This window comes from Nuphar pumila, chromosome 9, assembly GCF_984573655.1.
Source record: "Nuphar pumila chromosome 9, dmNupPumi1.hap1.1, whole genome shotgun sequence".
NCBI lineage: Eukaryota > Viridiplantae > Streptophyta > Magnoliopsida > Nymphaeales > Nymphaeaceae > Nuphar > Nuphar pumila.
This window is the reverse complement of record NC_143257.1, coordinates 15,757,411-15,901,589: the sequence shown is the minus strand read 5'-3', so window position 1 is coordinate 15,901,589 and position 144,179 is coordinate 15,757,411. Positions and strand designations below refer to the sequence as shown.

General features: G+C 36.7%; 1 protein-coding gene and 1 pseudogene across 1 annotated transcript; both read left to right on the top strand.

The window, feature by feature from the left end:
• The first annotated feature begins 54,776 nt into the window (after positions 1-54,776).
• On the top strand, positions 54,777-67,956 carry LOC149828462 (pre-mRNA-splicing factor SLU7-like). Its single transcript, XM_090016851.1, has 10 exons — positions 54,777-54,944; positions 55,045-55,157; positions 55,296-55,709; positions 55,855-55,990; positions 56,106-56,405; positions 57,429-57,645; positions 57,874-57,977; positions 58,105-58,173; positions 58,936-59,059; positions 67,550-67,956. Exons 1-9 carry the CDS (start codon positions 54,906-54,908, stop codon positions 59,011-59,013), a joined length of 1,470 nt encoding a protein of 489 aa, XP_089872977.1. The 5' UTR covers positions 54,777-54,905; the 3' UTR covers positions 59,014-59,059; positions 67,550-67,956.
• A 143-nt stretch (positions 67,957-68,099) lies between these two features.
• Positions 68,100-93,151, top strand: LOC149828461 (large ribosomal subunit protein uL2-like; annotated as a pseudogene).
• Positions 93,152-144,179: the final 51,028 nt, after the last annotated feature.

Sequence of the window (144,179 nt, the reverse complement as noted above, 5' to 3'; positions counted from 1 at the left end):
AGTCGGATCCTGGACTAGGGTCGATGGTTCATCTTGTTTCTGAATCGCTGCAAATTCTGGCAACTCTGGAAGCGACGAATCGAATTCTGCCATTTCTTCTGACTGCTTTGTGACCTTACTGTCCCCTGCTCTTGCTCGGACCCGATATATCTTTGCCGGTTTCGATAGGATTGAAGGATTAATGACTAACCTTTTTATCGGTTGAGAAGACATTCTGAAATTTTGAAAAGGAATAGCTTTTAGAGAAAGCTCCTTTACTATGACATAAATTGCATGGAAATAAAAAAAATAAGAACAAATGAATTTTGAAGACAAATTGCAGAGGAATAAGAGAAAGATGACATCCAGATAGACGAGAAACTTGATAACTTTATTGAAGACTTGAAATAAAATAAGGACACTTAAAATGAACTGAAATGGGACATTGTCCCTACAAACTGCAAAAATCAAATGAATGGAATAGAAAAGACAGATGGTAGAAAATTTTTAATGGATCCCTTTAATGAAGACAGTATTTTTGTGGGATCTTTTGCCCGTGAATCCTAGTCCTGCCCTGCGCGGATGCTGATCAGGGATCACTGGCTCTAGCCGGCCATCTCCGTTCTTGCCCAATCCTTTGAAAGGCTGATAACCATGCTTCAGTAACAGGTCAAATCCTTTCTTGGTCCTAACAAACTGCGGGAAAAGAGGATGGTCCTTGAAAGTACTGTAATCGAGACGACCCCCAATCTTAAAGAAATGTGGTCCTTGCCATTGGACCATCGCTGCTGTGTGATTTGTCTCTGATGTTGCTCCTAACTTTAGCATTTTAAGGCTTTCACTGAGAACAATTTCTTCACTTTCCCTAATGCTAGGGATATCAGCAGTATAAGTTGGCCTAGGGATCATAGGCTGAGGTAGCCTCTCTTCAGGATCTTCCCCCAAAACAGTAGTTATCATGCCACCTTTATACCACTTGATGCATTGATGCAGAGTGGATGGCACGGCGTTGGCATTATGAATCCATGTTCTTCCCAGTAGAAGATTATACGTTGGTGGCACGTTGACGACATGGAAAAGCACTGTATGAACAGAGTAGTTGATAAATATTTCCAAGAAGATCTTTCCCTTTGCTGTCTGTCCGTGATTATCAAACCCATAAATGGTGATCGGATCCGGTGTATACTCTTCTTCTTTTATACCCAGAGCCTTGGCAGTCATTTCAGGACAAATGTTGAGGCTACTGCCTCCATCTACAAGCACGTGGGGTACAGTCATTCCTCGGGTTCGCACCACAATGTACAAGGCATTGTTATGAAATGCGTGAGGTTTTGGCAGATCCTCATCTGAGAAGGTTATGGGAGCATTGGTCATGGCCTGATTAACGATCTGAGCCATGTCTTCAGGCGTGGTGTCTGGCTTGACTTTGATCTTTCGCAGTAAATTGTCCAGAACTTGCTGATGCTTAGGAGAGGCACGTGCCAACTCAAGGATAGGGATATTAGAGAGGGCCGTGATTGGTCTTTGCACCGTGTCGACCTTTTCTTTTGGTTTTCTCCCTTTTTCCGAAGTAGATTTGACAAGGTTCTTGGGTAACCATGGCATTCTTTTGGCTACCTCTGGAGATATTCTAGCGGGTTCTCTCGAAACTTTCAGCTTACTGAATGCTGAAACGAGGTCCATCTTTTGAGAACTGGACTGGGCCTTATGCAATACTAATACCTGATGCTGCACATTGATATCACTGCTAGGGCATGGTCGGATATGATCTTGTGGCTGAAAGGGATGATCAGATATCATTGATGTTGAGTGCTGCAAGAAAGGCTGTTTTAGAATCTCCATTTTCTCATCTTCAGCCCCTTCTACTAACAGATTTTTGTCAATATAATCTTGTATGATGTTTTTGAGAATGAAACAGTTCTCGGTATCATGTCCCACAGTTCGGTGGAACTTGCAGAATCTGTTCTTCATTTTTCCCATAACCACTGGCGGGTCAGCTACCCTTGGAAGCTTAATCATATCACTGCCGAGCATATATTCTAATACTGTCTCGAGGGACTGGTCTAGAGGAGTAAACTTGCGGTTATAACTCCATCCTTCCCGCTTTGGCTTTTCTTGTGGTCTTGATCTTTGTTCGAGGGTTTGCTGTGGCTGCTTATCATATTGAATAATCGACTTGCCTTTCTGATCACTTTTGTTGGGATTTGACCCTCCTGAAGCATAACTATGATTTTTTCCATTTCCTTTGTTCTGATTCTTACTGTTATTGGCAGAGTAGGTAAAATGGGCTTTCTTCTTTGATTCTTGTTGACTGTTATTCTTTGTAAACATAAAACCTTCATAAGACCCATTCTCCATACTCAACTCGAGCCATTCGGCTCGTTCTGTTAGTTCTATTAAGCTCTTCGATGGAGATGTAGAAATTAGTCCCCTCAGGGGTTGCGAGAAGTTGCTCAGGATCAAAGATAGTGCGTGTCTTTCTGCTATTGGCTCGCACATCTTATTGCAAGCGGATCTCCATCTATGAATGAAATCCCTGGCCTTCTCGTTTTCCTTCTGCCTCAGACTGCAGAGATGACTGAGAGTCGGGAGTGCTTCAGCATTGAATAGAAAGCGCTCAATAAATAAATTGACCACTTTGTCGAATTCTTTCAGTTCTATCGGATTAATGTGCTCTGAGTACCACTTTGTTGCGACACCTTCCAAACTGCGAGGGAAGCAGAGAAATAAGGCACGATTGTTCCTCTTGAACCTGGAACATTCTGCGAAGAATAGGGCGAGATGTGCTTTTGGGTCACCCGAACCATCAAACTTGATAAATTTCTTGAGGAGATTATCAAGATCATCATCCCCATCCAGTCCATCATAGAAGTCTTCACTTGTAAAGACTCTTTTGCCCTTGTCACGAGTTTGAAGATCCTTAACTATTTTCATCACATCTTTGAGTTGTGACTGCGTAGGGTCGTCAACAGACTGATTCTTGGATTTGTAGGCCGACCCCTGCCCCTGAGTCGACCTTTTGAATTCTTGCTTGTTTTCATACTCTTTGTCAGTATCATCTGCTGATTCTGACTCATCAGACATTTCCTCATGACGATTCTGCTTTTTACTGATCTTCACATTCTTGACGGCATGACCCTTATCTTTCTGCTTAGTCTGAATTTGCTCAGTACTGGCCTCAGCTTGTTCTGCTAGCATCTTGGTCATCATCTTTTTGAACATGACGTACATTTGGGGATCGATGCCATCATCCGCTTGCTGACCCTGACTCTGGACTGATCGAGGTGAGTCCATCTCTTCTTCTGAAGCTACTGAGTATGCGACGCCTTCAACTGATGCGGCTTTCTTTCTGGGTCTTGTATCAACCATCGGGTATCGCAAATGTTCTCTTGGATATTACTGATGCTCTCTGCAGGGCAGAACTGATGGTTAGGCTTTTGAAGGAAATTTGGTTGAAGGAAAATATTTGTTGAGAATTTTGGTAGACAATTGAAATAATATCCCATTACTAGGGATTGAGTCGTCGCTGGGATTACGACAATTGTGTTGCTATTCTTTGCAAGATAAACAACTGAAAATATGCCTTGTTACCTAGGCGAGGTCGTCAAACCAATGTAAAATAAAGGAATTTTTATTGAGAGGAAAAACATGATTTTATCAATAATACACTTGACAGAGGGGAGGGGGACAAACAATTTTCCACCACTCTAGATAATCAGAAGATACACGAGGACCAGGAAAAATAGTAAGACTGACAAAGGAATCCCATCCATGTCTGGCAGAATGGTATGCTCCGGACCACTGATCTGATGTGAGATCGAATTCTGGCAGAACCCCGGCTAGTGGACGAATCTCTACGCGCTTCTGCCTCTGAGAGAATTGCCTGACACACCGCTCTGGATGATAATATGCGCAGAAGAACGGGCCCAGTAGCCTGAATCGCTTGCCGTATGCATAAGTATATCTGGGAGGTGATTCCTGGCGATCAAAGTAGTCCCATACGACCTCTTCCTCCTGAAGGTTGTCGATCAAGAACCGGTATCGTGCAACTGGAAGGAGCTTCTCACCATTGTATCTGAAGGAACTGGCTCGGACTGGCACATGCCGGAGGAACCAAGACTGCAAGGCATAGGTGCATCCTTCGACTAGGATCGATTCTTCGAGTGCGAAACGAGTCAACCCTCGGTATAGAAAGGCGAGTGCGGCCATGGCTATTGAGAGGCGGCTGGTCTGTCGACTTCCCCATCTCCTTAGAAGCTGAACTATTCTGATATCCATGTAATTTCGTCCGTCGGGAAAGAAAGCCAATCCCACCATGCACATAACCATCGCATGCTGAATTCTCTCTCGAGCTGTCCTAGACAACGAACTGACTTCCACAAATGTCCCATGCTGTTTGTAGATTTCGAGCAGATCCACATATTCATTTCCATCTTCTTCAATCAGAGGCCAAGACTTGCGTCCTGTCATGCGGGCTAAGGCATCCTTAGGGTCCAGACCCTTAACATTAATCAGAAACTGTTTCTCCAATGGATCTTCAGGCTGACCGGCTGGCTCGGGCAATCCCATGATCTCTGAAAATTCATCCATCAGCACTGTCATCTCGCCCCACGGGAACCAGAAGGTAGAAGTGCTCGGATTCCACCGCTCTGCTAGTGCATGGATCAAGTTGTCGTTGACTGTCTGCTTTCCCACTACGGACGCCAGTTCCAATCCACACTCGTTCAGATGGTCCGGAAACATACGAGAGAAGTTCTTGAACCATGAATAATACCACCGGGGAAAGAAGGATCCGGTGCTGAGGACTCGATGTTCGGGAAGACGTTATCGCACCTCGTAGGAGATGTGACCGTCAGGGAAGACTGAATCAAGCTGACTGGATGCCATCGGACTGGAAGACATGGAAATTGGAATAAGATTTGAGAAAAATACAGGAATTTTGAGAAAAATGCAGGCAGGATAAAAATAAAGCAGGAAATTCGAGATCCAGAAGACAGGAAAGATGGGAAATCACCCAGAGTTTTGAAGAAAATGGAGGAATTTTATGAAAATCGTCCAAGGTTTAATGAAATATAAGGAAGTACTTTATAAAATGAAGTGTTTTGAAAATCGTCCAGGATTTAAAACATAGACAGTACATGGACATGGACTGGGGAATTTTGAAAAATCGTCCAGTATTTTTAGAAAATATGACTATAACATATTCAATCACATTCTGCACAAACAAGTATGCACATACAGCATTCCCTAAAAGCTGACTTTAGATGCACAAATTTTGAAACGGCTGTGGGACCTTAATCCTAACTCTAAGGTTCAGATCATCTGTATCCAATCCAGTTATGCCTATATACTCGAGCCAAGGCTCAATGTACGTGGCATAAAATCAATTTCTCTGGTTCTAGGTTCAAGTTTTCCAACATCCTTGAGCACCTGCCGATATACGTTGGACTATGGCCCTTGGTACGTGGCAGGGGGGTTTTCACCCAAATAAGTGGCCCAGTTGTGAGGCTCTGTCCCGAACTATGGTTCTGGAAGAGAGCCCAGCAACGTGAAGACCGGGATAATATAGGTGGGGTGATTTTTGAAAAACATGAGCACATGCAATCAAATAGAAGGCTCTAAGTCCTAAAGAGATAGATTTTTGAAATATTTGAAGAAGCAAGCATTGTTTTCATACAATTCCTAAATTGAGGAGTGTTGTATTAGACCTAAGTCTATGTGAGCATGAATAATTCTCCTCAATATGGTCCTACCAAACCATACCTAGTCAATATGCATTCCATGTCAGCTGGGTTCAAGTCTAGGCTCCTAGGTTCACATGATATCATAAAGCAAAGCTGACATTCCATGGAAATCGATTTTGACAATCTGAACTAAGTAGAGCATTAGATTGATCAGGCGAAGACAGGTCCCATCACGGTCGCCAAACCTGTTATCATCGCAAAATTTTTAACTTTTGCAAGTCAAACTGACCTTTGAAAAAGTTTTTGAAAATAACTCGCCTCCGTTTTAAAATGCGGGAAAATTCCGTAGAATGGGACTCGTCTGTCGGTACGAGGTTCAACCGTTCCTGCCACCTTTAACAGGGGTAATTGAACCAAGGATCAATCTTATGCTCTACTCTATTCAACTTGTCTAAATCATATTCTAATTTCTAAATGCACATAGAATCAGGCATGTGCTATGAATTTTCAGAAAAATGCACATTTGAAAACATGATGTTTGCTTTGAATGATTGAAATATAAAATGTAAATCTTGGAAAATCGTGAATTGGGATTTCAAATATACTTCTGAAAGAAATAAAAATCGATTTTGAGGAATCCTTGACATTTGGTGAAAATCGATTCTGAGAGACTTGGTTTCTCTGAATTCAAACTTGGAAATTGAAATTCTAACTTAGAAAATTTGAATTTGGAACTTGGGAAATACTTGAAATATCCTTTGAAATTCAATGTCTTTGGGAAAATCGATTTTGCTATAAGACTTAGGAGATTTTGAGAACATGAACTTCTTTGAATTGAGATTGGAATTGGCAAATGCATGAAATGAATGGATATGGATTTGAGAAATACTTTTTGTATTTTTGAGAAATGCAGTGCATTTTGAAGTTAGCCTAAGAGTGTAGGCTGAATGTGGCTAATGTGAAGATCATAAATCTAAGTATCTTTCATATTCTGACTATGGCCATAAATACAAATTCCACCAAGTTTATAAACTTCATAGAAGCTAGTGCATGTGCCATTCGTGTAGACCATGGTGAATTTGTAAAAATATGCATGAATCATCATCCATCACACATTATAAAAATAAGCTATATGCAATGCAACCTAAGCTAAGCAGGAAATGTAAATTCTTATTCCAAAGTTTAATTACAAATTACATCACTATTGAAATTTAAATACATGAAAAATAAAGTCTTCAATGTACCTGCAAAACTAGAAAACTTGGTTAATGAATATATGTTGGCTTTTCTAGATTTATCCAACAATATCAGGAAATTGCTGGATTTTGCCAGATATAAGCCTTTTCCTTGATTCCCTTAAATAAAAATGATAAAGTATGAAATAAAATTGAATAAATATGAAAGAGAAGATATGAAATTTCGAAATTGGGGTCAAAATGACCAAAATACCCGTAATAACAAGACTATGGCCTTGAAATTAGGGTTTTTAGAAAGATATTTTGATAAAATGCAAGTTTTGAAATTTGAATGTAATAAACTAAGCTAAATATGATGTGACATGCTTAAATATGTGAAAATTAGGGTTAGGGATTTTGAAATTTAGGTCAAATGACCAAATTGCCCTTGATAGCAAGACTATGGCCTTGAAATCAAGGTTTTTAGAAAGAGATTTTGGTAAAAATTTAGGTTTTATGCACTAAATGAAATCAAATGAGCACAAAATTAAACCTAAAGCATCCTAATATGATTATGAACATGATTAAACCCTAAAAATATATGCCTATGTACGAAAATCCAACAATATCACAAAAAACTGTGATTTTAGCAGTGTTTTTGGATCTTTCAGGAACCTGGTTTTGCAATTTGCTCAATTCAGCCATCAAATGGATTCCAAAATCCATAAAAATTGGTACCTGCACTTTTTATAACCCTAATATCGAATTGGAATTATAAAAATAATTTTTTGACATTAAATTAATCCGAAAATTGCATTAAACCCTAAAAATATGTTATTTTTGACCTAATTCACCAACCAGTCTAAGACCTGAACCAGGGGTCAAATCTCCATGGAAATTTATGAAACTTCACAAAGACTAACTAGAAAGAAAAACAAAGATTTTTCAATTTACAGATCGGAAAAATCATCTCCGGTTAGGGAGAAACCCTTCCGGCAATCTGAGCTAAAATATATCACTCTTAACAGGGATTAAAACAGCTATTCCAAATTGAAAATACAGACATAAATAGAAATTCTAAACAAAAATCTCTGAAATTTTAGTGGTGAATAGTAGACAGAAAAATAATAATACTCACTTTTTACATATCTAAAATCGAATCTGTGGTTTGGGATTTATGACTAACACAAGTCTGATTAGGGTTTTGATAAACCCTAACGAGTTTTAAATTTAAAAACAGATTCTCTAAAAAGGGAAAAATACTAAACAGTGATCAAAAACTCCGAAAATTTCACAGCAGACATATCTACTCAATGTGAATCCATAGCACTTTACAGATATAAAATCGGATATAAGATGAGAGAAATATTATAACAGCAAGTTACCTTCTTGATTTTAACCACGATTTTAAAGCTTTAAAAACCCGATTTGATGTCTGATTTTTTTGACAAGGTTCCCGAGATCCAAAACCTCTGATTTTTCTACAGTAACTCAATAACTCATGCATGCATCACATATAAAAAAATCAGAAATAAACAATGAGTGCTTTAATCCGAAATAACCTCATCTTTACTGTTCTAAACCTAGAACACACAGAAATTTAAGAAACTTGAAAAACCATGCATTAACTAATGTAAATAAATAAAATAAACCATAAACAGTAAAAAAAACTTATTTCTATGCTATAGAACGTAAAACAAACATGAATAAACCATGAAAATAAATTAAAAACAGATAATCAATGGCTGGAATTTGATATCACCTTTAAAACATAGATTTAACCCATTAAAAAGGGTAAATCATATATTTTATTGGTTAATAATGCAAAGAATCATGTTAAAATCAATTCTAATGGATTAAAATCTCTGTAAATTATCCAAAACAGGGTTAGATCACCTTCTTGGATTGTTATTGCTGGTTCTTGATGGTTCTTGAGGTGAAACCATGGTTGATCTTCCATAAGGAGGGGCGTCCAAGCCTAAATCTAGGTTTAAAGCATTAAAAAGCATTAAATAAAATAAGAAAAGTGAAGAAGTTCATACCTTGGAGTTGCAGCAATGGAGGAAGGGCTGGAGAGGAGAGAGAAGCTCCAAGAATCCAATAAGAGAGAGATGGGAAAATCGACCCCCCTTATGCCTCTATTTATAATAAAAAAATTAGGTTTAAAAATTGACAATTTTGAAAATTTTGGACTCTAAAGGGGGGGCGATTTTGGGGTGGAGTTACCTAACTACCCCTAGTCTAAATTATCCTAAATAGTTCCTAATTAACCCCTAGCTAAACCTAAGAATCCCCCAAATGTGGTGCCACTTGGCATTCTCTCACATTGGGTTTTTAAAACACTTTTAAAAACCTTTAAAAACACTAGTTTTAAAAACTAACTTTCAAAATTGAGTTTTTCAAAATGGTTTTGACTCTTCTAAACCTCTAACACTAACCCAGACATCAACTAACCCTAGTCTAGCCCTGACTTACTCGAATATGGCGCCACCCCGAGTGGGCCCTACTTGAGTTTTTCAAAAAGCGATTTTAAAACTTGAAATTGAAGGAGTTTTCAAAAGATTTTCAAAAGTAAACTTAAAATTAGGATTTTTGAAATAGCATAAGGTCCTAACTGAGTTAGAATTCCTCTGGATATGGTGCCAACTGAGTGGGCCCACATCGAATTTTGAACATTTTTTAAATAAACACTGAAAATGGCTTTGAAAAGGGGTTAAAATCAGTATTTGAAATTCAAGATCTTTGAAAATAGGGTCTCAAGCGAACTGGAACTCCGGGTTAGAGTCCTGAACTCTTAGGACTCTGAGATTTTAGATTTTAAAAGCCAAATGAAAGAATTTTCAAAAGATTTTATCAAGAAATGATGAAATAAGTCAGAAAACACAGTCAGGATTAGACTCCCAACTCGACCGAACTCTAAAATAGAGTCCTGAACTAACTGGACTCTGTGAAATGACCTAAATTTCGAAAACAAGCGAAAAAGGTTGAGAATGGAAGTAAAACAGACTTAAAAACCAGACTTCTGACCAGATTAGGACTCTGAGACAGAGTCTTGATCGGACTGAAACTTTCAAAAAATTGAGAAATTTGATGAATAGAGGCATTCAGAAGCGACACCATCTAAATGGGTCTCATCTGTGAATTGAAATCGATTAAAGTTTGAATTTGAAAGGAATCCAGATTGTTTTCTAAGAAAATATTTCGAAATACAAAGTCCTGGGGTTGGAAAATGACAGAGTATTGAATAAAAACCCAGGTTTTGAAATTGATTTTGAAATAAAGCTTTAAAATTCAAATCTGGATTGAATGTTTTGAAATAGGAGTGCTGGATCTCGAAAATGAGATGCAATGTCATACAATGCTATGCAGAATGCGTGCAATGACATGCAATGATCTGTGATGACTTATGAAATGGACAAACACTGGATGAAGGTAAAAATTTGGTGTGTTTACAAAAACAAACAAAAAACTAAAAGAAATCAGAAAGACTATGATAGGAACAAGTGGTTTTTAAACCTCTTTAAATTGGTTTTTCTAAAAAATGCTTTTAAAACCACTCTTTGAAAACTTATTTTTTAAGGGGCCTTCTTTTTGGAAAATTGAGAAAGATGCAATGGCTCGTTCCGGCGCACATCTTCCTCTCGGTTCCCACCTTCAATCACCAACCATCTGAGTCTCCTCCATCCATCTCCAACAGCCTCCCTCTCTCAAACTCTCCTTTTGTTCTTTAAAAGGGGAGCACGCAGGAGGGAGGGGGGATCCGTCTTCACCCCATTAACATCGAGCATCCATTTTTCATCCATTGACTTCATCCATTTTTCCTTCCACTAGTGGAATCACGCTCATCTTCTTCCCCTCTGCCCCTTTTACATCCTCCCTGGAATTTCTCCTTCGATCGACCGGAAGGTTTCCAATCTTAGCAACACAAGCAACAAGGTAAACAATACAGTTCCTCCCCTTTTTCTTTTACTTCACTTCCCTCTTATTTCTTTATCACATTCTCTTTGATTCTGTACCGTATGTTTGCTTATTTCTTTATTACCTTCATTATTCTTCACAAAGAAAAGGCACTCTTGTATTGTTGGTCTGCTTATCGCAGTCTCAATGGTACATATCGCCACAAGCAATCCTGCCTTTGTTCCAATGTTTACGACATTTGAGGCTACATTTCCATTCCCTCTTTTACATATATCATTTTCTTTCTGTATTTTTTTGTTATATTTTGTGAATATCTTTATTCATCATATTCCTTCATTACATTATGGTTTCAACCTCGTCCATATCTCAGTCTAGCATCCATTTATTTATTTGTTTCAATTTTATGATAAATCTTCTGTGCATCTGTCTTACCGTGATGTAGCATCTTGTTTCATTGTGTTTTTGTCATCATCCTTTACTTCATCCCCCATGGTTGTGGAAGCAAGGCGGCAACGAATGTCCTGCAAGCTATTCCTGCATCCGTAGGTGCTTGCATCAATTATACTCAAGCAATATCCGATCTGATCTAGTATCAGAACGGGTTTGCTTGGTATTGAACCCCCATCAACCCCATATTTTACCTGCATTTACAGGAGATTCGTCCTGCTTACCACTTTTTCATCTCTCAATATAACGCATTTTTTTTTAAAACTTCCCCCATCAGTTTGAAGGGCTCTCCAGCCACCCATGTTCTCATTCATCTATGCATTTGGACCCCTTTTTTTTTAGGGTTTGAAGTCTATTAAGATAACCTGTTCTCACATAGCATTATCTGTAATCAGTGACATAGTATCACCCTAGTACTTCAGCAATGTGGTTCAGTTATGCAGGCTACGTTTTGCTTCATTTCAATTTATTGTTTCTCCTTTGCAGCCAGTTTCGGATTCCACTTCCTTTTTTTTTTCTACTGACAATTGGCCTGTATCTTTGATTTTCATATTTTGCCTATATTTTGATTTTTTTTTTCTTGACTTCTTATTTCTCTGTTTAATCTAGACTGTCTATGATATTTTGACCATATGTTTTCTCTATATACCTTCTCTTCATGGGGTCTTAACTTCACAAAGTTATACACCCAAAGCCCAATATGTATCGCTCTCTATCCCTTCACGACAAGATGTTCCACTTGTTACATAAGGAAGTATTCAGCAATATATGTATATATATATATGTATGTATATTCTCGGGTGTATCATATGATCTCTGTAAAGATAAAGATATCACTGGTGAGGGGAGTTATTTGAGATTTGTTATAACTGCGGTTACCCAGTTGCAACCTTCCCAGATTCAAGGAAAATCCTCAGTAGGACATATTGGAAATTCCATACTTAGGAATATATACTTCTCATTCTCTAATCCCTGTGCTTTTGGCCATTCGTGGGCCTTGACAGAAATTAAGTTGTCCTGTAGCCCTCTTCCAAATTTTTCTTTTAGCTTTTTCCTTTTTTTTCTTTTGCTAGTCTTGTTGAATATATTTATAGATAAAAGATGGAATCTGATTTCTTCTTAAGTTAGTTTAAGGTGTCGTTAGCCAATACCCCACCGCTTTGCTACTTACCCCTCTTGCTCTTAACGTCTATCTACTTGAGGCCTCCAGCAATGTTGTGGAGAGAAAGACATCTCCAAGGCCCTCTGAAGGATCATTTTTTTCTTATATATCATGAAGTGGTTGTGGAATACAGTTACACAACCATAGAATGACTTTATGCTCAGGATTGAATAGGAAAAGGAGGAGCGATCATCTCGCTCATTGCATCACATTGCCTGTGGCTTAACTGTGAAAATTAGTGAGTATTTACTTATACTCTATGTGACCTTCATGATGACATGAGCCAGGGTTAGCAGCATCACGTGAGTCAACTCTTCTGGACCCTATCACAAAAGCAATTGTAATTTATCATTCTCTCAGAGAATATTGTTGGATTCATATGTTTTAACAAAGAAGGAAGCTCTTCTCAGGAAATGTCAAAAGAGCTGGTGCAAATCTCTGTATGGACTTCCATGTCTTTTCATCCAATGAATGGTTTGGAGGTGTCACTTAGAAATGATTGGTGGTAACATTCTCTGCTTATTTCCTTTTTTTTGGCAATGCTTTCAAGCAATATAATCAAACCAGAGTTTGTGGGCTTATCTCTTATATGGTTTATCTTTGAAATGCTGGACTCTTTTACATAGGATGAGTCGTTTACTCTGTTTAAAATAGAATGGCCTCTGTTGAGAAAATGTGCCACTTCACCAACATCCCAGTCTCCAGCAACATATAATGTGTTGTAGCATGCACAACATCCATGTCCAACCATTACCACCTATCACAGCACACACCACCTCACTGCACGTTTTCATTATGGACCATACTTATGTCCACTTTGTATATCAGTCATGATTTGTCTTTTATTCCCTGCAGCATTTACCTACACCTAACACTTCCTTTAGTACACTGTTACCACAGCACCTTGACATCCCATTCATTTTGTCATTACCCGCTATCTCTTGCTTATACCTGTCACTACGTGATTAGCTTTTACATATTAGGCTTTAGCTCCATCATTTGTCAAATGCTCATCGCCCCATTCAGGTTACACTGATATTCAGATCTTGGTAGCAGTACTTAAGCATTGTCATGTCCCCTTTGCAACCACTTATAATAGCATTGATATTGATATAGTTAGCTACATTTTTTTGTTTTGTTGTTAAACAAATATATTTATATGTGAGTGTTGATTTCCCATCCAAAGAAGGTTCTCATGTATGGGGTGCTGAGTTTATTTGCATTTATTATCAGTCATCATCATTCCATTATTCGCTGTGTATTTTCACCATTTTTTTTTCTCTTTCATACCTCTCATATCCACTGTTTCAATGACTCCCTGTATATATATCTTGTAACTACCATCATTCATGTCACAAATTCGTTGCACATGTGCACCAGATTCACCGTGGTTTATCCACTTCCTGCACCTTTTCACCCCTCACAACCCTTCATTTGCCATCGCCACCTATTTGCCTGCCACATCTCCTTTGGACATCTGTCCCTATCCTCACCCCCTACCTCTTCACAGCTATACCCTGTGTACAGCTGATGCACATCACTTGCAGCAAACACTTTGCCATTCACCTTGTACAGTATGAACTCATTTCAGCCTATCTTCTTGATAGCCATAATCATGGCTTTTGCAAATATTTATGGTGCCACCTATGGTTGCCAAAACAGCCCTTCATACCCCTTTAACCTCTAGCTGAAGTTCTTCAGTTGTATATAATATTCCTTCTCCCATCTCACTCAGCATCATATAAGTCCAGCATTGTTTTCTCCCCTTTTTTTTATTGGCTTTAGGTAAAAGATATATAGTTGTCCTTTTAGCCAAAAAGCATAAGATTTGTGCATACCTCTTTCATGAGTCTCCTTGCGCACATGTATTCAGTCATGAATATCTCATCCACCTCTCTAATCCATTTCATATCACCGGGTGTTGTTATCTCCTTTCATTCATACTAACTCATTTTGTTTTGCAGGGAGAATATAAAAATTGTCATTTTTCCTTTTCTAGAGTTAGAATCTTTTGTAATTTTCAATATAAATTCTCAGACTTGTAATAGCTAGTTATAATGAGAAACACTTACATTTCCTGTTTTAGATAGAATGAATGAGCATTGTAAATATCATAAATTGCTTATTTTCATGTTTTTGCTTTTATTTTCTAAAATCTCACAATGGTGAAACACGAATGGCGCGTGCACCATTTTGTAAGAGGTAATTAATCCTAAGTTGATGATTTACATCAATGGCCATAGTCAGGATGTAAACAAAACTTAAGATTTTTATCTTTTATAAAATAACACTGGATCCACACTGGATCCTTTTTCAAAATTCATCATATTTTTTTTAATATTTTCCTCTTTTATCAGGGTTTAATTTAAAAATTAATTCAATATATATATCAATGGCCATAGTCAGGGTATATTGAGAGTTAATTTCATTTTAGACTCTATAAAAGCACCAAAAATGTATTTTAGTCTTCACTTGAACTTAAATGTGGTTATTATATAATACATTCAATGACCATAGTCAGGGATGTATTATATCTTCAATCTCATTTTTAATTCATTTAAAGAATGGAATAGCTTTTCAAAATCCAATTTCAAGATTCTTTAAATTCATTCATCATTTTAGATAGAACATTATCATATTTTCAAAATTCTTTTCCAAAATCAAAGTGATCTCAAATATCTTTCTTCAATCTCTATTTTAACTCATTCTTCTATCTTATTTCAAAGATTTAAATTTCAATTTCAAAGTCCAATTTGACTTTGAAATTTCAAAATTCAATCTTATATTCAAAATTCCATTTCCAAATTCAAGTCCAATTTCAAAGTTCAAATTAAAAACTTTGAGATTTATGATCCATCTTTTGATTCAAAATTCGAAGTCCAATTTGACTTTGAAATTCATTTGTATATCCCAAAAGATTCAAATTCTAAATCAAACTTCAAAGTTCAATTTAACTTCAAAGTCATCTTTTGTTTCAAAATCAAGTTTAATTTTATCATCTTCAAAAATTCAAAATCAAAGTTTGAGATTGATTCTGAATCTTAAAACTTGATCCTTCTTAAAATTTAATTTCAATCTGGGTTTTTTTAAAACCCAGATCCATCTTTTTTGGACTTTCAGAATCCAAATCCAAAGTTAGATCAACTTGGATCCATATTTCTAAATATAATCTCCACTTTTGGATCTCAGACTTCATATCCGATTCCATTTTTACGATCCAGAATCCAATTCCACTTTGGATCTCAAACTTTAGATCCAATTCCATTTTTAGGATCCAGAATCCAATTCCACTTTGGATTTCAGACTTTATATCCAAATCCATCTTAGGGTCCAGAATCCAACTCTATCTTGGATCTCAGACTTCAGATCCAGTTTCATTTCAGGATCCAGAATTCAACTTTCCCTTTGGATCTTAGACTTCAGATCCAAATCCATTTTAGGATCCAGAACCCAGTTCCACTTTGGATCTCAGACTTCAGATCCAAAATTCATCTTAGAGTCCAAAGTCCAACTCTATTTTGAATCTCAGATTTCGGATCCAAAATCCATCTTAGGGTCCAGAGTCCAACTCTATTTTGGATTTCAGATTTCGGATCATAAATCCATTTTAAGATCTAAAATCCATTTTAGGATTCAAAATCCAGTTCCATCTTGGATTCCAGATCTTGGATCCAATTCTATTTAGGATCCAGAATCCAATTCCATTCTCGATTCAAGATTTCAAATCCAATTTCATTCTCAGATCTCATCTGAACTTCCTAAATTCATTTCTATTTTTTTAAATGCCATTTGGATTTCTCAAAATCCATCCTGATTTCAAATTTTAAATTCAAAATCCATTTCAAATTTTATCTCTTCTCCTAAATCTAAGTTTAAAGTCCATCTTCTGACTTTGAAATTTCCTTCATTTTCTCTTTTATCTTAGCTTCAAATCATTCTTTCTCAAAATCAAGATTTATTTTTCCAGCTCTGATGATTTCAAAGACTTAGAACTTTGTATATCTTTTCTGATCTATCACAAGTTCTAAGTTAGATTCAATCATTCAGAAATCATTTCTTCACTCCATTATCAAGTCCATCTCAGAAAACTTGGAGATTTCCAAATCATTTTCAAAAAGAGCATACATCTTTGCATTGCACAAGCATGATTCTTTGTGCATTTAGACTTTAGGATAAATCCTTAGATAATATTTAGGCAAAGCAAAAAGGCATAAATTCGATTCTTGGTTCAATTACCCCTGGTAAAGGCGCCAGGAACAGTCGAACCTCGTACCGACGAGCGAATCTCGTCTCTCCATTTTCCCGCAAAATATTTCAAAACGGAGGCGAGTTATTTTTTCAAATCAAGGTCAAGTGGGACCCCGCAAAAGAGTTTCTCTTCTCTCTTTCTTTTCTTTTCTCTTCTATGTTCTTTTCCATCTTTTATTTTTTCCCTTCAAAAAAGAGGAAATAGAGGCCAAAAAGGAAAAAGAGAAGGAAAAGAAAGAAACCACAAGAGAGGAAAAAATTTGCGATGATCACAGTAATACAATTCAAGAAAGTGTGAGACTTTCTTAAGAGTCCAGCCAAATCCAAATCCTTCCCTCCTTTTAACTTAGAAATAAATTTGAGTTTCAATTTTATTTCTAAAATTTGTGTTGTATTGCTTGGGGAAGAATCCGGATTTAACAATCTAGGTTTATAGCAACTCCAAAAACGTGTGGGCCCCAAAAAAGGGCTGACGTTTTCTCGGATTCACTTAATTAGAAGGTCAGCTCAGCCTAGAAAAGATTGCCTAATATTTTTAGCAAGTAGAGTGAATTGCAATTTCATTGCCTCAAGTGTCAAAGTGATTAGCTTTTCAAAAGATAACATCTTGTATTTTATTTTTAATGCAAGTTAAGAACCGTGTGGGCCCATTGAGCCTAACGAGTTTGACTTCGAAACCTTCCAAGTGGTCCCTAAGGTCAGACTTCATGGGGCCCACTCACTCCCAAAATTTGTCACTTGCTATTTATGCCCCTTTCAATTACTAACATAGTTTAGTATATGTTATTGCATATATTCTTAGTTTAGAAACATGTGACTTAGGCATGTAATTTAATGTGCATCTTTGACTTTATGATTGCATCCAGTTAGGTACATTATCATTGCATTGTGTCTTTTAATTAGTCGTAGGATGGTCCACTATGGGGCGAGGATATACAACCTTGAGTCAAACCCAATACCCACCCTTTATGTCCTAAGAGGCCAACTTAATTTTAGTTAGTCTTACATTAACCTGTATTTTAAGTCCAATTAGTTTACAATTCCAGTTAGGTTTCTTAACCTTAGTTGCAAAAGTAGCTGAATTAGAACTCACTTATTATTTAGTTTAAACTTAACTTGTGTTTTTCTTATTTTAAGGAAATCAGAATCTAGTTGTGGATTTAATTACTTTTGCCTAAGTAGATGTTGTTTGTTGTTAGTAGTTTAGCAGTGTTTTATCAGTCTGTTATTGCATGTGTTTTAAGGTCATAGTGCATAAATGGAATTCTTCATATGAATAGTTCATTGAAGTAAAAACCAGATTTTTGCACCGACTTGCACTCATTATTTTATGTGCAAATTTTCTTAGTTTTTCCAAAATTTATGTTCTATTCTATTCATTGTTGTGTTAACTAACTACAAACCAAAAATCATCTCATTTCAAGTTGATTTGGTTTGCTTTTTAAGCGTTTTCCAAAATTAGGTTTTTCGTATTTTTAAATTTCGGGACAAGCGCTTTCCAGAACTTTACGAACTTGAAACACTTATATTTGAAGCTTCCTGATGATTTTTTCAAATCAGTAAAATTTGACAGATTCTTGAATTTGTCATAAAAAGAACAAAAGAAAAATCATTAAAATCAGATTTTGGTTGCCCTTTCAAACCCACTATTTTTGAAAACCTATCATAATTCCATTTTGTACTATATCAAGGGCAAAATAGTCATTTAGCTAGTTAATTGATTTTTGGTAGCTTTTCTCATTTTCCTGCATAATTTTAGTATACTAACAGTAGTTAGCTTAGTTAGAATTAACATCAGTAATTAGTTTGAGTAGATTCTGCATTTTAGTTATTTTTTTTTATTATTCTAACTGTAATTTAGATTTAGTAACTAATTTCAAATTTAGTTTTAGTGTAAGTTAGAATTAATTATTGAATTGTTTGTTGACTTTTATTTTCTTTTGTTTAGGTTGATAAGTTAGATACAGATCAACAGGTGTATTCAAAATGCGAGTGCAAATGCATGTGGTGAAAGGATGAAAATGCCCCTAGTGATCCATAGAAGACTTAGCACCTGTTTTTAGTTAATTTTCATTTTTAATTTATAATTTAAGTAGAATTGTAATGTTAATTTAGTTGTAAATATTTTTTATATTAATAAATTGAAGTTTTAAATTTAATTTGAATGTATCTCGTTCCCTGAGGATTCGACCCGTACTTGTCACATTCGTGGAAAGTCAGTTTTTATTATTTTTGGTTGACGCTTTTCCAAATGATTTTATTGAAAATCATGTTTTAAAAATACCACTGCAAAAGTTCAACCATAATGGAATGTATATAAAGTAAATAAAGTTTTGCTTCCCTATATACATTGAGAAACTAAAACATGTGTTTGTATGTTAATAGATAAATAGCTTCTACGACGAGGAAAACCATGTCAAGTGAGGAATCCCATACGCAAGGGTTCCTGCTAGAGACACTCAATAATCTGATAACTGTCATTTGTGAAACAAGGCAAGAACCAGCCCCGCCTCGCAATGAGAACCTAGGAGGAATAACTTATGAGAAGTTCCTCAAACTTGACCCATTGGTTTTTATCAGCAGAGCCGATCCAGAGCTTGTAGAAAGCTGGATCGAGGAAACGGAGCATGCATTCTTACTATTGGGAGTACCAGATGACAAAAAGACTAACTTTGGCACATACAGGCTAAAGGACAATGCACAAAAGTGGTGGGATACCACTAAGATCATCTAGTTCTCACAACTTGAGGTCGTCCCTTGGGATTACTTTTGGAAAACTTTTATGGATAACTACTTCCCGTTGTATTTCAAAAATAAGAAAAAGATAGAGTTTCTGGAATTGAAGTAAGGTGGTATGAGTATGATCGACTATACCACCAAATTTTAAAATCTTGAACGGTACTGCTCTTGATTGTTCAAGACAAATCAGGAAAGGGCTGACAAGTACATCAACGGACTACGGGAAGGGATGCGGTCTCAAATCATAACAAGCATGCCCCAGACTTTTCAAGTTGTTGTGGCGGCAGCTTTGAAAATTCATGTTGACTGAGAGCGATCCAAGGTGATCATAGTAAGGAGGCTAATAGCGGATAGTGGGAACCACAAGAGGATGTTCCCAGGTGGACAGGGATTATGACCACCCTTTCGCAAAAGAGAGTTTCATAGGAAGAACTTCGCTCAGCAGGTCGTGAAACCACCACCAAGGCAAAATACGACTTAAAATAGCCAGCAATTCAACTCCAACTACTTAAAATGTCGTCTGAACCACCCAGGAAGATTGTGTCCTCGCGACATAGGTGGTTGCTTTTATTGTGGCAAAATTGGCCACTTTATAAAGGAGTGCAACAAGAAGGTTGTTGATGAACAAAGGAGGAATGTCGGATCAGCCGGACCCTCTCGACAAGCACCACAGTGCCCTCAGTTTCAACGACTGCCACCTAGAGTAGAACAAAGACCTGCAGCAGGTCGTGTATATGATGTAATGACTGAACAAGTCGAAAATGGTGACCTGATTGAAGGCACCGTACCTGTGAATGGACATGTTGCTTACATCTTGTTTGATTATGGTTCTACTCATACCTTTATCTCCGATGATTTTATCGAACAACTCCATGCTTCGGTGCAACCGGTTAATAAAATGATTGAGGTATATAACTCATTAGGTTCACGCGCCAAATGTATCAGCTGTGTGAAGAACCTGGATATAGAGATAGCAGGGCAACATTTGCCTACTGATGTCATCCTAATTGATATGGTGCAGTATGATGTTATTCTAGGAATATACTGGTTAGCCCAGAACTATGCTAGGATTTTGTGCCGCGAGGGCAGGGTTATTTTATCTCGACCGAGATTGCCTAAGGTGGAATATCGGTTATCCAAACCTGTTTCGCAGAAATTATTCATATTAACTCTTAAGGCAAAAAAATACCTTAGGAAGGGATGTGTGGCCTTCTTACTGAGTCTCTCAGCAGAAAGCTCAATTGTCTAGCCCCTTGAGAATTTAGAAGTAGTGCAGGAGTTTCTCGATGTATTTCCTAAGGAATTGCCAGGACTCCCACCGCTTCGTGAGGTTGAATTTGGAATTCAATCCTTACCTAGAATGGCGCCAATATTAAAGGCCCCCTATAGAATGGCACCGACACAACTCAGTGAGCTAAAATCTCAGTTGGAAGAACTGATGGAACAAGGGTTCATTCGTCTGAGTGTATCACCATGGGGAGCACCGGTGTTGTTTGTAAAGAAAAAAGATGGATCCTTACGTTTATGCATCGATTATCGGATGCTAAACCAGGCAACCATTAATAACAAATATATGTTGCCTCAGATTGAGGATTTATTCGATCAACTCAAAACAGCAAGAATATTCTCTAAGATTGACCTCAGGTCTGGGTATCATCAACTCAGAGTTAAAGAGGAAGATATACCCAAGACGGCCTTCAGAACGAGATATGGCCATTATGAGTTCGTAGTAATGTCGTTCAGACTCACTAATGCGCCTGTTGCCTTTATGGACCTGATGAATCGGGTATTCATGCCCTATTTGGACACGTTTGTCATTATCTTTATTGATGACATTCTCGTTTATTCAGAGAATGAGAAACATCACAAGGAGCACTTGAGAATTGTCTTAAAAACTCTTCAGGATAATCAACTCTATGTCAAGTTTTTAAAATGTCAATTCTGGCTAGATAAAATGATGTTCATTGGCCATGTAATCTCCAAGGAGAAAATCGCAGTGTATCCTACAAAGGTGGAAGTTGTGCTGGATTGGAAACAGTCAGAGAATATCACAGATGTCCGCAGCTTCCTGGGACTTGCCGAATACTACCGAAAGTTCATATAGGACTTCTTCCGAATTATCGTACCTATTACAAAACTATTGAAAAAGAAGTCAAGTTCGAATGGAATGACCAGTGTAAGGAGTGCTTCGAGATTCTCATACAGAAGCTTAATACGACCCTTGTTCTTACCTTACCTTCTGGTCAAGAAGGCTTTGTGACTTATACCAATGCCTCAGGAATGGGTCTGGGTTGCGTGTTGATGCAACACGGCAAAGTGATCGCATATGCATCATGATAATTAAGAATTCATGAAAAAAACTATCCAACCCATGACCTGGAGCTTGCCGCAGTGGTGTTTGTACTTAAAATTTTGTGACACTACCTGTATGGAGAAAAGTTTGAGGTCATGTCGATCAATAAGAGCTTAAAATACCTTTTCTCTCAAAAGAAATTGAATATGCGGCAACGGCTATGGCTAGAATTCCTTAAAGACTACGAATTCATGCTTTCCTATCACTGAAAAGGCAAATGTCATAGCAGATGCCCTTAATCGCAAGAGTGTTGGCACTCTAGCCAGCCTCGCAGGACAATGGAAGTTGATGGAAGATTTCGTCAACTGGAAGTCATTTTTGGTTGATTCAGGCAGAAATCGATTATCAAGTCGCAGTCTAAGATCCTTGATCGAATTGTAGCCAAGCAATTCAATGACCTTCAGTACGTAGAACAGAAAGCTAGGGCTGATAAGGATGATACCTTTTTCCACTTAAAAGAAGATGGAAGTCTATGGATAGAAGAAAAGATATGGGTTCCAAATAGGCTTGAGCTTAAAGAAAAGATACTCCAGAAAGCACACAATAGCAAGTATACTATTCACCCTGGAGGTACCAAAATGTTCAAAAAATTATAGAGAAAGTACTGGTGGAGGGGTATGAAGAGAGATGTGTCTACATTTGTCTTAAAGTATTTGACCTGCCAACAAATCAAAATCAAACATCAGTGACCTAGCGGTAGAATGCAACAGATCGAAATTCCATAATAAAAATGGGAGGGTATTACGATGGATTTCATCATAGAATTACCTCGATCCAAGAGACAACATGACTTTATATGGGTGATTGTGGACAAACTCACCAAGTCTACTCACTTCCTATCAATCAACACCAGATATTCAATCGAAAGATTGGCAGAAATCTACATTCAGAAAATCGTCAAACTTCATGGAGTGCTAATATAGATCATATCTGATCGTGACCCGAAGTTTACCTCTCACTTTTGGGAGTAGCTGCAGAGAGCCCTGGGGATGAAACTCAAATTTAGTACCTCTTTCTATCCCCAAACTGATGGGCAATCTGAGCAAATCATACAGACTCTTGAAGATATGTTAAGAGTCTATATGTTGGAATGAAAATGGGATTAAGATTCCCACTTAGCGTTGGCTGAATTTGCTTACAATAATAGCCACCATGCTAGCATTGGGATGACACTATATAAAGCTCTGTACGAAAGACCCTGTTGATCACCAATTCATTGGGGCAAAGTGGGTGAGTGAACCTTGGACTCTCTCATTGTGTTGCAACACTATATTGAGCAGGTCCATATGATCAGAAAGAAACTACTGACTGCTTAGAGTCGATAGAAGAGCTATGCAGATAGAAGACATAGGGAGCTCAATTTTTCAGTTGGAGACAAAGTTTTCACCAAGGTCTCCCCAACCAATAGTTTGTTCTGTTTCAGAAAGAAGGGGAAGCTCAGCCCCAGATTCATTGGTCCCTTCAAAATTTTAAATCAAATCAGAGAGACCGCCTACAGAGTAGCATTGTCACCGTAGTATGCACAGATACACAACGTATTTCATGTGTCAATCCTTAGAAAATACGTTCATGACCCTTCCCACGTCATCCAACATAAAGACATTGAGATTCATGAAGATATGACAGTGGAAGAAAGACCTGTAGAAATTGTGGACCGTCGAGAATAAGTGCTCAGAATGAAGGTCATTCCACTTGTTAAGGTGAAATGGCAACATCATGAGATTGATGATTACACTTGGGAGCCCGAATCCAACATGCGGGATAAGTATCCTGAACTATTCACTTAGTACTCTTAACGAAATTTCGCAGACAAAATTCTTTTAAGGAGATAATGATGTAAGACCCGCAATTTTTCAGCATCTTTCTGAATAAATTCATGAGGCATTTCTAAATAAAAATAGCCTTCGAACTCGAAATATGAAACGAATCGATTTCTACGAACCAAATATACTTAGGATATTTGTATCTTTGCGAATATATGCTCAAACCATCAAGGAGTCATAACTTTCTCTCTGAATAAAATCAAGAGATTTGTACGAACCAGCTTTCTTATTTACGTCAGTACGAAGAGAATGGCGTACTCAGAATTTTTTGAAAAAAAATTGCTGAAAATCCAAAATTTTTATGGGACCCACAAAAATATTTCTCGGAAAATATCTTGTGGGACCCACAAAATATCTCATGAAATTTTCATGTGGGCCCCACACCCAAAGGAACCTCTCGTCTTTCTTTTAAAACAAGGGATAGTTTTGGAAATAGGCTAAGCCTTATCCTTTAAAAGGATAATGCTTATCCTTTAGAAAGCCAAGGGAGCTTTTGCTTCCTTGGTCTATAAATAAGAGAGACCCCCTCTCCCTTAAAAATCGTCAACCCCTCTCTCTCCTCCTTTCTTCTCTCTCCTAAACCTCTCCTACCTAGCCCAGCCCTTCTAAGTTTGCCTAACCTGGTCTGAGCCTGACTAACTGGTCTAAACCTACTTGACTTGGCTTGAACCCTGCTGGGTCTAGTCAAAGTCAAACTCCCATTTGGTCATAAATCCTTGTTTGATTCACTTAGCCTAGACCTAGCCTGTTTAGGCTAAGTCTGAACCTACCTGACCCAATTGACTTAGACCAAACCCAGTTTGGTTCAAACCACTTAGGTTTAGCAGCTTGACCTGCTCTTCCTCTTTCTTAACTAGGTCAAACTCATCTGACCTAGTCTGACCTCTCGAAGAAAGGATCGAACCTTGTTCGAAGTAGATGAAGCATTTCAAAGCCATTTCTTCCCCGATTTGAAGTAAGTTTGCTTCGTTGATCCATCTCTCTCAAGTATTTGCTTGTTTGTATATGGCGTATATCTTCTTAAGTAGTATCTGACCCTAGTCCTTGGTTGAGTCCTCTAGGACACTTCGGTGTTCACACGCTCGCCTTGTGTCTATCGTCGGATATAAATATTTGAATGCACAGTATATGCGTTCTTTAAAATGGAATCTAGCCCTAGTCCTTGGCAGAGCCCTCTAGGATACTTCGGTATTCACGCACTCACTTTGCGATTATCGTTGGATATTGATTCCCGTGTATATTGTATTTTGTCTTGCCATCGCGTTATATAATGCTAAGGCTTCTGCTTTCTACAATTTACATTACACATTTTGTCTTGATGTCGCGTTGAACGATGTCAAGGCTCCTGCTTTCTGCAATTATATATGTAAGATATTTCGTTCAGTTTCACCCCCCAAACAATATGTATATGCACTCATTTATGTCGCTATCATATAAAGCACAGGCTTTTGCTTATATTACATATAGTGCGCATAAATGAGCATTCAAATGGAGACCAACTCTAAATCGTCGATGCAACTCTAATACCGCTTCTCGATCAACATTTTGCTTGATGAATAAAGTCTCTATTGAAAAGGCTTCGCCTTTACGCAAAACTATTTTTTTGTAAAATTCTAAGTCACTTGCGCATGGCCTGGATATGGCTCAAGGTTCTATCGAATCTTGATGGATGAAAAGTAAGCACAATGGTGCGTATCCATTTCCGAGTTAAAGCGTAGAGATTTTCTTGTCAAAGAGAGGAAGTGCTGCTGAAATTCTGAAAAGATGCTAACCGAGATTAAAAGAAATACATGCTTCCTCAATTAAAGAGAGGTAGTGCTGCAAAAATTTCTAAAGAAACTCAACAAGATTGGAAAGAGCGTAGCATATTACTCCATCATACAGAGGAGGTGTTGCCTATATTCCGTCATGTACTTTCTATAATATAGAAAGGATCAACTCACTCCTACCGTTGAAGCAAAGAAAGTGTTGTCGAAATGGTTGGAAAAAGAGTTGCTGAAACCAGTTGAATGGCACGAGGATGCCATGTTGTTGGAATGTTGCCAGAATGGCCCATTTCCATGTTTGCCTATAAGGACACTTTACTCGTAAGAGCCGCAGAGCCAGAATAGATGTCACACCTTGACTAGGCTAACTGCTTGTTGTAGTGATTCATGTCGAGCAATCAATCCATTAAGATCATGTCATATGCATGCTCATTGAGATACCGATACACAACTAGACTCGTAAGGGCCATCGTGTCAGAGTACGTTGTCCACCCGAAAGAGGTGAGATGCTCGTGATGGTCATGGATGTCGAGAGCAGAATCAAGCATGCATATGAATACGACTTAAAGTTTGAATCAACCCCATGGTCAAAGATCATGTTAAGGGGGATTATTGAATGGGTCGGGTACATATGTCCTCAGTACAAGAGACATTGGTTGCCCGAGCGGCATGACATATCGATAAGTAATCGTAAGACCAGCAGACCCCTTCAGGACTATTGCTCATTGTGGCATACGATGATGGTACAGTCGCGAGTGACGTGTATTTTATTATGAACCTGACAGAGTTCAGTGGGACCTCAAGTCACTTAGGGGTTTTGTGGTCGTAGATATTCTTAAATTATCTAAGGATTGAACCTAACTACTATAGCAGAGGATGCATTCGAACCGGTCTGTTAGGGTTATCCCGATATGAAAATTACCGCTCTAACATGGATAGGTTCAACAAGCCTCTGGGTATCCAAAATACATGGAATAATCAACCCTCAAAGTGTCGCATTGATGCCTGGACAAAGCTTCTCCCACATACCAGGGGGTGAACAGAATAATATTGAAACAACGCATTAGCTCTAGGTGCAGTGATGTATGAATGTATGAGTGAATGGGCGTTGTTGTGTCAAGTCTTGCATAACCTTAAGCAAGGTATCATGATCGGTATACTACTGGACCGATAGGACAAAGACTCGTATTGTATATGCACGACTAAGCAAAGCTCGAAGAGCTTGTGTTTAAGTTTGTGGGATATGGATGTGCCAAGTATGAAGACTTGAGCTTTCACATCCAAATTGAGGTCCTTAAGAGGCTTACGCTAAGTCTTAGAGACTTGAGCGCGATATTCAAATCATAGCCCTAAAGAGGCTCATGCTAAGTCATGAAGATTTGAGTGAAGTGTTCAACTCATAGCTCTAAGGAGGCTCTTGCAATATACGCTAAGTCGTGAAGACTTGAGTGTCGTTATTGTGAACTGTGACCTTGAGTGGTCAATGCATTTATTTGAGTTGAATGGATGTGTGGATGATTGCTTGCTTATCAAACCATCAGTGGTTCTGACCCCGTTTAATAGGGATTTCAGGTGTTGAACCTGCGTTGTGATATACGGAGAAAGGCGACATCAAGTTTTAGGATTTCTCTAGATAGGGTTGTATTGCTTTTTTTATTAAACCAAATACTGCTTTTTTTAAGCAGTGATGTTTGTAATAAACAAGTGGTTTTGATAAATGGAACACATTGATGGTCAAGAAGTGCTTGGCCACATACCTGTGACTTTTCCAGAGTTTTCTAAAACTGACGACTCATTATCATCTGATTCTGCTGCTAAAAGGTTTTCTAAGTTCTACTGCAAAAAAAATCATGAAAATTTTAACTTAGTTTTGTTTTAGAAATCTAGGGCATTACATAATTGGTATCAGAGCAAGTGTCTGAGAAACTTGGTTCAACATCTGTCATGTTTGTGGTATCGCACTGTAAGTATAAATTTTATACTTTTTCTGATTTGGGTATATCTTTGTATAGATGGCAACTCACAACTCGCGTGGCTAATGCTATCGGTGCAAGTTCATGCACAATGAGTGGATATGCCCGTTGGAAGTTCAAGATTTTCAATATTGTGGCGAATATGGGCATTCTACCAATCAATGTCAAAGAAGATATACCACCAATATGGGTTGACGAGCATCGTTTGGTCTCAAGAATGAGACCTTGCGCATCAGTAGACCACATCACTCAAGTGTTGGGAGTAGTCGTACCCCATTGACTTTAAATGAATTATCACATCTGATGGATTTTGACTTGAACTTCCTTTTAAAATTCAATCGCTTACAAAGCTATCAATAGGAATCACATATGCCTAGCTTGCATAATCTGAATGAAGGACACAACTCATGGTATTCTCCCATTATGATTTCGGATTCCTCTATTCATGATGTTATTGTATGGGAGAATGGACTGAAATCACATACGTCGAGCCTGAATGGCCAGGGTGAAGGATATAACTTCTATTATCCTATTATGATTTCAGACTCCCTGAGTCATGATGCTACGGTATGGGAGAGTGGACCAGCATCACTGATCTACCCACAGGATTCGCTCGAGAGTGTGGAAGTGCCGCCCGAGCCAACTCCAACTGTGTCTAAGCCAAGGCAATGTGGCAGACGTGGCCACCAAAGCAGGGGCAATGGTGCTGTCACTGGCGGCGGCGGGTCTGGACAAGCAATGCGAGGGAGAGGGTTACAACGCAGGGTTAGGGTTTTATGTCTAAGAACCCTAACCCGTGGCCCCTCTTAAAAAGAGATCGGGGGATGGGTACCCGGTTCAGATCCGGACCCGACACGGGTCTGAACCAAAAGACATTTTTTTCTGTAAAACCATGAGTTTTACATCCTACCCTCCTTAAAAGAATTTCATCCGTGAAATTTCATTGCAAGGTTCTCTGTAGAGATCGTAGTCTAAGGTAATGAGTATCGACAAGGATGCACACATTTGTGCATGCTCCCAAACATATAAGCTTTTAAAAGGATTAGGACAACTCATAATGAGTTCCTGAAAAAGTTTTCAGTTGAACAAAATATATGTGTGATCTCATTAATAAACTTTTATCTTCGCAAAAGTTCATACAGAATCATAAAAAGGTGATCATGCATACAATTTCACAATTAACTCATACTAATTTATGCATGATTCAGTAGGAAATCACATTAAATTCCCAATTTTATTGCTAGTTTTGAGAAATTGCATGAAAAAAAGGAAATATCAAAAACTTGTGAATTTCAAGTCATATTTTGCGCTTTAGTGTTTTAGTAGTTTAGAAAATTTCTTTCATTCGTATTCTTTTCTTTTGTTTAAATTAGATTCAAAGTAGTTTAGACTTCAATTAGTTTAAGTTTGAAAAATAAAGAATCATATTCATATTTCTTAGAGTTTTTTTTTGTTTAGTAAACAGTATAGGAATGAGTTTTAGAGAACATCTTTTTAGCACAACTCCTTTTAAGAATTACTTAGAACTTGTAGGAGTTAGTTTAAAATAAAATATTAAAATGCCCTAAGTCTTCTCCTCTTTAAATTCTCACGTAGCAAAAGAGGCAGGCGTCCTCCCCTGCATTTGACGCCTCTCTTTTCTCTCTTCTCTCCTCTCTTTCTCACTGGTTCCTCTCTTCTTTTCTCTTCTCTTCTTAATCTCGTCTTCACGTCGATGGCCCTTATTCCCCTCTAGCAATCTGGGTGGCATCGACGACAAAGGAGAGGCCAGCCTTCTCTCCTCAACCCAATCTGATTCTGGTAAGTCTTTCTCCTTCTTCCCTTTCTCTTCAATATGCATTTTTGTTTCTATCTCTCTTCATTTTTAACGCATTCTACTACGTGCATTTTCTCTGCATTTTGATTCAACATTCTTGAATTCATTGCATTAATTACATTTTTCTACATACTCTGCGTTATTGGCATTTCTAAAATTTTATTTTCATCCTTTTTTATTAGTGCATTGATTTTTTACATCATCGTATCATCTTCACCTTCATCCTACCGCATCTGAAATGCATTTCATCACCTCTGTGAGTTGTAGCTGATCTAAATCAGTGTTTAATTCACCACATCTTACCCGTGCATCATCATGTTTTTCTTTTCTTATTTCACTTGCATAGCATCAACTCTATTGCAGAATCTGTTTTCACTACAGCGTCATTGTATGCTTGATTTCATTGGATTGTGCAATGCATTTTGCATCGGCATCATCAGATCATCATCATCTCCTTTGTTCTTCGATTCATTCGATCTACAACATTCTCATCTGCATCAGACATTCATTTGCATCGGTCTAGTCTCAGGATCATCTGCATCCATCTGTCGTGTTTCCCTCTTTTCTCACCATCTCCTTTATTTCATGTTTATCGCTTTATCTCCATCTGCATTATCTGATTAGCATATCTGCATATCATATTCCATTCTGCAATTACTATTTCATTTTTACATTTTTTTCATCTAGCATTCCCATTTCAATTATAACCATGTACTTGCATTTAGCGTTTAAGTTTGTATTCATTTCATTGCATATTCAAGCTCGCATTTGTAGTTAGCGCATTCACTTCACTCATTTCATTTTTGCATTTTTGTTTTCATAGTATAGTGTTAGTCGTCTTGTGTTGCTGTTGTGTGTTCGTATTTTGCAGGGAAGGGCGGAGTGGAGGCAAGTGAGACTTTCAAGCATGCTTCAAGACGAGACACAAAGACGCAAGCACAGAAGACTTTTGCTTTTCTTTTAGATTAGGAGTTTTAATTTCCATTTAATTTTGGGGTTTGTAATAAAACCATTTTAATATTCGTTTAAGCCCTCTACGTAGGGTTGAACTGTTGTAATTAGTTAATTAGTTTGTTTTTGCATTTTCTTTTTGGCAATAAAGCATAGTTTAGTTTGCATGTTTGAATACAAAGTATCTCCCATTCCCTGAGATTGACCCAGACTCCACCACTCGTGCGAGCCAGTTTTTATTTTTGGTGTCTCGCTTTCACGTTGTTTTTACATAAAAATATCATTTCTAAAATTGTTTCACAAAATCGACATCAAATTTTGGCATTGTTGTTGGATAATAGCGAAATATGAGTATTCACTTTATTGCCTTTATTTGTTCTAGTATTTTAGGTTGCTAGTTTAATTGAGTTCATTAATTAGGATTGTTTAGTTTATATTCATGTTGATTAATTAGGATTGCTTAGTTTGCTTTTCATAATTAGGGTTAGAACCACGTGTTTGCACACCGTAGAAACCAATTTACTTTTCCTGCACAACCCACCTATTAGGATACCCTTAGAGGTGACTGCGCATGATTGGTACCGTGCCCATAGTTTGATTTTCGCAAAATCTATGTTGAGTGCAATTGCGTGGTGATTGTTTATTTCCTGCTTTCGTGTTATTTTTCTTTTTACTCGCTTTGTGGTTTGTGTGGTTTGGCCGCTTAGTGTGTTAGGTAGGTAGAAAACCAAAAGTCTAGGATGGTTGATGTACCGGTCTACCTCTTTGGTGCATGTAAGGGTAATGCTTGCTTGACCCCGTACTTGTTGAGCCAATCGAAGACCCCGAGTCCCTTATTAGGAGATCCCATCGATCCAGCCCCATGGCTGAAGATCAGCAGTTGATCCGTCCTCTTAGGGAGTACTTCATGCCCAACACCTACACTCCCGCCTCCTGCATCACAAGACCTGATGTTGGAGCAAACCATTTTGAAATCAAGGTCACTGTCATCCAGATGTTACCCTCCTTTTATGGCCTTAGCAACGAAGATCTATACCATCATCTCGATTAATTCCTCAAGATCTGCTCTATGGTGCGGATCAATAACTTTAGAGATGACGCGATGAGGTTAACGTTATTCTCATTCTCTCTCAAGGATAAAGCCAAGCATTAGCTGAAGGCCCTAGATACGATTCAAATTACTACTTGGGAACATATGTAAAGAGAGTTCCTAAAGAAATATTTTCTAATTGGTAAGACAAACCAGTATCGAAAAGCCATCACCAGCTTTTCATAAATCGAGGAAGAAATATTCCATGAAACTTGAGAGAGGATGAAAGATCTTCTTCGAAAGTGTCCCCGCCACCAGGTGCCTCGCTGGCAACTAGTGCAATATTTTTATGATGGTCTTACTAAGAAGAATTGTCAAATGGTTGACGCTACCTATGGGGGCACTTTTATGCTTAAAAGTTAAGATGAAGCATGGACCCTTTTTTGAGACTTTAAGCGAAAACTCCATGCACTATGCTGCCGCTTCACGATTTGAGAGGGTCACACCTGTGCAGGATGGCGCAAAGAAAGCAGATATTTTTGAGATAGGGATGCACCTTGAGTTAAGTAACAAGGTTGACCAGCTGTCCCAGAAATTGGATTAGCTTCTATCGGGTCCATCTTCTGCCATGCAGGTGTGTACATTGTGTGCTAGACTTTTATGCACTTATTTACGCCACCACCATATAAAGCACAGGCTTTTGCTTATACTACATATAGTATACATAAATGAGTGTTCAAATGGAGATCAACTACAAATTGCTGATATGATTTCATTACCGCTCCTCGATCAAGATTCTGCTTGACGAATAAAGCTTCTATTGGAAAGGTTTCGCCTTTGTGCAAAACTGCTTTTTCATAAAAACTTAAGTCACTTGCACATGGCTTGGATATGGCCCAAGGTTCTATCAAACCTCGATGAATGCAAAGTACGCACAGTGGTGCATATCCATTCTTGAGTTAAAGCGTAGTAATTTCTTTGTCGAAGAAGGGAAGTGCTGCTGGAAATTCTAAAAAGATGCTCATCGAGCTTAAAAGAAATGCATGCTTTCTCGTTAAAGAGAGAGAGTGCTGCAAAAAATTTTGAAGAAGCTCGAAAAGCGCATAGTATGTTACTCCATCATACAGAGGAGGTGTTGCCCATATTCCATCATGTACTTTCTATAATGTAGAAAAGATCGACTCGAAATCAGTTGAATGGCACGAGAATGCCCTATTGCTGGAACGCTGCCAGAATGGCCCATTTTCATGTTCGCTTGTAAGGGCACCTTACTCATAAGGGCCACAGAGTCAGAGTAGTTATTGTGTCTTAACTAGGCCAACTGCTTATTGCCATGATTCACGCCAAGTAGTTGATCCATTGAGATCGTATCATATGCATGCTCATTAAGATACTGATACACAACTTGACTCGTAAGGGCCGTCGTGCCAGAGTATGTTGTCTACCCGAAAGAGGTGAGATACTCGTGATGGTCGCAGATGCTGAGAGCATAATCAAGCATGCATATGAATAAGACTTAAAGCCTAAATAAACCCCGTGGTCAAAAGATCATGTTAGGGGGGATTACTGAATGGGATCGAGTACATATATCCTCAGTGTAGGAGACACTGGCTTACCCAAGCGGCATGCGCATATCCGATAAGTAATGGTAAGACTGTCGGACCCCTTCAAGATTATCGCTCACCGTGACGGACGATGATGGTATAGTTCAAGTAACATGTATTTGATTATGAACCTGATAGAGTTCAATGGGACCTCAGTCACTCAAGGGGTTTGAGGTCGTGGTTATCCTTAAATTATCTAAGGATTGAACCCAACTGCTATAATAGATGATGCATCTGAATTAGGCCTAGTAGGGTTCTCCTAGTACGAGCCTATCACCCTACTATGAATAAGGTCAACAGGCCTCTAGGGTATCTAAAATATATGGAATAATCAACTCCCAGAACGTCGCGTTGATATCTAGATAAAGCTTCTTCCGCATACCAAGGGTGAAAGAAATAATATCGAAATAATACATTAGCTTTAGGTTCAGTGATGTATGAATGTATGAGTGAATGGACGTTGTTGTGTCAAGTCTTGCATATCCTTAAGCAAGGTGTCATGATCGGTATACTACTGTATCGATAGGGCAAAGACCCGTGTTATATCTGCACGACCATGCGAAGCTCGAGCAACTTGTGTTTAGGTTTGTGGGATACAGATGTGCCAAGTATGAAGACTTTAGCTTTGACATCCTAATTGAGGCCCTAGAGAGGTTTTCTCTAAGTTGTGGAGACTTGAGCGCGATATTAAAATCACATCCCTAAAGTGGCTCACGCTAAGTCATGAAGACTTAAGCGAAGTGTTCAACTCATAGCCTTGAAGAGGCTCTTGCGATATACGCTAAGTCATGGAGACTTAAGCATCGTTATTGTGAACTGTGACCCTGAGTGGTCAATACATTTACTTGAGTTGAATGGATGTATGATTGCTTGCTTACCAGACCATCAGTGGTTCTGACCCCGTTTAATGGGGATTTTAGATGTTGTACCTGCATTGCGATATGCTGAGCAAGGCGGCATTAAGTTTCAGGGTTTCTCTAGATAATGTTGTATTGCTTCTTTTAGTAAACCAAATATTGTTTTTTCCAAGCAGTGATATTTGTAATAAACAAGTAGTTTTGATAAATGGAACACCTTAGTGGTCAAGGAGTGCTTGGCCATATACCTGTGACTTACCCAGAGTTTTCTAAAACTGACAACTCATTATCGTCTGATTTTACTGCTAAAAGCTTTTATTTGTTCCGATGCAAAGAAAAAAAATTCATGAAAATTTTAAGTTAGCTCTGTTTTGGAAATTCAGAGCGTTACAGAAATGGTATCAGAGCAAGTGTCTAAGAAACCTGGTTCAAGATCTGTCATGTTCATGGTATTGCACTGTAAGTATAAATTTTATACTTTTCTGATTTGGATGCATGTGTATAAATGGCAACTCACAACTCACGGAGCTATTGTTATCGGTGCAAGTTTATGCATGATGAGTAGATATACTCATTGGAAGTCCTAGATTGTTAGTATTGTGGTGAAGATGGGCATTCTGCCAACGAATGCCAAAGAAGATATATTGTCGCTATAGGTCGGCGGGCATCACTTGGTCTTAAAGATGAGACCTCATGTATTAGTAGACCACATCACTCCAATAGGAGGAGTAGTTGTACCCCCATCGACTTCTGATGGATCACCAAGTCTGAGAGACTTTGACTTAAATTTCTTTATGAAATTTAATCGCTCGCCAAGCTACCAACCGGCATCATATACGCCTAGCTTGTATAACCCGAATAAAGGATACAATTCTTTCTATTCGTTTATTATGATTTTGAACTCCTTTTATTATAATATTGCCACATCATACGATAGACCAACATCACTAGTTTATCCACAGGATTTGCTTGAGAGTGCGGAAGTATCGCCCGAGCCAACTCTAATTGCACCTAAGCCAAGACGATGTGGCGATCGATGAGCCTATTCTAAGGTTATTTATGTCAAAGAAGAAACTCAGTTCTTAGGAACTGGTAACGTTTGGAGTTGATGGACTCATATGTGTGGTTTCTCGCCACCAATGTCTGCCAATGTAAAATGACAATTGTATTTAAAGGCAATGTGTGTATATCGTATTGCAGTGTATATATACAAGTAAATAAAATTTTACTTCCTTACATACATTGAGAAACTGAATCACATTGCTTGTATGTGATTAGTTAAATGGCTCCTACAATGAGGAGAACCATGCCGAGCGAGGAGTCTTACATACGAGGGTTCTTGTTAGAGACCCTCCATAACCTTGTGACTATCATCCATAAAATGAGGCAAGAATCGCAATCACTTGTCCATAAAAGGGATTTCCGAGTAAAGAAGTTCTCTCCAACAGCCAAGCGACCTTCGCAAATGAAAAAAGTCATCTAGCCCTACCAATAGTCCAAATTTCATTGTTCGAGGTGTAGCTCATATCACCTCAGAGAGGTTTATCCTTGCAATACGGGAGGTTGCCTATATTGTGTCAAACAAGGCCATCGTGTAAAAGAATGTCGCAAAAAGGCCTCAGATCTTCTACGAAAAAATATAGGATCTGGAGGACCCTCTCAACAATGACTGTCACTACCTTTGACAGAGAAGAAACCCGTGACGGGTCATGTTTATGCTATGATAATCGAACAACTCACAGATAATGACCGTATCGAGGAATCCAATTGCCCTTGATAGATAGAGTTGTGGTGGGTAAAAAGCAAATCGGAAGATAGATCAAGATGCTCGAGCATAGATAAGTGGCTCATGACCTTGTGTACGGTCATCTGAATCGATATGTATTTTGTTCTTTACAGTAATCTTGAATTTATCAAGTCAAATATTTTTCTATGCCCAAATTGATGGTTAGAGACCCTATGAGTGAGAAATTGAGTTTACATAATTAGAACGCTAAAAGACACTTAATAAAATAAATCATGGAAGAACGGTTCCCAAGAAGAGAGTCTTGTGAGGTTTTACATATCCAAGATCAAATAGTTTAGCCAGGGCAAGTCTGTGACGATGTATAGCTCTACGTGAGTATACATGTTCTAAGATCAGTAACCTCGGCTAGTATGATTCTGTAAGGGTGTATTGATTCAACATGAGGTAAGTTTGGCAAAAATGAACCTGTGAGGAAGTACGTTTTCAAGACCAAATAATCTAACAAAGGACTTGTTCCAATATGGTTAATCTTTATAAAGTGATCTGTGTGTATGAAATATTTGCACAGAATGGCTATGATGGATAGCCGGTTGGAAGAATATGGATCTGACAAAGTTGTCGTTGTTGTAACATAATTTAAACTCAGATATGAGAAACATACTCTCATCGATCATGCAACATGATATGAGGTTATGATTAAAATGAATGTGATGTCGAACTAAGTGAATAACATTATGAATCTAACATGTGAGAGAAATATCCCGAGTTACGCACTTAGTTCTCTTAATGGAATTTCGTATGCAATGACGAACTAAGTGGATAACATTATGAATCTAACATGTAGGAGAAATATCTTGAGTTATACACTTAGTACTCTTAACGGAATTTCGTAAACAAAATTTTTTTAAGGAGATGATGATGTAAGACCCGCAATTTTTCAGTATCTTTCTGAATAAATTTATAAGGCATTTCTAAGTGAAAATAGCATTCAAACTCGAAATACGAAACAAATCAATTTCTACGAACCAGATGTACTTAGGATATTCGTATCTTCGCGAATATATGCTCAAACCATCAAAGAGTCATAACTTCCTCCCTGAATAAAATCAAGAGATTTGTATGAGCCAACTTTCTTAGTTACATAAATACGAAGATAATGATGTACTTAGAATTTTTGGGAAAAAAATATTTAAAAATCTAAAATTTTTGTGAGACCCATAAAAATATTTCTCAAAAAATATCTTGTAATACCCATAAAATATCTAATGGAAATATCTCATGTGGGCCCCACCTGAAAGGAACCTCCTATCTTTATCCGGAAAGCTAGGGGCAAAAAGGTAAAAGGGATTACTTGAAGAGCAAGTAATTTTGCCTATAAATAGGCACCTTCACTCTCTCTCTTTTCATATTTTCACCCCCCCCCCCTCTCTCTCTCTTGTCTTCTCTCTCTCTCCTAAACCTCCTCTACCTAGCCCACTTGGCCTGAGCCCACCTGACCTGGTCTGAACCTACCTAACCTAGTCTAAACCCACTTGATTTGGCTTGAACCTAATTGGGTTTAGTCAAAGTCAAAGTCCCTTTTGGTCCTAAATTCAGGTTTGATTCACTTGACCCAACCCAGCCTACTTGGGCTAAGTTTGAACCTGCTTGATCCAGTTGACTTGGACCAAACCCAGTTTAGTTCAAACCACTTGGGTTTAGCAGTTTGACCTGCTCTTCCTCTTCCTCAACTAGGTCGAACTCATCTGACCTAGTCTGACCTCTCGAAGAAAGAATTGAACCTTGTTCGAAGCAGTTGAAGCATTCTAGAGTCATTTCTTCCTTGATTTGAAGTAAGTTTGCTTTGTTGATCCATCTCTCTCAAGTATTTGCTTGTTTGTATACGACGTATACCTTCTAAAGTAGTATCTAACTCTAGTCCTTGGTTAAGCCCTCTAGGACATTTCGATGTTCACGCGCTCTCTTTGTGACTATCGTTGGATATATATGCTTGAACGCGCAGTATATGCGTTCTTAAAAATAGAATCTTGCCCTAGTCCTTGGTTGAGCCCTCTAGGATACTTCAGTGTTCATGCACTCGCCTTGCGACTATCGTTGGATATTGATTCTCGCATATATTGTATTTTATCTTGCTGTTGCGTTATATAATGCCAAGGCTCCTGCTTTTTGCAATTTACAATTACACACTTACATTACGTATTTTGTCTTGTTGTCTTGTCAAACAATGCCTACGCTCCTGCTTTCTGCAATTATATATATAAGATATTTCGTTCAGTTTCACCTCCCGAATAATATATATGCAGTTCTTTATGCCGCCGCCATATAAAGCACAGGCTTATACTTATACTACATATAGTATACGTAAATGAGCGTTCAAATGAAGATCAACTCTAAATCGCTGATATGATTTCATTACCGCTCCTCAATCAAGATTCTGCTTGATGAATAAAGCCCCTATTTGAAAGACTTCGCCTTTGTGCAAAATTGTTTTTCCGTAAAAACCTAAGTTACTTGCGCATGGCCTGGATATGGCTCAAGGTTCTATCGAACCTCGATGAATATAAAGTACGCACAACAGTGTTTATCTATTCCTGAGTTAAAGCGTAGCGATTTCTCTGTCAAAGAGGAGAAGTGTTGCTGGAAATTCTGAAAAGATGCTTACTGAGCTTAAAAGAAATACAAGCTTCCTCAGTTAAAGAGAGGGAGTGCTGCAATTTTTTTTGAAGAAGCTTAACAAGCTCAGAAAGAGCGTAGCATGTTACTCCATCATACAGAAGAGGTGTTGCCCATATTCCGTCATGTACTTTCTACAATATAGAAAGGATCGACTCACTTTTGTCTTTGAAGCAGAGGAAGTGTTGTTGAAATGGTTGGTAAAAGAGTTGCCGAAACTGGTTGAATAACACGAAGATGCCTTGTTACTGGAATGCTGCCATAATGGCTTGTTTCCATGTTCGCCTATAAGGGCACTTTACTCGTAAGGGTCATAGTGCCAGAGTAGTTGTCGCGCCTTGACTAGGCCAACTGCTCGTTGTGGTGATTCACGTCGAGTAGTCAATCTATTGAGATCGTGTCATATGTATGCTCATTGAGATACTGATACACAACTAGAGTTGTAAGGGTCATCGTGCCAGAGTATGTTGTTCACCCGAAAGAGGTGAGATGCTCGTGATGGCAGCAGATGCCGAGAGCAGAGTGAAACATGCATATGAATAAGACTTAAGGTTTGAATGAACCCCGTGGTGAAAAGATCATGTTAGGGGAGATTACTGAATGGGGTCGGGTACATATGTCCTCAGTGCAGGAGGCACTAGCTTGCCCGAGCGGCATGCGCATATCTGACAAGTAATGGTAAGACCGTCGAACCCGTTCAAGACTATCGCTCACCATGACGAACGGTGATGGTAAAGCCCGAGTGACATGTATTTGATTATGAACCTGAAAGAGTTGAATGGAACCTCAGTCACTCAAGGGGTTTGAGGTTGTGGTTATCCTTAAATTATCTAAGGATTGAGCTCAACTATTATAGTAGATGATGCATCTGAATTGGGCCTACTAGGGTTCTCCCAGTATGAGCCTACCGCCCTACTATGAATAGGGTCAACATGCCTCTGGGGTATCTAAAATACATAGAATAATCAACCCCCATAATGTCACGTTGATACCTAGACAAAGCTTATCCCATGTACCGCGGGTGAAAGGAATAATATTGAAACAATGCATTAGCTCTAGGTTCTGCGATGTATGAATGTATGAGTGAATGGACGTTGTTGTGTCAAGTCCTGCATAACCTTAAGCAAGGTGTCATAATCGGTATACTACTGGACCGATAAGGGAAAGTCCCGTATTGTATCTGCATGACTAAGTGAAGCTTGAGCAGCTTGCATTTAGGTTTGTGGGATACGGATGTGCCAAGTATGAAGACTTGAGCTTTGACATCCTAATTGAGGCCCTGGAGAGGCTTTCTCTAAGTCATGGAGACTTGAGCGCGATATTCAAATTACAACTCTGAAGAGGCTCACGCTAAGTCATGAAGATTTGAGCAAAGTGTTCAACTCATAGCTTTGAAGAGGCTCTTACGATATACGCTAAGTCGTGGAGACTTGAGCGTCGTTATTGCGAATTGTGACTCTGAGTGGTCCATACATTTACTTGAGTTGAATGGATGTATGATTGCTTGCTTACCAGACCATCAGTGGTTCTGACCCCGTTTAATAGAAATTTCAGGTGTTATACCTGCATTATGATATACAGAGCAAGGCAACATCGAGTTTCAGGGTTTCTTTAGACAATGTTGTACTTCTTCCTTTATTAAACCAAATACTGTTTTTTTCAAGCTGTGATGTTTGTAATAAACAACTGGTTTTGATAAATGGAACACCTTGGTGGTCAATGAGTGCTTGGCCACATATCTGTGACTTGCCCAGAGTATTCTAAAATTGACGACTCATTATCGTCGGGTTTCGCTGCTAAAAGATTTTCTAAGTTCCGCTGCAAATTAAAAAAAACCATGATAATTTTAACTTAGCTTTGTTTTGGAAATTCAGAGCGTTATAATATGCATGGGGGTATTTGATCATGCATACAATGTCACTTTTAACTCATACTAATTTATGCATGATCTAGTAGGAAATCACATTAAATCCCCAATTTTATCGCTAGTTTTAAGAAACTATGCGAAAAAGGAAATATCGAAAAATCATGAATTTCAAGTCATATTTTGCGCTTTAGTGTTTTAGTAGTTTAGAAAAATTCTTTCATTAGTATTTTTTTCTTTTGTTTAGATTAGAGTCTAAGTAGTTTAGACTTTAATTAGTTTAAATTCGAAAAATAAAGAATCATATTCATATTTCTTAGAGTTTTTTTTTAGTTTAGTGAACAATATAGGGATGAGTTTTAGAGAACATCTTTTTAGCACAACCACTTTTTAGGAATTACTTAGAACTTGTAGGAGTTAGTTTAGAAGAAAATATTAAAATGCCCTAAGCCTTCTTCTCTTTAAATTCTCACATAGCAAAAGAGGGAGGCTTCCTCCCATGCATTTGACTCCTCTCTTTTCTCTCTTATCTCCTCTCTCTCTCTCACTGGTTCCTCTCTTCTTCCCTCTCTTCCTTTCTCTTCTCTTCTTGATCTCTTCTTCACGTCGGTGGCCCTCTATCCCCTCCAGCAATCCGGGCATCATCGACAGCAAAGGAGAGGCCAACCATCTCTCATCAACCCAATTTGATTCTGATAAGTCTTTCTCCTTCTTCTTCTTCTTCTTCCCTTTCTCTTCAATATGCATTTTTGTTTCTATCTCTCTTCATTTTTAACGCATTCTGCTATGTGCATTTTTTTTGCATTTTGATTCAACGTTGTTGATTTCATTGCATTAAATATGTTTTTCTGCATACTCTGCGTCATTAGCATTTTTGAAATTTTATTTTCATCCATTTTTATTAGTGCATTGATTTTTTGCGTCATTGTATTCTGACTTGAAAGACTTTGACTAGAAAAACATGATGTATGCTTGAAATACTTTGAAATATTTGGAAAAGGGGACACCTTGAAATTTCTGAACCATGTTGAGAGATCATTTTTGAAGAAAAGAAAATCGATTTCTAAAGAAATCTTGATGTGTTGTGAAAATCGATTTCTGAGGAAAATCTAGCAACTTTGAGAAAATCAATTTCTCTGAGATGAATTTGTGAAGTAAATCAGAAGAAGGGGCGTGTGGCTCTATAAAAATTTTTCATGATGCAATCTAAACCTAAGTGATATATGAATACAATTTGAGAAAATATTTTCTGAAGAAATTTTGAGAAAACCCTTTGAAAAGAGAAGTTCATGTGCCTTATAGAATTTCAATGGAACCAATTCACCTCATATCCCTGACTATGGCCACAAATATGGATTGAATATCACCCATTTGATTCTAAAAGGAGAAAAATATTTAGAAATCCTTGAAATATGTGATGGTTTTTTAAGATATCTTAAGAGTATAGGTCGATTGTGGCTTAGAAAAAAATGATAAATCTGAGTTTCGTTCGTATTCTGACTATGACCACAAATACGAAACCCACCAAGTTTATCAACTTCTTAGAAAGTAGTGCACGTGTCATTCCTGTAGACCATTGTGAGTTTGAATATGCATGAATCATCATCCATCATACATTGACATTAAAGAAATAAACTATATGCAATGCAGTCCTATTCTAAGCAAGAAAAGTAAATTCTTATTCCAAATTTATAATTAATTTACATCACTAATTGAATTGAAATAAAAAAAAAAAGGAAATACAATCTTGAATATCTCTGCAAAACTAGCAAACATGTTAATGAAGATATGTCAGCTTTTTGGATTTATCCAACAATATCTGGAAATTACTAGATTTATCTAGATATAAGCATGTTTCCATATTTCTCTAAGATAAACATAATAAAAAACGATGCAAAATTGAAGAAATAATAAAGATAAACAACTTTGAAATTCAAAAATTTTGGGGAAAATGACAAAAATGCCCCTGAAAACAAGACTATGGCATTGAAATGAGAGTTTCCAAAAAAAGATTTTTGTAAAACTTTGGATTTAGGGCTCAAATGAATTCAAATGAACACCAAATTGGGTGTGGAGCACCCTAAAATTATTATAAACATGATCAAACCCTAAAAATATAAAGCTTTTAATAAAAAATTTTGAAATATCACAAAAATAGTTATTTTCGCCAGTGTTTTACTCGAATCGGGATTCCGCTGGCATCCTGCTTTTACGATTTAATCAAATAATATATCAAATGAATTCAAAAATTTGTAAAAATTGACATGGATAGTTTTGATAACCCTAAAATTAAACTACATTCAAAAAATTATATTTTTAACATTATTTTAATATGAAAATTGAATAAAAACATAAAAATATATAATTTTGTCTATGGGCACGTACCTATCACAGTGTGAGACCCAAATTCGGTACTAAACCACCATATAAATTTATAAAATTTTATAGAGAGATACTAGGCATATAAACATAAATTTCTTTTTTTACAGATCGAAAAAGTGATCGTCGGTTAGGGAGATATCGTTCCGGCAATATATGCTTGATTCTGGCGAATAAATAATGAGTTAAAATAAACACATCCGGTTTTAGGTACACATAAATATATCAAACTATGTTAAAAAAGTATAAGTTTTAATAGATGATAGTAGATACAGAGGTGAAGATTTTTCTTTTTACAGATCATCGATCGGATCTCTGGTAAGGGAGATATGATCGACACAAGTTGATCTAGGGTTTAGATAATGCATAACAGGCTCTATGAAACCGATTCTGATTTCTGTCAGAGGAAAAATAGCAAACAGATGTATAAAAATCTTAAACGTTTACAGGAAATACTATACATGATAAATAAGATACTACAACTTACGGATTGTCGATCGGATCTCCGACGAGGGAGATATCGCCTCGATAAATTATTTCTGAATCCACATAGCGTTTTCACGATTCAAAAAACAGAGTTCGGTTTTCTATTTTTTTTATAGAGTTACAGAACCCAAAATAATCTAATTTTTTGTAGGAAATCACTGACAAATGCATGGATCAACCCTAAAAAAATCATATTTTTTTTACAAAAAATCAAACATAAAATAATGTGGTTCCCACGTGCCTGAGATCGAGATGCACAGTTTATCGATAAGGCATGAATATACCTAATCTAAACATGAAAAATAATAAAAAAAAAGCAATAAATAACCTAATAAATTTAGATTTGATGCTTTAATACATCGAAATAAACATTAACATGATAAAATAAACAAAAAAATCAGGGAAAACATGGTCGAAATTTGATTTAGCCATTAAAAGATGGATTCAACCATTGAACGGTCGAATCTCGATCTTTTTCGGGTGTTTAACATAAAAAACGTTAGTTCAAACGATTTCAACGGTTTGAAATCATAAAAAAAGCCCTTACACAATATTAGATTGCTTTCTTGAATCGATTTCTCGGTTCTTAAACGAAAGTTTGGCTTGGAATCAATAGGCAAGGGGCAGCAATGGTGAAAACAAAAAAATTTAATAAATAAAGCAAAGAAAAGAGAAGAAGAAGACTTACCTTGGGCTGCAGCTCCAATGGAGGAAGGAAGGTTGTTGGAGGAGAGATAAGGAGCAATAAAATAATGGGAGAGAGAGAGAGAGAGCATGAGTCCCCCCCCCCCCCTTGGACCCCTTTAAATAGAATTTTTTCAAGCATTAATTAGAGGGAGTCCTAATTGTTTTGAGATTTTCTTAATTAACTTAATTAGGAGAGGACGGTTTTGGTTTAACTTTTCAACCCTCTTAATTATGCATAATTGAGTCCTAGTTTGTTTAAAACAAGTCTCAAATGTGGTGCTACTTGTGTGGGCCCATATTTGGTTTTTTAAAAACTCTGATTACAAGTTTTAAAAACAAGGTTTTAAAAAGCGAAAATAAAGGTTATATTTTGAAATCAATTTTGATTTTTCAAACTTCTAACCTAATTAGGACACTGACTAACCCTAAACGAACCCTAACTCTTTCAAATGTGGCTCCACCCAGAGTGGGCCCCACTTATTTTTCAAAAATGATTTTAAAACTTTGAAAATACACATTTTCAAAAAGAGGTTTAAAATGGAATTGGTTTTGAAATTGAAAGTTTTGAGTCCTTCAGAATTTTGAATGGATGAAGACTCCTCTAGATGTGGTGCCAACTGAGTGGGCCCCACACCAGGGTTTTAAAAAAGTTGACATAAAGACTGAAAAGGGTTTTGAAATAAAGTTGAAATCACCCGATGAGAATAAGAAGTTTTAAAAACAGTCCTAAACTTACTGAAACTCTAGACTAGAGTCATAAACCAACTAAAACTCTGACATTTAGGTTTTTGAAAGCCAAACATAGAATTTTTTGAAGGTTTTTCTCAAAACTAATGAAAATAAGTTAGAAAATGCAGTCAAGGTCAGAGTCCTAAATCAATCGAAACTCTGAAATAGAGTCCTAAATCAACTGGAACTCTGCAAATAGATAAATTTTTGAAAGACAAATGAAAAGATTTTTAAAATAAGTGGAATTTGAAAGTGAAAATAAGATTCAAAATAAAGTCCTACCCAATTAGGACTCTGGGACAGAGTTCTAAAATTTTGAAACTCTTTATTTTTTGAGTTTTTGAAAGACAAATAAAGAGATCTTGAAAGACCTTTTCAGGGATTGATGAAAATGAATAAAATACGAGATCAGGATCAGAGTTCTAATCAACTAGGACTCTATTTTGAAACTCTTAGAACTGAATCTGTTTTCGAAAAATAAGTGAGATAAAAGTAAAAAGAGGAAATCAGAGTAGAGTTCTGGACCGATTGAAACTCTGAGGTAGAGTCCTAAAATTTTGAAACTCTACAATAAAGTCTTGAAATTTTAAATTTTGATTATTTGAAGGATAAATGTAAAAGTATTTGAAAGATTCTCTCAAAAATGAAGTCAGGGTTAGAGTCCTAATCCAACTGAAACTCTGAAACAGAGTCTTGATTTGACTAAAATTTTAAAATGTTGACTTCTTTCGAAAGATTTTGTTGAAAATAAGTAAAAATAGCAATAAAAGATAAAGTCCTGATTCGACGAAAACTTTGAAAAAGAGTTCTAATCTGATTGGGACTCTGAGATTTTGACCAAAATGAAAGATTTTGATAAATTTTGTTGAAAACAAATAAAAATGGAGATGAGAGGCAGAGTTCTAGTCTGACTGAAACTTTGTGATAGAGACCTAGTCCGACTGAAACTCTAAGATTTTGGCTCTTTTGAAAGTAAGATGAGACGGTTTTTGAAAATAGGTGAAAAACAGGAATAAAGAATGAAATCGGGATAGAGTCCTAATCCGACTAAAACTCTGGGACAGAGTCCTAGTCCAACTGAAACTCTAAAACTTTGGCCAAAATGAAAGGTTTTCTTGGAAAAAGATAAAAATAGAAGTAAAAGGTAGACTTTTGGTTCAACTGAAACTCTGTAATAGAGTCCTAATCTGACTGAAACTCTGAGATTTTGGCCAAGATGAAAGAAATTGACAAGGGATAAGACTTCTTCTGGTTTAAAATAAAAATAGAATTTTGAAAAGGTTTAAAAAGGTAAAAAGATATAGTCCTAATCCAACTAGAACTCTGGAAATTTGAGAAATCCAGATAAAAAAGTGATTTGTAAGCGACACTACCTAGATGGGTCTCATCCGAGAATTGGGATCAGTTAAAATTGAGTTTAAAATGAATCCATATTGCTTTATAAAGAAAATATTTTGAAATAAAGGAATATAAGATCCTGGGGGTTAACAAAAGGCGAAAATGTTGATCTAGAACCCAAGTTTTGAAATTGATTTCGAAAGAAAAAGTTTGAAAACTCGAATCTGGATTGAATATTTTAAAAAACAGGAATGTTGGATCTCGAAATGACATGCAATATGATGAAATGGCATGCAACGATATAAAATGATGTAAAATGATACGAAATGATATAGAATAATACAGAATGAGATGCAAAAAGCAAACCCTGGACGAGGGATTTGAAGTCTCGAACCCCTGCCAGAGTTAAAGAATTGAATATTTCTCTTCAAAGGTAAAGATTAATGATTGAAATTGAGCCATAATGGAGATTGTCTTTTGGAATATTTGAATTTAGGGCAAAATTTGAGCTCTAAATGGCCCTAGCTCAGATATCGACCAACTGGTTCTCTGAAGGATTTAGAGAGTGGGTCCCAGTGGCAAGGGGAAAGGGTTTGTGAGCAAAGGTGGAAAATTTGAGGTGTTTATAGATGCCCCTCTTTGCTACTAAGCTGATTGAGAGTCGAGCTTAGTGGCAAAAAAAAACACATCAAATTTGAACTATAAAATGCCCTAGTTAGAAGAATTTGATTGGGTATGAAAGAATTAGCTCGGGTGATAGTAGTAGATATGGGATGGAGAATAAAGAAGAAAATTCACCGCATCGGAATGAGGCTCAGGCTTTGCCCTTAACCTGGATGGGACGAAAAATACCTCGTAGAATAACAAGGTTCATGCTTGACCCTTAACCTAAACGGGGGAAGATAAAATGGAAAAGAAAATTCACCTCATCAGAATGAGGTTCAGGCTTTAGCCCTTAACCTGAACGGAGAAAATAGAATAAAGAAGAAAATCCACCTCATCGGAATGAGGCTTAGGCTTAGCCATTAACCTGGATGGGACAAAAAAATACCTCGTGGAAAAACGAGGTTCAGGCTTGACCCTTAACCTGAAGGAGACGAGAAATACCTCATGGAATAACGAGGTTCAGGCTTGACCCTTAACCTGAAGGGGACGAAAAAATGGAATCCTCAAATGAAGAAACCATGATGGAACCTTTAAAATTTTGCACAATAAATCCGAGAGGGGGTTTGCAAAATGAAGAAAGATGGGGTCCCTAAAGCTTGAAAATGGATTGATCTTGGGCGTCTCATTGCTGAGCCCGAATGGCTTTTAAAACAGATGACCTTTTGCAGAAACAATTCAGGTTTAACCCTTACCCTGAATGGAAACTGTCTATGGTGAGACAGTGAGGAACACAAGGAAGTGTGCGAATCTGAGAGCCCAGGCGCTCAGATTAAAACAAGAAGGAAAAGGATCTTGAAAACTCTTATTATCAAGTCCTGAAGAGGGATAAAAACTATACCAGGATATATCAAAATGGACATCAAGTTTTCACTTTATGTCAGGATAACTTAAAAAGATTACCAATAAGATAAAAATTGTAGTTGATTCAAGATAATTGAAATGTAAGCACATTTATTTGAAACATATTTCCTCTTCTTCCTAGAGTATTACCTCCAACCGGGTTAACCCCGTAGAATCCAGAATCAAAATCAAATTATTTCTGTTGAGTTTCTTTAAGGAAGCTATTTATTTCCTTAATATGGAAAGAAAAGAATTTTGTTCTTAGTTTCATAAAAGCAATTAATGAAAGGATATTGATAAACAAATTTCACATAAATAAAGAAGATTCTCGGCAATTTGATATATGAATTTTATCCATGATTATCTTTTTGCACTCTTTGGAGACATAGAGATTGAGCTTTCTTGAGATTTGTCAAGAATTTCATCACATCATCCTTTAACTCAGTGATATTCTGATTTTCTCTGAAAGGACACGTCACATGCTCTTTCAACTTGGAGATGATCCGAGTCTTCTTTGGTCCCAGGAATTATATTGACAATATTGCCTCCTTAATTAAAATCTCTTGGTAATCTTTTAAACTCTTTCGAGACATGAAAAGTAAGCTCTCTTGGGATTTGGCGAGAATTTCATTACACCAACCTTCAACTTGGTAATGTTCTGATTTTCTCTAGGAGGGCACATCACATACTCCTTCAACTTGGAGATGATTCGAGTCTTCTTTAGTTCCAAGAATTATATTAATAGAATTGTCTCATTGGATTGAAAATCTCTTTATGATAACAGTGATCAAATATCCTTTAGGGATTGGCGGGGGGGTTATTTCATCAACCTTCAACTTGACGATGATTTAAACTTTCCCTGGAAGGACACGTCACATTGTCCTTCAACTTGAAGATGATCTGAGTCTCCTTTGGCCTTAGGGGTCTAACTCATTCATCAGTCTCCATCTTGATGATGATTGAAAGATCTCTTTTACAGATAGTTGATTGTAGCTTGATTGTTTAAAGAGATATTGAGATTTAGTGAATTCTTTTATATCACCCAAGATATTTCCATTGCCTTATTACCAAAAGAATAGTCTTTAAAATGCGTCATAGTTATGATCAATATCAGTTCACTTATGGCTTTTCAACATCATTGAATTTTTCCTTTACCAGTTATATTGAGGATTTTTCTTCATTTTTTTGGTTGATCAACAGAAAAGAACTTGAATTTTCTTCTTTCTTTGCAAAAATCTTGTCCTTTTGGAAAGAATTCTAAAGGTAATCTGAGGTAAAATCTTTGTACAATAAAATTTTGAGATCAACGATTGTTTTTCTTTTATGACAAATTGGCAAAATATTCTTAAAATCCTTGGTAAAAAAAATTGCTTGAGATTCAATTGACACATCCGTGGCTAAATTCTCCTCTCCTTTCTCCAAAGAAGAGACTCAAACTTGACCCTTACCTGAATGTGTAATAAAAAATACTTCTCTCTTCCCTGAAGAGGAGGTATTTGCAAAATGAACTTTTGAAGAGAAATAAAGTTTTTGTCAAAACTCCCTATCTCTAGGCTTCTCTTATGGAAAGGTGGCCGATAACAAAGGTCAGGAAAAATATCATAAAGGAGCGAGTCCATCACACTCTCCTTAGAAAAAGGTCCTCGATGACGGAATGGCCTAACAAAAAATATTGGGAGGTCACAAGGAGAACGAGCTTTCATCGAAGCTCTCCCTAGAAATAGGGTTTCTTGTGTGATAATAAAAAATTGCTTTGCAAACTGTTTGTGAAACACGAGTCCCTTCAAACTCTCCCTGCAAAGGGGTTCAACGAACCAACAAAATTGTATGTGAAAAGAACGAGCTCCCTCGAACTCTCCATATAAGAAAGGGTCCCTCATAAGAGAAATGATTGATAATTGATTTTGAGCCAATTGACAGACGAGTTCGACACAAAGGTCAAATGTTGGATGACCATGATTGGCGGATGCAATCCGAAGGTTGGAAAATGATTGACTTTAATAGAATTGGTAACCAGAAGGTTTGCTTGATAAAAATTGATGACCAGAGGTCTGACTGTCAAAATTGATGAAATGGATGACCCGAAGGTCTGATTGATAAAAATTGATTGATCCAGAGGTCTAAAAATGATTACTTTTGATAAAATTTGTAACCCAGAATTTTGCTTGATAGAAATTGGTGACCTGAAGGTCGATTGATTGTTTGAGGTAGGATCTTAGCGAAAGATCGGATCATAAGGGATGGTTCAAAAGGGGATTCACATTGGTTCTATAGGAACAACATTGGTTCACTTAAGAACACCATCGGTTCAACTTAAGAACAACATTGATTCGCTTGGAACAACATCGGTTCAATTAAGTACAATATAGGTTCGCTTGAAACAACATCGGTTCAACTAAGAACAACATCAATTCAATTAAGAACAACATAGGTTCGCTTGGAACAACATCGATTCAACTAAGAACAACATCGGTTTAATCAAGAACAATATAAGTTCGCTTGGAACAACATCGGTTCAACTAAGAACAACATTGGTTCAATTAAGAACAACATAGGTTCACTTGAAACAACATTGGCTCAACTAAGAACAACATCAGTTCAATTAAGAACAACATAGGTTCACTTGGAACAACATCAGTTCAACTAAGAACAACATAGGTTCGCTTGAAACAACATCGGTTCAACTATTGACTTGATCAATTCACTAAACGACATCTAAACTGAAACATATTTCTTTAATTAAAATAAATACAAAATAATTTAAATAGTAGTACTTATAGTGCGATGCAGATGCCGGATGATCCAAGATCACTGTTTTCCATGTCGCTCTGATACCAAGTTGTAATGCCCCAAAATTTAAGACTTGTAACTTTTAGAAGAATTTCGAAAGCTTTTGAAATCATTTGATTATCAAAGTTTTAAATAGTAATTCAGCGAACAATGATATTTTTAAAACAACAAGTCAACGAACCTTCAGCGCATTACAATGCAAACTTTCATTTTCAAACAGATTTAAAACTCCATATATTCAAAACCAAATAGATTAAAAGAAATGTAGTTTTAATAATTTGTATAAATGAGAGATTTTCAAGAAGACCATTATGCAGATTTACCGAAATGTCCTCAGAAGTGAAACGTTAAGAAAAGAGTCTCATGTTGATCTCATCACACCATCGCAACCTGTACAAATCCGAAACAACACCTACCTATAAAATGGGTCAGTTTCATGAAAAGCTGACAGGTGCACAAGCAAGACAATTATGAAATTGAAATAAACAATTATAATAAGAATTGAGTTATATCTAGCATGTGTAATAGACTATGCAAATGAATAAGTATGTCTGTTATGAACAATTGAGTATGCAAACAATTAAAGGTCTTCAATGTGAGCAATTAATTATAAAATCAAGTGAGCTATTAATTATCACAAGTCATACACGATTTCAGAGCAAGTAATTACTTCAATCATAAAGTGCAAGCAATTGAACAACAAACAGTTATATAAATCACCAGATGTAAGCAATTTATAAGATAAGTTGCTACATTAGTCCTACTTGTAAACAGTTCGTAGATTACAAACTATAAGCAGTCACCTTAGTTATACATACAACAAGCAAGTCTATTGCTGAGTCAAAAGTGATGCGAACAAGATAATTATTGTTTCGATATTAGCTGGCCTTGTGGGTACGCACAAGGCATAATACATAGAAACAACCGACATCGATTTGGGGTCTATTATGCCATGTGTTTTATGATACCCCGGATGATTGACTGAGTTCGCTCCTAAGGGGATAACCAAGAGAGTAAATCCCTAAAGGCATAGGTGGCCCGTGAATGCATCCAAACTTCTACATAAGTGGCTTAAAAGCTATCTTTGTAGTCTATTTCTTCTAACTCTAATGACTGCAGAAGTTGAGTCTTTTGTCTGAAATACTCATTAATAGCCTGTCCAGCAAAGTTTTATATCATCCATCATCTCTCTTGATGAAGTCAGTGGGTCGAATGAGCACGATGAAATTTTTTTAACCGTCACCCCATTCTACATGCTCTGGTCTGTTAGACCCACTCGAGCATCTTGCCTATGAAGGCAAAACCATTACCATTAGGTGATTTTAAACATGCCTGTGTATGTTCGAGGCAACCACACACCTCTCATCCTACTCACTGCAGTACACAACGTACTTGTTCAAAAGTACAACTATGATGAGAGGGGTCAACTTATTGTGAGGGTGAAAACATCATCATTTGGTGGTCTCAAACACGTGCCATTGCACATTCAAAGTAGACATAGACCTCTCATCCTACTCATTGTAGTACGCAATGTACCTGTTCAAAAGTACAACTACGATAAGAGCAGTATGGATTTCTCAAAGAAAAATCCTAACACATTATTTTGTCGAAATACATGATGTAACCATTTAAGTTCAAACTTGCCATGCCCTGGTCCTTTAAACCGTCATGAGCTCCTTGCTTGTTAAGTGAACATCAATATTTTATAATTACCATAATGTGCCAAAAACATGTTTTGAAGTAAACAAAGACCTCTCATCAAACTCCTCGTAGTCTAAATATATCGTACATATCTAAAAGTATGACTATGAAGAGAAGGGCATGGATTTCTCAAAAGAAATCCAACAACATAATATTGCAAAAAAAGTGATGCAACAAATGTGCAGGTTCCTCAGTAGAACTCTTGCCCAACTCATGCACATGCCCATGAACAGGGTTATCCGAGTTGTATAAAAAACACAACAGGAGTAGCAAAAAACACTATCTCCAAATATGTCAATTTGAAAGACTTGACTGGTATTTCGAAATCAAAAGACTCTTAAAACTTTTCTTTGCAAAACTGTTTATTTGAAAAAATTGGACTCACGAAAGAAAATCTTTTTTTTAGAAATTTTAGTGCCCACAAGCAAACCCACATCTTTTGAAAAAGTGCATACTTAATATAGGTTAAACCAAACATCTTATTCTGAACATGATTTATCCTTCAAATCTCGTAAGAGGCGAGATTGTCATAGATCTCTCATTTGTTTATCACAGTATCCTTATGCTACGCATACCTCACGATACTGGTCTTGATAAATGTTTTTCAAAGGACCAAACCAAAACACAAGTTCTGTCTCTTAATCAAGATCATCCGAGTCGTATCGGGTACACGAACTGGAGTTGTAAAACACTTCTCTCACCCGCATTGATTTGGGAGATCAAACCCCTATTTCGTGAAAAAAGTTGAACCCGAGTCAAATTCACATCCCATCCGGATCCAAACCCTTTAACCCGTATGCCTTTAAATAAGCGTACGGAGAGGTTTCCTCTTTCACAAAAGACAAACAACACACACGCGCAAACCCCCCACCCCCCCCGACTCACTCTCGATCTCGACGCCTCTCCTCTCTCCCGCTCTCTTTTCCTTCCGTCCGCCCCCCCTCAGCAGCAGCTCCCTCTCCCTCGTTCCTTCTCTGCTCACCCTCGCCCGACTCTCTCTCTTGTTCGTCTGCCGACGCCGACGACCTCCAGGTACGCCCCTAACCCCCCCTCTTTCCTCTGATGTCTTCCTCCTCTTCTCCTGTTGTCTTCTGTCTTCTTCTTCCGTTTTCTTCTTTTTCGTCCCCCTTCGGTCAGCAGGGGCAAAGCCCCTTCCCCGGTCCTTTCTCCTTTAGCTGTGGAGGGGCCGAGCCGTCTCCCTGCCTTCTCTAAATGCGAGGGAGGGGCTCGCCCCCCTCCCTGTCATACGGGATGCGAGGGAGGGGCTCGGCCCCCTCCCTGTTTCCCTATTTCGCCAGGGAGGGGCCGAGCCTCCTCCCTGTCTCCTTGTATAGGTTAGGGGAAGGGGCTCGCCCCCCTCACTGTTTCTCTTTTTCGCAAGGGAGGGGGCTGAGCCCTCTCCCTGTCTCCCTACTCTTGCTAGGGCCGGGGTCGGCTGCGGCTCATCAGCGGAGCCCACCCTTTGCCTTTGGCCCCTGCAGGCAGGGCTGGGCCCGGCTTGACTGCCGAGCCCACCTGCCTCTCCGGTTTTATTTATTTTTGAATATTAGTATATATATTCATGCTTTGCTCTTTTGCAGCATGAACGATGAATCTGGCTCGCGCAACTCAGCCCAAACCTTTCGTTACTTAGGCAGACGTAACTTAGAGACTCCCCAAGGTAGGGAAAAGTTGAGCAATGGACTTTGGATGAATTGAACTAAGTTAAAATACTTAAAATGTGAATATATATATATATAGTGGTACACTTTTAAATTCAAGAACGCAGTATTGCGATCATTGTCGTCTTTACTTTCAGTCATTTACTTTCGTCACCACGCTTTAATGCTCAAGCTATTTTCATTATGCATTTATTTAGCTCGATACACCACATCGCTTTCTGTCATTTATTTTTGCGACCGCACTTTAGTGCAAAGGCTGATTTTCTTTATGCATTTATTTAGCTTGATACGCGGTTTCGTGTATCAAACATCACTTTTTCTCATTTACTTTTGCCGCCGCGCTTTAGTGCACATGTTATTTGCTTTTTCGCATTTACTGATTAGCCGAAGTACTGTTTCGTACCTCGTGCATTGCTTTGTGTATTTACTTGCTTATGCCTCTATTGCTGGCACATTTATTTGGCCGAGGTACGATTTCGTACCCCGGTGCACCGCTTATGCTTTCTTGCGCCCAATGCACGTCTTCACACTTTAAGGATTGCTGGCACTTTGCTGTTGCACTGCCTTCAAATTACTAAAAACGCTTGCTATGTTGGCTTTCCCATGAAATACCTTCCTCAAGGGTTGGAGGTGTGGATGCAGTTTCATGGGAATGGAGGGAGAAGCTGAGGACCACACCTACCAGTGTAGTCTTTTCCCTCCCTTTGTTTTGGGTGTTTGTTTAACCCATGGTGGGAAAAGCTGGGGCTTTTCTGCCAGTGTGGCCTTGCGATATGTTAAAAGGGCTGAAGCAAAGGGGCCGTAGAAAAAGGAGATAAAGGAAAATTGCATGCTTCAAGGGTGGCAGTTTAAGCCTTGCCTGTTCCTAGGGACCTTGGGTCTTATAGGCCTATTCTATCCTATTTCACTACTATGATATGTATATCCTCTTAACCCATCATCAACAGGCCTTACCACAACTACATAGGGCCACCTTTAATCTCCTGTTTCTCCATTTCTTCCTATTTAGAGTTTCAACTTGGGAGACCTCAAGGTCTTTTGCATCTACCCTCATCAGCTCTAATTATTTAAAACAACTGCAATGTTTTGTGGTATATGGTGGATGTCTTATGTGTGCAAGCAAGAAAATCTGGTACAAGGATCAATTTCTCTTATTCTGTTAATTAAAATTGTTTCATCGTTATTTCGCAGCACAATAAAATATCTTTGAGCACACTACATCGCCACCCTCTTCCCCTCCCGGTCGGGCTTCGATTGGCAGTAGCGATGGCGACTTCATCAGGAAAGCTTTTGTCTTTTGTTGATTATATGCTTTAGTGTTGCTTTTAATCTGATCGTTATCCTTTGCCAATAGGACTTGCTTTAATGCTTTTTCTGTTTGTGTGGTTAAATAAGATTTATGAATTGCATATCATATCTTAGTTCCTACGAGGTTTCTACTGAGCATGGACACCTTTTGGATATCTAAAAATTTAATGTGAATTTTTCTAATTTGATCTTCATTTCTTCGAGAAGATGACTATTGTTCTTTGTTGTAGAAATAGATTATATAATGTTAGTCATATATTTTGGTGTTTGTTTTTCATGTCGATTTTGATTGACATAAGAGTAAATGCGTGATTTTGCTTTCCCAATTTGTTACCTTTTATTTTTGGTATTAAAAGTTGGAATTTTGTGAAATTTTACATCTGCAGTGGCCTTCAAATCTAGAGAGGACCACCGAAAACAGCTGGAATTGGAAGAGGCTCGAAAGGCGGGGTTGGCTCCAGCAGAGCTTGATGAAGATGGGAAAGAGATCAATCCTCATATTCCACAGTATATGTCATCTGCACCTTGGTATCTTAATGCGGAGAGACCAGTAAGTCGTCCGTTATCAAACATACACAATGCTATACTGATATGGTTGACAGAAATCTTTACATGCGGTTTCTGATACATATTCTATCCATTGTAACCAGAGTTTGAAACATCAAAGGAAGTGGAAATCTGATCCAAACTACACCAAGGATTGGTATGACAGAGGTGCAAAAATATTCCAGGCTGACAAGTACAGAAAAGGTGCCTGTGAAAAGTAAGTCCCTGTTGCATCAATGATGTTGATATATGGTTACCTGAATTTTAAACTGCAATAAATATTCTTTCCGTCCCTCTTTTGGACTTCGTGTATACAGAAAACTCATCATATTGTTTTTTGCCTTATGCATATAAGCTGTGGAGCTATGACACACGACACTAAGTCATGCATGGAAAGGCCTCGGAAGGTAGGTGCAAAATGGACCAACAAGCACATAGCACCAGATGAGAAAATAGAGACATTTGAGCTTGATTATGAGGGGAAACGTGATCGCTGGAATGGTTACGATGCTTCTACATATGCTCGGGTTATTCAGAGATATGAAGCAAGGGATGAAGCTCGAAGGAAATATCTGAAAGAGCAGCAGATGAAAAATTTGGAAGAGAAAAACAATAAGAAGAAAGATAGTGATGACAGTAGTGATGAGGATGATGATGAAGATGAGCTGAAGGTTGATGAAGCAAAGGTTGATGAGAGTAAGCAGATGGATTTTGCAAGGGTTGAGAAACGTGTAAGAACAACTGGTGGTGGCAGCACAGGAACTGTCAGGTAATATGAGGCACTTTCAGGTTATATTGTTTTTTGAATTTCAGCTCTTATTGAGAAATTTCCTCTCTAGTTTTTTGGTTTCCATTTGTCAGTTGTCTTTTATGTGTTTCTAAATGTTCTCCAAATGCTTATTTTTTATCTCCAGGAATTTGCGTATCCGAGAAGATACAGCCAAATATCTTTTAAATCTTGATGTCAACTCTGCGTATTATGATCCCAAAACTCGATCCATGAGGGAGGACCCCCTTCCCGATGCAGATGCCAATGAAAAGTTCTATGAGGTAAGCGTTCTTACTATGGATATAGAGAGTGAGGGTAGTTGCTCCCCAACACTAGTCCGATATTTTTTATCCTGTATCTAATAGCATACTGATTTATTTTGTGGCAATGCTTCAGGGAGATAACCAATATCGTGCAAGTGGGCAAGCATTAGAGTTTAAGCAGCTCAATATTCATGCTTGGGAAGCATTTGAGAAGGGACAAGATATTCATATGCAGGCAGCCCCATCTCAAGCTGAACTACTGTACAAAGAGTTTAAAGTGAAAAAAGAGAAGCTGAAGTCTCAAACGAAGGAATCTATCATGGAAAAGTATGGAAATGCAGCTTCTGAAGAAGAACTTCATAGGGAACTTCTACTGGGCCAGAGTGAACGAGAGGTTGAGTATGATCGTGCTGGCCGAATCATTAAGGGTCAGGTAAGACTCATAGTTCAGATGTCCTCCTTGATTCTTTTTTTATTAATTCGGCATGGTTGCTTGTTGTGCTTGACCTTCATGTCAAATATGTGACAGCATGAGAACATGCTTTAGTTAAAAAAGTGGAAGTAGGAACTTTTTGTAAATTTATTCAGATAAAAGTCAATATGTTGTTTAATTCTGTTAAATTAGATGTCCATAACAAAGTGCATATAAATTGCTTGTCAGTTTAAATGTATAGAAATCAAATATCTTTTGTTTTCAAAAAAGCCAATGATCAAACTTTGATCCTTGTTGGTTCCTTTTTGCGGTCCACTTCCTATTCAAAATTCTATTATCTGGCTGTTTATATGGTTCTCGGTTGTAATGAAGAACATATGGGAGCACATATTATCTACTAAATGTCCCCTAATATTCTCAGCTTTGTGTTTGGTTATTTGTGTTAATCCAGAAGATTGGATGACCTTGAGGCGGTGCACAAAGTTGGCTGTGTATTTTCTCTTGGTTACTTAATTTTATATTTTGAAATAATTTAAAAATTGTACTTTTTCTGGAGAGATAGAATTGTATTACCTGACTACTATAGGTCATGCTTGCATCAGGTAGGTATCTGCAATTGGTTGTTTGTGTTAATACTGGACATCATGCATAGAGGTAGGTCAAGTGTATATCAGAAATTTCTGTGTATGTTATAGTATATTGGTGAATGACTGCATGATTGTTGAAGTAGTATATATGCGTCTTTTTGTCATAACCTCTCGTTGTGCATCTTATTGTATCTAGTCAATGACTTTGTAGTGGTTGTCAAATTAGCTGTATACATTGGTTCACATTATCTCCTAGGGACTTGATCATGTGTTGGAGAGTTGAAACTTTCAGTCCTTCATATCATTTTGGTCAATTCATGTGTTTGGATGCTTTTCCATATCGTGCTATTATTGTTAAGAATGTTTATCATGGACATGTGCTAATGTATTTCCATTGGCCTTGGTTGGTTAACTTTTTTCATCTTGCCTTTTGCAGGAGAAGTCCCTTCCAAGGAGCAAGTATGAGGAGGATGTGTATATCAATAATCACACAAGTGTTTGGGGTTCATGGTGGAAAGATCACCAGTGGGGATACAAGTGTTGCAGGCAGACCATTCGGAACAGCTACTGTACTGGTTCAGCAGGAATCGAGGCTGCTGAAGCAGCAACCCATTTAATGAAAGCCAATATTGCCCGTAAGGAAGCTATGGAAGGTCAGTTGTCAGTAATACTTGGAAGGTTTTGGAATATGACTATACAAATAAATTCTTTTCTTTGTGAAGCCTGGGTTGGCTCTTAAGAAGTAGCAATAAAAATTATAGCTTCTACATGCACTATGTGCGAGTGTGTATGAGTTATTCATGCTTGCACACAATTTCTAGTTGTGGTTGTAACTATCTTGGTATCTCTGAGTTGCTAACTAGTTAATTTGCACCATACAGAAAAGCCTGCTGAGGTTGAAGAGAAAAGGCTGGCTACTTGGGGCACTGATGTTCCTGATGACCTTGTTCTGGACCAGAAACGCCTTGCTGAGGCACTTAAAAAGGTAAAGTTATGGAATATGCAATATCAAACTTAGTGCTTGAAATTTCTTTCTTCTATTCAAAAAAATGTGTTTGAAAGCCGGGTTTTTTCATATATTGTTGCTCACTGCTGTTTCTCTTTCCTTGTAGGAGGATGTAAGAAAGAGGGAGGAGAAAGATGAAAGAAAGCGGAAGTACAATGTTAAATGGAACGATGAGGTACTGTCTTTTTCATCCCTAGCGTGTTTTTTCTCAAGGAAACGAAAGTTAGAGAGGCTTGATGTTTGAGTCTGAGCCTGTCTTTCCAATTATGAAGGTTTCTCAACAGTTGGCCACTATTACTAAATAAAATAATTTCTTCTCATCTCTATCTCAAGTAATTCTGTTAGAAGTGAATATACAAAGGTTGTTTTTCCGATTTGCTCTTTACTTCTAAAGTAGATTTTAACACCATTGTAGTCAATGGCTCTGATGTCTGACCCATTGTAGTGCACCCAAACATAAATCTTGTTCAGACGAGATCTGAATCTGTTTCAACCTAGGTCTGAATTAGACCTGTGTCAAAGCTGACCCAGATTGAAAGTAGACTTGTGTCAGTTCAAAGTTCAAACAATATATATATATATATATATATATATATATATATATATATATATATATATATATATATATATATATATATATATATATATCCATGTCCCCATACCCACATTTTTTGGAAGTGCCATGTCGTACCCTCTGTACCCGCACCCAGGTGACATAGGTTTGGGTTGAAAAATGGAAGCCCAGACCTGGCCTTACAATCTAAATAGTCTTTAAAATGTGTATCTTTACTTAAGCATATACAGCTTGTTTGTCTCAGTGAGTTTAAGTCTTGATGACTGTAAACAATTTGTCTGTAACCTTGTACAGGTGTTCATTCTACTATTTGTTTGTGTTCCTGGTGTTGCTGTTTGGTGCTTAAGAATTCAAGTTGTGCAGGTTACTGCAGAAGATATGGAAGCTTACAGGATGAAAAAGATCCACCGTGATGATCCAATGAAGGATTTCCTGCACTAAGGGAGGATGGGCCCATCTCGACTTGGTAGAGCAGCTAGCTATACAGGCATGTTTTTAGCATTAAGCTTAAATCAACAATGAAAACTATTTTTATGTATCATAACACCATACTGTGGTTCCAACTCGACCACAATGGGTGCCATGTAACGTGCTTGCGTTTTTCTGCAAGCGAACATGCATCGATCAACATATCTCGCAGCAAACATGGCCTATGAACTAAATCAACCTACTGAAACCATTTCTTTGACTGTCTTCACTCAGCAGAAGCTTTGTCTTTTGGCCACACTTCTGGCTGATGCCTTACATCAAGTGGGCTCGCAAGAAATGTAACTCATTCCCATTACCAATTTTATATCGATGACAGCTTAGAGTGCCAATGAAGTTTGTGTTTTTGTCTTAATGTTTATCGGTTGTTTTCCAGTTGGCTGATAAAATGTGTATATGTCCTTTCCATTTCTTCTACTTTCGCTTGTTGTTTTTTTATTTTTGTCGTGTTTATATACGATGATTCATACTGTTGCTTTGTGTGAGACGATGTTCAATTTCTTGAGTGCCCACTAAGAGTTTTTTTAAGGCTCTGTTTGGGAGCTGGGAGTCGAAGGGAGTTTATAAATTTGCAGCAGTGGAAGTCCTGGAATTTGCAGCTATCATCTTGAGGTGGTAGTTACCAAGTCCATTTTTTGAGTTGAAATACAAAAGAGAGGTCGTCTCGCCTCATTTCTCATTGTTAAAATGTAAACTGTAATATATATATATATATATTATTTAATATTATTATATTTTCTTTTCTATTTTTCTTTATTTTCTTTTTTAGCATCTAGTTCAATTGACACTAGATATTTGATCCAGTCAAGTTCCTGTTGAAACTTGACTGTGCAAATAGCTGTTGGAATGTAGTCCAACAACTATATTAAGAGACGTTGGACTTCCAACGTCTCTTTTGGAGAGCTCAAAATGAGCTCTCCTCTCTCTTCCACTTTTTTGTATATATAGGGGTGAACCCCTTCAATGTAAACCACTATGCTTCTTAAGCATTTTGTTCATGAATAAAGTATTATTTATTTTTCAAGTGTTCTTCCTTTTATACCCTTTCAAGGGTCATGCTTGTAGTGTCTCCAATAAACACTTGTTTGTGAGTTATTCGTGCATTTGTTGAAGACCACCATTTCATTACATGGTATCAGAGCTACGAAATCCTTAGATCTTGAAGTGCTTCCGCCTCGATTTTTGTGCCACATTTACAAAAGGTGTTTCATCACCTTGTTCTTGACTCAAGAAGATTTGTTTGAAGAAAGGCGAACTTGTGCTACAAAAAATTTTGGTTTTGTATCCTCTCTTATTCCTTTGTCTACTCTTTTTCTTTTCGTTTTATTTTTCTCTCTCTCTCCTCCTATTTATTCCTCTCTTACCCTTGTAAAAGATGGATGACAATGATAAGATCACCATCATTCCTATGAAGCTAAATGATACTAACTATGTAATGTCGGCTTCGATTATGAAGCACCACATTTGGGGAAAAGGTTTATGGGGTATAGGGGATGGTTCCGATTTGGAACCTAAACTATCTCTTACCAAGAAAGAGGGTGATAAAGAGGTTCCTCTAACGGAAGAAGAGAAGAGTAAGGCGTTAGCCACTTATGGAAAGAAATGGAAAGAATGGAGGATAGGGCATGCAAAAATTATGTCATGGCTCATCAATAGCATAAACATTAAAAAATGCTCTAGTCTAGCTAAGTTTGAGCATGCCGATAAGGCTTGGGAATACCTCAAAAACATGTATTCCCTTAAAGATATTGCACATGTATGCAATTTACAAGATAAAGTTCGGACAATGACTCAAAAAGATAAAACTATTCGAGAATATTATAATGAGTTGTCCGAACTTTGGGAAGAGTTGGCTCTTCTTGAGCCCAAATGGCATTGTGCCGAAGATATCGAGCTTCGCCAAAAGCAACTCGATATGGAACATTTCTATCAATTTGTGAATGGTCTAAGGCCGGAGTTTGAATCCACCAAATCGACCCTTTTACATCGTGGAAAAATTCCTTCTATTGTTGATACTATAGAAGAGCTCACTATGGAGGAAAATAGACTTAGAAAAAGTACTCCAAAAGTTGATGATGACTCCGTTTTAGCTGTATCTAGACCGGGGAATTATACTTGTACTTACAAGCCGCCTCATTTTGGAAGGCAAAATGACGACTTTGATAAAAAAAAAGTTATTTGTCATCATTGTCATGAACCGGGGCACTATAGGCCTCGATGTCCAAAGTTAAAAAGAAGAGAAGAAAAAGAGTTGCATCTGTTGAATCCGAGTCAAAAGATCAAGATGCACCTGTGTCTATGACTCAACTGATGAAAATCCTTCAACCTCTTCTCAAAGGGGTATCCTCCTCAACTGAAGCCTCAACTGGAGCGGCAGTTGCATCTTTCTCCGGTCCAGGTAACTTTCCTTGGCTTTTAGATTCTGGTGCTTCTTTTCATATGACCCCAAATGTTAATAGTCTATCCGAATGTCTTAAAATAATTCAAGTGTGTCAAAGGTTTTTACAACCGATGGCACATCTCTTGAAGTAAAAGGAATAGGATGTTTTGAAAATCTTCAAAAATCCAAAAGATTTTTTATCCCAGAGGTTAGATATATCCCTAACTTAATTTGAATCTCTTATCTGTCTCGCAAATATCTGATTATGGATGTAATATCTCATTCTCTTCTCATGGTTGTTGGGTACGGGATCGCCAGTCAGGGAAGCTGATTGGGGAAGGCCATAGAGAAGGAGGACTTTATTACATGGACTTTTTGGAATTACCCAAGAATGCATTTTGTTATAATATTTAAAAATTAGAATTGGATTTATGGCACAAAAGGCTTGGCCATCCTCATATGTCTAAAATTCAATATTTTTCAAGTTTGGAAAAATTTTGTAATTCTGAAATTTTTTCTTATAAAGACTGCATTCTTGGCAAAATGAGACGGTTACCATTTCTTAGTAGAACTTTTGTTTCCTCACGACCACTTGAGTTAATACATTCGGATGTTTGGGGCCCCGCACCAGTTATTTTCAAAGGTGGTTATACATATTATGCCATTTTTGTTGATGACTTTTCTAGACATACTTGGATTTATTTTCTTAAACATAAATCTGATGTCTTTGCTAACTTCCAAATATTTCATAAAATGGTTAAAAATAAGTTTCAAAATGATATTTCCGTTTTTCGCACTGATTCAGGGGGAGAATTTATGTCCAACGAATTCAAAGACTATCTCAATTTACATGGTATTACACATCAAAGATCATGTCCACACACTCCACAACAGAATGGCCTAACCGAACGCAAACATCGGCACATTATGGAAACTACTAGGACATTGCTAATTGCAAATCAAGTTCTAAAAAGTTTTTGGGCTGAAGCGATCCTAACTGCCACCTACCTCATTAATAGGATGCCATCTTCCTCATTAAAGAATACAACTCCAATAGAAAAGCTTGTTAATTTAACTCCAGATTATTCTAGATTAAGAGTCTTTGGATGCAAATGTTTTGTTTTCACCAACAGAAATGACAAACTCTCTTCTCGTGCAATCCCATGTGCCTTTTTAGGATATGCTGATAATAAAAAAGGCTACAAGTGTTTCGATTTTCAAAATGACAAATTATATGTGTCAAGAAATGTATCTTTTTGGAAAAAGAAAGCTTCTTTGAATTTGAAAAATCCAAGGATGTCACTGAATACTCGTTTTTGATTGATCCAACTTCAAAATCCAATGAATGTGATGTTGGATGTGACCTTGACAATGATCAAAGTCCTATTGTTGTTGAAAATGATGATAATGAAGAGCAAATCCATAGGGATGTTAGTCTACAATATTCAAGACGTAGAGAGCAAAATCTTCCATGTGCATTACAAAAATACTCTGAAGTCTCACCTAGAAGAACGTCTAGAATCTCTAAACCTCCAGAAAAATCTGTCTTATGAATATTTTTCACCCACGTATAGGGCCGCCATTACATTAATATAATCATATGTTGAACCATCATCCTATTCTCAAGCCAAAAATCATATAGAATGGATAAAAGCCATGAAAATAGAATTGGATGCACTAGAAAAGGCCAATACTTGGACGATACAAGATATCCCTCCGGGTAAGAAACCTATAGGTTGTAGGTGGGTATACAAAGTCAAAACCAAAAGTGATGGGACCCTGGAAAGATATAAGACCCGTTTAGTAGCAAAAGGATATGCCCAAGAGTATGACATCGATTATGAAGAAACATTTGCTCCTGTGGCCCGTATGACCACTGTTAGAACTTTAATAGCCTTGGCCTCCATTAGAACATGACCTATCTTTCAATTAGATGTCAAAAATGCTTTCCTGAATGAGAATCTCGTTGAAGAAGTATACATGGAAGCCCCACCTGGCATTAATATCCCTAAGGGTAAAGCTCTTCGTCTAGAAAAAGCTCTTTATGGTCTTAAACAGGCTCCAAAAGCCTGGTATGACCGATTTAGTCATGTTATGCTTGATATTGGTTTTCAACCTTGTTTAACTGACACTGCTTTGTTTGTTAAGAAATCTGATGCAGGCATCATTCTTCTTCTTCTCTATGTGGACGATATGATCATCGCCGGAGGCGACAAACAAGGAGTTGCAAATATCAAATCTCTTCTTAAAACTCACTTTGAAATGACTGACTTAGGTTTATTAAGATATTTTTTAGGTATTGAAGTTGCTTATTCCCCTCGGGGGTATTTGATATCTCAATCTAAATTTGCTCTTGATATCGTTTCCAAGTCTGGAATTACAGATGATAAGAAAGTAGACACTCCAGAAGTTGTCAATGTTAAAATGAAAATTGATGATAGAGAACTTCTTGATGATCCTACTCCTTATAAACAGCTTGTTGGAGCTCTTTCTTATCTTTCCATTACTAGGCCATATATAACTCATGCGCAATGTTTTAAAACTCGCCGAGTCAACTCGTTGACTCAGCTGACTCAGCTCGGCTCGCCCTTCCAGCGATTCAACCCGGCAAGGCAAACTCGGTTTGCCAAAACTCGGGCTTGACTCAGGCTTGACTCGGCCTGACTCGGGCGAGTTTTGGGATGTTTGAAATTTGTTTTTTGAGTTTCAAATTACAGTTTCGAAATATACAAGTACATATGTTTTAACAAGGATTACCCCCAGATTTTGTATAAAAAAGAAAATAAAAATCATTTAAAGATAAAAAAGCATTTAAATCCATAGAATAAAATCGCCATGTTGTTCGAACTACTGTTCACCCTGTGTTATCAACTTATTCTAGCAAAATATTTTAAAGAAATGATTCTCACTATATATGGTGGGTCAACAGTGCCTATGGGAAGTCACATTTAGGTTTCATCATCCATTTGTTATGTGAACAAACATTGTACATATTCAAATATTAGTAGTCTTTTTATAGTTGTGCCATTAATATATTTCCTGCATAGTTTTATACATGAGAAAATTGCTTATTTATGTTGATATTGGGCATTCTGTAAACTTTCAATATGCACATATATCCCTGTTTTACATTTATAGATTTGTTAGAGAGGGAATTAAAACTTTTAAAACAAGCTAGCATATATGATTGGCCATTTTAGGAACCTTAGGTAGTAGCAGACTGAACTCATGGTGACCAAATCCTCTAATTCAAGTCATGAATTAGTCAAAGTGCTTGTATAGATATCAAATTCAATTATTCAAGCAAACCTCTATAGCTCTTTGCAGTTCTTTTTATATTCTTACAGACATTTGGAGACTATGTTTACTCAAAAACATGGTTTCAGACAAATTATATATTGTTTTTCTTTTAAAATCAAAAGTTAACAAAACCCGGTCCGAGTCATCGAGTTGACCCGCCGAGTCACGAGTCAATAAAGAACGAGTCGAGTTCCGAGTCACGGGTGGTATGACCGATTTAGTCATGTTATGCTTGATATTGGTTTTCAACCTTGTTTAACTGGCACTGCTTTGTTTGTTAAGAAATCTGATGCAGGCATCATTATTCTTCTTCTCTATGTGGACGATATGATCATCGCCGGAGGCGACAAACCGGAGGCGACAAACAAGGAGTTGCAAATATCAAATCTTTTCTTAAAACTCACTTTGAAATGACTGACTTAGGTTTATTAAGATATTTTTTAGGTATTGAAGTTGCTTATTCCCCTCGGGGGTATTTGATATCTCAATCTAAATTTGCTCTTGATATCGTTTCCAAGTCTGGAATTACAGATGATAAGAAAGTAGACACTCCAGAAGTTGTCAATGTTAGAATGAAAATTGATGATAGAAAACTTTTTGATGATCCTACTCCTTATAAACAACTTGTTAGAGCTCTTTCTTATCTTTCCATTACTAGGCCATATATAACTCATGCGGTTCATACAGCCAGTCAGTTTCAGCATGCTCCCACCTCCGTGCACATGGGAGCAATTTTGCGTATTATTAGATACTTAAAATCCTCTCTTTCACGAGGACTCTTCTTGTCTGCTTCATCTTCATTAAATTTAATTGCATATACTGATGCTGACTGGGGAGGTGATCCCAATAATAGACACTCAACTACTGGTTTTTGTGTGTTCCTAGGTAAAACCTTAATTTCGTGGAGGTGTAAGAAGCAACAAAAAGTCTCTCTTTCCTCCACCGAAGCTGAATACAGAGCCATGACAACCACCACTATGGAGGTTGTTTGGCTCAGACGATTGCTAGCGGATATGGGAGCTAAAGCAACACAAGCTTCAAAATGTGCTGTGACAACAAAAGTGCGATCTACATTGCAAGCAACCGGACATTCCATGAGCGCACTAAACACATTGAGATGGACTGTCACTATGTTAGAGATGAATACTTACATGGAACCATTGATTTGCCATATGTTACATCAGAATATCAATTAGCAGACTTCTTCACCAAGCCTCTCGCTGCTCCCAGATTTCACTTCCTCTTAGACAAACTTTCGCTCATTGTACCGTAAGTTTGAGGGGGAGTGTTAAAATGTAAACTGTAATATATATATATATATTATTTAATATTATTATATTTTCTTTTATTATTTTCTTTTTCTATTTTTCTTTATTTTCTTTTTTAGCATCTAGTTCAATAGAAACTAAATATTTGATCCAGTCAAGTTCCTGTTGAAACTTGACTGTGCAAATAGCTGTTGGACTGTAGTCCAACAACTATAATAAATGTTGTTGGACTATAGTCCAACAGCTATAATAATAAATGCTGCCAACAGCTATATTAAGAGATGTTGGACTTCCAACGTCTCTTTTGGAGAGCTCAAAATGAGCTCTCCTCTCTCTTCCACTTTTTTGTATATATAGGGGTGAACCCCTTCAATGTAAACCACTATGCTTCTTAAGCATTTTGTTCATGAATAAAGTATTATTTATTTTTCAAGCGTTCTTCCTTTTATACCCTTTCAAGGGTCATGCTTGTAGTGTCTCCAATAGACACTTGTTTGTGAGTTATTCGTGCATTTGTTGAAGACCACCATTTCATTACATGGACCTGGCTCTGACACCATGTAATGAAATGGTGGTCTTCAACAAATGCACGAATAACTCACAAACAAGTGTCTATTGGAGACACTACAAGCATGACCCTTGAAAGGGTATAAAAGGAAGAACACTTGAAAAATAAACAATACTTTATTCATGAACAAAATGCTTAAGAAGCATAGTGGTTTACATTGAAGGGGTTCACCCCTATATATACAAAAAAGTGAAAGAGAGAGGAGAGCTCATTTTGAGCTCTCCAAAAGAGACGTTGGAAGTCCAACGTCTCTTAATATAGCTGTTGGACTACAGTCCAACAACATTTGTTATTATAGTTGTTGGACTATAGTCCAACATCATTTATTATAGCTGTTGGACTACAGTCCAACAGCTATTTGCACAGTCAAGTTTCAACAGGAACTTGACTGAATCAAATATCTAGTTTCTATTGAACTAGATGCTAAAAAAGAAAATAAGAAAAAATAGAAAAAGAAAATAATAAAAGAAAATATAATAATATTAAATAATATATATATATATATATATATATATATATATATATATATATATATATATATATATATATATATATATATTACAGTTTACATTTTAACACTCATATCCGTAAAGTACCTTCTCCCTCCCAAGTAATCACCACCTTAGTAGTTTGACCAAATTTAAACCCAAATCCTCGACTCCCATCTCAGCTACCAGTTCCCAAACAGAGCTCGTCATGCTGCTGGACACTGCCTGGGGTGCGGCATGTTGCTTGGTTTGTAGGTTGTATGCCTTCGTTTTCTTTTCATTTTTCAAGGTAAGAGTTGAAATTCTTCATTTTCCAATTCACACATCTGCTCGGCTCAGGAGTTGTGTTTGTTTTGTGAAGTCATTTCAGTTGTGTAGGGGTTCAAGTCAAGGGCTCGATTCTGCACTTCATTGATGACGACAATTGTAATTTCTTTATCATTTTGATCTCTGAATATCGTATTCGGCTCTTTCTTGTTGGCTTCAGACTATGCTTGGAGGGTCCACCCGGAGTTTCTGGTTGAACATGTTAATTGCCGCACGTTGGTATTACCAGGTTGATGGGGCAGCTGAAGAACTCGTTCCTATTACAGTCTCTGGAACAATGAACCATGTTGAGTTGGAGTCTGGTGGCAAGCCTGATCACTAATGTAATTTAGAGAACAAAGTTTTAGTTTCAAGGGAGTGTGATTTTGTGTTTGTTGAAGCTGGTTCTTTATTTTTATGGGTTTTTTCTCATGAGGGGTTCTATTTTCATCTTTGAACTTGTAGAGTGGATGGTTTGGTATCTGTGTATAGGGCTGCAAACGGATCAGATATAGAGTGGATCTTGTTAGATTCAAATATGAATTCTGAAATATATATATTGATTCTCATAATTTTGAGTTTTGAAAATTATCTTTTCGAGCAAACAAACCTTAATTTTAAGTTTGGTTCAAAAGTCCCACATTTCCTGCAGAGAGAGAGAGAGAGAGAGAGAGAGAGAGAGAGAGAGAGAGAGAGAGAGAGAGAGAGAGAGAGAGAGAGAGAGAGGTCACGTGATCAGGGTACAGAGGAAGGGAGTGGGGTCAGTTTTTCGGTCTCACACTCACCACCGGAAGGGTGCGGTGAGGTTCCGGTCGCTGGACTTCGGGGAGCTGAATGGGTACCTGAAGGGACGGTGACGGAGATCCTGCACGACCCACGGAGGGGTGCCCCACTTGCCCGCGTGACTTTCCAGCACCCGTTCCGGTACAAGCATCAGAAGGAGATCTTCGTGGCCGCCGACGGCATGTACACCGGCCAGTTCGTCTACTGCAGCAAGAAGGCTGCCCTCACCATCGGCAACGTTCTCCCCCTTCGCTCCATCCCCAAGGGTGTCGTCATCTGCAACGTCGAGCACCACGTCGGCGACCACAGCATCTTAGCATGCTCCTCCGGCTACTATGCCATCGTCATCAGCCACAACCTCGACAATGGCACCTCCAGGTCTATCGCCTGATCCGATCAGAACTCTCTCTCTTTCTCTACTTGATATTTCTTTTATTTCTGGAATTATTATTAGGTCATTGTTCTCTTCTTCTGCTTTCTCATTGCGTCCGTGAGTTGTTTCCTTTCACATGGTTAGCTCGATTTTTTATTTTTCTCTGACTGCGACCTGTAGGGTTTTCTATGGTGTTATTGTGGGTTGGTGGTTTCGATTGACGACGTTGGCCCACATTTTGGGATTTTTGATTCCTCGTCATTGGGGGTGTGATTGTGAGGGTTTTGGGTACATTTAGTAGGGTTCTCTGGAACTTGATGGTATTCTAAGTCAGGGTTTTGGACGGATTTGAGGGGCTTTATTGAATTGTTGCATCTTATGGACCTGAATTGGGGTTGGCTCTTTTCTTAGGGTTGTGTGTTGGGGGTAAGTTGAAATAAAGTAATGTTTTGTATTGTTTTTGTCCCCCGGTATTTGGGGTTATTGGGGTGCTATGCAGTGATTGGGTAGGCTGACTTTTGGTGATTGGTTTGGCGAGTGAGGCTGATTAATGCTTGTTGTGCATGTGACTCAGGGTTTTTGTTCCTTTTTTTGTTACATAGGGTTTTGATTTGGAGATTCCATCTTTTTAGACTCGTTGGTATTGGTGTAACATTTATTATACAATGAATTTGGGGTTTGTGTAGAGTGAGGTCAATGTTCCAATTATTTTGAGAATTTTTATTTAATGCTTGTTATGCATGTCACATAAGCCAGTGGTTGTGTTTTTTTGAACAGTTTATGTAAATTTGAATGCTAATTTGGGTAGACATCTTTATTAATTTAGCAACATCTACTTTAATGGGATTTTCTTGCTATAATTGGAGGTTTTATTTTTTAAGACGGAAATGAAAACTGGGGTTTTGATTGATTTAGTGCTCTGGATTGTCGTTATTGCCAGTGGAAATTTTTGTTGAGGGTTCATCTCTGGCAATGAGGAGTTCAAATTTGTCTCCTGCTTTGTGGGTTATATAATGCCAGTTTTTTAGTTGAGTTTACACAAAAAATTAGATTAATCTGAACAGATTTTTTGTTGGGAGAGTTCATTTCTATATGTTCGTAACTTCATATAGTGTGTTAAATTATTTGACAATGCCTCCGTTTATTTTTTTAAGCATTAAAAAGCTTCAATGACATTTGTCACATAACCATCAACTAGTGATATCAATTAAATAATGGCAGCTCATATGTGTAAAGGAGGATTATGGTTTATCTAGTATTTAGGCCAAGGTTGCTTTGACATACACGTGAATACATGATTCATTTATTTCTTTTTCATTAATTAAATAATGGCAGCTCATATGTGGAAAGGAGGATTATGGGTTATCTAGTATTTAGGCCAAAGGTTGCTTTGACATACACGTTAATATATTATTCATCTATTTCTTTTCATTCGTTTCTTTATTTTGGTAGCCCACCTGAGATTAGGCTAATGTCCAACCCATTGGTTTATATTTTTTAGTACAATTGTATAAAGCTCTATGGTGGACCTAGAAGTATAAAGTTAAACCTGATGTTGGATTGGTAACAAAGTGAAAAAAAAAGTTGGGCGTGGCATGACACTAAACTGATGAATACCATGATATTTTAGTTTGAATTATTCTCACGTTTGTTGAAGGCCACAGTTGATGGTAATTTTGGTGCATTAAAGTTGAGCGGGGAATGCACTGGGAAATGATCTCTAGTTTATGAAATTCTCAGCATGGTTGCCACACAAAATAGCAAGCAACAACACACTTTGTTCAAGCATAAAATGATGAAGAAAGCTTTGTTCAATGATTCAAAATGCAAGTTATGAAAATGCTCGAAGACTTCCACAATTCACCTTTGGCATGTTTTTGTATGTGTGCATGTATGCCTCTGCATGCAACCACAAGGCAGAAATACTCGGAGAAAGTTGAGTATAAAGGTAAATGGTAAACCTTTATACATCTATAACCTGAGTTTGAAAAATTTAACGGATGTCTGACATTCACACCTGTATGTTTCTGATGGAATTTATTTTCTCTTCTGTGAACACTTAATCACATTTGTGTTTAGCTTTTTATGAACTGAAGTAATTTAGTGATTTTTTTGTTTGGTGATTGAATCTTTACCTAACTTGGTCGATGAGCGCACTGATTACTTATTGGGCTTTCGTAGCTTGCAAATTAGTTACATCCAGTCATGCTGAACTTTTTATATGATCAAGATTTGGGGGCTTTTATTTAATGTTTTGAACTTTTTTGTTTGCACATTTTTTGGAAATTTGTGCAATATTAAATGTTAATATGAGATGGGGTCTTAATTTTAATAACTTTTATTTAGTGTGATTTGAATCCTGGACTTAATGAAGTATTTAAGGTTTAATGGAAGTGAAAACTTGAGTTCTAGTTGATTTAATGTTATCTGTTGTTTTGATTGCTTAGCAATCCTTTGTAGGGTTCATTTTTGGCAACAAAAAGCTGTAATTTGTTTTCCATTTTAGTTTCATGCTTTAAATTTTACATGACAATTGCTGAAACAGAAAAAGACAATCATTGGATTCTTATTTAGGGTTTACGAGAACGTTTTCTGTCTAGGTTTTACCGTTTTAGTATGTTCAATGAAATCAAGTGCAATTTAGAAGACTGCCTACCTCATACTAATATAGGGTCTTATGGTATGCTAAACATGCTTTGATATTGCAACCATTAATTTTTTTTAAGCATCCAAATATTGCAAAGCCTCTGACAACGTTCATAAATGGTGGCTATCAACTTTCATGCTTTACTTCTAACTAGTGGAATTGGTGATACTGTGACTTGTAAAAATGAGGATTACCTAGTAAGACTTGGGTTGAACTGACCCGTAAACACACACACACACACACACACACACACACACACACACACACACACACACACACTGATTTTGTTTAGGCGAAACTCCGGTTTCTATGCTTTATAGTTGTCATGAGGTGGTATGAAGTTCTTTGTTTGCTCTAGAAGTCTTTCAGTTTAACTTGACATCATATTACTTGCAAGAGCCAAGAGGAGATTTTAAATTGAGCATAATATGATATTGATGCATGAAATGATTATCTTCGTTTGGAGTTATCATATGCATTGAGTTGAAGTACATGCTAGATGGTAATTTTTGTAGTTAATCTATGTTCATAGAAGGAATTTGTTGAGGAATAATCTTTTAATGTCTGGAACTATAAGCATGGTTACCACTTGAATAGATAGGGTGCAGTGTCATAGAGATATGATTAAAAGGCCATACGGTACAATATTTTGTGTTTCCATTGAGAACAATATATAAGGGAGCAGGGCATGAGATTGAATTGGCGTATACCTGTAACATAGTTAAGGAGGGTTGAACATGGTTCAACCATGGAAATACTTGTGTCAATTATTCAGGATGTGAGTTGCAAAAATTTATCGCTTAGGGTGCATTTGATTATACTTAGAGTTCAGATTTGAGGTGATCTCAGGTACTGATCTAAAATCCTGTGTTTGATGAGTTCTTGATTTGAGAGAGAGAGAGAGAGAGAGAGAGAGAGAGAGAGAGAGAGAGAGAGAGAGAGAGAGAGAGAGAGAGAGATTCATTTACTTCATGCCGATCTGGCCCTCCTCCTTCAGGCTGAGATTCATGAATTTGAGGTAGCTTTTGAATTTAGGTCCAAGGATTTGAGATCTCATGTTTGTGAAAAACATGAATCTAGTGAGGCTGCATGCCAGACTGAATACATGAATTTGGGATTAATTAATCTGAGCTTTATGGTAGACCCTGTAATATATGTGGGTGTACACTGGTGTGTAAATGACAGGTGCAAACAACATAAGGTTAACCTTCCCATTTTATAACCCCATGAGTTGAAAAAACGGAATAAAATGACATGTTTCCCTAAAAAGTCCACAATTTGCCAAAAATTGTCAGATGTAAAAAAAATATTTTAACTTTTGCATATGCGAATTTACTCTCAAATATGTGCCCAAGTATTGCATCTAAGATCTATGAATTTTCAATCAAAACATTGAAGTATTTCAGAAAAACAAAATAAATAAATAAAGAAACTAAACAAAAATACCCTTCCATCGACACCTAATTTGTTGAAAAATGATGAATGGCCGTTGAGATATAACTCTGATAATGTTCTTAAAATAGAAAATGAACATGTGTGGTTGCACCCATCTTGATTATTCTATACAAGTTTTTGCCCACCTGCTCTCAAAATCTGAAAAAATAATAAAAAAGGCGAAGACATATAGCTTTTCAATGCCACCAAGATCACCTTTATTTGATAAGTGGTTGAGAAAAAATGTTATCTGGAAGATAGATTGTTCGGTTGTTTATGCTTGCAGAGCATATTTTTGTTTTGGTCTTAGAACTAAAAAACGGAAGCCCTAAAGGTATAATACTTGTGAATTTTATCGGGTAATTAAACTTGAAATTTCATGTTCAGAGGTTGGTACGAGTATATTCTCATAGTTTTATTTTAGTCTTATTTGGATCTTGGATATCTTGTTCAGATCTTCGATATCGGATTCTTAATATCCTATTTGAATTCTCGATATTGGATCCCGAACATCTCAATTGGATATTTAACAATAGATTTCAGTTAATGGTTTGGATCCTTAATATCGGATCCTTGATATCATAGTCAGATTTGATATTGGATCTAAAGTGGATTCATGAATTTTAAATTGGATATTGAATGAGAAAAATCCTATATTGAATCCATAGCATTGTTTTTTTTATCAGTAATAATCTACCGGATGTTTTGATTCACATTAACTTGTTCGGATCTTTGGACATTGGAAAGTTTGATGTTTTAATGTGGATTTCGCATCGAAATCTTGTGGATCCAACTAAAATTTTATTTTGGGATCCATAGTAAACTATTTGGATCCATATCGGAAATCTCGAATCATCATAACTTAAGATTAAAAGATTCAGATCATTTGGGCAGATCCGGATAACTTGGGTGGATCCATAATCATATTGGATCATGGATCCATATCACACTAGCACCCACTATGCATTTAAAAAAAGGGGGGGGGGAACCGATCCCCATGACCCCTCTCCTCTTCCCCACGTTCTTCCCCGACCCCCTTCTCATGCATTTCTTAAAACCCCTCTTCCCCTCCCTCTCGTTACCTCGTTATTTCTCTCTCTCTCTCTCTCTCACGGTTCAAGGAAAAAGGGGTCTTCACGCAGCTGCTGTAGCAAAGATGGAAAAGCGACTCAGAGGTAGGATTCTTGCGAGTTTTGCAGCGTATTTTGTTTCAAGCACGCAATGTTTTGTCTCACAACCCATCGACTCAAACTTGACCTGAGTATACACCAAATTCCTGTTCTGCGTGTGTTGTATACGCAGACTACTTGATCTGTGGGATTTTGACTCAAAAATCTATATTGAAACCTCTGATTTGCGTGTTTAACGTTTTGCAATTGTCATTATGATGGGTAATAGACAACTTCCTGCAGGTACGTGCGTGAAATTAAAATGTGTAACTTCTGTCCTGCGTGTGTGAAGTACTATGAACTGCGTAACTTCAGCAGGATATATTTTGTTTCGTACCTTGTTTCCATGGACAAAATCTGTGTATGTGTATTTGCAATTCCTGAATATGTGATATCTGTGTTTTCTAAATTTTATTTATCTAATGAAGTGTGTGAGCTGTTTTGGTAATGATCAGAATACATTTGCAATTCCTGAATATGCAATCTGCATGTTTTCTGAAGCTTATTCAATCCTGATTTGTGTTTTTGGTCTTTGGATAATACGATCAGACCTCTGATCATCTTGGGTGCGTGGGAATCAGATCTTACAGTTTTGTTGATGATCAGATTTTGTGTGTTTGCCAAAATAAAATAAAAAATACACATGCAGAATATCCACTTCCAATCTGCAGTTTGGATGAATGCGTTAGGTTTTGGAAGTAAGCCTGAGTTGTGTCATAAAATACTGCTGATATACATGCATATATTTGATAAACAAGCTGTGTATATATATATATATATATATATATATATATTTGATCTTTGTATTTGGCTTTTGGAGTACATATTAAAATCTTCTGTTCTGCAGTATAGGCAATGACAGAATTGGATATAAATTGAGTGCAATAATAAAGTTGGAATCTCTGTGTTAAATGCCTTGAATGTAATCAATTTCTGTTGAATACTCAAGGATGCAGGGATTTTTCTGTCAAGTACATGACAAAACTCACTCTGTTGCTGAGTTATGATAATTTACGTAATTCAATACTCACGTGTATGCTTTTGGGTGTTTTCCTTTTTTTTTTGTAAAATAGCATCTGTATTGTGATCAGCCCCTATTGTAATCATACGTGTATGAGAAATGGGTGGTAGATAATTAAATGGTTTGTCTAGGTAGCAGGAAGATGTTGGTTCTGCTTCATCAAAACAGAATACATGGCCCAATTATGCATAATCTTTTAAAAAAATAATTGCATGAAGATATTGAACTGCCATTGTCTTTGGATCTGCCAATGCATCAGAGTGCAGTCCTGGCAGTATACCTCATGTGATGGTGTCCATGGTTGCCTTGTGCAAGCGAGGCAATGCGCATGCACATGAACATACCCAGACGCACCCATAGACATTTGCACAAACTCAATGTTATAACATTTAATTGCTAATAGCATGAAGCCTTGTGAAAAACATGGGCAAGAGTTTGAGTATGTTCAATGTTGCCTGAGAAAAATTCTAAGTTAACAAAGCTTGAGATTTCTAAATTCTAATCATGCAATCTGTCTTTTGGGACTACGCTTTGATCTGACTGTTGATTGTTTCTATTGATTCTTCATAATTGCTGCTGCTGTTTCTCCATTTTTTTTCTCTTGTTTTTTAGTTTTTTCTTAAGCATGACAATGTAACAAGGAGAACACTCAAAATAACATACTATGACATCACTTTTGGACATGCATTCAGAATTCACCTAGCAAGTGGACTAAGGCTCACTCATCAACACTTGGGAAATATTCAACTTGTTTCGCAGTATTTTACTGTCCTTAGTAGTTGCAATGATCTAAATATTATTTCAAGGACTATTTTCTGCAGTTAATAACATGACAGTCTTGACTTGATGTCTTAAGACTATAAACAGAAATTTAATTGTTTTAAGTTTCTATGACAGTAGGTGATTATATGACTGTTTTGAAATTTCAGTGTTAAGTACATTGTCAGGAACTAATCTTCATGTGGAGTCCCATGTTAGTTATGAACTTCAGTAGTAGATTCAATAACAAATTTTATTTTCAAGAATTTAATTTCTGCAATTAGCTTAATGACAAACTTGACTTGATGGGTTAAGGGCATGTGACAAGGGACTTATGTCAATTGTAATTACCATTGTATTGACACCTAGTGCCGATTGTGTTTAAGCACCCTGTGAGTTTCTTAAACTAGGCATACCCGAGCTTGCGAATTGGGTTAAACCCGGTGGCATTAGATAAGCACGGGAAATGTCCTTATACTTGATTAGACGTGTAGAAGTTCTGAACTCTAACACAGAAGCCGAGAGAGAGAGAGAGAGAGAGAGAGAGAGAGAGAGAGAGAGAGAGAGAGAGAGAGAGAGAGAGAGAGAGAGAGAGAGAGAGAGAGACGGCAGTAAAGAATGAGAGAACTCGTTAAGTTAGATTAGGGCTAATCTCTATGTTAAATAGAGAGAGGCCAAAGAAAGAAATTACACACAAGTCCCTCATTAAACATTAAATATCAAATAACCTCTAGTCTAGGAAAACTTAAATTAAAAACCTCTTAATCTCAACACTCCCCCTCAAGCTGGAGCATAGATATCAATCATGCTCAACTTGTCACATTTTGAGAAATTTGGTCTAGCAAGAGGCTTTGTAAACATATCTGCAACTTGGTCCTCCGACTTTAGATATTTGGTAGTGATATGACCAGCTTGAACCATATCTCTTACATAGTGGCAATCAACCTCAATGTGCTTTGTTCTATCATGAAAGACATGATTGTTCGCTATATATGTGGCAACCTTGTTATCAGACATCATGGTCATAGGAGAGAAAACCTTCACCTGAAGATCATGAAGAACAGTACGAACCCACATCAATTCCGTAACTGTTTGGGCCATATCCCTATATTTTGATTCTGCACTCTATCTAGAAACCATATTTTGCTTCTTACTTCTCCATGAAATCAAGTTGTCTTCCAAAAACACACAGAATCATGTGGTAGATTTCCTATCTACTACAGATCCTGCATAGTTAGCATCAGAATATGCCACTATCTCCAGATTTCCACCTTTCCTGAACAATAACCCTTTTCCAGGAGAAGATTTTAAATACCTGAGAATCATTATAGCTGCATTCCAGTGTACCTCAGTTGGTTTGTCCATAAACTGACTAACTTTGCTTACTGCTAAAGCAATATCCGGTCTGGTCACAGTTACATACAGTAGCTTCCCTACTAGTGAGCGATAGCTTTTGCTATCAACCGATTTTGACCCTTCTTCAAACAACTGAACTTTATGGTCCATGGGAATATTTGCTGGTTTAGCTCCCAACATTCCCGTTTCCTTTAATAAGTCAAAAACATACTTCTTTTGAGACAAAACCGTCCCTTCACGGCTCCTGACAACTTCTATACCCAGAAAATATCTAAGTGAACCCAGGTCTTTTGTAACAAAGTGTTTTTGAAGATGAGCCTTTGTGGCTTCAATATCTTTCACATCGTCTCCTGTAAGAATGATGTCATCCACATATACCACCATAACAACTATGCCTGAGTTAGTTTTCTTGATAAATAGTGTATGATCTGCCGCTGACCTGTTAAAGCCAAAGCGTGACATCACTTCAAACAACTTTTGAAACCATGCACGCGGACTTTGTTTCAAGCCATAAATCGCCTTTCTCAGTCTACACACCTTCTGACACTCCACCTCAACCTCGAATCCTGGAGGTTGTTGCATGTAAACCGTCTTAGATAGATCCCCATATAGAAATGCATTTTTCACATCTAATTGACACAAGCTCCAACCATGATGAACAACTACTGAGAGAACAAGACGAATGGTGCCCATCCGTGCAACAGGAGAAAAGGTTTCAAAGAAATCAATACCATATGTCTGAGTATACCCTTTAGCTACTAATCTGGCCTTGTACGTTTCAATAGAACCATCTGATTTGCACTTTATTGTATATACCCATTTGCATCCAACAATGTTAGCATCTTCCGGGGAATCAACTAGATCCCATGTATGCTGAGACACTAAAGCATCCATTTCTTCTTGCATAACCAGCTTTCAACGGTTATCTAGCTCTGCCTGTTGATAGTTCAGAGGAATCGTTTCAGCAGATAAGGCTGAAATAAAAGTTTTCATCTGATTTCCAATTCTGACATCGGAGACAAAATGAGATATGGGATATAAGGTACATTGTCGGGTCCCCTTGCGTAGAGAGATAGGCCTGTTATCATCATCATGAAGATCACTATTGTCAGTAGTACTTACCTCAGGAGAAGAAGAGGATGGAGGCACTTGCGGAGGTGGAGCTCTACGCACATATACCAATGGAGGATTATTAAATCGTGAAGAGGATGAAGTTTGGTTCTGTAATGAGGGCACAGATTCCAAAGGAAAAGGAGGTATAGGTAATGGAAAAAAGTCAGCTGGATCAACCTGCAGCGGGGAACCGATACTAGAGTAATATAGAGTGGATTCCAAGAAAGATACATCCGCATTGACATACTCTCGGCGAGAAATAGGATTCATAACATCGATATCCCTTTTGATTTTTTGGATAACCTATAAATATGCATATTGTAGCTTGAGCAGCTAATTTATCACGGTCAGGGTCAAGTTTGTGTACAAAACAAACACATCCAAATATTTTTGGTGAGAAAGAGAAGAGTGGGGCATTAGGTTTTAGGATATGTAATGGAATTTGATCACCCACAGAAGATAAAGGCATGCGGTTGATCAGATAACAAGCGGTGGTAATCACATCACCCCAATATAACGCAGGAACATTGGATTGAATCATAATGGTCCGGGCAACATCAAGCAAGTGCCAGTGTTTTCGCTCTGCCACCTCATTTTGTTGAGATGAATAGGCACAGGTAGTTTGGGGTTGAATGCCATGATCTTGGTAAAATTGTAACCGAACTTTTGATTTAAACTCAAAAGCATTATCAGTGCGAACAATCTTGACAATAGATTCAAACTGAGTTTTTATTTCAAGAATTAAGAATTTGATAATACTTGGAACTTCAGATTGTTCTTTTTATTAAAAACACCCATGACAACTTAGAGAAATCATCAACAATAACAATATAATATCGACACTGAGTCCTAGTAGGAATCTTACTAGGACCCGTACATCTGCATGAAGAAGTTCAAAAACTTTATGACTAGACTGACTCTGACTTGAAAGGAACGAACTTCGATGATGCTTGCTCAACTGACATGCTTCACACTGAAATGATGTAGTAGAAGGAATTTGAGGAAAGACAGAACAAAACTTTGACAATGAAGGATGACCAAGACGACGATGCCACTGAACATGACTGGATGATTGTTCCACTGCAGCATGAACATTACCCACTGGATGATGTAGGTAGTAGACTCCATTTTCTTCATAGCCTCCACCAATCTTCTTTCCCATCAGCAAATCCTAAAAATGACAACCCATCAGATCAAATATTACTCTACAATTTAGTTCTTTTGTAAGGCAACTAACAGAGAGTAAACTTTGAGGAAAGTTGGGAGCATGAAGAACATTTTTCAACTGTAAGGAGGAGGATATAGAAATATTTCCCTGACCAACAATCGGTGAGGAACTCCCATCGGCTAATGAGACTCTTCGATGAACAATAATATCCTTTAGATCTGAAAAGACAAGCGAATTTCCACACAAGTGTCTGGATGCACCAGAGTCAATAATCCACTTATTGTCATTCAGATGAAGATGATTCCCTGTTGAGTAGGCAACACCGGTTACAGGAGAGGTGAAACTCAAAGGGCGAAGAGCTATCAGCTCATCATATTCAGCTCGACTGAGGGTGATACTGTTGTGAAATTGTCTATGAAGAGACAATACGCATACAAGCATAAATACTTTATAAAAGATGTGCACGAAGGCACTCTCACAACACTTGAACAAAATACGCAAAAAGCGTAAAAGTAGCAAACATGCACTTGAGGCATGTATTTTATAGAAAAAGAGTAAATGCTTGAGACTCTCAAGCTTAAGAATAACAAGGGGGAACACCCCTATTTATACAAGAGCCAAGAGGTGCAAAGGGGGCTCCCAAAGGAGTCGTTGGGGAGCCCCCAACGGTCATATTTGTGACCGTTGGGGGCCCCCAACGACTCTATTGGGGGACCCCCAACGACTCTATTGGGGGACCCCAATGCACCTTTAAAGAAATAAGAAAAAATAAATGAAAAAATAAAAAAGAAGTACAAAAGAAAATAAAAGGAAAAAATACAACATATTCCAAATGAAATATGCGCAAGATAGGAAATTACAAGAATACCCTTTTCGAGTAAGAAAATAGAAAAAGGTATATAAATATATATATTTATATATATAGAGATACATATACATATAATATATTATATGTTTATGTATCTCTATGTATATAAGTATATATATTTATACTTACAACAATGATTTTTGGAGATACATTTTAACACCCCCCTCAAACTTACGGTGTGATAACCGCAAGTTTGTCAAGAAGGAAATGAAATCTGGGCGAACATAGAGCTTTTGTGAAGAAGTCTGTAAGTTGATACTCAGATGTCACGTATGGTAGATCAATGACCTTCTTCAAGTATTCTTCTCTGACATAATGGCAGTCCATCTCTGTATGCTTTGTTCGCTCGTGAAAGGTGTAGTTCTTGACAATATAAATTGCACTTTTATTGTCACAACATAGCTTTGTTGGTTCTCTGATAAACACTCCCATATCTTCCAAAAGGCGTCGAATCCATACAATTTTCATGGTGGTAGATGCCGTGGCTCTATATTCGGCTTCAGTGGATGACAGAGAGACCTTCTGTTGCTTTTTACATCGCCATGAGATCAAAGACTCACCTGAGAAAACACAAAAGCAAGTAATTTTAATTCAGAAGAAGAAGATAGAAATACTCCCTTATTCATTGTTCCCTTCAAATATCTCATGTTGCGAAGGACTGCACTCATATGAACGGTTGTAGGAGCGTGCTGAAACTGACTGGCGATGTGTATAGCATGTGACAAATCAGGTCGAGTAATGCTAAGGTACATTAAAGAACCTACCAATTGCCTGTAAGGAGTAGGATCAGTTAGAGGAACACCGTCGTCAATCTTCATTTTTGATCCCACGACTTCAGGAGTTTCGCATACTTTGTCATCAAAAATTCCTGATCTGTCAATAATCTCACAAGCAAGTTTAGACTGAGATAGAAAATAAGCACGTTGCGAATAGGCAACCTCAATTCCAAGAAAATATGTCAGAAAACCCAAATCTGACATCTCAAATTTTGAAGTTAAGACGGACTTAATACCCTTGACTCCTTGAACATCATCACCTGTAATTAACATGTCATCAACATAGAGTAATAGTATCACAATCCCTGCATTAGATTTTCTAGTAAATAGAGCAGTGTCAGTATAACATGAGGAAAAACCATTTTCCAGCATTACACTGGTAAACCTGTCATACCAGGCTTTGGAGGCCTGTTTCAAACCATAGAGAGCCTTTTAAAGACGAAGAACTTTATCTTTAGGAATCTTCATGCCTGGTGGGGCATCCATATATACTTCTTCGTTAAGATCACCATTTGAAAAAACATTTTTCACATCCATTTGAAAAATGTTCCAATTTTTAATAGATGCAATAGTAATAAGACATCTAACTATCACCATTCGGGCTACATGAGCAAAAGTTTCTTCATAATCAATTCCATACTCTTGCCCATATCCTTTAGCAACTAAGCGGGCTTTATACCTTTCTAGAGATCCGTCGCTCTTAGTTTTAACCTTAAAAACCCATCGACATCCTATAGTTTTCTTTCCTATGGGTAGAGTTTGGAAATCCCAAGTTTCAGCCTTTTTAAGGGCATTAAGTTCATTTTGCATAGCTTCTTGCCATTCTATACATTTTTTAGCTTCTTCAAAATTCCTTGGTTCAAAATAAGAGTGAATGTCGGTAATGCCGTGAAGACATGTTTCAACTATTGCCAACATGTGCTTGCTTGTGGGAGTAGTAAGGCATGGTTGGCTTGGCGGTTAAAGGTGCTAGCCGGTATGGGACGGCTGTGCACGAAAGTGGCGATCAGATACGCAATGGACCATGTTCGAAAGGACTTATTAGAAAGAAAAGTTTGCTAAGTTGACATTTCGCTGGGTAAGAAGTTTACGTGTGGGAAACACGTGCTGTGAGGCTGACTAGGCCGTGAGGTCTAGTGCCGCACGGGCCTTCCTTGGCTTGAAAGGCGAAAAATTTGGCCTTGAAAAATTAGCCCGTGACAACTGGTATCAGAGCCCGTTCTCGTGCTGGGGAAGGAACTCCGGAGTCGGTGTCGACAGACACGCCGACAGGCTGCGATTTGTGAGCAAGACATCGTGGCGCCTTATCAACACTTGCGCAACACCAAAGGCAAGGCAGTTGCCGAAGCTGAGGAGATGGGTTCACCTCGGGGCCAAGAAGAGTTGGCTGCAACTGTTAACAAGCTGGTGGAAGATGTGACTTCGCATGATGAATCGATTTCACGCGCATGTGAATCATTCAATGGATTGAATGATGTGGTGGCGAGCCTGCAAGAGCAGGTGAACTTACTAATGGGGCAGGTCACTTCATTGACGACTACAGTGACCGATCTTGAGTTGAGGAACCGTACGTTGCAGCGGACAGTGACCCTAAATGGCGGAAATGGTGAGAGACCATCAAGGATTGATGTGCCAAGACCCGCAAAATTCAATGGTTCTCGTGACAGCAAGGCCATTGAGAACTTCTTGTTCAAAGTAGAAGACTACTTGGATATCAAGAATGTGACCCTTGAAGATCTAAGGATTAAAGCTGCAGCGACCTTACTTGATGGGGATGCTATCGCTTGGTGGAGGCGGAAGCGCAATGACATGGAGATGGGTCAATGTGTGAGACACCTTTGATGACTTCAAAGTAGAGTTGCGCAACTACTTCATGCCAAGAAATGCGCAGAGACAGGCTTACCAGATGGTTCGTGTGATCAAACACACTGGTTCGTTGCAAGACTATGTCAGAACGTTCCAGAAGCTTATGTTGGAGATACCTAACATGCCAGAAGACGACATGCTCAACTGGTTCATTGTGGGACTTCAACCATGGGCACAGTTTGAAGTGGAAAGGAGCAACCTCCGTATTTTGTAAGATGCATATGTGGCGGCTAAGCGCTTAGTTGACACTCAGCGCAAGCCTTTCACCCCATCAACCAAAGTTGGGAAGAAGCCTGACCACGGAGGCAAGAAGGATGAGCAGGGCACTAAGACAAGCCCTATATCGGGGTGAGAAAGAATCAAAAGAAACAAAACGAGTTGGAGGTCTCCTATTCCTCTCAGATCTTCGGTGATCGAGGGTAGGACCAAACTCACTATATTGGTGAATAGCACTTCTAAAGGTGTCTTGGTTTCTACGAGAGTAGGTTATTGGGTCACTTGAAAATCTACTATCTTGTTCATTGAGTGAGTCATGTTCACCAACATCACCATCATTTTCTTCATCATGGTTTTATGATACATCATCATCACTAGATATATCATCATTACTAGACAATAAGTCAAATAGGAAGGAATAATCAAAATTTTCTTGTTGAGAAACAGTTTTTCAAAGCCACTTTCATTTTCTAAAAATGTTACATTTCTAGAGACATATAACTTATCATCTCGAAGATCATAACAACGAAACCCTTTTTGAGTTTCGGAATATCCAAGAAAGGTGCAAGGGATAGCCTTGGGAGAAAGTTTGTCGTTCTTATCCGTAAGTATAAAACACTTACACAAAAAAACTCGTAACCTATTATAATCAAGTTCAAGCTTATATAATATCTCAAACAGGGATATTTTTCCTAATATCCTAGATGGTAAGCGATTTATCAGATAAACAGAAGCAAGAGCTGCTTTTGCCCAAAAGTTTTTAGGAATGTTTTGGGAAATAAGAAGGGTCCTAGTGGTCTCAATGATGTGCCTATGTTTTCTTTCGGCCAACCCATTCTGTTGAGGTGTTTTATGACAAGACCTTTGGTGGACAATTCCATGATCCTCAAGATATACTTTAAATTGATTGGAGAGATATTCTCCTCCAGAATCACTTCTAAATATCTTTATGTTACTGTTGAATTGATTCTTGATCATTGAATGAAAGGTTTTAAAACATGAAAAAACTTCATGTTTGAATTTAAGAAAATAGATCCACGAATATCTGGAAAAATCATCCACAAAAATGACATAATAACTATGTCACAGGGATTCGACTAGCAAGGTGCCGCACCCGCGTCGACGCGACTCGATGCGGGTGCGGTCAACCCGATCCTGGGTGCGTTGACCGCACCCGGGATCATTTAGGTCCATTTTTTTTTGGATTTTTTTTTTTAAAAATTGCCCTATGAAATGGGCTGAATTTTTTTTTTTTAAAAAAATCTGCTGACAGCTCCTGACTTTTCAATGATGGTGGTAGCCTTGCTTGTGCTATCGTGCAGCTGTATATAAAAAAAAAATCTGTTGACAGCAGCTGTCAGCACCTGACTTTTCAATGATGGTGGTAGCCTTGCTTGTGCTATCATGCAGCTGTATATAAAAAAAAATCTACTGACAGCAGCTGTCAGCTCCTGACTTTTCAATGATGGTGGTAGCCTTGCTTGTGCTATCGTGCAGCTGTATATAAAAAAAATCTGCTGACAGCAACTGACTTTTCAATGATGGTGGTAGCCTTGCTTGTGCTATCGTGCAGCTGTATATAAAATGAAATTTGAAAAAACTCGCCCCGACCCCTTTTATATATATATATATATATATATATATATATATTTACATTTTTGCCCCTGCCGCACCCCCGCACCCGGGTTTTTTGGAAGTGCCGAATCCCCGCACTGCACCCATGTGACATAGCATAATAAGAAAAACCTCCTTTTGAAGTAACAGGAGCGGGTCCCCAAACATCCGAATGAACAATTTCGAAAGTTTTAGAAGAGAACATAGTTCTTTGCTCAAAGGGTAAACTTTGCATTTTTCCGAGAATACAATCATTACAAGAAAATGAACTTTTACATAGGTCTTTTGCAAAATGTAAATAAGACAACTTGGTGATATTAGGATGACCAAGTCTTTTGTGCCACACATTTATATCTTTGTTTTGGGCAACATTACAAAAAGATTTTGGAACTTGAAGAGATTCAATATAGTATAAGTCTCCTTTTCTAAAGCCTTCCCCAATCAATTTCCCGGACCGGCGATTCTGTATTAAACATTTGTCACAAGAGAATTTAATATCGCAACCATGGTCCGAGAGTTGAGAAACAGAGAGAAGGTTTAAGTTTAGTTTAGGTATAAATCTAATTTTTGGAATAAAAAAATCTTGAGTTTCAAAATTACCTATTCCTTTAATTTCAAGAGAGGTTCCATCCGCAGTGGAAACAAAAGAGGGAGAAATATTTTTTGAGTAATCGGAAAGCGAAAACATGTTTGGGGACATATGAAAAGATGCACCGGTGTCCAAAAGCCAAGAGACTTTACCTGAAAACGATGAAGTAGACACTGCGGCACCGGAGGTAGCTCCCTTGAGGAGAGGTTGAAGGGCTTCCACTATTTGATTTAAAGAGAGTGACCCACTTGATGATGCCTCCTCCTTTTGTGGTACACCGGTGGTAGCCATTGCGAGAAGCTTTTTCCATTTGGGACATATGGGTTTGATATGTCCGGGTTCTTTACAAAAATGACAAATAATTTTGCTATAGTCCCTTTTTCCTCTTTGCCCACCATTTTCACCTTGATTTTGTGGTTTAAAATGAGGGGGACGATAGGTTTTTACATTGTTCCCGGGTCTTGATACGTTATTGACCTCATTGTTTTCTTCATAATTACAAGGAACCACAAGAACACTTGATCCTTGTTTACATAAACTCATACGAGTCTCCTCACCACTTAATTTGGTGAGTACATCTTCAAGAGAGGGAGGAGTAAATGAGGATAGAAGAGAAGACCTTATTTGCTCAAATTCGGGCCTTAGCCCATTCAAAAAATTGAAGAACCGATCTTCTTCAAGTTGCTTGTGACAGAGTTCAATTGCCTCTCCACTCCATTTTGGTTCAAGCATGGCAAGCTCATCCCAAATGGAGGAAAGATCGACAAAATATTCCCTAATAGTCATTTCACCTTGAGTAAGAGAGCCTTCTTCTAAAGATAATACTTATGAGATAGATCCCTCGATGTATACATCTTCTCAAGATAGTGCCAAGCTTCTGATGCCTTTTTGAACTTAATAATGTTGGCATTGATCTTAGTTTCAACGGATGAAAAGAACCAAGAAAGAATCTTGAAATTCTTCATTTCTCATTCATCGTGCTTCTTAGAATATTCTTCAAGAGCTTTGACCCTTTCTTCTCCTTCAAGAATCTTGATTTCACTTTCATTTACCTCAGTTATTTTGGGTTTCTGTTTCGGAATTGTGCCTTGCACATAACCCCATAGCCCCTTCCCTTTTATGTGAGCCTCCATGTTTCCGGCCCAAACATGATAGTTGGACCCATTTAATTTGAAGCCAAGAGTAAAATGAGACTCTTTTTCGCCTGTTATGAAGTAAAGAGGAAGGGAGAAAGGGCGTACCAACACAATATTTCAAATTCTAGCTTGTGCAAGATTCTTCTAAAATATTTGAGAAGCAAGATTCACCACTTCAACCTCCAAAGATCTGAAGGCATGCTTTTCGAGGCACTCGAAAAGAGAAAAATCCCACGATCCTCTATCACCAACCGAGCTCTGATACCATGTGAAATTGTCTATAAAGAGACAATACACATACAAGCATAAATACTTTATAAAAGATGTGCACGAAGACACTCTCACAACACTTGAACAAAATACGCAAAAAGCGTAAAAGTAGCAAACATGCACTTAAGGCATGTATTTTATAGAAAAAGAGTAAATGCTTGAGACTCTCAAGCTTAAGAATAACAAGGGGGAACACCCCTATTTATACAAGAGCCAAGAGGTGCAAAGGGGGGCTCCCAAAGGAGTCGTTGGGGAGCCCCCAACGATCACATTTGTGACCGTTGGAGGCCCCCCAACGACTCTATTGGGGGACCCCCAATGCACCTTTAAAGAAATAAGAAAAAATAAATGAAAAAATAAAAAAGTACAAAAGAAAATAAAAGGAAAAAATACAACATATTCCAAATGGAATATGCGCAAGATAGGAAATTACAAGAATACCCTTTTCGGGTAAGAAAATAGAAGAAGGTATATAAATATATATATATATTTATATATATAGAAATACATATACATATAATATATTATATGTTTATGTATCTCTATGTATATAAGTATATATATTTATACTTACAACAATGATTTTTGGAGATACATTTTAACAACTGTCACTTGCAGAGATATTATCATGTACATTTGTTGCCTCAAGTATAGTAACATTTGCTTTTGGAGCATATGACTTTGATGAATAAGAGGTTGGCCGACCATGCTTATCTCAACAACGATCTTCTAAATGTTCAGATTTTCCACAGAATGTACATTGAAGTTTTCCTTTGCCTCTCATACCTCGCCCACGACCTCGTCCTCTGATATTCTGAATATTTCCACGCCCATAATCAGATGAGACAACTAGAGCAGATGATTGGGTCACAGGCTGAGATTGTGGAAGAGAGATCGCAAGTCTACTCAAACGATTGTATGCATCATCCAGAGTAGGTACATCTGATCAAGTCAACATTTGGACTTTTGCAACAGAGAATTCTGAAGATAAACCTATAAGAAACCGAACAACCATAGTTTGTTCTTGATGATCCTTTTGCTTTGAACAACAAAGAGGCCTGTGAGCATTGAGTCTTTCAAACGCAGCTTTGACAGAGGCATAGTACTGGGCCAATGTCTGATCTCCCTGCTGTAAATTATATATCTCCTGTTCGACTTGCAGGATACGATTCATATTAGTCTCTTGTGAGTACGTATCTCGAAGATTGTCCCACATCTGTTTGGCTGTATTATAGTAAATTAAACCATCTGCAATATGGGGTTCGACACTATTCATGATCCATGACATAACTATGTCATTATCTTCATCCCAAGTAACGTATTTTCCCACCTTTTCATTGGGTTCGTCTTCCAACAAAATATGTTTTCTACGATGTCCAGATACCGACATCATAAAAGTTCTGGACCACCTGACATAGTTAGTTTCATTCAACCTTACAGAAGAGCCATACGAGAAGGGATTTGCAAAAGCCTTATACTTCCCAATATGTTCAATTTTGGAATCACATTTCAAAGTTTCACCCATACTGAATATTTAATTCTATTTCAGCTCCCAAAAAAAATCAGATTCACTCACTTGAACAACGTGTTTTATAATCACACGTCAGGCAAGTCCACGACTACACAGTTTGCCACACCAAAAATAAAATCTTGACAGGCTACAAGTGACATAAAAAATAGCGTGTTTTACAATCATGCATCAGCCAATACTACGACCAGCAGCTGTACTCAACACAGAAATCCCACGACAGTAGATAAAAGCTTCCCACAAACAGAATATTTTTCCACACAGCAGGGAATCACGCCTGCTGCTTCCACGACAGAAAAACAATTGATATTAACATACTGCTTTCACAACACACATGTTACAAAAAAAAATCACGACACAGCAGGGAATCACGACTGCTGATATTCATATTCTGAAATCGAACAACCAAATAAGATCTGAGAAGAACTCGACACCCAGATTCATGACCAACGCTAATATGCACACGCAGAAAATAAAAATCACGACAGATCTGAGAAGAACTCGGCACCCAGATTCACGACCAACAATAATATGCACACGCAAAAAATAAAAATCACGACAGCTGCTGCTCCCAGACATATAAATCACGACAGCCAAAAAAAAAATTCGTTTCTTTAGGGCACCATTAAAAAAACTGTCATATCCCGATCTTGATGACACGCAAACATCGTGTCCTTTAGATCTGATGACAGATCTGTGTCGTGACCTTAGTTAGACACCAGATTTGTTATCAGATCTATATATAAAAAAATGAGCACACCTGTTTTCTGGATCGATCACGCTCTCGAGATCTCTGGCTCTGATACCATGTAGAAGTTCCGAACTCTAACACAGAAGCCGAGAGAGAGAGAGAGAGAGAGAGAGAGAGAGAGAGAGAGAGAGAGAGAGAGAGAGCAATAAAGAATGAGAGAACTCGTTAAGTTAGATTAGGGCTAATCTCTATGTTAAATAGAGAGAGGCCAAAGAAAGAAATTACACACAAAGTCCCTCATTAAACATTAAATATCAAATAACCTCTAGTCTAGGAAAACTTAAACTAAAAACCTCTTAATCTCAACAAGACGTAATGGGTGGTAATGAATTATTGAAAGCACATGGGTTGTTGATTCAGGGTTTTTACAAACCAAAAGATTACAGGGACTTCATATTCCTATAAATTTTTATAAATCTAGTACACATGAACTTATAACCCTAAAATTTTGCCTGACTAGTTTAAAGGTACCGGGGCATTTGTGCTAGCCCGGTTTGAAGGTACCAGAGCACACTGAGTGAGATTGAATAAATAACTTAATAATTAGCAATCTACCTACTTAAGGTAGAAATCTCTGGGCTTATGATACCACGGTGGTATGATTCATTCATGTGTGAATACCTGCAATATTAAATTATTGGGTTCAATTTAGGGGAAACCTTGAAAAGTCAGATAACAAAATTAATAAGATTAGCGAACACTCAGGCTTACCTTGGAGAGGGTAAGTGGTACACAACTCTAGGGACAAATGTTACATTAGCTTCGAGCAACAATGACTCGTTGGTCCCCAGTCATCGGAGTTAGGGGACCCGAACTACCAATTTGTCCTAGGTGGTAGGTCCAAATTTTTCTGCAGAAGTTAGAGATGCATCCTGTTTGTTTGGTCGTCGGGAGGTTCTCTCGGTTATTTAACCGCTTTCTTAGGATTTCAGTTTCAGTTAGACATTCAGGTTAATAAAACAACAGGCATAATAAACTCCCAAATGTTCTCGTCTGTTACAGTTGCCTTGGCTTTCGAGTACCTTTGGGATAATTAAAGAGAAACTTAAAGTTAAACATTTTATATTCTTCAGTCACATGAAAATTTATGAAATTCTGTGCTTGAACCTGTTATTATTTATTTATGCTAGTTATGAATAAAAAATGTGATATGCAATTGAATAATTCCTTGTTACTCTTTTAATTATGTCATATTATGTCTCAACTTTACTTTTTCATTGATTATACCACTACATTGCACATTTTTGTTACAAGCATAATTGTAGTATCCTACTACTTAGACTGGTTGTAGTCTGATTCAATTACTTTCCCATTTTTCAGGTGAAGAATAGAGGTTTCATAGCAGTTGCGGGATGATGTACAAGCCGTGATACATGAATTCTTGATATTCCCAGGACATTTAGAGATTAGATTAGTTGATTTTATTTTTGTTATTATTTTTTTCTGAACATTTGGATTATTATTAAATTTTCATTAGAAATGGACTAGATGGTATTGTTTTGATTTCACCTGTGACGTGCCCGAGATGCTTAACCTGGTTTAAATTCAACATTTTCGCTGTTATAAAAAAAAATCCTCGAAAAATTTGGGTTAAATTTCGGTTCGTTACAAGAGGGGTTTTCGGTTCTGGTTTAAAATAGTAAAGTTATATGCATGTGTTTCAGCTTTCAAACGACTATAAAACCACAAATTTTCGACATCGGATCAGAGAGATAGAGATCTAAGAACAAAGACTTTTTTGCATAAAACATGTGAATTTCATATATATGCGGATTTTCTCGTATATATGTGAAGTTCCTCTATTATATGCAGATTTCTTCATAAAGATGTGAATTTCTTCATATATATATATATGTGGATTTCCTCTTGAATATATGTGAAGTTCTTGTATATGCGGATTTCCTCCTAAACATGTGAAATATATATATAAAGAAATTTACATATTCACATATTTTATGAGAAAATTCACATGTTTTGTAGGAAATCCGCATATATAGGAGGAACTTCCTGTATATTTAAGATAAAATCTGCATATATATGAGAAAATTTGCATGTTTAGGAAGAAATCTGCATATATAGGAGGAACTTTGCATATATTTATGAGAAAATAGGCATATTTATAAGAAAATTCGCATGTTTAGATGAAAATCCACGTATATATATATGAGGAAATTCACATGATTACATGTTTTAGCAGGAAATTTACATGTTTACATATTTTGGTTGGAAATTCACATGTTTAGAAGGAAATCCACATATATAGGAGGGACTTCACATATATTTAGGAGAAAATCTGCATATATAGAAGGAACTTCACATGTATTTAAGAGGAAATCCACACACACACACATATATATATATATATATAGAGAGAGAGAGAGAGAGAGGAAATTTGCATATTCACATGTTTTTTGCGGAACAATCTCTGTTATCAGATCTGTATCTTTCCGATCTCACGTCAAAAACCTTCATTTTTACTATCGTTGGAAAGCTGAAACATGAACCTATAACATTACTGTTTTGAGCTAGAACCGAAAGCCCATCTAGGGTTCTTGTTTTTTATTTTAAGACGAGAACAAAAACATGCTTTGTAGATAAGAACAACCGAACAGTCTATCTTTCAACTTACGTTTCTTTCCAGCTGTTCATTGGATCAAGGTGATCTTGGTGGCATTGGAAAGCTAACACTTCGATCTATCTTTGTCTTTTTTATTTGTTTTTTCAGTTTTTTGGCGCAGGAGGCCGAAAAATAGTATAGAATAATCAGGATAGGCGCAACCTTATCTTTTCATATCCTATTTTAAAAATGTTGTTAGGGTTGTGTCTCAGCACTAGTTCATCATTTTCCAGCAAATCAAGTGTTGTCGTTGGAAATATATTTCTTTATATTTTTTTTGTTATTTTTTGTGTTTTTCCGCCTTCATTTCTAGGTCAAAAATCAATAACAGGCTGTCACAAATCGTCAATGCAATACTTTGTGCACATATTTGGGAGAAAATTCACACATGCGAAGATTAAAATAATCTTTTTACGTCTGAATATTTGTAGTTTTGGACATCGGGAGGATTTCAAAAAATTTACTTTTTATGTCTGAATATGTGTCTCAGCACTAGTTCATCATTTTCCAGCAAATCAAGTGTTGTCGTTGGAAATATATTTCTTTATATTTTTTTAGTTTTTCCGCCTTCATTTCTAGGTCAAAAATCAATAACAGGCCGTCACAAATCGTCAATGCAATACTTTGTGCACATATTTGGGAGAAAATTCACACATGCGAAGATTAAAATAATCTTTTTACGTCTGAATATTTGTAGTTTTGGACATCGGGAGGATTTCAAAAAATTTAGGACATTTTGGGAAACACATCATTTTTGCAGTACAGTAAGGTCATTTTGCGTTGAAAAAGATTCAGGGTATTTTGGATGCAATGAATCTCTGATCCATGTATTGAATTTGGCATGGAATCTATAGGGCTAAAATTCACGTTTTAAGCATTGGATGTCAGATTCTTCCATCGGAGATTCAATAGTAACCCCAGATTCATGAATCTTTGGCTTGAGAGGGGAGGGTGCGGTCAGAGGCATGTGAACCTCAGATTCATCTCTCTCTCTCTGGTATTGTCTTTTGCTGGACCACTGATTGTTTCCTTTTTGCTTATCTTTTGAGGTTTTTCTTTTTCTTTTTCTTTTTCAGCAACCTTACTGTTTTCATAAGTCCTTAGATTTGACCCATATGCATTATATGTTTTTCTTTGGCCCATATGCATTATATATTTTTCTTTCTCATCAAGTTTTTTCTTTAAGCTTCCTTCAGCTGCCAAGAAGATTGTACCAAGTGGTTGCAGAGCCATGATTGGCCAGGTAGCTGGTGGTGGTAGAACTGAGAAACCTATGCTCAAGGCAGGTAACGCTTATCATAAATACGGGTGAAGAGAAACTGCCGGTGTTGCTATGAATCCAGTTGAGCATCCTCATGGTGGTGGTAACCATCAACACATTGGTCATGCCAGTACTGTCCGTCGTGATGCCCCTCCTGGCCAAAAGGCTGGTCTCATTGCTACAAGAAGGACCGTCCGTCTCAGGTGACAGGCAGCTGCTACCGCTGCCAAGACAGAAAAGAGTGCTTAGAATATATTTCTTGCATATTTTCTATTTTTTTTTCTTGGTTGAGAAGAATTCTTCCCGTTCTGTTTTTTGGGTTGTTTTGTTAGGCTATCCCTTTGGACTGGCCCTTTGTGTGCTGGGTTCATTTTGGAAGTTTTGTTCGGATGTTGGACTCATGATAAATTTTAGAAAAACCAGATTTATCTGTTTAGTGTGACTTGGTGGGCGTTATCTAATGGTGATTCGTGTGTGACGATGGTCCCATATTTTCGTATTTTTTGTCTCTAGAATCAATCGTTAGTGGGTGCATAGTGGGTGCATGCAGATGTGGATCACAGAAATTGGATGAGTGCAATGAACTGCATAAGATGACAGTTTTTGTTTTTCTAAACTAAAAGTGCACGTTTGCTTGGCCTCAAATGAGAATTTTCTCACATGCAAACGAACTCGAGAAAATGAGGCAGTGAGATTCAAAATCATATTTGAAGCCATTTTATTTTATGCAATTTCAATTCACATTATCCGCCATGTGATTTGGGGTGATGAATTCGAATCACGTGAAATCAGCCTCAAATGTTGCATTATTTCCTTGTATATGGGTTAAACCGTAGTACCTTTGACAAGATCATAAATTTATAAAGATGCATAAGCCACTGGAATAAACGATTTTTCAAAAATGGAACTTGATATGGTTTTAGTGGCTTCTGATGTCAGGATGCCATGATTTTGAAACCACAATTTTTTTTCTGGCTACAAAAAATGTATCTAATGGAGAGAGAGAGAGAGAGAGAGAGAGAGAGAGAGAGAGAGAGAGAGAGAGAGAGAGAGAGAGAGAGAGAGATCGTTCTCCCTTGATGCCCAAGGAAGGTATAAGCAATCTGAAGAGAGCCACATGGAGAACTCATGAATGGTGCTATAAGCAATTTGAAGACAGCCACGTGAACTCATGAATTGTGGGGTTTGATCTATAACCTGAAGATTCCATCTATTGTGAGGCAATTTACAGGATGGTACCTTCTGTGGCATATCACAAGCATATATAACAAGAGCATTATCTTTCCACAGCTTCAACAAAGCTTTCTAGTTCATAACATGATTCTTAAACGAAAGAAGAAAAAATAGTAGTCTTTGAGGACATCTTTTTTTTTCTTTGGTGATAGTCAAGCTGGGTGGTTTCCCCTGAGATTTGAACCGAGAGAACCCTCTATTATGATAGTGCAACCTAACCATCCAGCTATCTCATTCGACCCATAATAATGGTACCCGGCACACAATTAAATTGAAGTATCCACCTTGTGACATAGGCCGCTTGTAATCGGCTGGATGAGTTCATAGTTCCATATATTTGGTTGGTATCTTCTAGGCTTTTCTTGAGTGGCCGATCTGCATGTTTAGTGATCTCAACCGATCCTTTGCCAATAACTCTCCATAGATGTAAACCCTTTGAGTACCTTGCCCGTGATCACCGGGAACAGCTCCCCATTGCTTCCAGTTGCTGTTCCTGAATGACTGATATAAGCTTGGTTTGCATCCTTATGTAAATTCTATACCAGTGTATGACATATTGGTGCTAGGATCCTGGTGGCTTGAGTGTTTGACTCAAGGTTGTAAGAAAGGGAAATGAAAACCTGAAAGAAATGGGAAACAAGGTTTTTCAGCCCAATGTGAAACCAGAAACACAAAAAAACGATTTGGGAAACGAACTGGGAAACATTTAAGAAAAAATAATATAGCCCATGAAAGGAAAACACTTGGGAAACGTGAGGAGAAACACATGAGAAATGGTTTTCCATAGCATGCGAAACGTGTTTCTTAGAATCTTTTGGAGTTCCCCAAACATTTAAAAAATGCAGTGTTTCATGTTTTCATTTCCAAAATGGCTTCTCAGGAAACGTGTTTCCCACTCTCTTATAACGTTTTCAGTAACCTTGGTTTGACTTGACACAATGACTGGTGTCAGTGACCCTACCTGGGGTTTTACCTGTCTGGACGTGTTGTGTGTTCTCCTTCGAAGACAAATTTGTGTGTTCCGGTGTGTACGGAGAAATATCTTGGGACCCGCGATAATTCATATGCCACCCTACCTGGGGTTTTACCTGGCAGGACGTGTTGTGTATTCTCCCCCGAAGACAAATTCGTGTGTTTCGGTGTGTACGAAAGGATATCTTGGGACCCGTGACAATTCATATGCCAATGTTACCCATGATGATTTTATAATAAAATAATATATAAAAAAGATAGATATGCATTTGACAAAAATGTCCTCCTGTAACATAGATATGCATTTGACAAAAATGTCCTCCCGTAAATAGCTTTGCACATTCTTGTAAGTCCATGTTCCTGCCTTGGTTTTTAGCTTGTGTTACAACACATTGCCGCCTTCTCGTTCCTGCCATGTGTTACAAATCATTCTCGGGTTCATTCCTACCTCGTGGAGATAACTATAAATCGATCGATTGGTTCGATCATTGGTGGGTGTCATAAGGGGATTTGTCAGCCATCTCTTTTTACAGTCTTCTTTTCTTCTTCATTTTCGTTAGGTAGTATGGAAAAAAAAATGACGCACAAACATTCCAACAAGTGCAATTAAGGCATCGTGAGTACCTTTCCATGTCATCATGCTATTGTTGAAGAATGTATATCATCATGAGTGCCATTAAGGCGTTATTTTGTTATTGCAGGTGGATGTTGGCTTTTCGACGGTCGAAAAATTAAAGATATTTGTAAGACGTTGGGACCTATTGACAAGAATGCTTGGTTACAGATGCGAGGAAGGGCCTCTACCCCATCCGATATCGTCTATTCACTCAGTATATGCAATGTAACGCAAATCAAGATTATAGTAACATACTACCGATTTGTGAGATATTATTTTGTTTGTTAATATCGATTTGTAAGCTATTATGCTAAATTGACGTATCGATTTATAATATATTATGCGATATGTATATCAATTTATAAGATATTATGTGTTTTCTAGCGTCAATTTAGTAAGATATTTATAGTATGATTTTAAAACATGTGCATGCAGAATTTACATTGTTGCGCGCTTGCGGTGACAATTTGCGTATTCAATCACTACTCATTTAGCGATTTCTATTGAAATCGCTTCACAACGTTGTAGATATAATTAAATCGTTGTCACGTAAATCGCTATCGTCAACACACATATACGATAAATCCTTTCTTTTATTGGCATGGTAAATAACAACTCGATGCATAGTTGTTAACACCCCAAATTTTCACTCTCATTCACAAACACCTACCTCTCGTCACTGGGACCCTCTCTCTAAACCCTTGAAGGAACCAGTTGATCGACATCTGAGCCAGGGCTATTTAGAGCCCAAATTCTGCTTCAAATTTGAATGTTTTGGATTCAATCCTTATTTTGGCTCAATTTCAATTGTCAGTTCCCATCCTAAGATGAGGGTCTCCAAATTCTTTGTCTCTACCAAGGGTTCAGGATTCCAAGTCCCTTATCCAGGGTTTACATTTCATGTGTCGTTGCATGTCACTGCATGCATTTGGCATATCATTTCATGGCATTGCATGTCATCGCATCTCATTTTCGAGATCCAGTACTCCTGTTTTTCAAAATCATTGAATCCAGATTCGAGTTTTAAAACTTTTCTTTCAAAATTAATTTCAAGACCTAGGTTTTGAATCGACATTTTTCATTTGTTAACCTCCAGGATCTTATTTTCTTCAGAAAAACAATCTGGATTTGTTTTAAAGTCAATTTTTAACTGATTTCAATCCTCAGGTGAGACCCATCTAGGTGGTGTCCCTTCTGAATTCTTTCATTTATCAAATTTCTCAAAAATCTCAGAGTCCTAGTTGGATCAGGACTCTGTCTTTTAATCTTTTTAAACCTTTTCAAAACTCCATTTTGATTTTAAATCAGAGGTGATCTCATCCCCTGTTCATTTCTGACATTTTGACCAAAATCTCAAAGTTCTATTTGGATCATGACTCTTTTTTTCAGAGTCCCAGTCGGATCAGGACTTTACCTTTTACTTCTACTTTTACCTATTTTTGAGAAAATCTTTCAAAATCTTTTATTTTGGCCAAAACCTTAGAGTCCTAGTCGAATTAGGATTCCTTTTCAGAGTCCTAATTGAATCAGGACTCTATCCTGATTTCATCCTTTACTCATGTTCTTCACCTATTTTTGAAAACCTTCTCATCTGACTTTCAGAATAGCCAAAATCTTAGAGTCCCAGTAGGATTGAGACTCTTTTTCAGAATCCTAGTCGGATTCAGACTCTATGTTTTACTGTCATTTCTATCTGTTTTGATAAAAAAATTTCAAATTCTTTCGTTTTGACTCAAAAAAATCCAGAGTCTCAGTTAGGTTAGGACTCTTTTTCAGAGTTTCAGTCAGATTAGGACTCTATCTTTCGTTGTTATTTTTACTTATTTTTAACCAAATTCTTCAAAATCTTTCGAAAGGAGTAAAAAACTCAGAGTTTTGGTTGAATCAGGACTCTATTCAAAGAATCCTAGTTGGATCAGGACTCTGAACCTGACTTCAATTTTGAGAGAATCTTTCAAAAATCTCTTCATTTATCTCTTCAGAAACCAAAATTGTTACACTTTTATCAAAGAGTTTCAAAATTTTGGGACTCTATCCCAGAGTCCTAATCGAATCAGGACTCTATCTTGAGTTCATTTTCTTACTTCATTTTCACTTGTTTTCAAAAGTTCTTTTCAAAATCTCATTTTTGTTTTATAGAAAACAAAAAATTCTCAGAGTTCTAGTCGAATTAGGACTCTTCTTCAGAGTCCTAGTCAGGTCAGGACTCTGAACCTGATTTCAATTTCTATCTTATTTTCACCTGTTTTCCAAAATCTTCTCGTTAGTTTTCTCAGAAAATCCAAAATTTTAAGAGTCCTAGTTGAATTAGGACTCTGTCCTCAGAATTCCGCTTGGATCAGAACTCTGTTCTGATCTCACTACTCGTTGTTGTTTTCACTAGTTTTCGAAAATTCTTTCATCAGTTTTCAAAAAAATACCAAAAATCTAGAGTTTTAGTCCGATTAGGACTCTGATCCAGAGACCTAATCAGATCAGGACTCCATCCTGATTATTGTTTCTATTCTCATTTTCATTTTCTTCACTTGTTTTCAAAAATTAGTTTATTTAGCAGAGTTTCAGTTGATTCGGGACTCTATTTCAGAGTTTTGATTGAGTTAAGACTCTAACCCTGACTGCATTTTCTGACTTATTTTCACCAGTTCTGATAAAATCTTTCAAAAACTTCTTCATTTGGCTTTCAAAAATCTAAAATCTCAGAGTCCTAGTTGGTTCAGGACTCTAGTCCAGAGTTTCAATTCGTTTAGGACTCTGCTTTCAAAACCTTTGAATTTCGTCTCTTGATTTCAACTCCTTTTCAAAGCCATTTTCAGTCTTTATTTCGATATTTTCAAATCTTCGATGTGGGGCCCACTCAGTTGGCGTCATAGCTGGAGGAGTTTTGATCCATTCAGGACTCTGTGTTATTTTAAAAATTTTCAATTCTCATTCTAATTTCAAATCTCTTTTGAAAAACCTCTCATTTTCAAGTTTTAGATCGCTTTTGAAAAATCAAATGGGGCCCACTCTGGGTGACACCACATTTCATAAAGTTAGGATTAGACTAGGGTTAGTCAGTGTCTTAGTTAAGTTAGGGGTTTAGAAGAGTCCAAATTGAATTCAAAAATCCATTTTATTTTAGTTTTTAAACTAGTGGTTTTTTAAGTTTTAAAATTAGAGTTTTTAAAAATCCAACGTGGGCCCACACTAGGTGGCGCCATATTCGGAGGTCTCTTAGGTCAACTAGGAGTTTAATTAGATGTTAATTAGGCTAGTTAGGGTTAGGGGTAGTTTAGTAATCCTCCAAAAACCGCCCCCTCTAAAGAACTACAATTAAGAAAAGAGTTTGGATTTTTCCAAACTCTTTAAACCTAATTTATTTCTATAAATAGAAGCCAAAGGGGGGTCAACCCACAAGGCTTTGTTCTCTTCTTTCTTGGACACTCTCTCTCCTCCCATCTGCTTCCCTCGTTGCTGCAACATCCAAGGTATAATCCTCTTCCTCTTTTATTTATTTTTTTAGTTTTTCTTTGTTTTATCTCATATTCTAGCCATTGCCGCCCATTTGATGTTGGATTTGACCATGGTTTTCATTCAAGAACCTCAAAATCGGTTCAAGAAGATGATCTAACTCTGTTTCATTGTGTTTTCAGAATTCTAATCCATTAGAATCGTTAAGAACTCTATTTTTTATGTATTTAACCAATAAAAGATGAGATTTGCCCGATAAATGGGCTAAATCCATCTTTTCAAAGGATAAATCAAATCTAACCATGGATTCTCTAGATTTTTTTTTCTTATCATATTAATTTTTATTTCATATGTTCCAGCATCTATTTCAATTTTGTTATGCTTTTTACATATTTTTTTCATTAACTTGCATGTTTGAATTAGGGTTTTTAGTGTTTTATTGGATATTCATGTATTTTGATCGTAGAGTTGTAACAATTGTATTATTTTATGTATAAATATTGTTTAGAAAATTCTGATTTTTTTATGGTAGATTCACGAATTTGTCAATAACTCTCTGTAAAAAAATCAGATGGTTTTGGTTTTGAAAACACTGTCAGAAAAATAAAAAGTCAAACCGTGATTTCTGACCCTTGTAATCACTATTGAGATTCAAGTATAACTTGCAGATGCAATATTTCTATCCTCCAAGATCCGATTCACGATCCGTAAACTTCAGCAACTTCATGTTGGTGTCTATTATTTGATATAATTTTCTTATATTTTTTTGTCTCTGTCTACTCTGTTTCCTCTGTCAGAAAGTAAGATCAATTTATCAGAACTTTTTATGCTTCATTTAAAACCTAGACCAACTTGTGTTAATCGTATCTCCCTACAAAGATCCGATTGATGATCTGTAAAAAAGAAAATCTTTATCTGTTAATCTGATATTCAATTTTAAAATTTCAGAATTGTTGGATGAAATTTTCTATTTTTCCCTATACCTGAAACCAGAAGTACCTGTTTTTACATATTTTATATTCGTTAAATTCAAGCGTATATTGTTGAAATGATATCTCCTTAACCGAAGATGATCTTTTCAATATGTAAATAGGGAAATCTCTGTTTTTGTCTAGTATCTCTCTGTAAAATTTTATGAATTCCTATGGTGATTTGATCCTTGATTCGAGTCTGACACTGTGATAGGTACGTGCCCGTGGGTAAAAATCACATATTTTAGAGTTATTGTGCAATATTCATATTAAAATCATGTCAAAAATAAATCTTTTTTATTTTATCTCAATTTTAGGGTTATGATAACTGTCCATGCCAGTTTTGATTAATTTTTGAATTCATTTGATAGGCCATTTGATGAAAATATGAAAACAGGATGCCTGCGGAGTCCCGATCCAAGCAAAAAATCATGATTTTGTGTTATTTTTAAATTTTTTCATAAAAGTTCATAATTTTAGGGTTTGTTCATGTTTAAAATCATGCTAGGACACCTCAGATTCAATTTGGTACTGATTTGAGTCTTTTTGAACCTTAAATCCAAAATTTTACCAAAATATTTTTTGAAAACCCTCATTTCAAGGCGATAGTTTTGTTTTCAGGGGTATTTTTGTCAATTTTCCCAAATTTCCAAATTTTAAAGTTATTTATTTTTATTATTTCTTCAAGTTTACATCATATTTTATTATGTTTATCTCAGGGAATCATGGAAAATGCTTATCTCTGGATAAATCCAGTAGTTTCCAAATATTACTGGATAAATCGAGAAAAGCCAACATATTTTCACCAACAAGTTTTCTAGTTTTGCAGGGATATTCAAGGCTATATTTCTTTTATTTTCTTTTATTTTAATTTAATTAGTGATATAAATTAATTATAAATTTAGAATAAGAATTTACTTTTCCTGCTTAGATTTGGGTTTGCATGTGCATATAGTTTAATTTTATAATAATGTCAATGTGTGATGAATGATGATTCATGCATATTCAAATTCACCATGGTCTACACGAATGACACATGCACTAGCTTCTAGGGAGTTGGTAAACTCGATTGAGTTTGTATTTGTGGCCATAGTCAGAATACGAACGAAATCTAGATTTGTCATCTTCTTTTAAGCCACAATCAGCCTACATTCTTAGGCTATCTTAAAAAACCATTGCATATTTCAATCCTTTATAAATATTTTTTCTCCTTTTAGAATCAAATGAGATATATTCAAACCATATATGTGGCCATAGTCAGGGATATGAGGCGATTTTACTTCATCTAAGTTCTATAAGGCACAAAAATACTTTTATCAATGATTTCTCAAAGCTTCTTCAGAAAATATCTTTGACAAATTACATTCATGCATCCTCTAGGTTTATATTGCATCATGAAAGTATTTCACAGGGCTATACGCCCCCTTCTTTTGATTTATTTCTCAACTTTATTTCAGAAAATTGATTTTCTTTAAATTTGCCCCGATTTCCCTCAAAATCGATTTTCTAAAAAACCCTTGTTTTTTTAAGGATGTTTCACGTATTTCTCAAGATCAAATCATGATTTTTCAAGTTATATTCTCAATTTCAAAGTTCAAATATAGAGAAATCCACTTTCTTCAAGTCATCTTGAGTTTTATCAGAAATCGATTTCTTCAAAACTTTAAGATTTCTTCAGAAATCAATCTTCTTTTTTTCTTCAAAAATATTCTCTCAACAAGGCTCACGATTTTCAAAGTGTTATCTTTTCCAAGGATTTCTTAAATATTTCAAATCTTTGAAGCATATATCTTGTTTTTAAATCTGTATTTTCTGAAATTCATAGCACATGCTTGATTCTTTGTGCATTTAGGAAATAGAACATCGATTTAGACAAGTTGAATAAGACAAAGCACATGATTGATCCTTGGTTCAATTACCCCTGGTAAATGTGCCAAGAACGGTTGAACCTCGTACCGACAGGCGAGTCCCATTCTACAGAATTTTTCCACATTTTAAAACAGAGGTGAGTTATTTTCAAAATCTTTTTCAAAGGTCAGTTTGACTTACAAAAAGTAAAATTCTGCAATGATAACAGGTTTAACGACCGTGATGGGACCTGTCTTTGCCTGATCAATCTAATGCTTTGCTCTATTCAACTTGTCAAAATTGTGTTTTGTAAATGTCAGCTTTTATTTCATGATATCATGTGAACATAGGAACCTAGAATCAAACCCAACTCACATGGATTGCATGTAGACTTAGGCATGATTTGGTAGGACCAATTGAGGAGGCACTATTCATGTTCACCTAGACTTAGGTCAAATACAATCCTCCTCAATCTAGGATCTGATTGAAAACAATGTTTGCTTCTTAAAGTTTTTCAAATTTCTACTTCTTTAGGTCTTAGAGCCTTTTGTTTTCTTGCATGTTGATTATATTTTAGAAACAACCCCACCTATCTTTACCTGGTCTTCACGTTGTTGGGCTTTCTTCCAAAACTATAGTTCGAGACAAAGCCTCACAACTGGGCCACCTATTTGGGTTAAACCCCCTACCACGTACCAAGGGCCATAGTCCAAAGTATATCGGCAGACGCTCAAAGATGTTGGAAAACATGAACCTAGAACCAAAGAAATTAATTTTATGCTACGTACATCGAGCCTCGGCTTGAGTATATCGGCGTAGCATGATTGAATATAAATGATCTAAATCTTAGAGTTAGGATTAAGGTACTACAACCATTTCAAAACTTGTGCATTTAGAGTCAGCTTTTAGGGAATGTTGTATGTGCATACTTGTTTGTGCAGGATGTGATTGAATGTATTTTGGTTATTTCCCTTTATTCTCTCACCTTTTCCATAATTTTTCTAAAAATACTGGACAATTTTTAGAAACCCTTATTTTCTCATATTCCCTTTATTTATACAAAGATCTTCTTAAACCCTGAACGATTTTCGAAATCCTCTTTTTTTTCAAAACTCCAGGTGATTTTCATTCTTCCTTTGCTCTGGATCTCGAAGTTTCAGCTTTGTTTTTTATCCTGCTTGCATTTTTTTCAAAAATCATGTATTTTCCTCAAGTCTTGTCCCGATTTCCTCTTTATTTTTCAGTCTATCCCAATGGCATCCAGTCAACTTGATTCAATTTTTCCTGAAGGCCATATCTCCTATGGGGTGCGACAAGGTCTCTTTGATTATCAAACTCTGAACACCGAACCTTTCATTCTCTGATGGTACTATTCTTGGCTCAAGAACTTCTCTCGTATGTTCTCGAACCATCTGAGTGACTGCGGATTGGAACTGACATCAACCGTGGGATAATAGATCATTAACGACAACTTGATTCAAGCCTTACCAGAGCGGTGAAATTCGCATACTTGTACCTTTTGGTTCCCATGGGGGGAGATGACTACTACTGGACAAATTTTCAGATATTACGGGTAGACCTGAACCAGCTGGTTAGCCTATTGACCCCATAGAGCAACAATTTTTGATCAATGTCAAGGGACTCAACCCACGAAATGCTTTAGCCCGTATGACTGGACGCAGATCCTGGCCATTGATAGCGGCATATGAGAGCCAATATGTTGATCTGTTTGAGTTTTACCAACAATATGGAGCATTTACAGAAGTAGATTCCTTATCCTGAGCAGCGCGAGAAAGGATTCAACATGCAATGATCTTGTGCACCGTAGGGCTAGCCTTCTTTCAGGATGGACAAAACTACGTTGATATCAGAATAGTGCAACCTCTGCGAAGATGAAGATGTTGACAGACCAACCGTCTCTCGATTGCCATAGCCGCACTCTCCTTCTTATACCGTGGATTGACCTGTTTTGTGCTTAAAGATTCTATCTTAGTAGAATGGTGCATCTACGCATTACAGTCCTGGTTTCTCCAGCATGTGCCATCTCGAGCCAGCTCATTCAGATACAACAACAAGAAACCATTACCCACCTCTTGGTACTGATTCTTGATTGAGAACCTCCATGAAGAAGTTGTGTGGGATTACTTCGACAGTCAGGAGTCACACCCTCGATACACCTATGCATATGGCAAGCGATTCAAGTTACTCAGACCTTTCTTCTTAGTTTATTATTAGTCAGAGCGATGTGTCAGACAGTTCTCATAGAGACAAAAGCACATTGAAGCTCGATTATTGTCAGGCATTGTGCCAGAGTTTGATCTAAAGTCTGCTTAGTGGTCCGGAACATACCATTCCGCCAAGCACAACTGAGATTCTTTTGTTACTCTCACTGTTTTTCCTGGTCCTCAAGTGTCTTCCAATTATCATGAGTGATGGCAAATTGTTTGTCCGTCCCCCTCTCTATCAAGTCTATTATTAATAAAATCATTCTTCTTCCACAATTAATCTTTTTTATGGTTTGACAACCTCGCCTAGGTAACAAGGCATGTTCTAATTGTTTTCTCTTTTACAAAGAATAACAATGCAATTGTCGTGATTCCAGTGATGACCCAATCCCTGGTAATGAGATATCCTTCAAATTGTCAACCCAACTCTCATCAAATATTTCTCCCCTATTTGTTTTATCCGCAAGCCATTCTTCAAATCTAATTGTCAATTTTATTCAGCAGAGAGCACTTGCAATCTTACATAGTTCATGCAAGGCCCGGCAGGAAAACCACACCCATCCAACATATCAGTTACTCATCAGCTCCTGAACAGGAAATGGCCTCTCCACGATCTACCGAAAACCAAAGTCAGCAGACCAATGATGACATTGACCCTCAGATGTACTCGCTATTTCAGAGAATGATGAACAGAATGCTATCTGAACAAATAGAGGCTAGCCAGGGAAAATCTCATAGTAAGAAAAAGGTCAAGGGTCGAGCAATGAAGAAACATGTGAGGATCTCCAAAAAGCAGAGTCATCACGAGGATACCTCTGATGAAGTTGAGTCATCACGAGGACACCTCTGATGAAGTTGAGTCATCGAGTGACACTAATGAAGAGTATGAGGCTCAACAAGCCTTTCAGAAGTTGACTCAGGGGAAAGGGTCAGCCAATAAGCTAAAGGATCGGTCAGTGGATGATACAGATCAGACACAACTCAAAGATGCAGTCAAAATAGTCAAGGATCTGCAGGCCCGTGACAAGGGAAAAAGGGTCTTCACAAGTGAAGACTTTTATAACGGTCTAGATGGGGATGACAGTCTCGGCAATCTCCCCAGGAAGTTCATCAAGTTTGATGGTTCTGGCAACCCTAAAGCGCATCTCGCCATGTTCTTCACGGAGCGTTCTAAGCTCAAAAGGGACAATCGAGCTTTATTCCTTTGCTTCCCTCGCAGTCTGGAGGGTATCGCAACCAAGTGGTATTCAAAACATATTAATCCCATCGAGTTGAAGGAATTCAATAAGGTGGTCAATCTTTTCATTGAGCGGTTTCTATTCAATACTGAAGCCTTACCAACCCTCAGCCATCTCTGCAACCTCAAGCAGAAAGAGGACGAAAAGGCCAAGGACTTTATTCATAGGTGGAGATCCACCTGCAACAAAATGAGAGATCCAATATCAAAAGGGCATGCACTGTCAGTGATCTTGAATAATTTCTCACAACCCCTAAAAGGACAGATCTCTACCTCCCCATCGAGATCTTTTATTAAATTAACAAAACGAGCAGAGTGGCTCGAAATGGGGATGGAGAATGGTGTATATGAGAGCCTTATTCTCTTAAAGAGCTATTAAGACACCAAAAAAAAGACACCCGTCACCATGAATACTGCTAGAAGCGACAAGGAAAGCAAAAACAACGATATCTTTAAGCAAAACAACGAGCCTCTCTAGTCAAGCTCTCATCAGAAATCAAAAACTCAAGAAAAGCTGAAGCACAACAACTGGAGTTTTAAACGTGACTTTACTTTCCTAGATCAGTCGCGTGAAGAAATCCTTGAGTATATGTTGGCCAAGGAGATGATTAAGCTCCTAAGAGTCGATGATCCTCCTATCATTAGGGGAAGATTTAAAGATCAATTCTGCAATGGGGAATGATACAGAGTACTGCTTCGTTCTTAGGAATATTATTCAAGACTATATCGATAAAAGTCTTCTTGTGGAAGGCAAAAAAGAGGATAAAACGGCTAGCTCATCATCACCCTAAGAGCAACATGGCCAACACTTTCTCATTCTTTCATTTTGCTTTTGTCATTTTGTAGGGACGACGTGGTCCCATATCTTTCATCAATAAAATTATCAATCTTCCTAATAGCTTGGCACCATCTTCTTTATTTCTTCTTCTTTAAAAAATATCATTTTGTGAGGAGTGACCTCTTTCAGAGTACCTCCCAACAACCAATAAATCAGTCGCTTTGTTATCCTTAGAGAGTGTTTTTCAGATATCAAGTATTTATCCTTTATCTTACTCCTCAGTTATACTGGAGCATTTTTTTTTAAAATTTGTCTTTACTTCAAAACATTCTATATGTAGGCAAGATCAAACAAAATCTTTTACCATCCATTTGCATTCATTTGCATTTGTATCTGCATCGATTCATTACCCATTCAGGATAAGGGATAAATCCTGAGACGACAGTTGTCCAAGTCACGTGAGGGTGAAGATTGAAAATCTCTCATCATAAATCAACAAGCACTTTTTAAAACACCAGTATTTTCTCAATTCGACTTTCGGGTCAAGTCTTTTATCAAAACCATTTTCGCCAATCTTGCCAAAATCCATCTTTGAGTTAAGCCTTCTTCCTAAATCTAGTTTTCACTGGTCGAACCCCTTAAATCCAGTTTTCACTGGTCGAACCCCTTAAATCCTTTTTTCATTGGTCGAACCTTCGGAATCCAATTTTTACTGGTCGAACTCTATAAATCTGGTTTTCACTGGTCGAACCTTTTGAATCCAGTTCTTACTGGTCAAACTTCCTAAATTCGGTTTTTACTGGTCAAACTTTCTGAATCCAGTTTTTACTGGTCGAACTTCCTGAATCCAGTTCCTACTGGTCGAACTCTCTAAATCTGGTTATCACTGGTTGAACCTTCTGAATCCAGTTTTTACTGGTCGAACTTCCTAAATCCAGTTTTTACTAGTCGAACTTCCTAAATTCGGTTTTCATTGGTCGAACTTTCTGAATCCAGTTCCTACTGGTTGAACTCTCTAAATTCAATTTTCACTAGTCGAACCTTCTCAATCCAGTTTTTACTAGTCAAACTTCCTAAATTCAGTTTTTTCTTGTCGAACTTCCTAAATCCAGTTCTTACTGGTCAAACTTCCTAAATCCAGTTCTTACTGGTCGAACTTTCTGAATCCAGTTTTTACTGGTCAAACTTCCTAAATTTGATTTTTACTGGTCGAACTCTCTAAATCCGGTTTTTATTGGTCGAACTCAATAAATTTAGTTTTACTGGTCAAACCCCCTAAATCCGGTTTTCACTGGTCGGACTTTTCCAAAACCCAGTGTTCGTGCTGGTACTTTTCAGTGTTTGTGTTGGTGATTTTCCAAAATCTAGTGTTCGTGCTGGTAATTTTCCAAAATCCAGTATTCATGCTGGTAACTTTTCAAAATCCAGTGTTAGTGCTGATAATTTTTCAAAATCCAGTGTTCGTGCTGGTAATTTTCCAAAAATCCAGTGTTTGTGTTGGTAATTTTTCAAAATCCAGTGCTCGTGCTGGTAATTTTTCCAAATTCAGTGCTCGTGCTGGTAATCTTTCAAAATCTAGTGCTTGTGCTAGTAATCTTTCAAAATCCAGTGCTCATGCTGGTAATGTTTCAAAATCCAGTGCTCGTATTGGTAATTTTTTAAAACCCAGTGCTCGTGCTGGTAATCTTTCAAAATCTAGTGCTCGTGCTGGTAATCTTTCAAAATCTAGTGCTTGTACTGGTAATCTTTTAAAATCCAGTGCTCGTACTGGTAATTTTTCAAAATCTAGTGCTTGTACTAGCAATTTTTCAGTGCTCGTACTGGCAATTTTTCAAAATCTAGTGCTTGTACTAGCAATTTTTCAAAATCCAGTGCTCGTGCTGGTACTTTTTCAAAATCCTATGTTTATTGGTTGAACTAGTCCAAGATCCAGTTCCTTACTAGTTGAACTAGTCCAAGATGTCATCTTTACACTTATCAAGTTTTTCTTCCTTCAGATTCCAGAATTGGTCTAGAAGATCCAAGTTTCGACTCAAATTTTCTTCCAAATCCAATTCAAATGTCAGAATTGGTCTATAAAATCAGAGTTTCGACTCAAATTTTCTTTCAAATCCAATTTGTCTAGATTTCCCTTAAGAGATTCAAACTTCTACCCGAACTCTCCTGCAAATTTTGTAATTGGTCTAGAAGATCCAAGTTTCGACTCGAATTTTCTTTTAAAATGCAATTCATCTAATTTTCCCTTGAAGATTTGAATTCTGATTCGAATCTTTCTGCCGAACCCAGTTTCACGCTGGTCTGGTCAAATTCAATTTCTAAATTGGTCCTTTTACAAAATCTAACCTCACATCGTTTCTTTCAAAATCCAGTGCTCGTGCTGGTATTTTGTTTTCAAAATCCAGTGCTCGTGCTGGTACTTTGTGTTCAAAACCCAATGCTCGTGCTGGTACTTTGTTTTCAAAATCCAGTGTTGGTACTTTATCTTCAAAATCCAGTGTTCATGCCGATGCTTTGTTTTCAAAACCCAATGCTCGTGCTAGTACTTTATTTTTAAAACCCAGTGCCCATGTTGGTACTTTGTTTTCAAAATCCAGTGCGTGTATTGATACTTTATTTTCAAAACCCAATGCTTGTGCTGGTACTTTATTTTCAAAACCCAGTGTTGGTACTTTTTTTTCAAAATCCAGTGCTTGTGTTGGTACTTTGTTTTTAAAACCCAGTGTCTGTTGGTGTTTCTTTAAAATCCAATTTTCATACTGATCACAATCCAAATACTAATCCCGCATTAGGGTTCAGGCTCAATGCCAACCTTCAGATCTATCAGCCAAACGATTTTTATCAGACCCTCGGGTCACTCCAGTCAATCATTTCCAGGTTTCTTGGTCATCAATTTATATCAAGCAAACCTTTGGGTTATCAATTCTATCAAAGTCAGTCGCACTTTTTTGACCTTTGGGTCACATCCGTCAATCATGGTCTTTCAAGATTCGACCTTTGTGTCAAACTCATCTGCCAATTAGCTCAAAATCAATTATTAATCTTTTCTCTTGCGAGGGACCCTTTTTCCAGAGAGAGTTTGAGGGAGCTTGCTCCTTTTGCATGTCTTTATTGTTCGTTCATTGAACTCCTTTTAGGGAGAGTTTGAAGGAACTCGTGCTTCATGAACAGTTTGCAAAACAATCTTTATTATCACACAAAGAACCCTTTTTCCAGGGAGAGTTTCAACGGAAGCTCATTCTCCTTGTGACCCTCAATGTCTTTTGTTAGGCCACTCATCATTGAGGACCCTTTTTCCAGGGAGAGTGTGATGGACTCGCTACTCTATGATATCCTTCTTAATCTTTGTCATCGACCACCTTTCCATAAGAGAAGCCTAGAGATAGGGAGTTTTGACAAAAACTTTATTTATCTTCGAAAGTTTATTTTGCAAACACCTCTTCTTCAGAGAAGAGAGGAGTATCTTTTATTACCCATTGAGGTAAGGGTCAAGCCTGAGTCTCTCTTTTGGGGAAAGGAGAGGAGAATCTAGCCACAGATATATCATTTAGACCTCAAGCGATTTCTTTCACCAAGGATTCCAAGAATACTTTGCCAATTTGTTATCAAAATAGTTGTTGATCTCAAAATCTTTATTGCACAAACATTTACTTATATTACTTTCAGTATTCCTTCCAAAACGACAAAGCTTTTGTGAAGAAAGATTCAAAATTCAAGCTTTTCTCTTGGTCGACCAAAAAGATGAAGAAAATCCTCAATATGACCGACAAAGGAAAAATTCCATGAAGTTGAAAAGTATAAGTGAATTGATATTGATCATAGCTATGGCACATTTTTAAAGATCATTCTTCTGGTAATAAGGCAATGAAAATATCCTGGGCGATATAAAAAGAATTCACTCAATCTCAATATCTCTTTAATCAATCAAGCTACAATCAACTATCTGCAAAAAGAATCTCTTAATCATCGTGAAGTTGAAGGTTGATGGATGAGTTAGACCCTCGGGGCCAAAGAAGACTCAGATCATCTTCGAGTTGAAGGAGTATGCGACGTGTCCTTCCAGGGAAAGTTTAAATCATCGTCAAGTTGAAGGCGGGTGTGATAAACCTCCCGACAATCCCTAAAAGATATTTAATCACTGTTATCATAAAGTGACTTGAAACCAAAGAGATCATTCTATCACTTCGATTCTTGGAAATAAAGAGGATGCAAAATATCTTCAAGTTGAAGGAGCTTGTGGCGTGTCCCTCCTAAGAAAATCAAAACACAGCTAAGTTGAAGGCTAATGTGATGAGATTCTCAACCAATCCCAAGAAACTCACTTTTCATGTCTCAAAAGAGCACAAAAGATTACCAAGATACTTCAATTAAAAGAGACAACATCCTTAATATAATTCTTGGGACTAAAGAAGATGTGAAACATCTCCAAGTTGAAAGAGTTTGTGACATGTCCTTCCAGAGAAAATCAAAACACGGTTAAGTTGAAGGCTGCTGTGATAAAAATCTCTCCAAACCCCAGAAAAAACTCATTCTTTATGTCTCAAAAGAGCACAAAAAGATCATCATGAATAAACCCCAGATATCAAACTGCCAAAACTGCTAAGAATCACCTTTATTCATGTGAAATTCTTTTATCAATATCATTTTCATTAATCGCTTTTACGATATCAAGAACAAATTTCTTTCTTTTCATATCAAGGAAATGGATAGCTTCCTTGAAGAAACTCAACAGGAATAATTTGATTTTGATCCTAGATTCTACGGAGCTAGCCCAGTTGGATGCAATACTTAAGGTAGAAAAGGGAATATTTCCATATAAATGTACTTATTTTCAATTATCTTGAACCAACTATAATTTTAATCTTATTGGCGATCTTTTCAAGTTATCCTGACATGAAGTGAGAGCTTGATGTCTATTTTGATATATCCTGCCATTATTTTTATCTCTTTTTAGGACTTGATAACGGGAGTTTTCAAGATCCTTCCCTTCTTGTTTTGATCTGAGCGCCTGGGCTCTTAGATTCGCACACTTCCTTGTGTTCCCCACTGTCTCACCATAGACAATTCCCATTCAGGGTAAGGGTTAAACCTGAATTGTTTCTGTGAAAGGTCATCTGTTTTAAAAGCCATTCAATCTCAGCAATGAGACGCCCAAGATCAATCCCTTTTCAAGCTTTAGGGAACCCTCTGTCTTCCTTTTGCAAACCCCTCTCAGATTTATTGTGCAAAATTCGAAGGTCGCATCATGGTTTATTCTTTCGAGGATTTCGCCGCCTCTTCATGTTAAAGGTTAAGCCTGAAGCACATTTTACCATGAGGTACCATCCATTTCAAGTTAAGGGTTAAGCCTGAACCTCATTTTTCCATGAGGTATTGTCCCCTTCAGATTAAGGGTTAAGCCTGAACCTCATTTTTCTATGAGGTATCGTCCCTTTCAGGTTAAGGGTCAAGCCTGAACCTTGTTTTTCCATGAGGTATCATCCCCTTTCAGGTTAAGGGTCAAGCCTGAACCTCGTTTTTTCATGAGGTATCGTCCCATCCAGGTTAAGGGCTAAGCCTGAGCCTCATTTTGATGAGGTGAATTTTCTTCTTTATTCACCATCTCATACCTACCACTATCACCCGAGCTAATTCTTTCATACTCAGTAAGTTTCTTCTAACTGGGGCATTTTTTTTTATAGTCTGAATTTGGTGTGTTTTTCTTTGCCACTAAGCTTGGCCCTAAAGCGGCTTAGTAGCAAAGAGGGGCATCTGTAAACACCCCAAATTTTCACTCTCATTCACAAACACCTACCGCTCATCACTAGGACCTGCTCTCTAAACCCTTCAGGGATCCAGTTGATCGACATCTGAGCCAGGGCTATTTAGAGCCCAAATTCTGCTTCAAATTTGAATGTTTTGGATTCAATCCTTATTTTGACTCAATTTCAATTGTCAGTTCCCATCCTCAGATGAGGGTCTTCAAATTCTTTGTCTCTACCAGAGGTTCGGGATTCCAAGTCTCTCATACAGGGCTTACATTTCATGTGTCATTGCATGTCACTGCATGCATTTGGCATATCATTTCATGGCATTGCATCTCATTTTCGAGATCCAACACTCCTGTTTTTCAAAATCTTTGAATCCAGATTTGAGTTTTAAAACTTTTCTTTCAAAATCAATTTCAAAACCAGGTTTTGAACTGACATTTTTCATTTGTTAACCCCCAGGATCTTATTGTCTTCAGAAAAACAATCTAGATTTGTTTTAAAGCCAATTTTTAACTAATTTCAATCCTCAGGTGAGACCCATCTAGGTGGCGTCCCTTCTGGATTCTTTAATTTATCAAATTTATCAAAAATCTTAGAGTCCTAGTTGGATCAGGACTCTGTCTTTTAATCTTTTTAAACCTTTTAAAACTCTATTTTGATTTTAAATCAGAGGTGATCTCATCCCCTGTTCATTTCTGACATTTTGGCCAAAATCTCAAAGTTCTAGTTCAAACATGACTCTTTTTTCAGAGTCCCCGTCGGATCAGGACTTTGCCTTTTACTTCTATTTTTACCTATTTTTGAGAAAATCTTTCATTTTGGCCAAAATCTTAGAGTCCCAGTCGAATTAAGACTCATTTTCAGAGTCCTAATCGAATCAAGACTCTATCCCGATTTCATTCTTTACTCCTTTTCTTCACCTGTTTTCAAAAACCTTCTCATCTGACTTTCAGAATAGCCAAAATTTTAGAGTCCCATTAGGATTAGGACTCTTTTTCAGAATCTCAGTCGGATCAGGACTCTACGTTTTACTGCCATTTCTATCTGTTTTGATAATTTTTTTTTTTCAAATTCTTTCGTTTTGGCTTAAAAAATTTCAGTGTCTTAGTCAGATTAGGATTCTTTTTTACAGTTTCAGTCGGATTAGGACTCTATCTTTCATTGTTATTTTTACTTGTTTTCAATCAAATTCTTCAAAATCTTTCAAAATGAGTAAAAAACTTAGAGTTTTGGTTGAATCAAGACTCTATTCAAAGAGTCCTAGTTGGATCAAGAATCTGAACCTGACTTCAATTTTAACAGAATTTTTTGAAAATCTCTTCATTTATCTCTTTAGAAACCAAAATTGTTACACTTTTATCACAGAGTTTCAAAATTTTGGGACTCTATCCCAGAGTCCTAATCAAATCAAGACTCTATCCTGAGTTCATTTTCTTACTTCATTCTCACTTGTTTTCAAAAGTTCTTTTCAAAATCTCATCTTTTGTTTTATAGAAAATAAAAAATTATCAGAGTTCTAGTCGAATTAGGACACTTCTTTGGAGTCCTAGTCAGGTCAGGACTATGAACCTGATTTCAATTTCTATCTTATTTTCACTTGTTTTCTAAAATCATCTCATTTGTTTTCTCAGAAAATCCAAAATTTTAAGATTCCTAGTCGAATTAGGACTCTATCCTCAGAGTCCCGGTTGAATCAGAACTCTGTTTTGATCTCACTGCTCGTTGCTGTTTTCACTGGTTTTCGAAAATTCTTTCATCAGTTTTAAAAAAAAATACCAAAAATCTAGAGTTTTAGTCTGATCAGGACTCCATCCTGATTATTGTTTCTATTTTCATTTTCATTTTCTCTACTTGTTTTCACAAATTAGTCCATTTAGCAAAGTTCCAATTGATTCAGGTCTCTATTTTAGAGTTTCGATTGAGTTAGGACTCTAACCCTGACTGCATTTTCTGACTTATTTTTACCAATTCTGATAAAATATTTTAAAAACTTCTTCATTTGGCTTTCAAAAATCTAAAATCTCAGAGTCCTAGTTGGTTCAGGACTCTAGTCCAGAGTTTCAATTCGTTTAGGACTCTGCTTTCAAAACCTTTGAATTTCGTCTCTTGATTTCAACTCCTTTTCAAAGCCATTTTCAGTCTTTATTTCGATATTTTCAAAACTTCGATGTGGGGCCCACTCAGTTGGCGCCATATTTGGAGAGGTTCTGATCCAGTCAGGGCTCTGTGTTATTTTGAAAATTTTCAATTCATATCCTAATTTCAAATCTCTTTTGAAAAACCTCTCATTTTCAGGTTTTAAATCGCTTTTGAAAATCAAATGGGGCCCACTCTAGGTGGTGCCACATTTGATAAAGTCAGGATTAGACTAGAGTTAGTCAGTGTCTTAGTTAAGTTAGGGGTTTAGAAGAGTCCAAATTGAATTCAAAAATCCATTTTATTTTAGTTTTTAAACTAGTGGTTTTTTAAGTTTTAAAATTAGAGTTTTTAAAAATCCAACGTGGGCCCACATTAGGTGGTGCCATATTCGGAGGTCTTTTAGGTCAACTAGTTGTTTAATTAGATGTTAATTACGCTAGTTAGGGTTAGGGGTAGTTTAGTAATCCTCCAAAAAATTGCCCCCTCTAAAGAAGTCCAATTAAGAAAAGAGTTTGGATTTTTCCAAACTCTTTAAACCTAATTTATTTCTATAAATAGAAGCCAAAGGGGGGTCAACCCCCAAGGCTTTGTTCTCTTCTTTCTTGGACTCTCTCTCTCCTCTCATCTGCTTCCCCCATTGCTGCAACATCCAAGGTATGATCCTCTTCCTCTTTTATTTATTTTTTTAGTTTTTTTTTGTGTTATCTCATATTCTAGCCATTGCCGCCCATTTGATGTTGGATTTGACCATGGTTTTCATTCAAGAACCTCAAAATCGGTTCAAGAAGATGATCTAATTCTGTTTCATTGTGTTTTCAGAATTCTAATCAATTAGAATCGTTAAGAACTCTATTTTTTATGTATTTAACCAATAAAAGATGAGATTTGCCTGTTAAATGAGCTAAATCCATCTTTTCAAAGGATAAATCAAATCTAACCGTGGATTCTCTAGATTTTTTTTTCTTATCATATTAGTTTTTATTTCATATGTTCCAGCATCTTTTTCAATTTTGTTATGCTTTTTACATATTTTTTTCATTAACTTGCATGTTTGAATTAGGGTTTTTAGTGTTTTATTGGATATTCATGTATTTTGATCGTAGAGTTATAACAATTGTATTATTTTATGTATAAATATTCTTAAGAAAATTCTGTTGTTTTTATGGTAGGTTCACGAACTTCTCGGTAACTCTCTGTAAAAAAATCAGATGGTTTTGGGTTTAGAAAACCTGTCAGAAAAATAAAAAGTCAAACCGTGATTTCTGACCCTTGTAATCACTATTGAGATTCAAGTATAACTTGCAGATGCAATATTTCTATCCTCCAAGATTCGATTCACGATCCGTAAACTTCATCAACTTTATGTTGGTGTCTATTATTTGATATAATTTTCTCATATTTTTTTGTCTCTGTCTACTCTTTTTCCTCTATCAAAAAGTAAGATCAATTTATCAGAACTTGTTATGCTTCATTTAAAACCTAGATCGACTTGTGTCAATTGTATCTCCCTAACTCGTTATGCTTTATTTTAACAGTGGATAGCAGACATACTCATTTTTTTACGTTTGTTTGGTGCAATGGGAATGGGGTGGATATGGATCAGGTTGATATTGAACCCGTCATTGGATGTGAGCCACACTGACTCAAATTTCTTGGTAGAATTCCATATTGAGACATGAAGTGATACTTTGTGCTGTTGGATACAATCAAAACAGGTCAAATACATTGATTTCCATGTGAAATGGGTAGAACATGTAATGTTAAAGATAGGGATGCAAATAAGTTGGATCCAGGATATACTTTTTACAATTTTTGGTTGTTATGAATCCGACTTCTCGTGTATTGAAGCTCTGTTTGGGGACCAGTATTTGAGGGATTTGCAAGGAGTTCGAGAAAATACAAAAAGTGAACTTCATTTCTGTAAAAAGATAAATCTTTATCTGTATGTCTGCTATCCATAGTTAAAATTTCAGAATTGTTGGATGAGATTTTCTATTTTTCTCTGTACCTGAAACTGGAAGTACCAGTTTTTACATATTTTATATTCGTTAATTCAAGCATCTATTGTCAGAATGATATCTCCCTAACCGGAGATGATTTTTCTGATCTGTAAAAAAAGGAATCTCTATTTTTTGTCTAGTATCTCTCTGTAAAATTTTATGAATTTATATGATGATTTGGTCCCTAATTCGAGTTTGACATTGTGATAGGTACTTGCCCATGGGTAAAAATCACATATTTTTGAGTTATTGTATAATTTTCATATTAAAATCATATCAAAAATATTTTTTTTTGATTCTATCTCAATTTTAGGGTTATGATAACTGTCCATGCCGGTTTTGATTAATTTTTGAATTCATTTGATAGGCCATTTGATGAAAATATGAAAACAGGACGCCCGCGGAGTCCTGATCCAAGCAAAAAATCATGATTTTGTGTTTTTTTTTCATAAAAGTTCATATTTTTAGGGTTTGTTCATATTTATAATCATGCTAGGACACCTCATATTCAATTTGTCTTTGATTTGAGTCTTTTTGAACCTTAAATCCAAATTTTTTTCTGAAACCCCTAATTTCAAGGCCATAGTCTTGTTTTCAGGGGTATTTTTGTTAAATTTCTCCAAATTCCGAATTTTAAAGTTAGTTATTTTTATTATTTCTTCAAGTTTACATCATATTTTATTATGTTTATCTCGGAGAATCATGAAAAAGACATATATTTGGATAAATTCAGTAGTTTTCAAATATTACTAGATAAATCCTGAAAAGCCAACATATTTTCACTGACAAGTTTTTTAGTTTTGCAAGGATATTCAAGGCTATATTTCTTTTATTTTTCTTTATTTATAGTGATGTAAATTAATTATAAATTTGGAATAAGAATTTACTTTACCTGCTTAGATTAGGGTTTGCATGTGCATATAGTTTAATTTTATAATGATGTCAATGTATGATGAATGATGATTCATGCATATTCAAATTCACCATGGTCTACACGAATGACACGTGCACTAGCTTCTAGGAAGTTGGTAAACTTGATTGAGTTTGTATTTGTGGCCATAGTCAGAATACGAACAAAATCTAGATTTGCCATCTTCTTTTAAGCCACAATCAGCCTACACTCTTAGGCTATCTTAAAAAACCATTGCATATTTCAATCCTTTATAAATATTTTTCTCCTTTTAGAATCAAATGAGATATATTCAATCCATATCCGTGGCCCACTATAACAAACCAGTGGATTAGCGATGACCTAAATCCGTCGCTAATCTACGGTTAATCTGTCGCTAACCAGATTAGCGACGGCTTAGCATCAGAGTAGCGACAAATATCTTCCATCATGAATTTTTCGACGCTAATAAGCGACGACATATATCCATCGCCCGTTCCGTCGCTACGTAGCGACATACTGTATCTATCGCCAGTTCCATCGCTAAGTTGCGACAGAATAACAAATGGCAACTTTCGTCGCAAGGCCGTTGTTACTAAACGGTGACTTCGGTTTGGCGACGGATTTACTGCCGTCGCTAATCCGTCGCTAACTTTAATGGTAATAATAAATAGCGATGAATATATCCATCGCAAACAAGGATTTTTCTTTTTTAAAAATATTAGAAAATTAAATATCGAGAAAAAAATTCTCGTGATACAATTTATATTTCATGTACAATTTATATTTCCTGTGAATAAAAAACAAAGTACACATAAAAATACATATAAAAGAAAACTAAAACAATTAATCGTTCCACTTTAAAATTTGCAAGTTTTAATTATTTACAATTCAACATTTACATTTTCGAAACAAAAAGAAAGTAGAACAAATTCAACACATTATTTTAATCATCGCTTAGATTTTGTGCGTCTTCTTGTTCATTGCCTTGATCTGTCCCTTCAGCTCCACTATGTTGATTATCGCCAACAACCTACAGAAGAAAAGAAAGGTCAATATTGATAAACAAAATATATTGAAATAAATTATACACTATATGTGATTCTATCATGAATGATATGTGTTCTAAGGCAGTAAAAAAACTCTATATGTGATTATATCATGCTCATATGTGTTCTAAGGCAGTCAGAAAAACTTTATATGTGATTCTACCATGCTCATATTTGCTTTAAGACATGCAGAAAGTTGTATATGTGATTCTATCATGCTCATATGTGTTATAAGGCAGTCAAAAAACTGAATATGTGATTATAGCATGCTCATATGTGTTCTAAGGCAGTCAAAAAAACTTTATATGTGATTGTATCATGCTTATATATACTCTAAGGCAGGCAAAAAACTTTATATGTGATTTTATCATGCTCATATGTGTTCTAAGACAGTCAAAAAACTGAATATGTGATTATATCATGCTCATATGTGTTCTAAGGCAGTCAGAAAAACTCTATATGTGATTCTACCATGCTCATATGTGCTCTAAGGCAGACAAAAAGTTGTATATGTGATTCTATCATACTCATATGTGTTCTAAGGCAGTCAAAAAACTGAATATGTGATTATAGCATGCTCATATGTGTTCTAAGGCAGTAAAAAAACTTTATATGTGATTCTATCATGCTCATATATGCTCTAAGGCAGGAAAAAAACTTTATATGTGATTCTATCATGCTCATATGTATTCTAAGGTAGTAAAAAAACTCTATATGTGATTATATCATGCTCATATATGTTCTAAGGCAGTCAGAAAAACTCTATATGTGATTCTATCATGCTCATATGTGCTCTAAGGCAAAAAAAAACTGTATATGTGATTCTGTCATGCTCATATGTGTTCTAATGCAGTCAAAAAACTGAATATGTGATTATATCACGCTCATATGTGTTCTAAGGCAGTCAAAAAATATGTATATGTGATTCTATCATGCTCATATGTGCTCTAAGGCAGGCAAAAACTTTATATGTGATTCTATCATGCTCATATGTGTTCTAAGGCAGGCAAAAAACTATATATGTGATTATATCATGCTCATATGTGTTCTAAAGCAGTCAAAAAACTCTATATGTGATTCTACCATGCTCATATGTGCTCTAAGGCATGCAAAAAGTTGTATATGTGATTCTATCATGCTCATATGTGTTCTAAGGCAGTCAAAAAATTGAATATGTGATTATAGCAAGCTCATATGTGTTATAAGGCAGTCAAAGAAACTTTATATGTGATTCTATCATGCTCATATGTGCTCTATGGCAGACAAAAAACTTTATATGTGATTCTATCATGCTCATATGTGTTCTAAGGCAGTAAAAAAACTCTATGTATGATTATATCATGCTCATATGTGTTCTAAGGCAGTCAGAAAAACTCTATATGTGATTCTACCATGCTCATATGTGCTCTAAGGCAGAAAAAAGCTGTATATGTGATTCTGTCATGCTCATATGTGTTCTAAGGCAGTCAAAAAACTGAATATGTGATTATATCATGTTCATATGTGTTCTAAGGCAGTCAAACAAATTGTATATGTGATTCTATCATGCTCATATATGCTCTAAGGCAGGCAAAAACTTTATATGTGATTCTATCATGCTTATATGTGTTCTAAGGCAGGCAAAAAACTGTATATGTGATTATATCATGCTCATATGTGTTCTAAAGCAGTCAAAAAAACTGTATATGTGATTCTACCATGCTTATATGTGCTCTAAGGCAGTAAAAAGTTGTATATGTGATTCTACCATGTTTGTATTGTATATGTGTTCATAGGCAGTAAAAATATTATACTGAAATAAATTATATTCAATGCACTTAAGTTAAGGCAATCAAAGTTATATGAAATCTAACGACATGCAATATATCGCATGAAACTTTCATACCTGAGAGGCACCTACAATCGAAGTTCCCATGTTCAGCAAAAAACTGTTGAACTCAGCTCGGAGAACGTCAGTGATGGTTTCATGGAAGTAGTCACGCATTGTGTCCTTAACGATCTGGCGTACATCATCACCAGAAAAAATAGGATGCTTGGAACTTATATCGACGGAAGAAGTCTGTGAGCCGCGACTGGAGGAAGCAACGACAAGTGAGGTGTTCATATTACTCCCAAACCCGAACACACGATCCTTTTTGGGTTCACCTGCTGCAGGATCAAATGATGGATGCTGGGTAGAGTCATCGCCAAATCGCTCTACCATTTGTTTCTCATATGCCTCCTACAAAATAATGTTTACAGTATGCATTAATAATTAAGAATTATAATGTTTATGATAACTTGTATATTACAATGATTACTAATAGAATAAATACATACCATTGTCATTCTCTCCTCTGATACGAAGTCTCCTGTGGTCTTCCGTTTATGTGTTTCAACAAACACATCCTTATATGGTACAATGCCTCCTTTTTCTGCTTCCTGCGAAGTTAAATGATAAAAGATTTAGTTAACAGGTTTGCAACAATACTTATAAAATTAATAATATATATATTGATGAGTTACCATTTTCTTCAGGTGGCTTCTAAAAGTCTTAGATCCACCTGTGTGTAGATGGGCCTCGGACATTTTTGCTCGATTTTGTGCAGCCTTCGTAGAGCGATTTTGAAATGCATCCCTCGCCCACTTGTCACATATTCCATCCCAATAATCTCTCCTGATAGTAATAGGGCCATGGCCCTTCCACTGTAGTGGATCATCTATTCCGCCAGATGCTTTTTTTGCCGCAGTCTTCATATTGTGCAACATGTCTGCAAATCGATTGGCAGTCACCCTCTGTCACACCTTCCTTGCATCATGTTCCTCCACCGTAGTTGCAAAGCGATTCAAAGCCTATATATATTTTCAGAAAGTTAGTAGACATGACTATAAAAAAAATTAAATATGAAACACATTAACTATGACAAACAACTGTATACCGTGAATGAGAACCACAATCTGTATATCACCTCTTTTGGATACTCTTTTTATTGAGCGACCGGTCCTGGTAGATGTTGAAGAAGTGAATTCCTAATCTCTCGTACTACTTCTTGTGGCTCAAACCTCGTGCTACACATGAATTAGTACACAGTAAATATCAATATAAAATATTTATAAGATATGCAATAAGTGAAAATGAAATACTTACGGTCGATTATCGATATACACTATTCAAATGAGTCTTCTTGTGCCAGATTGAGAAGACTCTGCATCTTGTGTTGGCTCCTAACTTGTATGATCAACTGGTGTAGGTGGGTCATGTACAGGCGAAACATCATCTGTAAAAAAATATGTTAGAAATTCTCAGAATGCGCATTTCAACTAATCAAGCATCCAATTAGTTAAATGATATACCTATCACAGGAGCCCGTGAAGATGAATGTTGGGCCTGGCTACTACTGGATGAACAACCACTATAAGCTCCACAAACCATATTCTAACAAATAAAAAATGTCATACAATACATTCAAATAACTCACATCAAGTATTACAATAAATTCAAATAATTCAAATAATTGGAATACTTGCAAATCATTCACATCATTATAATACATTCAAATCATTCACATCAAGTATTGCAATACATTCAAATCATTCACATCAACTATTACAATACATTCAAATAATTCAAATCATTCACATCAAGTATTGTAATACATTCAAATCATTTGCATCAAGTATTACAATACATTCAAATCATTCACACCAAGTATTGCAATACATTCAAATCATTCGCATCAAGTATTATAATACATTCAAATAATTCAAATCATTCACATCAATTATTGCAATACAACCCATTCATTTGCATCAAGTATTACAATACATTCAAATAATTCAAATCATTCACATCGAGTATTGCAATGCATTCAAATAAAGGTTTGTATTACAAGATTTTGCTCACTAGCTTGAGAATTCTTCCTCATCACTTGTTTGACTTTCATATTTTTCTTCTTCTTCTTCTTCTTCTTCTTCTTCTTCATTGTTTGCACATCCACTTGGTATATCATTTGGATCACATTCTTCTATGAATGTTTTATCCACCAATGGAGATATGACATGCATATCATGCGCAACATTGTGACAATAAGAGAAGTCATAGATATCATCTGATTGATAGTAATCACTGTCTTCAGCTAACTTGTCTTCCTGTAACAGATCATACTCAGGGTATAGTTTGGACTGAACCTTGCAAACTGCCCACCATTCATTTCTTTCTGACTTTTTTGTATTCGGATATGAAGTATAATAAACTTGTTAAGCTTGCGCGGTTAATATGAATGGTTCATATGTTCCAAACCTTGATTTATGATTCACCTCCACAATGCCTGAGGCTTTGTCGAGTCTTGTTGCAGTTGGATCAAACCAATGACACTTGAATAAAGTTACCCTATTATTTATACCTAAGTAAGTCAACTCCATTATTTCCTCTATAACACCATAGTAATCATGTTCATTTTCACCGTAGCAGCTACCGTTGACACATACACCACTATTCATCATTGATTTGTTTATACCATAATCTTTTGTATGAAATCGATAACCATTTACGATGTACCCGTTGTAACATTGCACAACTTTGGTCAAACCATTTTCTAAATCACATATTCCTTGATCTTTAATATCACCATGGCGGACCTACACACAAACATAAACAATTATTGTGATTACGACCAATTAAGTAATTTAGTGTTGTTTACAAGTACACAATTTATGTTAGCGTCCTTACCAACTGTTTCAACCACTCCACAAACTTAGTTTCACGTTCTTTTTGTACTTCTTCATGAGTGAGATGTGAAACTTCTCTTCGCAACTCTAGATCAAATCGTCTGCAAACCACAAATACTTATATTACCGAACCATGTATGCACGTATAAAACATAAAATGATTTATAATTGTGTTGCATCTACATATACTTACTCGATGTATGGGTCAATCACTGAGCAATTAAAAAGAATATAGATATGTGTTGTGTCTTGCTCTCTATCTGTCAAGAGTCTTGATCGGCAACTACCAAATGCATGCCCAAGCCCAAGTGGTTGAAATATCGACAGCTTGTCAGCTACAGTTACTTGTTCTCCATCATCGTTACGAGGTGGGCATGTGTAACGTGTTGGAATGTGAGGTTCAAAGTACATAGATGAGAAATTTGAAATCCCTTCTAAAGTGTACGCTTCACAAATAGAGCCTTCTACTCTTGCTTTATTACGAACATTTTTTTTGAGGTCAAACATGCATCTATCAAAAATATACATTTCAAATTTGAAATATCTGTCATTGAAGAGACAAATATAAGAAAACATATACCTTTCAAATGGGTACATCCATCGATATTGCATAGGGCCACCAACCCTTAGTTCATATGACAAATATATAATCAAATGTTCCATAACATCAAAAAATGCTGGCAGAAAAATCTTTTCTAGCAGACAAACAATGGTGATGACAGAGTCTTCGAGATTCTTTACATCATATACTATGACTTCCGATGCGCACAATATTCTAAAAAATCCACTCAACTCAGACCATACCCCCCATATAGGTTTGTCTAACATATCATGGAATGCTAGGGGTATCAATCGTTGCATAAAGATATGACAATCATGGCTCTTCAACCCATATAACTGTTCATCGTCAATCTTCACAACCCGAGCAATGTTAGAGACATATCCATCTGAAAATCTCAATTGTCTCAACCATTGACATATATGCTTTATTTGATCAGGTCCAAGCACGTACTTTGCCTTTGGTTTCAGTACTTTGTCATTATATTCTTTGAGTTCCAATTTTGGTCTTTTACATATTACTTTTAAATCCATACAGGCCTTCGGATCATCCTTCATTTTCCCTTTAACATTCATTACTATATTGAATACATTATCAAACACATTTTTCTCCACATGCATCACATCCAAATTATGTTGTATCAATAGGGTCGGCCAATATGGTAGTTCCCAAAAAATAGATTTCTTTGTCCAATTGTGATCCTTCCCAAATCCAAGGAAGGGTGTTAGACTGCGGGCATCTGTTAATACACCTGAAAAGTATCACAATCTTCTTAAAATCTCTATGCCAGACAATCTTGTGGATGAACCTTCTATTTCAGTTGTGTCTGCTCTAAACACATTCCTTTATCGTCACAACGGATGGTCGCTGGGTAGAAATCGATGATGGTACTCAAACCAGCAAGGCTTCATTCCATGCGTCAATCTAAAAGCTTTGGTATCCTCCATGCAGTACGGACATGCCAACTTCCCATGTGTGCTCCAACCAGATAACATATCATATGCAGGGAAGTCACTGATTGTCCATAGAATAATGGCCTTCATATTGAAATTTTGTTTTTTGTGGGTATCATACGTGGTAACACCGTCATTCCACAATACTTTTAGTTCATCAATCATTGACCTTAAATATACATCAAGATTTTGGTCAGGTGAGGTCGGACCAGAGATCAACAAAGACAAGAAAAGATTTGGACGCTTCATACACAAGCTTGGTGGAAGGTTGAATGGAGTTACAAATACTGGCCAACATGAGTATGGAGTTGATCTACTCCTAAATGGATTAAATTCATCTGTACATAGACCGATTCTAACATTTCTCACTTCCATTGCGAAGTTCTGATGAGTACGATCAAAGTGCTTTCAAGCTTCTGCGTCAACAGGATGTGTGATCTTGTCTTCATCGTGTCGAACTTTATTTGCATGTCATCTCATGTGTTTAGCTGTCCTTGAAGACATATACAATTATTGCAATCTAGGTGTGACAGGAAAGTAGCGGAGCGACTTGTATGAAACTTCCTTTGATCTCGTGCTACCATTGCCTCTTGTCTTTGGCTTGAACCGAGGATGCCCACATGACGTGCATGATATGTTATTTTCCTGATCCTTGAAATACAACATGCAATGATTTGGACAAGCATCAATCTTTTTATACCCCATACCTAGAGCGTTGACCATAACTTTCGCACGATAAAAATTTTGTGGCAATTTCTCATCTTTGGGCAACATACTCTTCACAATCATGCACAAATGGTCAAAACATGATTGACTCAAATTATACTCGGACTTCAAATTCATTAGTTGAAGAACTACAGACAAGATAATGTGACTCTCGCAACCGTTCCAAAGTAGCTCATCAGCATCTTTAAGTAAATCATAAAATCTACTAGCTACATCGTTTGGTGATTCTTCATTTACTGCAGTTCTTACATCACTAGGACTCATAGCAGAACCCAGTTATGTTCCTACGACATCAAATATCAAATCCATATATGGATTATTGTGCACCACATTCACCCATGCATCAAAATTGTTTCTAAATTCTTCTCCATGAAACATCCAATTCTGATAATCACTCACAAAACGCTTCCTGTATAGGTGATGTCTAACGCCATGAGGTTCTACAAATCGATTATTCTTACAAATCTTGCAGGGACATCTAATCTGACCTGTGGGATCCACTGTACTCACACTTGCCATTGCAAATTCAATAAAACTTTCGACACCATTCATATATTCATGCGATAACTTATTGTCAACTATCCTACGGTACATCTATTCATGGTTTGTTGTCATTTTGTCGTATGATGTTACGAATACTATCCGAACCAGTTAAAAGAGAACCATCACAATGCTATGATGAAGAAAATATCAAATTTATCTTGCAATATATGATGTCATACAATCACAAGAATTATGATGCATGCATTGATAACTTAATATTTTCATGTGCAAACAATTCATGACACGATACATTCATTTGAAGCATGCTTTCATTATACAATTTCACATGAAAGTCATAATCAAATTGAAAGTAACTACATGTAAGCATAGATACAATCACATCAAACATTGCAATACATCGAAATCATTCATATCAAACAAATGTCAAACATGTACTTGCAACAGACACACTTCAATATCTCGCTAACTACTACCATGCCTAGCATGAAATCCATTCTCCAAAAATAAGAACACTTCTATTCTCATACATTAAAATCATGCTCAGCATGATCTCCAAACTCCAACAAAGCAGTCCTAGATATCAACAACTAAGTGAATGTGTGAACAGTAAAGTGTTATATCCAATAAATTAAATAACATGTGATGCGCTTGCATCACTTACTCACCACAGGTATTTACCCGATTTGCATTGTTTTTGTCACTTACTTACCACAGGTGGTGGGGCACAAGCGGGTTCCATTGAGAAATCTGCAAGAGACACTGTGTTAAAATGAAGTCACCACCTGTCGAAAAAAAAAACGAGGCAAGGTCGCCCTCCTGCCAGAAAAGCAAGGGGTTGAGGGGCAACCCCTACCCGAATAAAAAAAATGGCAGAAGGGCGTCCCCCTACCGAATAAAAAAATGAGGCATGAGAGTGACCCTTATCGAAAAAAACAAATGAGGCAGGGGTCAACCTCTTGCAAAAAAAAGAGAGGCATGAGGGAGACCCTCTGCTCGAATAAAAAAATGAGGCAGGGGGCTACCCCCTGCCGAAAAAAAAAATGAGGCATGGGGGCGACCCTTTGCCCGAATAAAAAAATGAGGCAGAGGGTCGCCCCCCTGCTGGAAAAAAAGTGGCAAAAGGGCGACCCCATGCCGGAAAAAGCAGGGGGCGACCCCCTGCCCAAATAAAACAACGAGGCAAGGGGGTCATCCCCTGCCCGAATAAAACAACAAGGCAGAGGGTCCACACCCCCTGCCGGAAAAAACAAAATGCGGCAAGGGTCGCCCCCCTACCAGAAAAAAACAAATGAGGCAGGAGGGTCGACCCCATGCCGAAAAAAACAAAATGCGGCAGGGGCGACCTCCTGCCGGAAAAAATAGAACGCGGCAGAGGGTCGCCCCCTGCCGAAAAAAACCAAATGCGGCAGGGGGCGACCTCCTGCAGGAAAAAATAAAACAAACGCGGCAGGGGGCGACCCCCCTGCCAAAAAAAAATAGAAGCGGCAGACGGGGTGCGACAGGCGACCCCCCTACCGAAAAAAAAATAGAAGGGGCAGGCGGGGGGCGACCCCTCTGCTGGAAAAAAAATTACCTACGGTGGGCGGGGTGCGATGGGCAGCAGACCGAGGAGCGATGGGAGGCGGGCCGGGGAGTGCATCGGTCGACAGAGCGATGGGCCGAGCGGAACGAGGGGCGACGGTCCGGGGAGTGCACCGGGCGGCAGAGAAAGGCATCGGGCTGGGCGAAATGAGGGGCGATGGGCCGGGGAGTGCACCAGGCGGCAAAGGAAAGCATCAGGCGGCGGGGCGACGGGCCAGGCGGCGGAGGAAGGCGTCGAGCGACAGAGGGCGGCGTCGGGAGGGTGGGAGAGAGGAAACATAAAAAGAGGGAAACATGCTTTAGTTAGGGATTTATGCGAAATTTAGCGACAACTTTGGCGATGAAATTATTCCATCGCCAAGCCATCATAAATTTATAGGAACCTTTAGCGACAGAATATTTCCGTCACTGACATCGTCGCTAGGTAGAGACAGAAATCTTCCATCGCCAAATCTGTCGCTAATCATCACGTGTCTTGCGACAAAAATGTGCCATCTCTAATTCGTCACTACGTAGCGACGAATTTAGTGACGAAAGGTTTTCGGTCGCTACATCCGTCAATATTATAAATCTTAGCGATGGATTAGATTCTCTCGCTAATCCGACACAAAGTTGCGACAAAAAAAATTCGTCGCTTCGTCGCATTTTTCTTTTAGTGGCCATAGTCAGGGATATGAGGCGAATTTACTTCATCTAAGTTCTATAAGGAACAAAAATACTTTTATCAATGATTTCTCAAAGCTTCTTCAGAAAATATCTTTGACAAATTGTATTCATGCATCATCTAGGTTTAGATTGCATCATAAAAGTATTTCACAGGGCCACACTTCCCCTTTTTTTTATTTATTTCTCAACTTTATTTCAGAAAATCGATTTTCCTCAAATTTGCCCTGATTTTTTCAAAAGCGATTTTCTCAAAAACTCTTGGTTTTTTGTTCAAGGATGTTTCACGTATTTCTCAAGATCAAATCATGATTTTCTAAGTTATATTCTCAATTTCAAAGTTTAAATGCAAAGAAATCCACTTTCTCCAAGTCATCTTGAGTTTTATCATAAATCAATTTCTTCAAAACTTCAAGATTTCTTCAGAAATGAATCTTCTTTTTTGCTTCAAAAATATTCTCTCAACAAGGCTCATGATTTTCAAAGTGTTATCTTTTCCAAGGATTTCTTAAATATTTTAAATCTCTAAAGCATATATCATGTTTTCAAATCTGCATTTTCTGAAATTCATAGCACATGCCTGATTCTTTGTGCATTTAGGAAATAAAACATCGATTTAGACAAGTTGAATAAAGGAAAGCATATGATTTATCCTTGGTTCAATTACCCCTGGTAAAGTGTCAGGAATGGTTGAACCTCGTACCGACAGGCGAGTCCCATTCTACAGAATTTTCCTGCATTTTAAAACGAAGGCGAGTTATTTTCAATTTTTTTTTCAAAGGTCAGTTTGACTTGCAAAAAGTAAAATTTTGCAATAATAACAATAGTATAAGCAAACAACAAATTGTTGTTGCTTTTATACTGTGATTTATTCAATCATTTCTTTGACTTGCTTAACTAGTCGGTATCCATTGTTATATGGATCTTGAATAAATCGTAGTAAACGTATTCGCTGACTAATATAAATTGATATCTTGCTTGTGATAGTGGTGAGCTTATCATCTGGTTGCAGTGAAGATGATGTGTCTCAATCATTGGAAGGTTATGGAGAAGTGAACATTTGTACTAATTACGTACCTGAAGAAATGAACATATGCACTAATGATACACATGATAAGAAAGGTGCAAGCATTGGATTCACTCTTGACTTAAATGTTCCAGCAGAAGAAATGCAATTCGATAATGAGGTAGAAGATTATGACAGTACACTTGATTCTGTTCTCGTAGAAAGAATGTGGTTTAATAATGAGGAAGTTGCATACAAATTTTACTATAGTTATGCCTTAAAACTTGGCTTCAGTGTTAGAAGGTATTCTTGGTCAAAAAATGCACAGGGTGTCATGGTGAGAAAGACATATGTTTGTTCTAAGGAAGGTTGTAAGAAGTCAAGTGAAAATCCAACAAGAAGCAAACCAGATTCAAGATGTGGCTGTCCAGCGAGAATGGTGTTAAGAAGACTTCCGAATGAGAAATATGTAGTTCGTACTTTAATCAGTGATCATAGCCATAAATTAGTAGATTCATTTATGACTCCTATATTAAGGTCACATCATAAAGTAACTAAAGTGCATGTTACAATTGCTGAAATAGCTGATAGCGCTGGCATTGCACCAAGAAAGATATATAATTTATGTGCACACATAGATGGTGATCACAAAAATGTGTCATTCATACCTATAGATCTAAGAAACGACTTGAGAAGGAAGATGACATATAACATGAAAAATGAAGAAATATATTCTTTGGTTGATTACTTACAGAAGAAATCAAGCAATGACTCTGGTTTCTTTAGTGCAATGCAGCTGAATGAAGATAGATATACTATGAATATGTTTTGGGCAGATTCAAAGTCAATAGTAGATTATGAATGCTTCAATGATGTGCTTATTTTTTATACGACAGTGAAGATTAATACTGAACAATAGCCATTTGCGCAGTTTGTCAGAGTGAACCATCACTTACAGAGTTGCATATTAGGCAACACTTTTTTGTATGACCAGACCAAAGAAACCTTTGAGTGCCTGTTTAGAGTATTTTCACATGCAATGAATGGGAAGCGCCCTGCAGCTGTACTTACATATGGTGATCACGCAATTGCGGCTACAGTGTCTCATGTATGGCCAGATGCATATCATCGTCTATGTTTGTAGCATATCTTTCAAAATGAAAGCAAAGAACATATGACACATATTTAATCAGAAGACATTGTTTGATAAAAAGTTTACAAGGTGTGTACTTGAGAGCGTAAACGAGGTCACCTTTATGTCTGATTGGGAGGAAATGATTCAGATGTATGACCTTGAAGACTGTATGTGGTTACAAAATTTATATGCAGACAAAAAAAAGTGGGCATTAACATATGGAAGATAATATTTTTGTGCAGGTATGATAAGCACACAAAGAGCTGAATCTATATATGTCACACTAAAGAAAACCTTGTATTCATGTTTAACAATGTTCACTTCATGAAATAATATGAATTATTTGTAGACGGTCTTAGACAGAATGAGCTTGAACAAGATGTGAAATGCTTCAACACACGCCCAGTACTTTAGGCATGAAAATATTGATGCGACCTGCAGATCTGTATACACTATCTGTATTTGAATGAATTAAGAAGGAGGTTATGCAGGTTATGAATTACAACATAGAAGGGCGTATGTAAACCGAGAATATGCACAAATACCATATTGTATGGGAGGGCAAAAAGCATCCGAAAAGGCAAGAAGTACATGTTACATACAATGTTGACAACAAAACAGTTGAATATACATGAAAAATGTATGAATTCAAAGGTATTTTATGTCATCATGCATTAAAGACACTTAATCAAGAAAAGATATAAGAAATACCTGAGTCATATTTAATGCGAAGATGGATAAGACAAGCAATTATTAAATTGCTGGATACAGATATTGTTAGTCCATCTGGTGTTGATGAAAAGTGCCACATAACCTCCCGTTACCAACAACTATGTAGGTCACTTATGCGTGTTGCAGATTTGGCATCGAAAAGTGAAGAAGCCTATGTATGCATGAGGAAAGTATCATGAGAGTTACTTGAAAACATGCAATTAATTCACCATCAATCCATTGCAGCTTATGAAGACCAGTCTAAGAAAATGAGAGTGAACAACGAAAGTGAAAATCATGTTTCCCCTGATCCGCATGAGAAGTTGCACCGAAGCATAAACGTCATCTTCAACAGGTCAAGAGTCAACATTGCAGATTATGATGGAAAAATTATCCTAGGAAAGGGTATCAAAATTAAACATGCCTCTGATCGCAATCGTTGGAGGACAAAGGGTGCACTAGAGTTGATTGGCAAGAGAAGGTCTAAGAAACAACAAACCCCTAAGCAAAAGCAACCAAGCCCTTTGCATGAACAAATATGTAATACATTATATTATTTCTCATGTAAATTGCATTACATGCAAATTATCAATATCTAACTTGTGTAATTTCTAACATGTAGCAATACTTTACAAACGTGCACTATAACGTTGGAACCTTAATCCTCCCAACCAGTTTGAGTGGAATGATGACATCAGTTTTACAAGTCTTTTGGTATGTAATCAATGTCGAGAGGATGTTGTATTTCTTGTTAAATTTAATGTAGTGTCTTATATTGTTCTGTTTCATGACAGGCTCAGTTCAATTCAAAAGTGAGTAATGGAACACAAGAATCACGTGTGAATTTTTCAACTACATAATAGTATTTGATTGTATTAACATGTTCAATCGTTGTAATATGTATCCTTCACATGTATAAATTATTGTCTCATCTAGCCTACAGAGCTACAATTTTGATACCATTGGTAAATCATCGTTGTTTAGTGCTTATATCATTAGTAAAAATTATTCTCATGCAGCCTTCACATATACAAATCATAGTAGATACAAAATACTTTTTTTTCAGTGCGATTTTTATTTATGAATGCTAAATACGTGATGACGATTTGTACAAGGGGTGCTCACTAATATAACAGTTACCAACTTCTCCCATTTGGTAAATCGCTAGTATTAAATCACCATCGTTGACACGTTGGTGGTTATACATATACTGTAGTTGAATCGTTGCACAAAAAGTTATTCTGTAAATAAATTGTATTAAAAGTAAAAATTATTGTCTCATCTAGCCTTCACATATACAAATGGTTGTACATATACTGTATTTGAATCAATGCGTAAAAAGTTGTTCTGTAAATAAACTATATTAAAAGTAAAAATTGTTGTCTTATCTAGCCTTTACATATATAAATCATTTTACGTATATTGTAGTTGAATCATTGCGCAAAAAGTTATTCTTTGATTAAATTGTATTAAAAGTAAAAATTGTTGTCTCATCTAGCCTTCACATATATAAATTGTTGTACATATACTATATTTGAATCGTTATACCATATAGTGTCCTATAGCGTTTTACACAATGATGTCTATGTCAGAGACAACGATTTACCGTTGCTATAAATAACAATCTAACTTAATGACGTGTTTAGTAAAAGCGATTTATCATGTCGTCCATCAACGCAATTTACAAACACATCAATTTACATAGTATCCTATGTTAAAGGATAGAAAACACAAATCTTTCCATTCTGGAAGTATATATTAGCATTCCTCTTGATATCAACATTTATCAGCATTCCTCTTGAAATCAGGGTAATTGTTGAATTTTTATTTCAACCCAGAGAGTTTTACATAATTTGTGTACAGAGTCTTACAAAATTTGTATACACAGTCTACAAAATATGTTACAAATCTTTATACATCATATTACTCCTGGGGGGCTCACGTCGTTCGTTGCCTTCTAGGTATTCTTGCTGTCTGAATTTTTTCTCTCTCGCAATTAGAAACTCCATTAAATTTTTGCATAGTTTTGTGCGGAATCCAAGTATATCATCCTGCAACAAAAAGGTAAAGTGAGATCAATATAGAATTGAATCCCCAATAATATAGGATAATAAAACATGTCTAAGTGTAGAGCATACAACGTCGAAATCAGGTTCTTGTCCATTATATATTGCTTCAATATACTTTATTACAAATACGCCACAATCAACACCATTATTTTGTAAAGGAGCATCGAGTACGCAGTGAAACCTCCACTCGCCAATGTCGACACTCAAGACGTCTTTGAGGGATCCCACCTGTGGTTAATGCAGAAGTAAGTAAATTCTAGGACACCGTATAAGATATGATACACTTATAGATAGAAACTTACCAAATACATAATGTCACGTTCTATACCAATGTGAAAGTCCAACAAGTTGTATACCTATAGTTGTTGTTTTCGTAAATCCATCACGTATAAGACCCAATGCTCAGACGATCACCACAATATAGGAATCAATATCTTCAAATTGATGATAAAATATCTTACAAATTGATATAGAAATTCTTATTGATAGCTTATAAATCGATATTAAGAATCAACATACAAATCAATATTAAGAATCAAAACAATATCTTAAATCGATAGTAAAAATTGTATTAGGACTATTATGCCTCACAAACCTTGGACAATAGGTTTCTTCACTTACCTTTTCACTTGACCAAAAGTCTCTGTATTGATCATCATTATCCCAACATTGTAGTCCATCTTGAAATCCAGTGGCATATGGCAGCCGACGGACAAAACTCTATTTGATGAAATAGTAAAAATAGTAAGGTTAAAACACGAAGCAACAAGAGTAAATAAAAAAAGAAAATAAATATATACGAGAACCGATATACCATGAAATAAGGGCTGACGATGTGTCTAATATTGATTGTTGTGTTGCTTTGAATATACATGATGAAATCATATATAGTCTCTTTGCAACAAATATGCACATGTTAATATACATAACCATGACATACGTAAATGTATAACAAATAGTGGTTTCATACGTACAAAATTACTGATAGTGTTTCCTTCTGCAAATTCATCTCGTAGTCGATTAATGTTCTCTTAGGGCTCTTTGTTGAGTTTTTAAGCACATTTTTTTTGTGAATGTTCTACTAACATTAGCAGAATATTCAATAAATGATCTGTCGCATTATATTGCAATTCCTTTCTAGTACATAAAACAAATTAAATAAATGACATAAAAGAGACAAACAAATCATCGCAAGGTTTATAAAATATACCACTGATTGGTCGTCATTGGCCCTGTAGCTGTCGTCATCTCCTTCCTCGACATCGATACCCCCTTTGCGATGAAGCAAGTTATATGTTTGGCCCTCGAACACGTCATTTATAAAGGAAACGTCGATTCATCTGTTTCTTACTCACGAAACAAAGTAAAGCAACACCCTCTTGAACTTGCGCAATGTATCACTCATTTATAAAGGAAACGTCATTTCACATCTTGCTCATTTTCAAAAATTAAGTACAAAGTATATAATAAACAAATAAATTATATTACGCATAAAGTAAAAAATATTGTTTCATTTGCAAATCGTTATAGAAAATAGAATATTGAGATAAGATCTTCATAATACAAATCGTTTCATGGCCAAACCATTGGTCATGATGTATTGTAACTAAATACTCATATTTTTTATAAATGAGTGTGGTTGTAAATCACGTCGATTTGTATTTATGAAGTTACTGCAACAACGATATGTCTTTGTTTGTCTTTGTGAACGATATCGGTATGTATTATTGTGATTTAGTCATATCGATTTGCAACTGTTACTAAAATATTATTTTAGTATAAAACTTAAATCAGTATCAAGTTGTAAATCGATTTGTATTTATAAAGTTAGCTCAATTTGTACTTTACTAAGTCTAAACATCATGTCGATTTGTTTATTGTTTTTCTTTTCTACCTTTTATGAATCAGTCATTGTGTAAATCGTTTCATGGCCAAACCATTGGTCATGATGTATTGTAACTAAATACTCATATTTTTTTGTAAATGAATTTGGTTGTAAATAACATCGATTTGTATTTATGAAGTTACCGCGAAAACGATATGTCTTTGTGAATGATATCAATATGTAATATCGCAATTTACTCATATCGATTTGCAACTATTACTAAAATATTATTTTTATATAATACTTAAATCGGTATCAAGTTGTAAATCGATATCAAGTTGTAAATCAATTTGTATTTATGAAGTTACCTCGATTTATACTTTACTAAGTCTAAACATCATGTCGATTTGTTTATTATTTTTCTTTTCTACCTTTTATGAATCAGTCAATGTCTAAATTATGATAGGACATATCGTTCACATAGACAAAGCTCGTAAAAGCAAATCTCGATAGGATAAATCATTTCTGTTTTATGTCCATGGCTGTACAAATACCAAGATAGGTCAAACGGATTTGGTGGGATGGGATGTATTCGATTGAGAGGATGGGTTTAGGTGAGGGAGTGATTGGATTGGGTTGGTTGTGAGACCCATTTTGCTCTCATCAAATCCAAACCCAATCTAAACTATTATATATATATATATATACACACACACATTTACATATATATATTTTAAATAAATTCATTTGGATCCCAAATAAACCCAAATTCTATTTATTTAAGTGGGATCCATTTGAAATTTAGATTGATCCAAAAATTATTATATTTTACTAAAATTAATTTGAATATCAAACTAATCTAAATCTATATTTTTTTAAGTAGGATTCATTTGGGTTAAGTGGATCCAAACAAATTTCATAGTACACTAAGAATATTCATTTAGATCATAAGTGAATCCAAATCTTGTTTTCTTAAGTAGGATCTATTTGTGTTTCAAATTGAATTCAGATCCAAACAAATTCATTTTAACTTCATGAGATCCATTTAGGTCTTAAATAGATTCAAAAGCCTTATTTACTTATTGGAATCCAATTGGATCTCCAAATGGGAACACATCGTTTATTTACATAATGGGATCTAATTGAGTCTTCAATAAGATTCAATATCTTATTTTTTTAGTAGGATCCAATTTGGTCTCTAAATAGATCTAAAATATATTTTAATTTAGAGGAGATCTATTTGGGTCTTAAATGGATCCAAATATCTTAAAGGTCTTGTCTAAACCCTGATTTGAGTCTAAACTCTTTCCATATCTATTTGGGTCAACCCAAATACTTTGTCTAGAGATCTACTGTAAAGTCATCGAGTAACATGCCAACTTCTGCTTTCAGATCCAAGTAACATGTATTGATCCAAGTTAGTTGTGAGATATAGATGTTGCAACAGATATCACGATTTACGTAATGACGTCTATGTCCGCCACAACAATTTGCCTTTGTTACTAAAATATTGTTATAGTATAAAACTTAAATCAATGTGGTTGTAAGTCGATTTGTATTTATCAAGTTACCTCAATTTGTACTTTACTAATAAACATTGTGTTGATTTGTTTTTTCTTTCTATTTATCGCCTTTTATCAGTCATTGTGTAAATCGCGATAGGACAAATCATTTTTGACTTGTACTTTAAAGTCATCAAGTAACATGCCAACTTGTGCTTTCAAATCCATGTAGCCTGCATTGATCCAAGCTAGTTGTGAGATATATATATTATAACAAATATCGTGATTTACGCAATGATGTCTATGTCTGCCACAATGATTTGCCTTTGTTACTAAAATATTGTTATAGTATAAAACTTAAATTGATGTGGTTGTAAGTTGATTTGTATTTATCAAGTTACCTCAATTTGTACTTTACCAATAAACATTATGTTAATTTATTTTTTCTTACTATTTTGTGCCTTTTATCAGTCATTGTGTAAATCATGATAGGATAAATCATTTTTGACTTGTACTTTAAAGTCATCGAGTAACATGCCAACTTGTGCTTTCAGATCCAAGTAGTTTGTATTGATCTAAGCTAGTTATGAGATATAGATGTTGCAACAAATATCGTAATTTAAGCAATGACGATTATGTTCACCACAACAATTTGCCTTTATTACTAAAATATTGTTATAGTATAAAACTTGAATTGATGTGGTTGTAAGTCGATTTATATTTATCATGTTACCTCGATTTGTACTTTACCAATAAACATTGTGTCGATTTGTTTTTTCTTTCTATTTTTTGCCTTTTATCAGTCATTGTGTAAATTGCTATAGGATAAATCATTTTTGACTTATACTTTAAAGTCATCAAGTAACATGCCAACTTGTGCTTTCAAATCCAGATAGTTTGTATTGATCTAAGCTAGTTGTGAGATATAGATGTTGCAACAAATATCGCGATTTATGCAATAGCGTCTATGTCCGCCACAACGATTTGCCTTTATTACTAAAATATTGTTATAGTATAAAACTTAAATCGATGTGGTTGTAAGTCGATTCATATTTATCAAGTTACCTCGATTTGTACTTTACCAATAAACATCATGTCAATTTATTTTTTCTTTCTCTTTTTCACCTTTTATCAGTCATTTATAACCACAAACGTTTCATAGATACATTGTGACCAATGGTTTGACTTAGATACAATACATGATCTTCATCATCGAAGTTTATATAAAAGATGCCATCATCATCATCATCATCATTGAAGAAAACATAGATGTTTTCATCCTCGAAGTATATATCAACATTCCACCTGACATGCCATTTAGAATGGATCCAATGGTCACGCACATATCAGTATTTATCAGCATCATGACCAAGGCAATGAAGAGGTACCAAATGTGGTGTATTTGTCATGCAGTATATCGAAGTAGACAAAACAGATCTATCCTCAGTTATCAACATCACCCCTCCATCTATCATGCACAGATAGACGAAACAAAGAAGAACGAAGAAGAAGAAAAAAGAAAAAGATGAAGAAAAAAAAGAACGACATAAGAAGAAGAATGAAGAAGAATGAAGAAGAAGAAGAAAAAAGAATGGCGTAAGAAGAAAAATAAAGAAGAAGAAGAAGAAGAAGAAGAAGAAGAAGAAGAAGAAGAAGAAGAAGAGGTACATGTGCATAAAACCCTAATCTATGTAAAACCCTAATATAGATCTGTGTAAAACCCTACCTGACCCAACCCATTGTCCAGGTCTAAAACCCTAATCTATTTAACCTCTCTTCCTCTTTTCTGTGGCAGCACAACTTCTTCTTCTTCTTCTTTTTTCTCCTCTCGCTCCATCTTCTTCTTCTTATTCTTCTCCTTCTTCTTCTTGTATTTTTCTTTCTTCTTTCTTCTTTTGTGTTCCTTCTACCTGTGCTTGATAGATGGGGTTTGATGATGATAACCTAATTGTTTCACACCGTGAGAAAAGATCTGGATAATTTTCGATGATGATTATGGTAGTTATCTTTTGTGTATATATCGATATATTCATGACACATACGCCACAATCGTCGTCCCTAAATTGATGCCCGCAAGCATGAATGAAGGGCTTGGTTGCTTGTTGGTCATGTGAAGCCTTATATATGCTCGATCTAAAACAAACAAGGGGACCACGACTGTGGTGTATTTGTCGTGAAGTATATCGAAGTTTACGCAGAATATAACGACCATAATCATCCTCAATCATTGCCACCATACCGGAGCAAGCACAAATATTCTGCATGATAGACATGAGGTGATGCTAATGACCATCTATTTGATATATTCTTACTGTCAGACCCTCCATCGTTCGCAAACCATGCTTCGCAGTTGGAAAAATATTTGTCAAATCTTTGATATACTTAATGACAAATATGCTATACTCATGCGGTTCCATCTTTTCTGCCTGTAGAAACATATCAATGATGATGGGATCCCATACATTATGCAACTTCGTCAGCTCTGCCTCGAAGCTTTCTGCACTAGCAAGCTGGATTTAATGCGCACCTAGATTGCATTCACAATACATCACTATTTGGACGTGGGGGTGATGCTGATGATGATGTCTATTTTCTTTGATGATGATGGTCATGAATTGTATCTAAGCCAAACCATTGGTCATGATGTATTGTAACTAAATACTTATATTTTTTTGTAAATGAATATGATTGTAAATCACGTCAATTTATAGTTATGAAGTTACCACGACAACGATATATCTTTATCTTTATGAACGAAATCGATTTGTATTTATGAAGTTACCTCGATTTATATTTTACTAAGTCTAAACATCGTGTCGATTTGTTTATTATTTTTCTTTTCTGCCTTTTATGAATTAGTAATTGTGTAAATCACGATAGGACATGTCGTTCACAAAGACAAAGCTCATAAAAGTAAATCACGATAGGACAAATCATTTTCGCTTTATGTCTGTGGTCGTACAAATCATGATAGAACACTTCCTCTATAAAAAATAAATCATGATATGTTATAGAAAGAATTATATAATTATAGAATGCAAAGTTATAATAAAAAATTATAACTGGTTGCAAGCCAATCAGTATCAAGCAAATCACGATAGCACGTAGCCTTCATACGTATAAATTGTTTCAGCCTTTTTTCAATATTTACAATGATTTATTCAGTGGTACTTGTGTGTTACACTTATTAAAAAAAGAATTATACATTTATAGAATGTCACGTTACAAAAAAGAATTATAGAATTATAATAAAGAATTATAGAATTACAATAAATAATTATCGGGATACAAAAATCACATAATGTTTATTCAGTGGCACTTGACGACTCAGATGGACTATGATATACAAATCGTCTCTTTCTTTTCCTTGGTAGACTTTCTTTTCTTTGGTGGCCTCTTGGTTTCCTCGATCTTATTAAAGCCACTGGTAATCATCCCTACTAGTGTACCATATTATAACCACATTTGTCTCTCCAAATTCTGCACCTGCTTTCGTAACTCCTTATTCTCCCTCTCAAACATCTCTTACCTTGTGGCAGAGACTACCTTCTTCTTTATGAGCTGTGTTGACTCCTCATCGTGTACTGCAACTGAGAGAATCATAGTTGTAGCTCGAAGGACACGATGAACGTTATTTCTATCCTAAAAGACAAAATACTGGGGGATAGGAGGGACCTTACTTCCACGTTGCTTCTTCTCAATCTCTAGATTTCGACGCATGGGTTTTCAATATTTTTTGAAATAGTTGGGGTCATATTGTCATTCTTTATAATCATATGCTATGGCACGAACACCTCCTTTGTTCCAGCTATCCAATTGTTTCTTGAAACATTCATCCCAATTCACGTTCCAGGCCCCACCACTATTCATCTTCCATGTCACTACCACAGGTTGCTTTGGGGTCGACTGTCCCAAGCTAGATTATAGGAGAACTCGACTACCATGTTGCAACTCGGCTTTAGATTTGCTAAACAACCAAATACCACAGCCAGACAGTCTTGCAGCCTCAACAATAACCTCTTGGTCCTTGTCCTCCTCATCTCCATACAGTCTCCACACAACCTGTATATTGAAGATTGTGGTTTAGGTATAGACATAATTATTCATGTTAATGAATGCTAAATATTAAAATATTTTATAATAATGAGTGTTAATTATATTACAACGATTGTTACTAATGAGTATTTTGTATTAAAATGATTTACACTAATGAATGCTAAATATAACGCTTTGTACTAACAAAGATAAAATCCTGCAACGATCATTACTTAAGAATGCTAAGCATTACAACAATTTACACTAATAAAAGTTAAATGCTAAAGCGATAACGATTTATACTAAGGAATACAAAATCCTGCAACTATCATTACTTAAGAATGTTAAACATTAGAATAATTTATATTAATGAATGCTAAATACTAATGCGATAACGATTTGTACTAACGAAAACAAAATTCTGCAGCGATGATTATTTAAGAATGCTAAACATTACAACAATTTACACTAATAAAAGTTAAATGCTAAAGCGATAACAATTTGTACTAAGGAATACAAAATCCCGCAACGATAATTGCTTAAGAATGTTAAACATTAGAATGATTTATACTAATGAATGTTAAATGCTAATATGATAACGATTTGTACTAACGAAGACAAAATCCTGCATCAATGATTACTTAAGATTGCTAAATATTTCAACGATTTATACTAATGAATGACAAATGCTAAAATGATTGTAAACAATTTTAAACAATTTACCTCATTTAATTGCAGACTATCTAAAATAAACTTAGCATTATCCTCCTTGACATTTATTGTAGCCCACCGGTCGATCTTGGAAAAACTACAAATCGTACGACCACACTGAGGACGCAAGGCGATAATATGTTCATACATCCAAGCCTACAAAAATAATATATTAGTAAGACTATAATCTTCAACGATCTTAGTCTACAACTAGTAAATATGCAATAAACAATTACCTGAACAAATGGCCAAAATCCTCCAACAGTTTTTGTACTCTTACTCGCATGGTAAAGTTGACTGTACAAGTGTGCGAGCATAGCAACACCCCATGCATAGTTATTGACTTTATCTAAGGCTTCCAAAAACTGCATCCAAAAGTAACTTAATCTCAAACTAGACAAATCTGAAAATAAAGTAAGTCCAAAAAAATAAAGAAGGAAGTCGCACAACTCTTGGTCAGCTATTTCAGATGCACACGTAGCGAACCAGCCTTCCCATTTATTATGGAAAGAAGAAACTTTCATCAATATGAATTGCTTTCACCAGAAATACATTGACCCCAGTCCTCCATCGACATTTCTAGAAGGGCGGTGCACTTATCCCTTGCGTAATAGTTCGAATTCTGTGTTAGGACAACACTTTCATGGCACTTAGGACCCGTAATTTGCGCCACATCTTCTAGGGTCATGGTGATCTCAAAACCATCAAATTTGGAATGTGTTTGTCTTATGATTCCACTTATTGACCAGGTGGGTCATGGTGTTTCAGTACATTTCAAAATAATGTTGGTCCAGAAGGCCACTAGAGTGCATATTTCGTAATCGGTCATTCTGATATTCACTCAGTTGTCCATACCACGATAGAACTACAGGCCACTGACACCACCCTTTGAGCTTTTCACTTGGTACTCTACTTCTCTTCTGACCTCCCTGTAACACAAAATAACATATTATTCGTATCAAATCACAATTAGTCACATTTGTACTTTTACACATCGTTGTACACAGCAATCACTATATATAATAATCGTTGTACACTCGCTATCACTGTAATCGTATACATAATAATCGATATCAAAGTAATCGCTATACGTACTAATTGTTATTACGGTAATTGCTATACATAGGTCACATTCATTGCTATTACAATAATCACTATACATAGTAATCATTGTCACAGTAATCGCTATACATAATAATACCTATCATAGTAAATCGTTATACGCACTAATCGCTATTACGGTAATCGCTATACATAGGTCACAGTAATCGTTATCATAGTAATCGCTATACATAGTAATCGTTATACATAATAATACTTATCATTGTAAATCATGACAGACAAAAGCGATTTACGTATCTTGGTCAAACTTTTCTCCTCTTTATCCCCTCTCTCCCTCCTCTACCTTTCTTGTTACTCCATCATTCGCTCCTCCTCCTCCCTCCTCTGTCTTTCTTGTTCCCCATTCATTCTCTCATCCTCCTCTCTTCCTCTACCTTTCTTGTTGCTCCTTCGCTCCGCCGCCTCCCTCCTCTGCTTTTCTACTTCTTTCTTCCTTCGCTCCTTTGCTTCTCTCCCTTGCTTTTTTACTTATTCATTTCTTTCCCTTTCCTTCTCTTCCTTCTGCTTTTTCCTTTCACTTTCCTTCTCTTCTTTTTCTTGTTTCTTTCTTTCTCTTTCTTTATCTTCCTTTGCCTTTCCTTCTTTTTCTCGTCCTCTTTCTCCTTCCTTTGCCTTTCAATCTCTTCTTCATCCTCCTTCTTCTTCCTTTGTCTTTTCTTCTCTTCCTTGTCCTCCTCCTTCCTTTGCCTCTCATTCTCTTCCTCATCCTGATGCTTCTTCATTTGCCTTTCCTCTTCCATCTTTATCATTTGCCTTTCCTTCTCTTTCTCTTTCTTATTCTTCAATTGCCTTTCCTTTTCTTCCTCCTCCTTATTCTTTCTTTGCCTTTTCCTCTCATCCTCCTCCTTCTTCTCCTTCTTCTTTTTTAATTGCCTTTCCTTCTCTTTCTCCTTCTCCTTATTCTTCATTTGCCATTCCCTCTCCTCTTCTTCCTCCTTCTTCATTTGCCTTTTCTTCCTTTACTTTTCATTCTCCTTCTCCTTTTTCCTTTGCTTTTCTTTCTCTTCGTCATCCTTTTTCTTCTTCTTTATCTTTAGTTCTTCCTCATTCTTCTTCCTTTGCTATTTATCTTCAATATCTGATAGATCAGGCTCCACATTATAAAATTCCAACACTTTGTCCCTGTCTTTATCATTCTCAATCTTCATCATATTTTGGTACATTTTATAATACTCATATATATCGCACTGGCACAACACATAATTTCTCCAGTAGTCATCCCCTTGAATGGCGGGGGCTTTCTAGTCTTACGAATTTTAGTCATTGATAACCTGCACAACACGTAAATTTAATCGCATCATTATATGTTACAATCGCCTCCTCAAGTATATATTATTATAAATTATCATATTCGTTACACAATTACCAACATTACAAATTATTGCAATATTTGGATTCATAAGTAAACATCATTGTAAGATTTAGCAAACTTAAGTACAAATCAAGGTAACTTCATAAATACACATCACTACTACATCAAACATATAATTTGTTGTCGCTTCAAACATACAAATCACTACTGATTTAAATATATAAATTGTTCATGCTTTAAATGTATAAATCGTTGTAGAAATCACACCCTTTATAAGTGCATATCGTTGTAATGTTTTGACTTCATAAGTAAACATCATTGTACGATTTAGCAAACTTAAGTACAAATTGTGGTAACTTCATAAATCATAAATACACATCGCTACTGCTTAAAACGTATAAATCATTGTTATATCAAGCATACATATCGCTATTGCATTAAATGTATAAATCATTGTTGCATTCAAACGTACAAATCGTTGTAGAAATTTTGCCTTCATAAGTACATATCGTTGTAATGTTTGACCTTCATAAGAACAAATCGTGCTAACTGTTTTTCGATGCCCAGAAGGCGGATAAGTATAAATTGATTTATTTTAGTATAAAAATAGGTGTTATTTAGCATGAATAGTACAACCACTTGTAAGATTTAGCATTTAGATTTATAAATCGATTTATTTATATAACGAAACCTTACATGAAACTCACCAAAATAGGAGTTTTCGTAATCCGACAGTGGAGGAAAAACACCCAGAATGTAAATGCAACCGATGGTGGCAACGGTGCTCCCACTGCACAGACGATGACAAAGGGTGATCCGACTACAGCAGACGACGACAAAGGTTGCTCCGACGGCAACAGATGACAACAATGGGTGCTCCGGTGGAAGCAGATGATGACAAAGGGTGCATCGTCAAAGGGAGCTCCTATTACAACAGATGGTGCATTGTCAAAGGGTGATCCGACAGCAACATAGAAGTTTACTGCTTAGGGTGAAAACAAAATGTTTTGACTTTGAAGAGTTAAGATCATCCTCTCTTTTCTGGATGAAGGACATTTTTGTCCTTTTCTAGAACCATCATTTTATGGCAGGAATGGTAGAAAAGGGTACTTAAGTCTTTGCAACTGCACCAGACTCTGACGCTAAGTGATGCTGACACACAAGGGGATACAAGCCCCACGTGCTTATATACGTGGTGCTCAGTCGGACCCCCGAAGATAC

What these genes read in the sequence shown, in the direction of transcription:
- LOC149828462 (XM_090016851.1), top strand. Translation starts at nt 54,906, where the DNA reads ATGTCATCTGCACCTTGGTATCTTAATGCGGAGAGACCA. An exon ending in GGCAGCACAGGAACTGTCAG is followed by an intron (nt 55,710 to 55,854) that starts GTAATATGAGGC and finishes TTTTATCTCCAG; the next exon opens with GAATTTGCGTATCCGAGAAG. An exon ending in CCAATGAAAAGTTCTATGAG is followed by an intron (nt 55,991 to 56,105) that starts GTAAGCGTTCTT and finishes GCAATGCTTCAG; the next exon opens with GGAGATAACCAATATCGTGC.